Source organism: Mytilus trossulus, chromosome 4 (assembly GCF_036588685.1).
Source record: "Mytilus trossulus isolate FHL-02 chromosome 4, PNRI_Mtr1.1.1.hap1, whole genome shotgun sequence".
Lineage (NCBI taxonomy): Eukaryota > Metazoa > Mollusca > Bivalvia > Mytilida > Mytilidae > Mytilus > Mytilus trossulus.
Genome location: NC_086376.1, coordinates 27,132,456 through 27,276,634, shown reverse-complemented (window position 1 = coordinate 27,276,634; position 144,179 = coordinate 27,132,456). Strand labels below are relative to the sequence as shown.

At 32.4% G+C, this 144,179-nt stretch overlaps 6 protein-coding genes across 7 annotated transcripts; 2 read left to right on the top strand and 4 right to left on the bottom strand.

The window, feature by feature from the left end:
* Positions 1–12,259: 12,259 nt before the first annotated feature.
* Positions 12,260–50,337, bottom strand: LOC134714995 (WD repeat-containing protein 75-like). The gene is made up of 19 exons (XM_063576801.1): positions 50,213–50,337; positions 47,655–47,784; positions 42,934–42,999; positions 42,484–42,577; positions 41,555–41,661; positions 36,421–36,485; positions 29,984–30,088; positions 29,446–29,534; positions 27,757–27,912; positions 25,972–26,168; positions 25,300–25,487; positions 24,243–24,406; positions 23,388–23,574; positions 22,587–22,678; positions 17,940–18,026; positions 15,368–15,600; positions 14,901–15,020; positions 14,319–14,410; positions 12,260–12,511 (listed from the first exon to the last, which is right to left on the bottom strand). The coding sequence occupies exons 1-19, from the start codon at positions 50,326–50,328 to the stop codon at positions 12,283–12,285; spliced, it is 2,517 nt and encodes an 838-aa protein (XP_063432871.1). The 5' UTR covers positions 50,329–50,337; the 3' UTR covers positions 12,260–12,282.
* An 8,135-nt stretch (positions 50,338–58,472) lies between these two features.
* On the top strand, positions 58,473–76,561 carry LOC134714994 (aryl hydrocarbon receptor-like). The gene is made up of 11 exons (XM_063576800.1): positions 58,473–58,589; positions 59,276–59,337; positions 67,611–67,768; positions 68,352–68,443; positions 68,810–68,899; positions 69,356–69,457; positions 70,812–70,892; positions 72,193–72,380; positions 72,797–72,903; positions 74,052–74,193; positions 75,191–76,561. Exons 2-11 carry the CDS (start codon positions 59,285–59,287, stop codon positions 76,323–76,325), a joined length of 2,148 nt encoding a protein of 715 aa, XP_063432870.1. The 5' UTR covers positions 58,473–58,589; positions 59,276–59,284; the 3' UTR covers positions 76,326–76,561.
* Positions 76,562–78,985: 2,424 nt separating this feature from the next.
* Positions 78,986–80,396, bottom strand: LOC134713834 (AP-5 complex subunit sigma-1-like). Its single transcript, XM_063575110.1, has 2 exons — positions 80,208–80,396; positions 78,986–79,468 (listed from the first exon to the last, which is right to left on the bottom strand). The coding sequence occupies exons 1-2, from the start codon at positions 80,358–80,360 to the stop codon at positions 79,049–79,051; spliced, it is 573 nt and encodes a 190-aa protein (XP_063431180.1). The 5' UTR covers positions 80,361–80,396; the 3' UTR covers positions 78,986–79,048.
* A 1,979-nt stretch (positions 80,397–82,375) lies between these two features.
* Positions 82,376–83,185, bottom strand: LOC134716533 (uncharacterized). Its single transcript, XM_063579543.1, has one exon. It carries the CDS (start codon positions 83,183–83,185, stop codon positions 82,376–82,378), a length of 810 nt encoding a protein of 269 aa, XP_063435613.1.
* Positions 83,186–87,198: 4,013 nt separating this feature from the next.
* Positions 87,199–90,603, bottom strand: LOC134714993 (RING finger protein 37-like). Its single transcript, XM_063576799.1, has 2 exons — positions 90,527–90,603; positions 87,199–88,800 (listed from the first exon to the last, which is right to left on the bottom strand). Coding segments are annotated over exons 1-2 (1,572 nt in total). The 5' UTR covers positions 90,529–90,603; the 3' UTR covers positions 87,199–87,230.
* A 21,355-nt stretch (positions 90,604–111,958) lies between these two features.
* On the top strand, positions 111,959–139,370 carry LOC134714992 (RING finger protein 44-like). 2 transcript variants are annotated; one of them, XM_063576798.1, is made up of 11 exons: positions 111,959–112,125; positions 114,496–114,828; positions 116,456–116,514; positions 123,476–123,672; positions 129,035–129,203; positions 131,656–132,030; positions 132,640–132,795; positions 133,382–133,491; positions 133,939–134,017; positions 134,454–134,681; positions 135,067–139,370. In XM_063576798.1, exons 2-11 carry the CDS (start codon positions 114,507–114,509, stop codon positions 135,124–135,126), a joined length of 1,755 nt encoding a protein of 584 aa, XP_063432868.1. In that variant the 5' UTR covers positions 111,959–112,125; positions 114,496–114,506; the 3' UTR covers positions 135,127–139,370. The 2 variants fall into 2 exon arrangements, with proteins under 2 accessions (XP_063432868.1, XP_063432867.1); XM_063576797.1 differs by lacking the exons at positions 111,959–112,125; positions 114,496–114,828; positions 116,456–116,514; positions 123,476–123,672 and adding an exon at positions 125,877–127,511.
* The last annotated feature ends 4,809 nt before the right edge of the window (positions 139,371–144,179 follow it).

Below are 144,179 nucleotides of genomic sequence, written 5' to 3'. Positions count from 1 at the left end.
GTGGCATACTGTATGATGTACAGTTAGAAGATGATGACATACTGTACGATGCACAGTTAGAAGATGGTGACATACTGTATATGTACCGTTAAAATATAATGGTTTACTCTCATACATTGATTTAAAAGATAGTGACATGGGAGTGAAGATATGCATAAAGCCTATGCATGAACATTATTTCTTTCCTAATTTATAAGTATATTTTTTCTCGTCCATCTTTTAGATTCATTGGTTAACTTTTGGTGTAAAACGTCAATTTCGGCATTTGACTATGTCGTGGTAGCCAATTTTTATTGGTAGAGGAAGCCCTTTATTCAAATAAAATATGTAAATACTTTACCAAATGCATAAACACAAACTCAATTCAATGACATGTTAAGTTGAAAATATTTGTATGTAAAATCATCATAGAAACCTTACGTAAAATTGCGTCCGCCAGACGCGCGTCTCTTGTATATAAATGACGCTCGAATCAAAAAAGTTAGTAAGGTCGTAATAAGTGCAAATTTGGTGAGCACTGATTGCCAAAATATTTGGAAAGGTTTTGCTGCATATAGCTAAGGTAATCTTTTCCTGGGTAAGTAATCTTTCAATTTCGAAATTTTTAAAGTTTTGTCAACAGTTAATTTAGAATCTTGACCATATATGTATCAATTATAATTCATGTCAAGAAAGAAGCTCTGACTACTGTGTTAGGGTTACCAGCTGGGAGAAAACTTTCACTACCAGAATGTTGTATATATTTGATATAATGTCCATACAATAGAAATATTACCCTGATTTACCATATTATTTATGACATCATTTGTGAACCATTAAATAATAAGGGTTTTTTTCGATGAAAAAAATATGAATTAATCTAACACTGCGTAGAAAAGAAACCATACTCATTTCACATTTACAAGCCAAGGATATCATTAAATAACATAGAACTCATCAAATCATCTTAAAGTTAATACCATAAATAGTCGTCAGTATACAAAGAACTTGTTTTCTATGTCTGTAATCAACTTCTAAGTATTCCTCTATCTTAGTGTTGCTGCCAGAATCAAGATTAATTCTCATTTTAAGGCTTCAACAGTTCGGATCGTTAGTAATTCCATGAAAGTTTATGGTTTCCATTTTTAACAAACCCCCTCTAGTTATAATCAAAGTGACAGTCTCTGAAGTTAGAGAAAATTAACCGGATTCAATATTCTTAAAGAATAAATTAAGCTAATTTTTATACAGCCGTAAAATGAAAACAGTTATCTAACTTAGAAATCGTGCTTCTATATGTTTAGATAGTAAAACAAAAACACTTACCCATAACTATTTGTTTCTTGAATAAGTTTTTGAATATTAGTTTGGTATAATTTCTTTTACATTGTTAATAATTAAAAGATTCAATTGATGAATCTTGGAAATAAATGAAATATTTAAAAAAAAAAAAAAAAAAAAATTCTCTGTTACGTAAGGAATGTTTGTAGCTACCAATTGTCGAATATGAGAAACCGTACAAAGACGATTTGTATATTAATGTATCAATTAATATAAAAACAAATCACACTATCCGAAAAAGAAGGTGCATAGTTGAAAATGTAGCCGTTGCTGATGTTAGTAAAGTGTTGGTTTCCTATGTCAACATGTTACAAATAAAATATTGTTTGGTGTTATTAATTCCTGAATGAGGAGGCATATCCTAAAAAAATAGTAACGAGAATTCAGAAAAAGTTGTCCAGCCTGACACATGCAGATAGGCGTAAATCATACACTGCAAGAGCCGGAAGTATCTTGACAAATGGTAAAACAGCGAAAGGCGAATAACTTTAACAAAATTAAACCGAAAATACGACAACAGACTAAATTTACGCGTACTAGAAAGTTAGGTACGTAATGTTTAAAAAACTGTAATCAGACGGATACCGGAATTGTTTCTGCAAACTTTAAAATTATAATTTCACTAAAGAGCTAAGAAAATCGCTCGAATTGCGATAAAAACTAACATCAAGTTTTAATTCTTAGTGATTTTTTATTATCAGAATCGAGTTAATTGCAATGATGAATATATGTGTTTGCGAAATGTTTCAGGTAATATTTCTTCAGAACTTATAGTTTTATGTTTACAGTATCAATACATTTATACAATAAATACTATACCATGTAGCAATCTAAGCAATCTTAGCAATCTTATTTGTAATAAATTTCCAATATTGTTATTAAAAATAGACATGTCGACCCTTATTTTAAATGAAATCAAATCATTTACAAGATTATAATAGTTGCCCTGGGAAAAACTTGACATTTTCTCGAGTGTTTTCTTTCAATATCATGAAACAAACATTATCACCTTCTCTCCAAAACAAGACGAGTATTTCATTTCCTGTTAATGTTTTCCCGTATTACAGGAAGAATCTTCCTTCCGTATTGTACCTCTTCTGTCATCGTGCAGGTAAGGGCATCACACAATACTGGTACAGTATTACCACTTGAACAGATACTTAGGACGGTGGTGCGCCGTGAGCTAGGAGGAGAAGCACGACCCTCATTATTAAATACATTGTCCTGTAATACACTTCAACACTCGAATCAAAATTGCTGTAACTTAAATGTTTAATTTGAAATACAAATTATTAAATTGTTTTCATTTCTATAAGTAACTATAGATATATAATGAAAATTGTCTATAATGAATATTTATCTAATAGAAATAAAAAAAAGCTGTACTGAATATTGTTCTGTTATAGATCAGATACATACTAGGTTTATAGAACCGTTGAAATACCAGAGCCATATAGTATTAAAAATGCATCCGGAACTTCCAAAGTACATAACTTTATAAACTTTAAGGATGTATTCTTCTGACTTTTCAGTCTCGTTCAGTCTCGTTGAAATCTCGTTCTTAAATTATTTCCAAAACATATGATAGAAGTGGAAAATATCAATGAATTTTAAAAATATTATAATCAAACATAACTCTGTGAACAAATTGTGTATTTACCATGAATAGTTTTTGAATAATCCACTTTTCAAATTTTACGACCATCCAAGTCAGTATTTTTAGTCAAAATTTTGAGAAAAAGGGTGAGGGATACAAAAAATGATTTTACAAGAATAATATACATCCCATCTCATTTTGGTCTTTTCAAATTTCTTAGATATGTATTTTTTCAATCATTTATAACAAAAAAGTTGAATTAATATGCATTTTGTTCTTTAAAATGAGAAAAATCATAAAAATACAAAATTGGCAGTATGGTAAATTTTACACAAAAAAGCATCAAAATATGATAAAACTTTCTTATATTAACACCTTCCTATAGTTTTTGTAAGTTAAATTTATTCAGATTGGTCCACTTCATCTTTATGGATAGTATGAAAAAAAGTTTAATTGTGGAACTGTGATTTTTTTCACGATAATAGCCCAAAAATAGGTAAAAATCGATACAAAGTGAGAAAATCATCAAAATTGGGCATTTTCAAAGGGCCGTAGCAAAAAAAGAAGCACACCACCATATGATTTTTTCTTCACCAATTGTTTTGTTACAGTCTTATAAACCTAAAAATCAGGTTAAGAAAAAAAGTTTAATTCTAGAAATTTTTGGCTCCTCAGAGGTGTACATCCTTAAAATGATTTTAATGTAAACATTTTGTTTTACTAAATGTTTTTAAATTAAAGGTGAACGTTTTAAACTTAAAAATGCTTTCTGACTCATATAAAAATGGTACATCTTTTATCAAAATGTACTTACCTTATAATTTCTGTCAGAGTATGAAATAACTAGATATATATATATATATATATACAATATGCAAACATAAAATATATCTTTAATAAAATATTATATAAATTTCTTTTCGTTACAAGGCTAACTAGTATACAGTTATCGCGTAGTAATTTGCGTGCATACTAAGCGGAAATTACCCCCCCCCCCCCCCCCAAGGTCTCTTTCCCTTTTTTTTAAACAGTTTTTGTTTTATATGAACTGTCTTTCACACGAAAACGACTATTCTTATTTATAAAATTGTACAATTCAATAGATGCACATGTACGCTGCCCAATTTACAGCATTAAAATAATTTTCTGTTTTCATTCATAGAGTTGTGAATTGTTTCTTATATTTTGTAATTGTATTTTGTAGATTGTGCAGGCTGTAACAGTTGATCATAGTACTATTAGTGAAGAGATTGTGATAAGGACCGGTTTTTTTTTTGGCGTAACACCTGTCTTTCTAAATTTGTTCATATGTTATTATGTTTTCGAATGTATAACTAAACGACTGGATGATGCTGCAAACCGACATCCCAAAGAATATTTGTGTTTTGTGTCATTGCGCCTTGTAATATAGAAAAGAAATGCTTTTTAAAATGAAGAACCCTCAAAGCTGTTAACTCAGAGGCGGATTTAGGTGGGGGGGGGGGGGGGGGGCAGGGGGCCCGCCCCCCTTTTTGGGAAAACATTTGGTTGCTTATATAGGGAATCACTGAAGCATGACTGGAGCGGGCACCCTCTAAGGTCAGTCAATGGGCCCCCACTTACGAAAATTCCTTTGTTTAATTCGTTGTCTTTTTTAATCAGCATGCTAGTTACGAATGTTCAGATAACATTCTTTTTTTTTTTAAACAAAATCAGATTTCCAACTTACACATGTTGATAAAATAAGAATCTGCAAAGCAGTTATTGAAACATATGAAAAGACTGTTACAAAGAAAAATGACCAAATAAAAAAAAATGTTAGATTTTTTTTTTCAATTTGTTAGATCAACAAAAAAATCATGTTTATTTTGTTTATAATGGAAAATAGCAAAAATATAAATTCTATCGACTCTTAACCACAACAATCTAATCAAAGTCGTATGGTAAAATATCCTTAATCTTTGCTTATATTTCACTTTTCTTCTTTTTTTAAATCTTCGCGATATGAAAAAAAAAGCAATAATAGTATATGTTTATTCCAGGGTTGGCTTTACCTTTTCCATCCAAATCACAGCTGCACAATTTATCAGTCAGCTTATAAAACTTCTGTGAGCCAATATATTAAAACCACATATCTTTGTCCTTGCAATTTCTGCATTAAAAAAAACCCATACCATATCCTTAATTCCATGAACAATTAATTCAAAGAAAATTTAAAAAAAAAAAAAAGAAATTAAGTCAAGTTTGGCTTAACTTGGAGCTAATACAACCAGAAATCACGCGGAACAATCATCTTCCTGTAAATAATCATAACATTGGATTAAATCGTTTTACAATTTCTCTTGTTAACCAATAATAATATGTTGATGTCTATATTAAACCGATAATTTCAATGTTCTTCTCCGTTTATTGCCTAGAGTGTTTGGTAAATAACTAGTCTTAACTTAAATACAACAAAAGGATGTCGTCTGCCGCGCGTCTTATGTAACGGGTTAACATGAGCCGATTAAATTCCAGATAGAACTGTCAGATTATATGGAGTGTGCCAGTCCAGCGTGAGACGACTGGTATGGTATAGTTCCATGGGATAAACTTTAGCATATCCAAAGGGGTTAAATGATCGCTATTACTAATTAGGTAAATTGTAGGATTTCATAATACGATCAGGGACATAAAACCAGGGAATAAAATCTACGAAGACGTTTACAAGATTTCTATTGTATTTCAACATAAGTTGTCGATGATATGTAACAAAAGCTACTGGTCAACATTGTATTGGCGTAATCCAAACCATGCATTACTAGTGGTCAATTATCATGTTTACATATCATTATCATTGTCATTCACATTCAACTATTTGAGTCTCTAAGATTTGAGTTTTTACAATTTTAGGTCGAAAATACATTTTAGAAGTATTCACTTGTGAATAAGATGATAACACAATATTGACTGCTGTACCCCTATTTTTGACATTTTTACTATTTGAGTATATAAAAAAGGAGATGTGGTATTATTGCCAATGAAACAACTATCCACAAAAGACCAAAATGACACAAACATTTACAATTATAGGTCACCGTACGGCCTTCAACAATGAGCAAAGCCCATAGTCAGCTATAAAAGGCCCCGATATGTTTGTTTAATTCATGCATCGTTGACAATGTAATGGAATTTGATGCGACTGTCATACAAGTGAGAGGTTTAGCTAGCTATAAAACCAGGTTCAATCCACCATTTTCTACATTAGAAAATGCCTGTACCAAGTCAGGAATATGACAGTTGTTATCCATTCGTTTGATGTGTTTGGACTTTTGATTTTTGATTTTCCTTTTTGAATTTTCCTCGGAGTTCAGTATTTTTGTGTTTTTACTTTTGTCTCATGCAAATGAGGGACATTTTCCAAAATATTTGTGTCCCCGGTCGACTTACTTACAGGAAAACAAATGATTTCGATATAGATTACTTATTATTTAAGCAGTTTGCCGAATTCTGCATATCCGCATATTATAAGAAATTTAAACTTTTTCAGCACTTGAAATAATCGTCCAAGGCGGGCTTAAACAATTTTTGGCAAACACTTCACACGGTCTCGTAACTAGAAATTCACAGCTGATATTGAGATCTATTGGAATATGTTTTGAAAAAATGGAAGAAAGGAATTGTATAGTAAGATACATACTAATCCTTGATAGATAGATAGATTCTATGATGGAAGATATGATCGAAACAAAGTGATTATATTATAGATATTGAAACCGTGTGTGACGGTCAATCATGTGTTAAATTGGGAAATATCTAAATGAGAAGCACGAAAAGCAATATATTTTGTGTTGGTCAGTCTTCTAGTTTTTTTTCTATGTAGTTTTGTAGAGGTCTTCCTTTTCGTGAATTGACACAACATTGTTGATTTATGGCTTTGACCCCCCTGTCTCTCGTTGAATCAAATTTTATCGTCTCACTAAACTTTATTCTAGAACCATTAGACAAGTTTAAGAATAGAGGTTATCCATTGGTCCTGAAAAATTCCGAGTAATAGAAACTTGAAAGTTGTCATGGAAAATTATTTACATCTGTAATAAATTCAATCTAATTGAAATTCGAGTTTTAAAAAAAATGAAGCTTAATATTTTTGCAAACGAGACTAATTTCATTACCGAAAACCATGCTTTTTCATTAATGGTTACTCAAACGTGAAAAAATACACACCCTTTACCTTTTAAAAGAAATTATATTGGTATTTTGTCGATTTTAGAATAACTTAAGACACTGTTTATAGATCTATGGATAGGATTGTAAAATAGGTGGGATGAAGGTTTTTTTTTAGTTATATTTCATAATAACTGGTCCTTCTCGGGAACGAGTTTAAAATACCAGAATCTTATCTATTTGTCCCAGGAATTTCAATATCTAAATCTCTAAATATATGGTTAGATCCAGCATTTCGAAGAACCCTATAAATTCTTTTTTTTTAATCAGTTTAAATTTGGACCCTGATTTGAATGAAGTCCTGTGTTCAGTATAATGGTAGTTTAACCTAATACGTATCATCTTTCCTTTCCCTGTACTGTGTATTCTTACAATTCTTACAATTATATACATACATCGTTTGATTCCACGATAAGAACTATTTTTACAGTATGCGTTTCTGACGTCAATATGAAAACCTTATCAACAAATTCACTTACAATTCTGTTAGAAAATTCAAAAAGATCGAAATACTTCTCATTTGAAATTTACAGAGAGATTGAGAGGTTTCCTCTGGAATTGATGCCAAATCTACTATGTTTTCGTTTTGGAGTAAACGAAAATAAATTCAATACTAGTACAATGTAGGATAATACTTAATAGTTTGTTTAAAAACCAAAAATCTCCGCGTTAATTTATTAATTCTCTTATCATGAATCTGAAATAAAGCAAATAATAATATTTCAAAAGAAGAGTGCACACGCTGAAATGTCTTGCCTTCTTTACTAATCATTGATATTACTGTGTTGATAGTCTAACTATACAAATCCTTGGTAATATAAAGCTTTATAACAACTGTCACATAAACTTAACAGTAACCAAGAAAAGTAAACACTGTCCAATGAACCATGAAATGAGGTCAAGGTCAGATGACCTATACGAGACAGGCATGTACAGCTAACAATTCTTCCATACAACAAATATAGTTGACATATTGCTTATAGTATAAAAGGAAAAACAGACCAAAACACAAAAACTTAACACTGAGCAATGAACCGTGAAAATGAGGTCAAGGTAAAATAAAACCTGCGTGACTGACATAAAGCTTCAGAGACTTTGCTACCACAATTTTGAGATGATGTCATTTATATTTTTTGGTTATGGGATGATCTCCTTTGATGTCCAGATTTACGCAAATTCATTTGCTATAAATGGCTTTTCCAATAATAAACAATAATAAACATGTTTTGTTGTTAAGTATTTTGATGATTATTTAAACATCTTTTTAAAGGAAAGAAGAAGGCACCAAAGGTACACACATAGAAAACTAAATAATGGGCAACAAAAACTCAAGGGGGGAAAGGGGAGTGGGGTCAGGTGCTCCAAAAAATATTACCATAAGTAAAGTTTCATTCATTCTATTGCAATACATACTTACAATAAGTAAAGTGTATGTTTTGTTCTTTAGTCATTCATTCATTTTACTAAAAATTGATATTGTTTTAGATCAATACTAACAATCAATATTTAAACTTAAAATTAAGTGCATAGATTAGTTGCTTTCAAGTATTATGCCTTTAATAATATGATATACCACTTTGCTGGAGACAAACAGTTTGAAAAGCCAGACAATTAAATGGTTTGGAACATCAAAACCAACCAGACCTCAATAGAACAACCAAATGAGTCAAATGTAAAACCTGGGGGTGTGGCAATCTGTTGTCCTTAGTTTATTGTTTCAAAACAAAATGAATCGATCAAATTATGCCAGTATTGATAAACTGGCTACTGGACAGTTAGTTACTTTCAGAAGGTCAGTCTCTAGAAAATATTTATCTATTATGGTTCAATATCCAAATATCTACATATATGGTTAGATTCAGCAATTCTAAGAACCCTATAAATTCATTTTTTGTTTTGAATCAAAAACAGTTTAAATTTGGACCCTGATTTGAACCAACTTGATAATTGGGCCTTAAAATCTAATATTTTCAAAATACAGGTTTAGATTTAGCAATTGAAAGAACCCTGTATATATTTACTGTGACACAGGCCAGGTGAGTTTATTAAACAAAAAACATTCACAATCTTTGTTCAGCCAATTCAGAGGTGAAGATTTTTGAAAAAAGTAAACACCACCGACACCACCAAAGACTTCCATACCTGGGAAACCAATCCCAAATAGGGTATCCTATTTTATAAACTAAATGTGCTATCCTTACTACGATATAGTGATGGATGGATACACAATTGAAAGCATTATACATCTTGGCTGTTTTGGGTATAGTATTGCTATGTCAACAACTCCTATATCAGTTCAAACATCTCTTGAAGTTTCAATGATATGGGTTAAATTCTTTGTATAAACTCATTACCAATAAAAATAATATGAAGCCTCTTATCCAAGTCATTATTCCTACCTCCAGGTAAATAAGACAGCTATTCTTCAATGGATGATGCTACTTTTCTGAAAAGTTCGCAACACTTTCTTTGATATTTTCATAATCATGATTTAAACACAAGAGGAATCAATTACCGTAAATTCAGAAATCTTTGTGTTTATTTGTTGCAATTTTGTCATTAAGACTTTATTTTTTTGCAATATTGAGTTCATTTTTTTGAATTTACAGAACATGAAATAGATAATAATATTTCATTTCCCATAATCAAAACTACAATATATACAATAAAGCAATCTCAATGAATGAGGGTCTGGGGGGTCTGTTATTCTGTAAACATTTAATTTTCACCCCTTTTTTTCTCTAATCTTTAAAAAAATTAACCCCTTTTTTCTCTTATCTTCAAAAAATTAACCCCTTTTCCCATCACTTGGCGTCCGTCGTCCGTCGTCGTCGTTAACTTTTACAAAATTCTTCTCCTCTGAAACTACTTGGCCAAATTGAACCAAACTTGTCCGCAATTATCATTGGGGTATCTAGTTTTAAAAATGTGTGGCGTGACCCGATCATCCAACCAAGATGGCCACCACGGCTAAAAATAGAACATAAGGGTAAAATGCAGTTTTTGGCTTATAACTCAAAAACCAAAGCATTTAGAGCAAATCTGACACAGGTAAAATTGTTTATCAGATCAATATCTATCTGCCCTTAAATTTTCAGATGAATCTGACCGCCCAGTGTTGGGTTGCTGCCCCTGAATTGGTAATTTTAAAGAAATTTTGCTGTTTTTGGTTATTATCTTGAATATAATAATAGATAAAGATAAACTTTAAACAGCAATAATGTTCAGCAAAGTAAGATTTACAAATAAGTCAACATGACTGAAATGGTCAATTGACCCCCTAAGGAGTTATTAACATTTTCCACTGAAACTACTGGGCCAAGTTCATTATAGATAGAGATAATTGTAAGCAGAAAGACTGTTTAGTAAAGTAAGATTTACAAGCACATCACCATCACCAAAGCACAATTTTGTCATGAATCCATCTGCTTCCTTTGTTTAATATTCACAAGGACCAAGGTGAGCGACACAGGCTCTTTAGAGCCTCTAGTTTTCTCTTATCTTCAATTTTTTTGCCCGTTATTCTCTAATCTTCATTTTTTAAGGGCATTATTCTTTAATCATTTAACCCCATCCAAACCCTCATGTATGCCTCAAATTATATTGTCAACTATCTCAACAAGCATATGACTATATTTCTGAAATTCATTTTTTCATAAAAAATATCAGAATTATGAAAACTGATTAAAGACATCCTTTTATGCAAAGGAACATGGTATACAATGTTCACAAGCATCAGTCAACTGCCTACATGAAGACAACAATACTTAACGAAGACATACCATTAGTATGAAAATTCAAATTTTCTTAATAATAAAAGTAAACCAAACTAGAGGCTCTAAAGAGCATGGGTCGCTCACCTTGGTCTATGTGAATATTAAACAAAGGAGGCAGATGGATTCATGACAACTTTGTGTTTTGGTGATGGTAATATGTTTGTACATCTTACTTTACTGAACATTCTTGCTGCTAACAATATCTCTATCTATAATGAATTTGGCCCAGTAGTTTTAGTGGAAAATGTTAGTAAAAATTTACAAATTTTATGAAAATTGTTTCAAGTTGACTATAAAGGACAATAACCCCTTAGGGGGTCAGTTGACCATTTTGGTCATGTTGACTAATTTTAAGGTATCACTTTGCTCTACATTATTGCTGTTTACAGTTTATCTCTATCTAATCCAGATTTGCTCTAAATGCTTTGATTTTTGAGTTATTAGCCAAAAACGGCATTTTACACCTTTGTTCTATTTTTAGCCGTGGCGGCCATCTTGGTTGGATTGCCGGGTCATCGGACACATTTTACAAACTAGTTACCCCAAAAATGATTGTGGCCAAGTTTGGATTTATTTGGCCCAGTAGTTTCAGAGGAGAAGATTTTTGTAAAAGATTACAAAGATTTACGAAAAATGGTTAAAAATTGACTATAAAGGGCAATAACTCCTAAAGGGGTCAACTGACTATTTTGGTCATGTTGACTTATTTGTAAATCTTACTTTGCTGAACATAATTGCTGTTTACAGTTTATCTCTACCTATTATAATATTCATGATAATAACCAAAAACATCAAATTTCCTTAAAATTACCAAATAAGGGGCAGCAACCCAATAATTGGTTGTCTGATTTATCTGAAAATTTCAGGGCAGATAGATCTTTACCTGATAAACAATTTTACCCCATGTCAGATTTGCTCTAAATGCTTTTGTTTTTGAGTTATAAGCCAAAAACTGCATTTTACCCCTATGTTCTAATTTTAGCCATGGCGGCCATCTTGAATGGTTGGCCGGGTCATCGGACACATTTTTTAAACTAGATACCCCAATGATGATTGTGGCCAAGTTTGGTGTAATTTGACCCAGTAGTTTCAGAGGAGAAGATTTTTGTAAAAGCTAACGACGGACGACAACAACGGACGACGCCGGACGCCAAGTGATGAGAAAATCTCACTTGGCCCTTTGGGCCAGGTGAGCTATAATAATACAAATACAAATAAAACATGCATATGCATAATATATATCCATAATAAAAATATGCAAATTTTACCACCCTTAAATCCTGATTTTCAGTGAAAACAACTTCAAGGAATGAAAAAAGATGAACAAACGTAATTCAATGCGACACACTGTACCATGATTTAGTAAATACAAACTTCAACAAAAATGCATAAAATAATTTTATTTTATCTTTTTATATACCAGTCCATATAACTAATATATAAATCGTCTTTTGCTCTAGTGTCTGTATGTATAACAGCCTGTTTACTACTATCTTTTGGTTTTGTATTTTTATTTTTTTCCATGTTTTGAGATTTCCCCTGAGATATAACATCTTTATCAGAATCCACATCATCATCCACTTCCATAACATATTCCTCATCTGACAGCTCTTCTTCATCATCTATGTTACCACTATAAATACAAATACAAATAAATGTGTATTGCCTACTCTCATTACTGTGGATTCATTATTCTTTGTTAAACACCAGTTTTTGATGGTTTCGTGGAAACAAATGAACCACAAATGAAATACAAAGGAGTAGGTCCAGTAAGACCCCTTTTTGGCCCCAAAATATAGCAGTTGTACAAAACTGTTAAATGCAAACTTTTAGCTATTTATTGGAATGAAGAATGCTTCTGTTGCATAAATATGGACTTTTTTTTAACAATACAATGCATATATATCCGGTACAAGCATCATTAAGTCATGCTATTATACTGAAATCTTCAAAATTTTACATTTTGGTTAAATTTTAGACAGTTAGACGGTTTCCATCTAAAAATGAAAGTGGCAGCATTTGTATTCATACTTGATATTGAAATTTAAGTTGTATTTGATGATAAAACATAACATATATAGAGGTTGAGGATGAACACGGATGCAGCAGCTTCATTATTGACAAAAACCATCAGAAAAGTGACAATTTTTGGCATATTTGATAGATTTTTCATATTTGAGCTTGTTTCAGAGCATTTTCAATGTCTAAATCACTTAAAATCTTTCACATGAACTAATTGAATCAAATGAAATAAACACTTAAGTGTTTAAAAAGTGTGCAAAATCTTTCGTCAGATGAATCTGATATTTGAGGCCAAGATCGGTCCTTACTGGACCAGACCTACTTCTTTCGATAAGTGTTTCTTCAGACCAAATAATATCTGCAAAAAGGCATATTTTCCTCAATCCATGAAAATTGTTATCCTCGAAAAATAAATGAATCCACTGGAAGTAATATCTTAATAAAGTTTTCACAAAAAGATATTTATTTCCAAGTGGGTCAATATCTCTTATGCGCCTCCGATTGAGGAACACAAAAGTTGTGTGTAAACAAAAAATCTCTGTGTAGGATATTGGACATGTTTCAATTTTTAACAAGTGATTGAGCCTAACCATTTGTGTTGATTGGAAAGTAGAGGACCATAGAATAAATATTTAAAAACTATGGAGTTATTTAATATATTCAAAGTATTAATTTTTCAAAGAAATTATTGTGTGGAAAAAGGGATTTTTTAACCACAAGGAGCCCCATCATGAAATGATTTTCGGGGTATGCTAATTTATAGAAAAATTAATCACACTTCCTACCCCAAAAATTTAACCACATTTGTGAAAATGTCTCAGCTTCAAAACGAGCTATCATACATATCCAAGTTTACGATATGGACTGAGATAGAGAAGAAAACGTTACCATTATTTAGAAACAATTGCGCGTATTTCCCCAAGTATTGTTTAGGTAGTGTAATGTAACTATTAAGGTGGTAGACCTTGGTTCAGGCAGATAACTCTTAAGATCAGTTAAGCGTTTGTAAAAGTCAAGTTCATCAATGTATTTTAAGCATTTACATAAAACAGATTGAAAATAATCTATGTAACATAGAAGCTTAGAATATATTTTTGAAAATGGTTGACACAAACGTACTGATGATTTTAAGAGTTATTTCCCTTAACCTGGGTCTACCTCCTTAAATGGAGGTTTTATTGTCAGGTACACATGAAGGTTTATTATTTTAAAAGTTTTGCTGTATATAATAAGCCTTTTGCCAGTCTATCGGAAATTAAACTACCCCAAGTAGAACATTAAATGCAAAATTCATCCATGGACTTATTGTCAAGTTGGCATTTCAAATTTTTTAGTCATTATTTTGTCATATTTTGGGTACACATCTTTGTAACTAATAAAAAGTTAAAAGTCTCTTACACAATATTTTACTATCTTACCTATTTGTTCCTGACTTCACAAGCATAGACTGGACAAACTGTTTACAAAGGGAAGTAACTGCAGGTTGGACTTGTGGTGGTGTATCCAAAAACTGAGTTAAAGACAACAAACAAACAATTTAAAACCACACCTAATATTAATTAAATAACAATAAAATATGAATCAAAATCTAACATTTTAAATTTGATAATGCTGAAAAAAATAAACACTCTTAACATAAAGTATCATATACACAACAAAATATAATATAGCTGATATATTATTCATTGTATGTTTGTATCCAAATTAGATCAAATAAAACATTTTGAACTCATCTAGTAATCTTAAATTTTTCTAAATATTTTTAAGTCCTTTTTGGTCCTTGGCCCCTTAAATAATAAAGTAAACATTCAATCTTTTAATTTGATGGTTTTGACCATTCATACTGTAAGAAAATCTAATAAAGCAATTCAGAGCTTCAAAATTACGATAAAAAGTCAAGGGTGTTTCAATTTTTTTTTTTTTTTAATTTTAAGTTATTCCAACAATGAATTGATTAGATATTTTTGCCCTATTTCCACATCTATTTGTTATATACTTACTCCTTTCCATGACTTTATGTCCTTGGAAGTTGACCTTGAATCCACAGCTGGCTGCTTTGTATTTTCTTTAGATAAAAGTAGACTAAGTGTTGTTTGTGGTAGATTTTGTTGTATGGTAAACTGCAAAGAAAATAAGTTTCAGTATAAAATTCAAGATTTTTTTAACACACATTTTTACTATACACTAAATAATTCTTGAGAGTTTTCAATCATTTTTATTTCATTTACTTTCAATGCACTGAATATTCACTATTAATCCAACTGCATAAAAGAGTTCAAACAAAAAAAAAAAATCATTGACATTTTGCACATCAATCCTTATAAACTTATTGCTGAAAGGAAAAATCCATCCTAAAAATCAGTATCATAAATAAAAGTTGTCATTATACCAAACGTATTAAGCCCTCATGAATTAGGCAACAGTATCATAAGATTAAATACAGGAATTTTATTCATGAGTTTCTTACCATGGTTTTAGATGCAGAAGCAGCTGTATCAACCTCTGACAGACAAAGAAGTTGATGATCAGAGTTGATGAAATATAACTTTGATTGGGTAGGCAGTTGTCTCCCTTTTTCAGGTGCAGTTTGAGATTGTCTCCCTTGATTCTGTGGTATAAAAACAGCACTTGCCACTTTTCTAGAACTTATTGTATTTTGATGATATAAAATCTCTGGACTTGATGGTCTAAAGAAATATACTGAAAATAAAATAAAAATGTATGTGCATAGTTTAAGATATTTTTAAATATATTATTTATTCTCAATAAAAAAAAAAATTATAACAAAGAGGATATTTTTTTTAAAGATAATTTTCTTTTAACTGAATAAATCTCTCTTATAAATCCTGTGAAGGATAAATTTATTTTCCTATCTATCCATGTTAAGGAGGCTTGCTGGTACAAAAATTTCGGCAAAAAATTAAACATTTTTTCATTACAAATTTTAGTTATCACACTATTAGTTATTATTTTATGATATGGTACAAAAATCAACCAAAAGAATCGATTTGGATTAGCCCTAGATGACTTTTAAAATGTTTTTATCATTGAAAAAGCTCCAAATTATCTCCCTTTGATGCAAAAATGCCATTTTTGGGCATTAAAATTGAAATATCCTTTTTAACTCATCAGTGACCTATATTTCTTATTATTGTTTTCAAATAAGCTTTTAATGAACTAAATAATTGTAAAATTTCAGCGATTTCTGTAATTTAGTTCTTTTTTTATTTTGATATTAATTTTATTTCTCCTATTAGATCAACAGAAAAGAATAGTCCAGTCAATCTAGCATAAATTTGACCCTAACCTGAAAGTAATTGCAACAGAAGATTTTTAAGTTTTAATCTTTAGCAATATACCCCAAATATACACAGAAAAAAGTCCCATAAAATCTAACTTGAGGAAAACTAAAAAAATCACCATTTAAAATTCCTATGGAGATTTGCATTGAAAAGGGAAATAACTCTTGCAAAAAAGGCAGAAATATCTATAAAAATTGATACAAAATTATAACTTTACCGCTTCTATTCATCAGAATGTATTGATTCTTGATTTTTAAGCGGTCTTTAGAGTATAACAAACAACTCTAAAGGTGTTTTCATATATTTTATCAAGCTATAATCTAGATTTCGTAATTTATTAGTTGACCATTTTATGAATTTTTCAACATGTCAAGGTAAAGAATCTCAAAGTTAATAAAAATTATTAAGCATGTATTCTTCTTTTTGTGGTTTAAAGTTTCTTAAGATAAGTAAGTTGCTGAAAAAACATAATATACAGATATAAACAATACCAAATTTTCACATTTTTTTTTTAAATGGTTACAAAGCTTCAAATTTGCAATTTCTTTAATGAAAAATGTACGAAAAAAATAAAACTACCCATAGCACTTCTGTTTTGTACATTTCATGAGCAGAAGATTATATAATTTAGTCAAATACAAACTTATAACCCCATCAAAGTATCATACTATACATAAATTTCAAGAAAAACAACCAAAAACTGACCAAAAAAGACTAATTTTTGCAAGAGTTATCTCCCCTCCCAATGTTAATTTCCATAGGAAATTTAAAATGCTGATTTTGAGTTTTCCTCAAGTTAGATTTTATGGGACTTTTTTCTGTGTATATAAAGGACATAATACTATAGATTAGAACTAAAATATTTTCTGTTGCAATTAGTTAGAGGTTAAATCTTAGTTTGACTGGACTAAAGGACATTAACAAAAATGTATGCTTCATTCGGAGGCAGATTGTGAGCTTAAATGAACGGTGACCCCATATTTTTATTTCATTTTTCTATTATGAAAATATAAAGAGAAATCCTATAATAGGAAAAAAATGATTTAGACCCGTGAGCCCCCTTAACAGCACCCACACAACTCTCTATTTTGGTCAATACAAAACCCTCACTTATTATTTATCTTCAACAATCTTAACATAATTTTATAGAACAACGATTTAAACATGTATGTACCATTATCTTTTTGATTAGTGTCTTTTTTCACCCATTCCGATACAGACTGGGGCTTCTTTTCAACTGAGTTTTGCTGTGAGTTAGTTTTTTCTACTTTGGCTAGAGGTATTAGCCTAAGGGGAGGATTGAGATCTCACAACACATGTTTAACCCTTTTACCCTGCCACATTTTTACCTGTCCCAAGTCAGAAGCCTCTAGCCTTTATTAGCTTTGTATGACGTCCATTATCACTGGACTAGAAAAAAAATTTCTCGTTTAGGGGCCAGCTGAAGCATGCCTCTGGGTACATGATTTTTTGCTGTGTTGAAGACCCATTGATGGCCTTAGGCTGTTTTCTGCCCCTTTGATCAGGTTGTCTCTTTGACATTCCCCATTTCCATTCTCCATTTCTTTGACATTCCCCATTTCCATTCTCCATTTTATTTGAGGCATCAATAATCTGACTCGTTTTAAAATTGTGCAAGAGTTAATCAATGGTCAGATGAACAGTTTTATTTACAGAAATAATATTCGTACAGACAGTTAAGAATTGAGAGTTTACCGCAAAATACAACCTACTTACCATCACTGATTTTTGATATCACAGCCATTACATCTGTTTCAGGGTCAGAAATTAGACTGACTGTGTTGAAATCTATATTCCAAAGCACTGAAAAGACATAAATAAAAACATATGTTTACTACAATATTAAGACAGATCTTAGTCATAAACATATGTTTACTACAATATTAAGACAGATCTTAGTCATAAACATATGTTAACTACAATATTAAGACAGATCTTAGTCATAAACATATGTTAACTACAATATTACGACAGATCTTCAGGGCTTTCCATTGAAGCCGGTAGCCGGCGGAAATCCGCCGTTTACGGTGGCTTCAAGTGCCGGCTACTTCACTGACAAAAATATAAATTCAAAAAGAAAAAAAATTCTTGTTCAAATGTTTACAGGCAGCCAACAGAGGTATTGTCGCAAAGGATGAAAAGTCAGTGTTTACCTTGGGCTAAATATAGTTCACATGAATTCAGGTCACTGATTGGTTGTCTATTTAAAGTCAGAATGCATCGTTTCTTTTCAAAGATAACAAGAGAGTCGTTCCGGTGGTCATTGAAGGATAACAATAGAGACGTTCCGATGGTCATTAACTCGTTGGCTTTTTTTGGCTTTTAAAACGTGAAGACAAACAGATAGGATGACAATTTTATGTTATGGACTAATCTTTCAAATTAAACAAAGTGTAGTAGATCATATTGATCAGAATCTGGAAAACAGTATCTTTTGAAGTTCAATTTTCAAAGCCCACGTGGTGTTCAGAGAATCAAGGTCAAAAACAAAAGTAGAACATTGTCGACTCGACCTCAAATAAAAAACATTTCCAAATGATTTATGTATCCGACTTGTTGAACAGTTTACAAAAAAAGAGAAAATCAGAGGATATATCAATTTTCTGTCAATGCTTGAGAAATAATTGTATGATTTAAATACGCGTAACAGAGAGAAAAGGGGTCATTTGTTTACAAATGCACGTAGTTATGCAAAATAAATCGATCAAGATTTTTAACAAACCGGATTATTATAAAAATAAATCTCCTTTAAAAGTAAATGAATTTTAAGCATAAGGTAATGAAAATAAAAAACTAACGTAAAAAAAAATGAAATTTCTTTAAGATTTTTTTTTTCTCTCTTTAATTTCATACATAAAAAATGGTGATTTGAAAGATGAAATTAGGTGCCAGGAGATCGCGAGAATGCAGGATTTTGCTCTATTTATGCCAGAGCTTCTGGGGGCCTTGAGCGGCCCCCAGACCCCCTGCTGTAAGGCACCAAGCTTACAGCTTGGTGGGCGTCCGGCTTCGCCGAACGCATGTTACAGCCGCCTATGATTTTAATTTAGCCTGCTACTTCAATTTTAATGGAAAGCCCTGGATCTTAGTCAAAAACATATGTTAACTACAATATTACGACAGATCTTAGTCATATACATATGTTAACTACAATATTACGACAGATCTTAGTCATAAACATATGATTACTACAATATTACGACATATCTTAGTCATAAACATATGTTTACTACAATATTAAGACAGATCTTAGTCATAAACATATGTTAACTACAATATTAAGACAGATCTTAGTCATAAACATATGTTATTTAATATGTCTCTATCAGTTAAACAGGTTCCACTGTTATGGAAAATTGCACATGTTAATCCTATCTTTAAAGGAAAAGGTAGTCCACATTCAGCTCTAAACTATCGTCCAATATCTGTTACTAGTATTGTTTGTAAGATTATGGAAAAAGTTTTATTTAAACATTTGTATAATTATATGAGGAGTAATAACCTTTTGTCAAAGTTTCAATCTGGATTCCAACCAGGTGATTCTACTGTTAATCAGTTAATCGAAATATATCATAAAATTATTAGTAATATGGATAGTGGTAGGGATGTTAGGTTTGTATTTTGTGATGTATCTAGAGCTTTCGATAAAGTTTGGCATAAAGGACTTTTATTTAAACTGAAACAATCTGGCTTAAATGACCAGCTCTTATCGTGGATAGAAAGTTATCTTTCGGATCGTCAACAAAAGGTAGTTTCAGAAGGCTTTTCGTCAACTCTAAGAAGTGTACATGCAGGTGTCCCCCAGGGATCAGTTTTGGGACCCTTTCTGTTTCTTGTTTATATAAATGATATAGTTAATGACATTGCTAATGATATTAGACTTTTTGCAGATGACACCTCTTTATTTGTCATAGTAGATGATGATCATGATGTAGCAGCCGCTTCTTTAACTAATGACTTAGATGTTATCTCAAATTGGGCAAAATCATGGGCTGTTCAATTTAACTCTAAGAAAACTAAAAATATTGTATTTACTAGAAGGGAAAGGGAGCATCCACCTGTATTTTTTGGGATAAATGGTGAAGAGGTTGAGAAAATAAATATTCACTGTCATCTTGGGATAACATTTCAGTCATCAGCTTCATGGCATACACATATTGATATTATTTATAAAAAAGCATGCTCTCGTCTTTCTGTGCTTCGCCAAGTTAAGCACTTATTAGATAGGAGTTCACTTATCCGTATTTATTATGCTTTTATTAGACCTATATTAGAATATGGTGATGTTATTTGGGGCAATTGTTCCCAGCATGAGACTGAGCTCCTTGAAAATATTCAGATAGAAGCTGCTAGAATTATTACAGGATTACGACGTAATTCCTCCAGACAGAAACTTTATATTGAATTAGGTTTAGAAACTCTGGAGAATAGACGTAATAAACATAAGCTTATACTATTCTATAAAATATTAAATGGGATGACACCTGCATACTTATATGAGTTAATCCAGCCATATCTTCCCAGACAAACCCCTTATACTTTGAGGAATGAAAATAACACTTTTCACCCGCCTCTTGCTAGAACTAGCTCTTATTTTAATAGTTTCATTCCTTCCACTATAAGACTTTGGAATAGTCTTCCTTTGAGCTTACAAAAGTCACCAAGTTTGGGTATATTTAGAAGTGGACTGGATAAGTTTTATAGGACTGGTGATATATTTAAACCTTTCAACTATGGGATAAGGAAACTTAATATAAGTCATTGTCAACTCAGAAATAATGCTAGCAACCTTAAATCTCATTTATTTAATCAGTTCTTATCTGAGAACACTTTTTGCACAAACTGTAACCATCCTGTTGAGGATAACAAACATTTCTTTTTTATTTGCCCTAAGTATAATGATGTAAGACAGATCCTTCTTGATTCCATTTACTCCATTGTTGATAATGTTGACATAAATATTGAATTACTACTTTTTGGAAACAGATTATTATCATATGATATGAATATTGCTATTTTTAAATCTGTTCAGAAATATATCAGTGACACTCAACGTTTTGTTTGAAACTTACTTAATTTTTGTTTCATCTAGTTTTATTTTTTATTTTTTTATTTTTTTTCTACACTCCAACGTTAATTCATTTATTCCACTAAGCAAGCTTAGTGTCTCCTTCAAGCCATATATATATTTCTAATGACTTATAAAGGATATTTGCATGTTTCAAGGTAATTTAAATAACTGATGATTAATTGCCTATATATTTATTTATACTTTGCATTTATTAAGTAACACTGTTAACATATTTTGCTCGTGTGTGCTCACAAGTAGCATGCATGTTCCACTAAATTGCATTATTTTAAATACAGTTGTTGTATAAATTGAATCATACCTTGTACATGTATTATGGAGAGAGCTTTTATAGGCTGTGCCTGTTGCTCAATCCTTTTCATATCTTAATGAATAAAATATGTTTAAAATCAAAATAAACATATGTTAACTACTATATTATGACAGATCTTAGTCATAAACATATGTAGTTACAGATCTTAGTCATAAACATATGTTAACTACAATATAAATAAATATGTTTAAACTAAAACTAAACTACAATATTAAGACAGATCTTAGTCATAAACATATGTTAACTACAATATTAAGACAGATCTTAGTCATAAACATATGTTTACTACAATATTAACAGATCTTAGTCATAAACATATGTTTACTACAATATTAAGACAGATCTTAGTCATAAACATATGTTTACTACAATATTAAGACAGATCTTAGTCATTAACATATGATTACTACAAACTTAAGACAGATCTTAGTCATAAACATAAAGTGAGAACATATGAAAGAACTTTAGGCTTTATAAAATAAATTGTTTGGTTTCCAGACATCCTCTGATATGAAAAATCTAGAACCTGCCTGGAGAATTAATTGCTCACCTGTCAAAAATATTCAACATCAAAATAATGAGCAACAGTGACAGTAGTCATGCACACAGATAGACTAAAGAGAGATTATTAAAAAAAGTACCAAAAACATGTCAAGTCATTTGAGAACAAAAACTACAACAGCAATTGAGCTACAGATTTTCATGACCAAATTTTCTTGTAGATATTGCTGACCATTTTTGCTAGTGACACTTTCTCTCTATCTATTATAGATTTTAATATAATTGCAAAATAGCAAAAAAAAAGTTGTATAATAGCTTCAACTAATAGATCCAAAACTTCAGTGAAGGCCCTTTATTTACAGATTTTATCATGATATTATTGTTTTGCTGTTTACTGTATTTTGGCTTATCTATTGTAGTTCAGAAGGTAATTACCTTGTTGTTCATAAAATAAACTAACCTGTGCAGGATGATAGATTCCAGGTAACTAAACTTTCTGTGCTGCATGCAGTCAACAGATGAGAACAGCTGTATTTCCCAAATTCTATAAATCTATTAAATAAAACATAATGAGTGAGTCTAGAACCTAAATGACTAACCAATAAACAGTCAACAAATACATAACCTCTCACTACATAAATTATTATCATTCAAATATTGCTTCAAAAGAGATTTTCATGGTTAAACAAAAATATGTATGCTACCTACATTACCCATATCTAAGCTACAAATAAAATTGAGAATGGAAATGGGGAATGTGTCAAAGAGACAACAACCCGACCATAGAAAAAACACCAGCAGAATGGTCACCAAAAAGTCTTCAATGTAGTGAGAAATTCCCTCACCAGAGGCGTCCTTCAGCTGGCACCTTTTTGTCCCACTAAGGTCTGTAGTAATACTTACTGTATATCAGATTTATCTTTTTTGTCCAGCTAAGGTCTGTAGTAATACATACTGTATATCAGATTTATCTTTTTGTCCAGCTAAGGTCTGTAGTAATACTTACTGTATATCAGATTTATCTTTTTGTCCAGCTAAGGTCTGTAGTAATACATACTGTATATCAGATTTATCTTTTTGTCCAGCAAAGGTCTGTAGTAATACATACTGTATATCAGATTTATCTTTTTGTCCAGCTTATGTCTGTAGTAATACTTACTGTATATCAGATCTATCTTTTTGTCCTGCTAATGTCTGTAGTAATACTTACTGTATATCAGATTTATCTTTTTGTCCAGCTAATGTCTGTAGTAATACTTACTGTATATCAGATTGATCTTTTTGTCCAGCTAAGGTCTGTAGTAATACATTAGTATCGGGATCCCAGATGGTCAGAACAGAACCAAACCCTACACATAACAATGACCCGTCATCTGAGTAGGCAGCTGTACTAGCAGGGGAATAACGGTAATAGCCAGAGAATTTACACATCCATTTCTTATTCTTCCCTGAAATAAAGTTGTTGTAATAAAATAGAGTATAAAAGAAAATTTGAGTTAAAGTCTGCTTTATACAATTTTAAACTAGTTTTAAAGAAAGGTAATGTACTGGAACATTAACCTTTCAGGTAAAAGATGTCTTCGGTGTATTGGGCAGTGTAGAAAAGGTATGATTTTAAAAGATTTCTCACTTCACCATATATTTTTAGAGCTTTTTTTTAGAACATGTCCAACTTGTAAAACCTTAGAAGATGAAAATCACTTTCTCCTCTACTGTCAAACTAATAATGTTTTACATATACAACTTTTTAATGACATGGCAATGGATAATCCTGTTTCCAAATCTATCTAATATTGAAAAACTAGTAGTCCTACTAAATCCTTCCAATATAATTATAAACCAAGTGAAAAAAACAGTTTCCTTTATAAATAGTCTTTAGAGTTGAGGACAGGGGACTCTTAGTTACTTTTGACTTGTATATATATATAGATAGATATGTGTGTGTTCAACTCAGTTATTTTATTGTTGTTACTTGTGTGTGTTCAACTCAGTTTTTTTTATTGTTGTAACTTGTGTGTATATGTCACAAGTTTAATGTTACTTATATGACATATAATTTTTTTTATCATTAAACACAAATCTCCATTGTATGATATTTAAACATTAACACACATACTGTATATATTTGTGTCATCAACAAGTGTCCATGTTTTGAAGTAATTATCCAGACTAGTTGTCACTGCCATTGGTTGGTCATCATCTTCTCCAGTTTCGGGACGTATTTTTAAACAAGTCACTGGAAAATTATGTGGTAATTCTACTGTAGTGTTTAACGTATATCTGCGAGAAAAAAAAATTAATAGCTGAAAATACTCATCGATTAAAACACACTATGCAACATTTAAAAAAAAAATGAAAACTACATTTCAATACATTTTATAAAATATAGCATGAATTAACTCCCCTTACCCACTCATTTTCAAATTTGTGGACAAAGAACATGAAAGAGAAAACAGTATAACTGTGTGCTTAGAAGGTCCCTTCTGGTGTCAGAAAATGGATTATCTAAAAACAGATTCTTAAAATACATATGATTGTCCACTTTTTTTAAGAGATAAGGGAGATAATTAGTGAGTTCAAGTTTTTTGAGTCACTTCCAGTATCAACTAACTGCATACTTTAGGTTTTAAGGTACTTTTACAAGAAAATAGTGAAAAACTGCCTAGTTCTGGTTTACACAAGATCACATCCTATTGAATTTTACAAGTATATATAATCTGATTTTCTACACATTGATATCCTAAAATATCATCCGCAAGCCACAATGTGAACCTTTTAGGCGAGTGAGCACAGTGATTGAGGTAAATACTTTAGCATTATGTAGGGCGACTGATATTTTACTATATCTATACGAAGAAAACCTGATTATTGTTCTATTAATGGTCTTTTCCCTCTTCCTAAGGCAGTTTTACGCTTGACGAAAGCAAGCTTGATAACGTTTCCTCTCGCATTGTGACGTTGCTGACAACTTCTCCTCTTACATTGTGGCCTTGCTTGGTCTCGTTTTGAAGCCTGAATACAAGAATTACAGAGCAGAGTGATATAGGTGTTGGGAAGGAGGATAATCCTTCATATCAACACAGATTTCATCTTTGTCTAACATATTGAATTCTACCATAACTTTATCTTTATTTTTAATCACAATAGTTTCATTGTGAACAAAGGGTATTTACTTTCTAGTTTCTTCCCTGAATTGCCAGAATTTTAGCCTCAATTCAGGTGACATCACATGGTCATCCCATAATTCCACTGTAGCTAGCCAGTCCCCATGACAACTAAAGTCTGCAGCCATAACTTCTGTAACTGTGAGTGGTTTTGCCATATTCTCAGGTGATATGTAATTTTGTCCAACAATATCCAACTAAAAATATTAAAAACAAGATCAGTGTATAAACAGCATATATACTGTGTTAGTCATGATGATCATATTGGCTGAAAGACCAGTATATAAGGTCGTTATGTGTTAATTCTGGGCCAGGAGCCTGAAATCCTAGTGTTGGCATTTGTGGCCATCTATCATAATTGTTGGTTTTATGGTAGATGCAAATTTCAGACTGATGTGTTTCTCTGTTGTATTGTTTACATTTTCTTATCCAGCAATTTGTTCAGCTTATTTTACTGTATAGATTTTACTCCTTGTTGAAGCATGGGCTGTTTTCTGCTCTTTGTTAGGGTTGTTGTCTCTTTGACAAGACAATCAACAAAATGATTATAGTATATTCCTTGCAAAGCTGATTATATTCTTCAATGTGTAAATTGTACTGAAAACAGGAACAACAAACGTAAACATTGTCTGTTTATTTAATGTTATTTATCCTATCTTCATCAACATATAAGCTACTTACATCATACAGATGTTTGTCATTGGTTACAGAGTAAAACTGTAAATGTCCTATCTTTCCATTGGTTACTAAGGCCTTTGACCTGGGGTCATAGTGCAAACCTGCTGGTACTGGATGTGTTTTCTGCACACTGAGATGAGCACATGTAAGTCCTTGGTATACTTGTTTCACATCAAATTTATTTGTTATTAACTTGATCACTGTCAAATAAAACATATTATGTTTTTTAAAACAATACTAATACCTGTTACCGAACATAACAGGGCTTTAAAGCCAGTCAAGGTCATCAAACAAAGGGCTTTAAAGCCAGTCAAGGTCATTAAACACAGGGCTTTAAAGACAGCCAAGGTCGTTAAACACAGGTTTTCTAGCAAATCAATGTCGTTTAACTAAGGGATTTATAGCCAGTCCAGATCATTAAATAAAAGGGCTTTATAACCATTCAATATCATTACCAGCATACTAGTATTCTTCTTAAAGAACATCATTTACAATTACTCTTTTTTAAAAACATCATTTCAAAAAAACAACTATAAGATTTACTCATCTATAAGACATTTAATTATATCCTTAATATGATTCAAACTGTATAGTTAATTTATGTTTATAAATGTATATTATAAATCTATGTTTTAGCTGTAAACACAATATTGTAAATTCAAAATTATTGCATGCATTTATTATTTTCATTTTGTGATTTTGTACCAAAATGCTATTATTATTTTTGCAATACTGAGAAAATTTATGCTTCACTTCTTAAAAAAAAAAAATGTGAGTTTAAATTATTGTAATTACAACCCTTTCTCATTTTTGCATCTATAAAAACATCACTATAATTTCTAAATCTACATTAGGCCAACTAAAACTAAATAGTAGATTTTCATCCAAATTTTTGAAAAAAATGGGGCAGGTGGAAGGATTTTATTTTTTAAATTTTATTTCATATGAAACCCTCGTCACAACTTTTTCATACCACGGGGTTTATACATGTTATACATTGTACATGTAATTGTCCCTTAGAAACATATTACATCAAAAAGAAGAGAAATGCTCTCTTCAGTTGGACTATACCTAAACCAAATTTATTTTGCTTTCTAAGCAATGGCTTGTAGTTGTAGTCCCCATAAAATCAATAAAATGTATTGATACAATTGTATCTTTACACAAGTATTGTGAGTACAGAATAAAATGTAAACTCAGTGTTGAAAGTAATTATGATGTAAAATATATATGAACTTAACCAAAAAGTAATTCTTGTTTAATAACTAAATTGAAGGTATTGGGAAAGTTACAGAGGGTGTTTGCTGTTTGTCAACCAAAAAAACAAAACAGTATATCATTCACAGTCCAAATTTCTTGACACAAAGTCATTGTATAAATAAAAAAAACATGGTTTTCGATTCACTTGTGCATACCACAATTTGCGTTTAAAGACCAGGTGTTTTACTCGTTTCTCGAATATTTCATGCCCTTCTCGTTATCAATCTCTATTCTCGGTAGATGATGTTGTCATCATAGAACAGCAGAATATGTTGACTTAATCATTTTCGTTAAATTACTCGGAAGAAATACAAAAAGGAAGTTTTGAATGAAAAGAAATTATCGATAGTTCCCGGTAACGGACATAAACAAAATCCAGAAATTGTATTTTTGTTAAATAAAAAAAATCGGGGCGGGACGATTTCAGAGGGCAGGCGGGGATGATAAAAATCTAGCAATTAATTTTAACTGGCCTTATTTAAAGATCTTGTTATTACTTTGGAGTCAGAAGTGAGGCAATATACTTACCATTGTCAGTATGGCATGTGGCATAGTACATGTTGTCATGGGAACATGTCACACGATTAATAGGTGCTCCAAGTCTTGGTAAGAAATCTTTCTGATCTGAGTTGTATTGCCATTTAACTAATACACACTCATGTCCACCACTTAAAAGATATGAACCTAGATACAAAGTAGACAATATTTTTTTATAAATTTTATAATTATAACAATTCTAAAAATTAAACTTTGTATAAAAGTGACACCTAACATCCACGTATTCCAACATCAATCCGAATTCCAATAGCAAACAATCTTATTCAGAAGACTCCGTATACATACTATAAGTATTTTATTGTAATTATATTACAAAATATTGATCACATGATGCTAGTATTACTAGACTTGCAATTGCTTTCCATCAATCCAAATTATCCAATTTATAAAGGTCTGCATACACTTGTGCAAATATGCTTTTCCTGCTAATCATAGCGTCTGAAAAGGTTAACTATTACACAAACATATCTTAAATGTATCTGTGTATTTTTCTTATTCAGCAAATCTATTAAAGGCAACTGTTCATTTTCAGCTATCTGCTTTCACTTCAAATATCCCATACAGACAGAAGAACATCAGAGCAATCATAATGGACCAATAGATCACTTTCGAGTGTCACCGGAGAAAACTTGTCAATTATACGCGCCTTTGTGACGTCATTCACAAGATAGAGGGGCACACCTGTATCCCTGCACTATAAACGTTCATCAAGCGTCTAAGTGATCGTCAATGTGCAGCGTAAACTAGAAATGATATTTGTTCCGTAGGTAACTAATCACAATTCCCTAGTGCAGATTCAATTATGAGAGTTTGATTTGCCGAATTATTCATGCAATACAACTTTATAGTTTTTCAACCACTCACTCAACATTGAAACAGAAGTCATGACACACCTAAACGCACGAGTGACGTTCATTAAAACCAAAGTTTTTGACGGAAATGCATCGAACTCAAAAGTTTCTATTGATGTCTACTATGATTCCAGTTTTCATTGACTAACAAAATAAAATGTACTTATCTTTTTCAACTGATAATTATTTTTAAAAAGCATGTTTTAATCATTCTTTCCACTTCAGTTTGTAATTTTTGTATATATGATGGAATTGTTTAGTTCTTATTATACATAAAATGTGTGTATGTGTTAGTTTGAATGGATGGTACAGTCTTAGGCTTAAAGTGTTTCATCATTTAGGAAATTCCCCTATCATTTTATTTAAAGAATTCATCTTTTCTAAAAATAGCCAAGAACTTAGTTGAGGTCTGATTTTGATGAAATTTTTCAAGGTTTTTCTTATAAATTTCTAACAGTTTTAATCATTACTATGAATTATTTTTTTGAAATGTCATTTACTTAGAAATCATTATTTGTATAAAGATAATGAAATTAGGTGTACATTATTCCTATGTAGCTATATGCTATTTTTTTGCAATTTCCCTAAAAATCTAAATCATAAATAAATTTTAAAAGTTATTGCAAGAAGCTGCAAACATTTCTGCATTAAATGAAAAAAAAAGTTATTAAATTTTGACAAAGAATATCTTCTGTAGAATTTTTTTTTATCAAAAATGTGTTCTTATATGAAATTGTATGGAATTATTGAAAGATGAAATACTTTTGACATATGGCTGTAGAGACAAAATTAAAATATCAAAGCAAACCTTCAACAGTAAAACACAGGTCTAACACAGGTAGGGCATGCCAATGGTAGTAAGTCTTTACAACTTTATCTTTCCTAAATATGTTGTACCTAGAATAAAAAAAAACGTGTCAACAAATTAGTATACATACAAACTTGTTGTATATGCCTGTCCCAAGTCAGAAGCCTGTAATTCAGAGGTTGTTTGTTGCTGTGTCACATTTTAGTTTTTCATTCATTAAATGAACCCTTAGTTTTCTCGTTTGAATTGTTTCACAATAGTCTTTTTGGGTCCTTTTATAGCTGACTATGCGGTTTGGGCTGTGCTCACTGTTTAAGGTGGTAAAGTGACCTATAGCTGTTTATTTCAGTGTCTTTTTGGCGCTTGTGATGTTGAATCATTTGCAATCATACCACATTTATATTAAACTAAAAATATATATATATCTTTTAAAATTTTGGGACATTTTAGCTTAATATCAAAACATACTAAATCATGCTAATATGCAATCTGGAACACTTAACATCTTCATGAATTACAAATTGACATATTTACTTACCAATAATAAATACGTCCATTTTGACATCCTGTCACAACACAAACATCGGTAGGATGGCACGCTACACAGGTGAATTCTGTTTGCTGGGTTTTTTCTAAAGTATGTCTACAAAATAATGAAAATACATATCAATCCTGTGATTGGTAAAGAACATGGGTACAATATAATAAATATGCAGATCAACTTTGTCAGATGGGACTAACCCATGATCAGCAAGGCAAAACAGTTACAGATGGGACTATCAAAAGCCTATATAGCCTTTACAGAGATAAAGGACTGACTGTGGATTCATCTATTTTCATGGGTACCAATTTTTGTGGTTTGAGTAAAACTTGCATACTTGTGGATGTTTAATTTCATGGTTTTGGAAAAGTATGCAAACATTCCTCAAGAAAACTTGTAGTTAGTTGAACATTTAAATTCCTGGTTTGCAGGCTCGACAAAAACCAGTTTCAGAAGATTATTTTCTTGTCCTTGATCCATGATTTATGTCACTCAATGAGGATGAAACTCATGTGAGGGGAATATTTCATTTTCAACACTTTATCATATCAAAATACTATCATTTTGTGTTTACAAAAGAACTACTGTGAAAATACTTTAATTCGTGGGTATCAATTTTCTTGGTTTCAGCAATATTCACATATTCGTGGGTTTTTGAATTCATGGATTTTTATAGTAAAAAAAATATTGAAAAATCATTAAATGAAAGCTTTTAAAAACGAAGGGGCGTACGACATTTGCGCTAATTTTTAAAATTCTCATTCTTTCATTTGCGCCGATTTCATTTTTGCATTTCCGCTGATTTTATATTTGCTCCTAATTGCATTTTCAGGTGAGTAAATAGCCTCACCACGGGGAGGTAGACGTAGGATGTCAAGCAGGCTAGTAACGTAGTCAATTTAAACGCACTATGTTCACACACCTTCAAATCAAGAAGTAAAAACCTAAGATAAAAGCACTCTGTTCATACTAAAATCAAGATTTAAAAATCTATTTTGTAACAATAAAATCCATAAAAACGGAATACATTAAAATCATAAATCTGTTCTTGCCAAGTACTTAGGGGCAACACAACTAATACATTCTTTTTTTGTGATAACGTCTCTTGTATATTTGTCGTAATTGTCAATATTCTTTCTCTGTCTTACGTACTGATGTGGCCATTTCTAGAGTTCGCATTTTAAAAACGTAACTCAAAGACAGGTAAACAACGTTTTAACCAAATTTTACCAATATACAATGTACCATCCCAAGTATACTACATGTAGAAGCATAATAGCAGAGGACAACAGTCATATATAGATGTATACTACAGTCATATAAATAGCATGATTGACAATTCATATCATTTGTATAAATGGCTGATGGAAGAGGTCAATAATGATAAATGAAAAGTAACATTCACCTGTACATTTTCCTGTAAAAATATTCGGCGCAAATGAAAAGAGAAAAGAAAATCGGTGCAAATGAAATGCAGATCGGCGCAAATGCAAAACGAAGGTTACAAATATTTGGATTGAAGGAAATTGCAAAGTAAACATTGAACCGTGCAAATGGAAATGACAACACTAATTAACCCAAGATAAAGTGATCAACAGATTAAGGACCATCAAAGGTGTTAATTAGGCCATACACAAGTCACCTAAAGAAATCAGTATCATAAACAAATGCTATAAACGTATATATAAGATATATATCTTGAATTGTCAAATAATTCTTATCAAAATCAAGACTAGCATGAAATTATTATTTCCCATATGTACAAGAACTATGAGGATGTACAATGAATTTTTTATCATACTAGCATATGAATACCAGAAATGTGACTTTCATCGCAAAAAAAAGATCAAAAGTACTACAGTTTAGGTTATTAAAGATTAAATGGGTATAATCCTGCATGTAGTTGTAGTTCTGTGACTGCTATTAAAGTATTCTCAGATTCTAGGTTATTCAATATATATCATATCAGTAGTCAAACCTTCATGGGGATCTTTCCATGTCTCGATTTGGACGATGGTTGTTTTATTTCGTTGGACACTTAAATTTGTGGATTAAGTCATACACGAAAACCACAAAAATTGGTACCCCACGAATAAAAGCACAGTATATTCAATCATTGAAATAAAAAAAGTAAATTTAATCAAAGAGCTGGATAGCACCTCTGGAAAGTTTGCAACTGTAGCTGTGTATTATTCCAAAAAGGTTATAGACGTGTATTATTTCAAATATATGTATTTCATCACAGCTTTGATGTTTTAAACTAAACCATTGTCTCGTCAGTAATTATCAAAAATCACTTTTTTATGTTTATCATAAAAAGTTTTGATATTTTCTCATGATTGCAACCTTAAACTGTAGATCTAAAATAATGAAATATACATGCAGAAAGCTCTGTTAATTTTTTTAAGTACCCATGCCATGTCAACTTCAAGGGCCTGTGAATTAGTATTTTTCTATTGGTTTAGGGCCTTCATATTTGTTTTTAGTAAATTAACACGTAAGTTTTTTTTGTTTGAATTGTTCCACATGTTTCATAACGGGGCCTTTTAAAGCTTTCTACATGTATATGGTACAAACATTTCTCATTATTGACAACCTTTATTGTGGACTATAGTTATGAATACATTTTCATTCTTTGAACTCTTTTGGATAGCATTGATTCTTAGCAAACAATACTGCATCCTAACTTATAAATAAGACAGTTACAGTAACTTAAATCAATACAACTGTAAAGAAAGTGAATTTATATTAAAGGCTTTTATAAAAAAAAATAAGGGAACATGTCCATGGGTCTCAAATGATGCCCTCGCTAGCATTAACGTTATAAACTCAAGAACTGTAAATGTGACACTACCAAAATTTAATTTTACTTGATATAAATAATGGGTTAATAAACATTGTGTATTCATTCTAATTATACAGTATTGCGCAATAGAATTGTAAGATCTTTACATTTGTTTTGTGTCAGAAAACAATATGTTATGTCAACAATTTGATCGCAATCCAAAGTCAGAGCTGTATCAAGCTTGAATGTTGTGGCCATACTTGTCCCAACTGTTCAGGGTTCGACTTCTGCGGTCGTATAAAGCTTTGCCCTGCAGAGCATCTGGTTTCATTTGTAACACGGCACAACCCTAGGGCAGTAAAAATAAATCCACCAAAATTCAAACTTGATCAGTGTTTGTGGTAATGAGAATTGTGTATAAGTTTCATAACATTTGGTTAAGACAAACTATACTTAGAGACAAGAAACTTAAATTTACAGCAACTTTTCTTTTTGTAAAGTAGCATTAAACGTTAAAATGGTAAAAGTAACGCAACTAAAATTCAAACTTGACTTGTGAATTGTGGTTATAAGCATTGCGTATCAGTTTCATACAATTTGGTTCAGGCAAACTGAAGTAAGAGAACAGAAACGAATTTTGGGATATATACGGAGGTACTTATAAGTAAGGGAAGAATGTACATACTTACAGAAGAACAAGGATAAAACTCAATACGGTGGGAGCATAACAACAGCAGTATGACCACAGAAATAAAAAGTTTATATACGCTAGATTCATAATTTTTTTGTTGTAAGCCATTCGTTTGATATATTATGGTAATCATTGCCTCTGTGTTTGGATGACAAAGCAATAACATTTCTATTTAAATAGGGCATACTATGCATGTGTTTGTCTGTAATCTATATAAATTTTGAGGTGAAAATGCAGCCATTTTAGCCAAAGGGTACACATCATCATAATTTCATGAAACTTTATCATTTCTACAGCACTTGTCTTCATATCCTGAGCTATGTTATTCTAAGAAGAAGATGCTGACTCGGTTGTTTTTAATATGGATGCTATATGATACGAATTTGCGATAATACACCAGAGGTGGTATGATGCTCGATGTAAATTATTGGAAGAAGACTGAAGAAGAATTGACGTTGGGTCAATGTTTTTCTGCTGTCAGTTTGATCCACTTGAGCATGCTTAACGAGCGAAGGCTCTTATATCCACATTGGAATGTATTTAAATAACAGAATTAAAAGTTTTCAAATGATTTTTGGCATCAAAACCTTTCGATCGATGTTTAGACAAACACAATGTATTTTAAAACTATTTTTTTTTATGAAAGACGGTACCGTATTTACCTGTACTCGTCTATTACAGAGACATAAGAATTATTAAGTTATAACAAACAATTATCACTTGTCAATTATCTGACGGCTTGGTCACTTCGTTCCAGATTTTTTCGATACTCTCGGGCTTTTACCACGTTTACGTACGTACATAGTAAACAGGTAAAAGTAGAGCGGAAAATGTTCATTCATGAAATTTTCATGAATGAAACTGACGCAATCTGGCGTAGATTTCTTGTGATTTTCTTTTCAGCGTATGGCAGATCCGCGAAGTAGTGTTTGAGATACTCATTTTCAAAATGAAGTTAAATTCATCTGAATCGTCGGTGAACATTCAATTCTTTTATTTATTAAAGCTGTAATCTTTTCAGTCAAATGAGAAGTTACTCAAAATTTTAAAATAACCTTCCAAGAATCAGTATTCAAACACTAGTACTAGAACTAAATTATCTCGGATCAGAATAAATGGCGATAATCTGTCACCATAAATTTGAGGCTGATGGCTATGGAAAGTAGCAAAAGCAAGCTATAGCAAACTTTCCAAAAAATCATTATTGATAGGCCTCTTTATTTTTAGAATTGTCTGTAAGAACAGATTCAAAAGAAGAATCAGAGCAAACTGTATCTCCTTTACCACTTACCTGACTTTTTTCTTCTGATTCTGTACATATAAGACAGTTTCATTAATTGTGGGGGGCCACTTACCTGACTATTTTTCTTCTGATTCTGTACATATAAGACAGTTTCATTAATTGTGGGGGGCCACTTACCTGACTTTTTTCTTCTGATTCTGTACATATAAGACAGTTTCATTAATTGTGGGGGGGCACTTACCGGACTTTTTTCTTCTGATTCTGTACATATAAGACAGTTTCATTAATTGTGGGGGGGGGGGGGGGCACTTACCTGACTTTTTTCTTCTGATTCTGTACATATAAGACAGTTTCATTAATTGTGGGGGGGGGCACTTACCTGACTTTTTTCTTCTGATTCTGTACATATAAGACAGTTTCATTATTTGTGGGGGGGGGGGGGGCCACTTACCTGACTTTTTTCTTCTGATTCTGTACATATAAGACAGTTTCATTAATTGTGGGGGGGGGGCCACTTACCTGACTTTTTTCTTCTGATTCTGTACATATAAGACAGTTTCATTAATTGTGGGGGGCCACTTACCTGACTATTTTTCTTCTGATTCTGTACATATAAGACAGTTTCATTAATTGTGGGGGGCCACTTACCTGACTTTTTTCTTCTGATTCTGTACATATAAGACGGTTTCATTAATTGTGGGGGGCCACTTACCTGACTTTTTTCTTCTGATTCTGTACATATAAGACAGTTTCATTAATTGTGGGGGGGCACTTACCTGACTTTTTTCTTCTGATTCTGTACATATAAGACAGTTTCATCAATTGTGGGGGGGGCCACTTACCTGACTTTTTTCTTCTGATTCTGTACATATTAGACAGTTTCATTAATTGTGGGGAGGGGGGGGCCACTTACCTGACTTTTTTCTTCTGATTCTGTACATATAAGACAGTTTCATTAATTGTGGGGGGGGGCCACTTACCTGACTTTTTTCTTCTGATTCTGTACATATTAGACAGTTTCATTAATTGTGGGGGGGGCCACTTACCTGACTTTTTTCTTCTGATTCTGTACATATAAGACGGTTTCATTAATTGTGGGGGGCCACTTACCTGACTTTTTTCTTCTGATTCTGTACATATAAGACAGTTTCATTAATTGTGGGGGGGGGGGGGGGGGGGGGGGCCACTTACCTGACTTTTTTCTTCTGATTCTGTACATATAAGACAGTTTCATTAATTGTGGGGGGGGGCCACTTACCTGACTTTTTTCTTCTGATTCTGTACATATTAGACAGTTTCATTAATTGTGGGGGGGGCCACTTACCTGACTTTTTTCTTCTGATTCTGTACATATAAGACATTTTCATTAATTGTGGGGGGGGCCACTTACCTGACTTTTTTCTTCTGATTCTGTACATATAAGACGGTTTCATTAATTGTGGGGGGGCCACTTACCTGACTTTTTTCTTCTGATTCTGTACATATAAGACAGTTTCATTAATTGTGGGGGGGCCACTTACCTGACTTTTTTCTTCTGATTCTGTACATATAAGACAGTTTCATTAATTGTGGGGGGCCACTTACCTGACTATTTTTCTTCTGATTCTGTACATATAAGACGGTTTCATTAATTGTGGGGGGGCCACTTACCTGTCTTTTTTCTTCTGATTCTGTACATATAAGACAGTTTCATTATTTGTGGGGGGGCCACTTACCTGACTTTTTTCTTCTGATTCTGTACATATAAGACGGTTTCATCAATTGTGGCAATAACTTTATTCTGAAATAAAAGACATATGAAGGTTAATCTCACAAAACTATATACATATGAAGGTTAATCTCACAAAACTACATATTTCTGCAATATAACACATTCATAGATATTTTGTAACTTTTTACATAAAGAACACATATAAATCTATGCCACTGATGATTCTTAATATTGTATTGGTATGTTAAGTAAAACAAGACTGTTTGCTTTCAACAATTAGAACATGAAAAAGTAAATATTCAATTTAAGAATCACTTCAAAAGATATGAGGGCCCTATGTATACCCTTTCAAATTTATTTTAAACAAGGATAAAAAGACAGCAACATGCATATTTCCTTTTCATGATTAACAGGAAATATTCAAAGTATTATATGATTTCAAAAAGTTTTGTTTTAATCTGCATCCCTGGTTTAGGGGGTCACTCAGCTGTTTCACATCTGATTTTTGGACCATTACGAAATTCACCACTGGTTAATTTCTCTTCTAATCCCCAAGTAATTAACTACTTTTCATCTCTCCACCGTCAATTCAACCCCTTTTCGTAGCACCCTGCTACGAGATGAAGCATCGCTTCATCCCCTTTTTGGAACCCTCTGCGTTCCAGTTGATTGGCGGAGTGTCCATGTCCACGGGGCTTGGCTACCCACTATACCAAGTGTCGTCGACAGGGCCTGGAGCAAAATTTTCCTAGCTGAGATACTGACTCCCAAAGGGCAAACTTATATTATAATAAAACAAATCATCTTGTACAAAAAGAGAACTTTTACAGTTATTGGGACATTTAAATTTTGCTTCCAGGGTTATTTTACCTGGAAGGTCTTTTGTTTCTTATTTGATTAACTTGTCAACTACAGTTAAAGATTTGTCTGACTTTGTGCATTTAAGCACAGAATGTAGAACAGACTTAGATTTTTGGTTACGTTTTTTGTCAAACTGGAATGGCATTACTATGTTTCATGAAAATGAATTTACAAGTAGCTTTGATATGGAATTATTTACAGACGCTGCGTCAACAATAGGATTTGGGGGCTTTTTTCGGGGGAAATTCTTTTATTCAACCTGGCCTTTGGAATTACCATCATTGACAAACAACCTTTCAATAGCCTTTTTAGAATTATATCCTATTGTTGTAGCAGCACTGCTTTGGGGGCCAGAGTGGTCTTGTAAAAGAATATTATTCTGGTGTGATAATGAGGCCACTGTAGCTATTGTGAAAAAGGGGAGATCAAAAACTTTAGAAATTATGAAATTGATGAGACAGCTGACTTGGTGTGCAGCTAAATATAATTTTTACTTTAGTGCAAAACATGTTCCAGGTTATAAAAACCAAATTTCGGATGCTTTGTCTCGTTTACAGATCACCCGTTTTCACAAGCTGGCCCCAAAAGCAGAACAGAGTCCATGCATAGTTCCAAGTGCATCAGAAGTAATGTGGCACTGAGTGAAACAGTTAGTAATTTATGGAATTTTTCTATTTCCGAAGGGACAAAAGTGTCATATGAGACTGGTTATAATCATTTTTTAAAATTTTTGCTATTAAATGGTATAAGTGTTACTGACAGCAAGCCTTATTCAGTGTCAGAAGATCTGTTGATATATTTTGCTACACATTGCTTTCAACATCTCAAACTACAGTACTCTACCATTAAACTATACATATGTGGAATTAGACATAGATGCTTAAAGGACAACATATGTTCTCCTTTCAATAATTCCAGTAACAATTTAGAGAGACTGTCCTTGTTTTTAAATTCTATTAAAAGATTACAGAAACCAATCATTAAAGATCGCTTACCCATTACTTTTGATATCCTTCAACATTTATGTGTTAAGCTTAAAGAAGGGATTTTTTCACCTTTTATTGACCAGATGTTATATACTGCTTTTACAGTAGCTTTTTATGGTTTCTTACGCTGTGGCGAGTTTACAATTCGCAGGTCAAAATCATTTGATTGTAACAACAATTTATGTATATCTGATGTTTTATTTTATTCTGACTATGTTATTTTACATTTAAAGCAATCTAAGACTGACCCTTTCAGGATGGGTGTTGATATTCAACTTCACAAGCTAAATCATGATTGTTGTCCATTTAAAGCTTTACATGATTATTTGATTGTAAGGAACACCATGTTTAAATTTCAAAATAATAATGCTTTATTTATTGACGAATCTGGTAAAGCTCTAGAAAGAGAATTTTTCATCAGCAAGTTAAAGCATCTTTTGGGTATCTGTGGATATAATCCCCAGTCCTTTAACGGACATTCATTTCGAATTGGAGCTGCGACAACAGCTGGAAAATCTAATATTGAGGATCACTTAATTAAAACATTAGGTAGATGGAAGTCTAATAGTTATTGTCGCTATATAAGAACTAGTAAAAATGTAATTAAAAAAGCACAACAAAAGTTATCATCATGATTCTTGTATATTTCCATTAGGGATATCTTATGTAAAATAATTTTGTTTTTATTCTTATTTTATACCATATAGTGTACATTTGCACATGTACAATACATACCTGTGGATATTAAATATCTGAGTATTTATATATCATGTATTTGATTGTTTTATTTTTAAAACTGATTCATATGATTAAATGCATAGTTAATTATTTCTATCTTTATTATCAGTGAAGTATTGAAGGTGTCCAAGGTGTTCAATTTAAGTCCATCCCCTTACAACCACATTCCTATTCAATTCCTTGGGGGTCACTCAGCTGTTTCACATCTGATTTTTGGACCATTACGAAATTCACCACTGGTTAATTTCTCTTCTAATCCCCAAGTAATTAACTACTTTTCATCTCTCCACCGTCAATTCAACCCCTTTTCGTAGCACCCTGCTACGAGATGAAGCATCGCTTCATCCTCTTTTTGGAACCCTCTGCGTTCCAGTTGATTGGCGGAGTGTCCATGTCCACGGGGCTTGGCTACCCACTATACCAAGTGTCGTCGACAGGGCCTGGAGCAAAATTTTCCTAGCTGAGATACTGACTCCCAAAGGGCAAACTTATATTATAATAAAAGTGAAACTTTATCAAGCCTTTGTTATCAACAGCCTTATCAATTTGTTGAAGTACTTGCGTCAGGTTTAGTCATTTGTTTGGTTCTGGTTTTTATATGGTCAGTAATTGTGGTTCTTCATCTAAAGACTAGCCGAGAGACTAGCATTGGTCCCATGTGGTATATACATGTACATGTTTATGATGAGTATGATTTTCCACCAGCTGTTCCAGGGTTAAAGGGCAACACACAAGAAACTATCTTATAGAGGATCCTCAAACTTAAGTTAGAGGTCTGAAGGTAATCATGAGGCACAGTAGTATCCAGGATCACATAGAATGTGTTAGAGGCGTCACTTGGCATTCGTCGTCCCTTTTATGTGCTAACATGTCATGTAGGTCTCAAGTCATCACTAGGCATCCGTCTGTCAATATAACTTAAGATGTCGTCATACCCTCAAGGACAACAGAATAAATTGAAACTTATGCAGAGAGTATAAGTGTTGTTTATTCAGATGGAATGGTTTCTTCCATGAATGGGGCAGTTGATTCCATTGTAAGGTCAAAGGTCATGCCTAATTTGGTCTGTCTGATATCAGGGATTAGGTTCTCAGGTTACAATTTCAGGCTGCCAGCTTCTCACTTTTGATTTGGCTGTTGAATACAAAGGACGTTTACTCTATAGGAATAAGTTTTCAATTTCACCCACCATCCACCCCTTACTACCACCTTCAATATTTCACTGAATGTGGGAACAGTTCTCAGCAACCCAGTGGTGTTTTATTAATACATGACCATTACGAAATTCACCACTGGTTAATTTCTCTTCTAATCCCCAAGTAATTAACTACTTTTCATCTCTCCACCGTCAATTCAACCCCTTTTCGTAGCACCCTGCTACGAGATGAAGCATCGCTTCATCCCCTTTTTGGAACCCTCTGCGTTCCAGTTGATTGGCGGAGTGTCCATGTCCACGGGGCTTGGCTACCCACTATACCAAGTGTCGTCGACAGGGCCTGGAGCAAAATTTTCCTAGCTGAGATACTGACTCCCAAAGGGCAAACTTATATTATAATAAAAGTGAAACTTTATCAAGCCTTTGTTATCAACAGCCTTATCAATTTGTTGAAGTACTTGCGTCAGGTTTAGTCATTTGTTTGGTTCTGGTTTTTATATGGTCAGTAATTGTGGTTCTTCATCTAAAGACTAGCCGAGAGACTAGCATTGGTCCCATGTGGTATATACATGTACATGTTTATGATGAGTATGATTTTCCACCAGCTGTTCCAGGGTTAAAGGGCAACACACAAGAAACTATCTTATAGAGGATCCTCAAACTTAAGTTAGAGGTCTGAAGGTAATCATGAGGCACAGTAGTATCCAGGATCACATAGAATGTGTTAGAGGCGTCACTTGGCATTCGTCGTCCCTTTTATGTGCTAACATGTCATGTAGGTCTCAAGTCATCACTAGGCATCCGTCTGTCAATATAACTTAAGATGTCGTCATACCCTCAAGGACAACAGAATAAACTGCATCCCTGGTTTCTATAATGCATATTACATAGTTTAGTATTAAAACCATTTCATATTCACCTGTTTCTAATCAGAACAATTTTTGTCATATTAAAAACAAAGACATTTTACAGCACATATCAGGAGTGAATAACAGTGATTTCAAATGGACATGACCAATACTTTTTTAATCAATTAGTATCTTCTCTGTTGCATGTATTTATATTATAATATGTCAAAATTTGAATGAATAAAAGTTTATAAAGCAATACTTTAAAAAAATCTGATATAAATGAAAGTATAAATATTCAAAAGTTAATGCAAATATTTCATTAAAGACTAACATTACAACTGTTACTAAAGTTAAAAATAATGGATCATTGTTTTATTACACAGGCTTAATTACCTGACAACCAACAACCAATCAAAATAGATCTTTGTTACAGTACAGACTTACCTGACAACCAACAACCAATCAAAATAGATCTTTTTTACAGTACAGACTTACCTGACAACCAACAACCAATCAAAATATATCTTTGTTACAGTCCAGACTTACCTGACAACCAACAGCCATTGAACATTGTTCTTTATTTACATTTCCAAGCAAGACATTTATCTGAGGTGCAGAATCTTTTTGCATAATACACTCAATGATGTCATATTCTATAACAGAAATTAACATGATACATAATGATAATCTAATGTTCTATGAGAATATCTAAAACATTTAAATCTGTTCAAGTAGTATTTGATGTTCATAGATTAAACATAAACATCTCACCATCAGTTTTGAAATGATGAGTATTTGTATTTCTTATTTAGAGAAAACTTTATTGTATTTGAGTAAAATGAGGGAACCTAAATTACATCTATTTGGGTATTTTTGCTTACCTAAGTTCATGCATATTTTTAATCCTTCCCTCCAACTAGCATCAGGTGATGAAAATTTGTAATAGCAGGTCATTAATTTTATGGATGAATAAACAGGATTTTTCGATGTAATCAATATCAACTACCATGGATTACAAAATTGAAATTTCTTCCTTGTACAACAGCAAACCTCAACCCAAAAGACCCTCTGAATGTTATAAGATTGAAACAACTTCCTAGTACAAAGGCTATGGCTGCAGTTCATATTCCAGAAAGTTATAACTTCATAAAATACTTTGGTTGGTATCTTCTTGGGTCACAACAAAGATATTTCCAAAATGATATAAAAATAATGAGATATGGTATGATTGCATATGAGACAACTTTCCATAAAAGACCAAATAACCGATATGTCATAATGTTTCGAGTACTATCCTCACATTATATGTATAATGACATTGTAATCAATTCTCCTATACATAGAATTTAAACACCTGGAATCTCTATTTTCCAGTAAAGTTTTTTTTTTAATCAATGGAAGATATTGTAGTGATTTTTGTTTTTTATGACAGGTTTGAGAATTTATTGTATGTTATGTTACATAGCAGAACCTACCTTGTCTAGAAGTCTGTCTTTTCAATATAAGGACTGGAGTTTCTTGATGAGATGATACAGAAATGTCATGAAGAGGATAATGAAGCTGATATACCTACAACAGACGGTTCAAATTAAAATATAAATATTTCCCATACCCTCTCCGTATGCAATTTTCAAAAATATATTATACATCTGCATTATATGGTTATGCACATACACATCATTTTGAATATTGAGCATCTAAGTTTATATTTCATTGATAAACTTGAATATCATTGATAAATTTTCATATGTTGGGTATACAGAATATTGGGCTTCATGTGCTATGTTTTGTGTGAATCAAAAGTAGTGATACAACTAGGAAAATTGATATTTATCAAACCAGCTACATTTTGACCTAGAAATATACAACTTAAATAACATGAACCAACATATATTTATAAAAGTCATACAATAATTTGTTCATACCTTCAGTAAAACCCCATCAGAATAGTCCCACTGTATTACTGACTGGTCAAATGAACAGGACAAAATCTGAAATAATAGTGTCAAAGAATGTATAAATGATAGTGTCAAAGTATGTATAGATGATAGTGTTCAGAAATGTATAAATGATAGTGTCAAAGTATGTATAGATGATAGTGTTCAGAAATGTATAAATGATAGTGTCAAAGTATGTATAAATTATAGTGTCAAAGTATGTATAAATGATAGTGTCAACGTATGTATAAATTATAGTATCAAAGTATGTATAAATTATAGTGTGAAAGTATGTATAAATTATAGTGTCAAAGTATGTATAAATTATAGTGTCAAAGTATGTATAAATTATAGTGTGAAAGTATGTATAAATTATAGTGTCAAAGTATGTAAAAATTATAGTGTCTACCAATGTATAAATTATAGTGTCAACCAATGTATAAATTATAGTGTCAACCAATGTATAAATTATAGTGTCAAAGTATGTATTAATTATAGTGTCAAAGTATGTATAAATTATAGTGTCAAAGTATGCATAAATTATAGTGTCAAAGAATGTATAAATTATAGTGTCAACCAATGTATAAATTATATATAAATTAGAGTGTCAACCAATGTATAAATTATAGTGTCAACCAATGTATAAATTATAGTGTCAAAGTATGTATTAATTATAGTGTCAAAGTATGTATAAATTATAGTGTCAAAGTATGCATAAATTATAGTGTCAAAGTATGTATAAATTATAGTGTCAACCAATGTATGAATGATAGTGTCAAAGAATGTATAAATTATAGTGTCAACCAATGTATAAATTATAGTGTCAACCAATGTATAAATTATAGTGTCAACCAATGTATAAATTATAGTGTCAACCAATGTATAAATTATAGTGTCAAAGAATGTATAAATGATAGTGTCAACTAATGTATAAATTATAGTGTCAACCAATGTATAAATTATAGTGTCAACCAATGTATAAATGAAAGTGTCAAAGTATGTATAGGTGATAGTGTTCATGAATGTATAAATTATAGTGTCAAAGTATGTATAAATTATAGTGTCAAAGAATGTTTAAATGATAGTGTCAAAGAATGTATAAATGATATAGTGTCAAAGAATGTATAAATGATAGCGTCAAAGAATGTATAAATTATAGTATCAAAGTATTGTAACAAAATGGGGGTTCTTTGAAATGGAACTTGTTTTCCCTAAAATTGTGTGATGATGTTGTTAAAACCTTACCGTTTATTGACTGTTTTTATTTTATATTTCTTGTACAACTTTGTGTAAACATTGTTAACTTTTTATTATTCTTAACGTCCATGTTTTGAATTTATATTCGGAACTCCCCTCGATTGTTCATATCAAATGAAGTACATAAACGTTTACCAATCGTTCCGAACATTATTTTGGTAATTACCAATTCCGGTTTTGGTAGTTTAGGTATTTTTCACCACTGGTAAATGGTAAACCATTTAGGTAATATTTTACCATAGTATAAATACAGTGGAGTAAGCCAAAAAGGCTTCAGTACGACTTTACCCTGGGCAAGTGACACACGCTAATTCCAAGCGATTGAATAATCAGTAATAACCAGACTTTTTCCGCAAAATGTTGGCTTGTTAGTTCCATAACAAGTTGTATTTAGAGAATAACTTCTCGAGAGAAACGTTATCTTTTGACATTGAATTTCCGTTACCATTTGCCGATTACCAAACTATCTTGTTCGTAAACTTTCTAGGTATTTATGTTTTATAGTTCCGCTATCCATTTTCTTTACGATATTCTAATAAAGTAAGGTATTTATTTGTTAAACTAGAATACTGTTACTTACGTTATTTATTATGTGTACGAATTACTGATATTTATTGCACGTAAATACAAGTTGATTTTTATTCGACGAGTCTGTTATTCTTACTAGAACCTAAACGGAACCAAACTAAGATCTATCAGAATACCACAACGTACCACAAAACCTATACAGAACCAACTGTAGATCTACCTGAATACCACGATACCAGAGAACCACGTTACCAAAGAAGAGTCGCCAGTTATAACTTTAGTTCCTATATTCCATTCTTATAGCAACACACTAAGGGTTCCAATATTTATAGTTAACAACAAAGCCTGACCGCTCGGTTATCGTTACAGTATGTATTACAAGATTTTAATCTGTAACCAGAAAATTCTGTATATCTGCAGACTGCTTTAATTTTGGAAAGAAACACAGAATCTTACTCAGCCTCCATTCCAGATTTGTAAATTACTTTCAGGACTGTAAGAATTTCTAATAGGGGCCAATAGAATCTATACAAAATTGATGAAAAAAATTTGGTTTATAAAGTTAACCACACGTAGGATTACTCATAAGTAATGACAAAGTAGCCACAATTTTTTCTATAACTATTAATTTAATAATATAAAATTAGATCAACTCTAGAATACCCTGTTCATAAATAGTTATACACATTGAAATCCAATGTTGTTGAGTACAATGGTCTTAGGGTCATTCAGTTCTAGTTTCTTTGGTAAAACAGTGCTGGGCAAAAGGTTTCAGGAGTTGATTTTACAAAAAAAAATACGACTAAGATTGAGTAAGTCATGAACAAATCAGTACACTGTAGGTCAATCTTACTCAAAAGGTTTTTGTGAAACCGACTCCAGGACACTTTCTTTCCCCAAAAAGCTTGAAATGCCAAAGCTCTAGTTTCAATCTGAATTGTTTGGAATGCCAAAGCTTTAGTTTCAATCTTAATTGTTTGGAATGCCAAAGCTCTAGTTTCAATCTTAATTGCTTGGAATGTCAAAGCTCTAGTTTCAATCTTTATTGTTTGGAATGCCAAAGCTCTAGTTTCAATCTCAATTGTTTGTAATGCCAAAGCTCTAGTTTCAATCTTAATTGTTTGGAATGCCAAAGCTCTAGTTTCAATCTTAATTGTTTGGAATGCCAAAGCTCTAATTTCAATCTTAATTGTTTGGAATGCCAAAGCTCTAGTTTCAATCTTAATTGTTTGGAATGCCAAAGCTCTAGTTTCAATCTTAATTGCTTGGAATGTCAAAGCTCTAGTTTCAATCTTTATTGTTTGGAATGCCAAAGCTCTAGTTTCAATCTTAATTGTTTGGAATGCCAAAGCTCTAGTTTCAATCTTAATTGCTTGGAATGTCAAAGCTCTAGTTTCAATCTTTATTGTTTGGAATGCCAAAGCTCTAGTTTCAATCTCAATTGTTTGTAATGCCAAAGCTCTAGTTTCAATCTTAATTGTTTGGAATGCCAAAGCTCTAGTTTCAATCTTAATTGTTTGGAATGCCAAAGCTCTAATTTCAATCTTAATTGTTTGGAATGCCAAAGCTCTAGTTTCAATCTTAATTGTTTGGAATGCCAAAGCTCTAGTTTCAATCTTAATTGCTTGGAATGTCAAAGCTCTAGTTTCAATCTTTATTGTTTGGAATGCCAAAGCTCTAGTTTCAATCTCAATTGTTTGTAATGCCAAAGCTCTAGTTTCAATCTTAATTGTTTGGAATGCCAAAGCTCTAGTTTCAATCTTAATTGTTTGGAATGCCAAAGCTCTAATTTCAATCTTAATTGTTTGGAATGCCAAAGCTCTAGTTTCAATCTTAATTGTTTGGAATGCCAAAGCTCTAGTTTCAATCTTAATTGTTTGGAATGCCAAAGCTTAAGTTTCAATCTTAATTGTTTGGAATGCCAAAGCTCTAGTTTCAATCTTAATTGTTTGGAATGCCAAAGCTCTAGTTTCAATCTTAATAGTTTGGAATGCCAAATATCTAATTTAAATATTTATTGATTGGCTGTTCTTTGAGTTTTCATTATCTTTGGTTGACACAATTTGTGTTGTTCTTCAGTTTCTGAGTTGGCATCAGTAAGTGACACCAGGTTCGCAAACTGAAAATTACTTTGAAAAAAAATAACATTAGGTTATTATAATCCTAGTAATTCATTCACTAACTGTTTCAAAAAAATTAGCACATTGTATGTACCATTGTGACTAAAACATAGGTTGTACCCTCATTGCTTCATAAAACTCATTTTCTGTCAAAGCATATTTGCATTTGGTTATAGAAATAAGTATACATCTTCATGCATTATATCATATTAATATATATATAAGTGTCACTAAGTTTTAATCCAATGATGTTCTGTTTTAGCTTATCTTGCAGTTCATACAATGTATGTAAAGTAAAATCACAAAAATACTGAACCCCAAGGAAAATTCAAAACTGAATTCCCTAATCAAATGGCAAAATCAAAAGCTCAAAACACTACAACGAATGGATAACAAGTCATATTCCTGAAAGTATGGAAAACTGTAACTTTCAATATATATACATTTTTGTACATGTACAATATGTGGTGATTACAATATTGTCATAAAATTTGCTTTGCAACAAAATCATGAGTATGTGTACTAAGAATGTAAGAAAGATAGCTTCAGCTGGTTCTAGTGGCAATATTGATTTTTTCAGTGTGCCAGACATCAACATGGAATATTATTTTACACAGTTCTGCAATACTCTCATTTATGATTTTTTTTTAGTTTTTCTAAATTGTAACATTTGTCACCTTTTGACCCTTGCGATCTTATTTTACACATTATTATTATAATATTTCATACTTGGGTTAACAATAATGCTAGTAATTGTAACTTTAAGACATGTACCATGTAAGAGAAATGATGTTAAGAGTTTACCTGTAATTTATTATTTGGATTGACAACTATGCCAGTAACTGTGTTTGTATGACCATGCAGATTTCTGATACATTCTCCACTCTCTGTACTGAATACTTTGATCAAGGATTCTGAGCAACAAAATAAACATCTGAAACATAAAAAGAACTCTCAGACTGAAAAAAAATTAAAATAGATAATTTTTACAATCTTTTAACTGCAACGCAGTTCTTTTTTCATAATGTCAAAGAATACAAAAATGAAACATAAATCAGTTATATTGATATATTTACCATGTTTACATGTATATATGTCTACTACTTGTCTTATTTTTGGGTTTTTTTTTGGTATTGTTTACTTAGGGTTTTTTTTTCTTGAAAGTATATTCTTCTCATTTAATTCTCCTTCATAATTCACAAATCCATTTTTATTCATGCTCATTAATACCATTACAGTATTACATGAACAGTTGTTTCAGTTTGTGTCTTGAATTGCCATTCATAGTTACATTACAGTCTAGTCACATAATTTCGTGGATACATAAGTTCGTGGACTTCCGGAAATCCTAAATATCTCGCATGCGTGTTATTGTTATGACGTCATCAATGGCATGATTTGATTGTTATAGGATATCCCTACAACAACACCATACAAAAATGAATCGCGACGTATCAAGCAAGGTAAGACTTATTACTTATTTATTTAATAAACAAAATGGCTGATTTTACTTATTACTTTATTTGTCTTATTTCCAACGACCTCAATAACTTTATTCCCAAGCTATAATCCCAAATCCAAGTGTTGTCTGGTTACGCTACTTTCTAATGAACAATATCACGTGATAAACAAGGAGATTCCCTGTCGGCAAAAAAAATCTATGGAACGCAATCAGTGTCATATTCTTATATATTTTAGATGAATTTTAACAATAAACGATGACTTTTAGTTTATTAAATGAACTTCAAAAAGGAGGTATTGAGCACAATTCTTGTAAATAAAGTTCAACTAATGTCGATTATTGAGTTTTAAAGTGGATTTGTATAAACAGTTTTAACTGTACATTGTAAATATTAAATTTATCTGTTTTGTTTGAAAAAAAAAAAGAAGATTTGTGTATAACAAAATTATTAATTTTCATTTCTTAATATTTACAGGTTCAACTTTAAAAAAGGCAGAACGATAGGCAGAAAGAAACTGAAAATAGAAATTATGATATATACATATGTAAATTGTTTGACTCTGATTTCAGTTTTATTTATATTTACCATTTACTATTGACAGTTCTTTATTGGACTCCTTTTGAGTAGTGAACAATTGCTTGATTTTAATAAATGTGAACGTTATCTTCTGGGGAAAAAATAATCAAGATTCCAAAGGAAAAAAATTACTTAACTGTACCCTAAATTTTTTTTTTATAATTAATGGGAAGTGAAATAACTTTTAAATCTGTTACTTATTATTTTAATAATATAATTAAAAACTTGAAGAGAAAAATCTTTTTTTTTGGTGTTTCATTTTTTTTAAATTTTTTTTAAAGATTTTCAGGCTCAATAAAAATTAAATCAAATACTTGGTCTTTAAAAACTGTTTTTATTTAGTTTCACTGATTTGAAAATGTTCAAAAATATGCTTGTATGAAATTACAATTATATGCTCACCACTGGGCTTCCATACTGTGTGTTCTTCTTGTGTTATTTTTAGAACGAACTTTTTCCACGAAAATAGGTGACGTACTTGGCATCATATGCCGATTTGTGTACACTAGAAATGTAGGTCATATAAAAAAAACTAGCTAACGGAAAGAATCAAACTAACTTGTATTATTTTAATGAAGTTCTAAGGTAACATTATCGACATAAAAAACAAATTGTTGTTTTTTAGTTTTACCGCATTCCGTGTGAATATTCTTATATCCACGAATATAGGTGACACTACCGTACTATCTTTTTCACTAGTCAGACATAAAAAAAAGTCACATTTTATGTCCTGCCCCATCTTGAAACTTTTTTTAGGTGTCAGGTTTGTCACACTGGATTGGGAGTTAAATTTGTGGTAAAAGCATTTTTTTTTGTCAATTTCTTAAATCCTTTATTGATTGGTAGCAAGTCATTACCCAAAATTACCATTTCATATCCAACATTTACCATTCATACCCATTTTGTACAATATTTCGGTTTCTTTTATCAAAATGTTTGAATTAAAAAAAAATAATACATACAGACTTCGTCCCCATTCACAGGGTATTAATGTTTCACCACAAAGCTTACGTTGAATACAGACATAAATGCATTTGAATTTTATTTGTCTAGGTCCAGCCATGATAATTTGGAACTTTACCAGCTGACCAGGTTTGAAGGCCTGTTGGTAAGATTCTGCTGTTGTCTTTTCTATGGGCGTGTCTCTTTGACACATTTCCCATTTCCATTCTCATTTTGATTGTAAATGATTTTGTTACTCTTGTGATGTAAACATAGTCATAAACAAAATTACTTTCATAATTTGGAAAAGATGAACAGTTCTCTTTAAAAAGTAACACATATCCCTTATATTTGAAAACATAAATTATCAATAATGTTTACTTAGAATCTGGTCCAAACACAGGTCTTGTTTTCACGAGGCTAGCGCCCGAAACAGCAGAAATCTCAATTTTACTTTCAGGCATGTTTTCCAGGTGTTTTCTAATGGGCGCAGCCATAACCGGAAGTACGTGTAATCTCCACATTGACCTCAGCATAGACACGTTTTCATTCCGGAAATTATTAAAAAAAAATCATTCTGAGTGGTATACATCTTTTAATGTCTCCTTCATACCAAGGATTTGTATAGTAATCTATTTAGCATACAAATCCTTGTTCATACTTATAATCATTCATTTTCCTTCGTTTGATTTTGTCACGTTTTGTTTTATTTTGTTTTCCTTTGTTGTATACATCAAGAAATTTGACTGTAGCCACTTTAATTTGATAATCCGTGACACAGTCACTTGTATTCTTGAAAAAACTAAATACCTTTATCCAATAACGTAATGCTATACATTGGCGGATCATTGGGGGTTCGGGGGTTGGAAATCTATCCTGAAATCAAGTTATCCTAGGATATCCTTACTGAAACGAATTGTGTAGGTCCTGAAATTTTTCAGGACATCCTTAAATCGAATAATGGAGGTTCTGATAAATTTCGGGAGGTCTTCAATTATTTAAGGATATTCTGAAATTGATTGATTATATTATGAATACCTGAAATCATTAGTATCCTGATCTAGGTCTGACAGGGACTAATTCAGGCGGAGCGTGTTGGGAGTGCGCCTCCTAAAATTTGCAAAGCATCAATTGTCCTCAGCTTATTAAAGTATATTTCTATAATTTTACCTCAAAACTGAAATTTTCGATTCGCTCCGCGAAAAATTAAGTTTGCACCGAACCTAAAACCCCCACTAGATCAGATGATCGTTTTTTTCCTCCAGAGTGAATATACAAATTAGATAGATGGATCTTTATTCTCATAAACTAAATAACATACAGAGATGAACATATATACAATACAACATAGTTTGCATGTGTGAAATATACATAAATAGATGTAATTTAACCAGGAGGACAGACCTTCACTATAGTTTATAATTTTTCTAGTAAGACAATATTGACTGCATAGTGAATACATTTTTAAATTTAAGAATATTAACATTTGTACAACAATAGTGTGGTAAATATTGATTAACCGCGTACTGATGTACAGTTAGGTCACTTTATTGATGTTAATTGATAAAATGTAACCATTTTTTTTACATCTATTATCCCTCACTACCATAGTTTCAGATTTCTCCACTGTCGGTTTCCTATACTGTATATCTGTTATAAACGTGACCCATACAGCTAGATATGATGTTCACCTTCTCACTACCAGGACCATATATCATAAACCAAATACGAGCAACTAAATCTTATCTTATGTAATTTTATTTGCTGCTTATTATTTTTCGTATCCAAATGATGATTATGATAAAAAAAAAATAAAAAAATACGCAATTCAGTTTTGATCGAATAATAATTAAAATTGATAAAAATTGAACTTTATGTAGTAAATTGGAGAATTGTTGCACATAGGTGTTTGTTTGGGGTTGTTTTTTTTTTTTTTGGTGGTGGTGGTGGTGGGGGGGGGGGGTAATAAATATTCTTTTGTTTTTGGCATAAAATTGCCCCAAAAAATATTTGCATCGCTTTGCTTGATAGTATCTTCATTTATAAATTATAAATTCGGAAGTTAAATTCCATAGATTGCCACATCGAGGTCAAAATAAGATCTAATATACCTTTTAAATTTTGCTTATACATTTTGTGATTTCAGGTGATAAAACGAAGTAAACCTTAGAAATGGTCGAATCAATACTTCCAACCTTATGGAAAAAACACAAGAGAATTATCTGAAGTACAGCGAGGTGAGCGACGATACAAGACAGAGAGCCTCTAGTTGACCATTTTTTGTTGAAGAAAGGCTTTCTTCAATTTAAATTATCAACAGATCATTTATAATGGGAAGGTTTGTATTTTAAACGAGTGTGTCAAACGTCCTGATGGTGTAAACACGGACATTTATCATAATGTTTTCAGATAATAACGACACTGAATAAAGTCTGAAGAAATATAAACATTGAAAAGAAATATCACCTAATAGTTGTAAATGTACTAGTGTTAAAACAATTTTTTTTAAAGATGTACAGATTTATATATATATACACAGTATTTTCATATTCGATTTGATAAACCTTTGTAGTCTATTTTTCATAGAATGTTTATTAAAACATACAATTTTTTAGCGTGGGCATTTTTCTCTGTAACAATTACAACCTAAGTTTTAGCTATAAAATTTTCATTTTAAAGCTGGAATTCTACAATCAATAGACAATCAATAACGAAGCACTGACCACTGAAAGTACCAAACAATCAGGACTTCCAATCGACTCCATTTTTCTTTTAAAAAAAAACAACCTTCCTATAGAACGGTAACAAATACAAAATAGCTAAGAAACTTTACAAAACAAATGACCGAAGGAGATGTATATTTTGTAATTTCACATTCAACTCGGATTTCTTTTCCATGCAGGGGGATATATATATATATGTTTTTAATCGTGTTTCAACTATTTGTTTATCATGATAGTTGCTTTGTTATTTACTTTGTTCATCCTGATTCCTTACCATTCTTCGTGTTATTTTATTAACTATGTTTACGTTATAGTAGTATTATTAGACGTTTTTACCCTGATATATTACCATGCTTCGTGTAATGTTTTAACCGTGTTTACCCAAATTTCTTACGATGCTTGCTTGGTGTTATGTTTTTATTAGCTGTGTTTACTCTGATTTCTGACGATTCTTGATGCTATATTATTTTCCCTGATTTCTTATTATACTTCGAGTTATGTTATTTACCGTGTTTATCCAGATTGCTTACCATGCTGGGTGCTGTTATTTACCGTGTTCTTCCTGATTTCTTTCCTACTGGGTGCTATGTTATTTACCGTATTTATCCTGATTTGTTACGTTGCTTGGTGCTATGTTATTTACCCTAATTTCTTACCATGTTAGGTGCATTGGTATATGCCATGTTTATCCTGATTTCTAGATATGAAGGATGCTATATTTACTATAAACCTAGTGTACCACGGAGGCTACTATCTTATTTTCAATGTTTACACTGATTCAATAACAATTCAACATACTATATAATTTACAGCATTTACACTTAAAAAAATTAGTCAAATTCGTTTAACTCAATTTTATGTAACATTTGGATCATTTGAATTTTTTTTGTCAAATGAGAAGTTGTTCGTTCATTGATGATTCAATAATGTTATCATCTTGTGTGTATTTGTATTAAGCCTTTTCCATAAAATTAATGTGATGGCTCCAGTTCCTAAAATTGCCTCTTGAATTTATTCTCTCTTATCTCAAGTGGAAATTTACAAAATACTTTACCCTCAAGACGAAATGTTTGTCTTTTAATTTATAAAATAAATTTATCATCGCGTATTGACATAATTTTGCACAAACATCACTACTTGTCGATCGCAAATATAAAACTAATGTACACTGCTGACATTTAATAAAAATTCAACGCTTCACAATTTTATTAACCTTTACATAACAATGAGACGGAAACCAGAAGAAAATATGCAGCTTTACATCTATGTGTAGACATGAAGCCACGTTCGCCTACTGGCCGCTTACGAAAACATGTTAAAAAAGAGGTCTTTTTAAAACATGATTTCATGTATTTTGTTGAATATATATTGTTGAATTAGTTATCCGCCTGACATTTCAAACTGGTTTTTTTTAGTGCTTAAAAACAGTTTAGGCAGGATAGAATTGATATTTGCATATAAAAAAAAATGTTATTTGCTTTAAAAAGTCAGAAGGGCTGAAAAAAACGAAAACAAGTATCAAAGTTTTAATTATTAACCATGATGATACAACATAGTACACTACATATAACCCTGATGATCTGACAGAGTACACTACACATAACCATGATAATCTGACAGAGTACACTACACATAACCATGATCATCTGACAGAGTACACTACACATAACCCTGATGATCTGACATAGTACACTACACATAACCCTGATGATCTGACAGAGTACACTACACATTACCATGATGATCTGACATAGTACACTACACATAACCATGATGATCCGACAGAGTACACTACACATAACCATGATGATCCGACAGAGTACACTACACATAACCCTGATGATCTGACAGAGTACACTACATATAACCCTGATGATCTGACAGAGTACACTACACATAACCTTGATGATCTGACAGAGTACACTACATATAACCCTGATGATCTGACAGAGTACACTACACATAACCATGATCATCTGACAGAGTACACTACAAATGTCCAAGCTAGTCTGAAAGAATAAACTACACATAACCATGATGATCTGACACATTACACTACACATAACCATGATGATCTGACACATTACACTACACATAACCATGATGATCTGACATAGTACACTGCACATAACCATGATGATCTATATATATATATATTACAATACCTTGCTATATTCATACTTTGTGTGCTACGAATTACAATGACGATCTGAGACAGAAATCTTGCATTACAATGAGGATCTGACACAGATCGGGGACACGACGATCTAACAAAGAGCAAAGTGCCTTTCCTTTACTTAGTTTATATCTAGTGTTCTTTTAATGCGCCGTTTGTCTTTTTAAAGATCGAGTCCAAAATGGGAAGGGCTAATCCCTCGATAAACTATGGGTATGTTCATGTGCCTGTCCCTAGATTCTGTGTTCGTCTTTTGTTGTATCTTAATATTTGTCTTTTTGGGAATTTGATTTGATGGTATATCTTGGACAGTCTTTGTTAGATGTATTCACGAAAAGTTACTATACGAATCACCTTCAGTATACTGAAAAGTCACCTGCATTTGGTTGAAGTCCATGGATTGACTTTGGTTGAAGTCCATGGATTGACTTTGGTTGAAGTCCATGGATTGACTTTGGTTGAAGTCCATGGATTGACTTTGGTTTTACTGTGTCGGATTAAGATGATGTGATGTATGTAACTCACAACTCTTCATTTCATTCAACTCTTTTTTTTTTTATATTTCAGATGTCCGAAAACTCTTGTAAAGTGTCATCTTCTAGCGTGTTTTTTGTAAAGAAGAATAGAATGCAACTGTCTTTTTGTGATTCCGTAGGTGGATTGAGCATAAAAAAAATTAACCTTAACCTTTTATATTTCCGTTAGGGATATCTCTCTGTAAACCGAGATTATCTTGCACATTACTTGATATTAAAACAAATGAAAAAGTCAAATAAAGGATCTGCAAACATCACGTCAAAGCTATTCAGCAACGTATGATATTCATTTTATTGAATTTTATTAAATATAATACCCTATAGCTAATTATTCATATCGTAAAATACTGCAATAATATGTTAAAGGCCAACTTCTCGCTAATGGCGCTATAAAAAGGTCGTTTATGAACAACTAATAATCTCAAAAAACAAATACTTTCACATTAATAATTGTTTGTGGTTATTAAATGTGATGAGCGTTACTTTGATACATTTTCTTTTTAAATCAGGAGGGTATTCATCTATCGGAACAATGCGTGGTAACATTTCTATGGAAGTTCAACGAAAGTAAAGGAGTAGGTTCAGTAAGACACCTTTTTGGCCCAAAAATATAGCAGTTTTACAAAATTGTGCAAATGTAATCTTTAGGCTATATATGGAAAGCAGAATGTCTCTGCTACACAAATATGGGCTGTTTGACAATACAATGCACATATATCAGGTACTAACATCATCAAGTCATGCTAAATCACTGAAATCTTCACAATTTTAGCATTTTAGTTAAATTTTTGACGGTTTCCGTCTAAAATGAAAGTGCCGAATTCGGGTTCATTCATAATATCGAAATGTAAGTTGTATTTGATGATAAAACATAACATGTATAAAGGTTGAGGATGAACACTTTCATTTTTGACAAAATACATCTGAAAAATGAGGGTTTTTTTCATATTTGATAGATTTTTCATACTTTAGCTTTAATCAGAGCGTTTTTAATGACTAAATCAGTTAAAATGATTAATTTTCCACATAAACTTATTGAATTAATTGAACTAGACACTTGAGTGTTTAAAAAGTGTCCAAAATCTTTCGTTACAGATGAACCTGAAATTTGAGGCTAAAATCGGCCCTTACCGGACCTACGTCTTTATTAATAACTTATTAATAACTATAACTTTTTACTTGACACTGGACAATACTTTATTTCCTGCAACTGTGTTTTTCTTATGGTGTGCAATGTTTTGTGTAGTTTTACATTTTTTTTAACTGTAAATAGGTCTAAATGGCAGACAAAAAGTATACATGCAAAGAGGCGACAAATAGCTGACAAGAACACAAAGAGCCTTACCCACATTGGCTGTTTTTTGTTTAAAGATTTATATGTCAGTAGTATCTTATCTCTATTAGCATTGATGTTGGGGTCGGAAATATGCTCTATTTTCCATGTTAAACAAACTACTTTTTTCGTTGTTGTCTTTTCCTCTTTATACTTTTTGGTTTTATTGAATTTATAAGTTTCTTTTTCTTTTGAATGAAAATATAGTCCTTTCCTACAGTCATCTATGATGGCAATTCATGTATTCATAATTGATATTTTTCTTTAATATGATGTATGATGTCGTATGTTAAACCAAATTTAGCAAGATCTTTCTTGAGTATTTGTGGACATCTGCTTCTAGAAGCTGAATTCACTTCCTTTTCATCGTTTTTCTGGTGTAGATATTATTTCTTAAAACGATACAAACAAAGCCGCTAATCTTATCTTTAAATTTAACTTGGTACAAAATCGGGTACTTAACTTCATATTTTAGGTAAATATTTAATAATCTGTTTGTCTGTCTAAAGCTCTTTAAAATTCCATTAAGTTTTCTGAGTAAGAGATTTTAAATATGTTCTTATAAATATGTAAGAAATTTATATACTGGGATATGCTCATGACACAAAACAATCCTCGAACAAGGTTAGCGCAAGAGAGACGTATTTGGGCGGACATATAGCTCCAGACACCATGGCCTGTATTGTTCTGATTATGTGATGTCATGTAGTGACTTTTTTTTACTGAGTCTGGATGTGCATGGTGGGACCAGCATGTATCACACTATCGTCCACTGCACTTCCTTTAGCTTGTTCTAATATATGCTTAAATATCTTTCATTGAGTTTCTAGAAATCGCAGAACTGCCGTCATCTCTGTCTTAAATTCATCATTTTAAGTTAGACTCCACAAGTTATTCAACTGGCTGTCAATCTGAAATGAGCGATAAACATTTATAACAAAGAAATAAAGAGATTTTCGTAAAAATCGTCATATATTATTAGACTCAAATTGACATTTACTTTTCTACATTGGATAGAGGTATAGGGGGAGGTTTGAGATCTCATAAACATGTTTAACCCCGCCGCATTTTTGCGCCTGTCCCAAGTCAGGAGCCTCTGGCCTTTGTTAGTCTTGTATTTTTTAATTTTAGTTTCTTGTGTACAATTTGGAAATTAGTTTGGCGTTCATTATCACTGAACTAGTATATATTTGTTTAGGGGCCAGCTGAAGGACGCCTCCGGGTGCGGGAAATTCTCGCAACATTGAAGACTAGCTGTTGGCTACCTTCTGCTGTTGTTTTTATATGGTCGGGTTGTTGTCTCTTTGACACATTCCCCATTTCCATTCTCAATTTTATATTACTAAAAAGTATAACTAGTAATTTCTGTTATCTGAAATATTAAATGATATCTATATATTTAAGATTATTTTTTAATGTATGTCTTAAATTTTAACTGCCTCATATAAAATAATATTTTAAAAAATCGCATCCATAATTTTAATTAATATTGAATGCAAATTTTTTTATCATAGAAATTTTCAAATCAAATTTATTAAACTATATACACAATGGAAAAATGAAAAAAAATCTAAAGAAAAAAAATTACAATGGAATATTTATTTTCTGATAAAATACTTCCCAATAAGATATTTGAAATAAGAAAAACTTGTTTTATACATGTTATGTTGTTCAGTCACGGAGTAGATTCTCACTATAGGCCTAATCCAAATATTATAGAAGAAAACCGAAAGAGCAGTATAAAATTATAAGAAGTATTTTCAAAATGAAGACAAGATACCAAGGTATATATTTGGTTTCTGGTGACGACATAAACCTTTTAATGTCTTTTAGAAATATCGCGATGACAGGTGATATAACGAGAGGTTTTGGCGACGTCTCACCCCCGGACACGAGGAAAGTGTTCCTAAAGTCAATATTTATATGTCACTGTGATAACGTCTGACTCAAACTAATCGATTTCTCATCAGACTCTTTGGATGCTTTACAGGTAAGCTGTATTTTATTTAAGATTTTTTTTAAACAATTTATGCTAATTTCTATATTTTTAAACCATTTTTGTAAAATTAATGTTTATTTTTATTTGTTTTTATTTATAATATTAATGTTTATTTTTATTTGTTTTTATTGCGTATTTTCCTTACTATACTTACAAGACCCTCTTACTACATGTATTGAAGTTCATCTGTCTTTTGTTTAAAAAAAAACCCATTCATTGGTATATTTTTGGTCGAAAAATAGGTTCCCTTTTTATCAATAAAATATATATTCAATTTGTAGTTAAAAGAACCACACTGTATTTTTTCTTAAGTTGATAAATCCCATGACAATTTGAAAAAAGAACCCTTTCATTTTCTGATTTAAAAATTCGAAATATTATGCAGGAAGAACAGACATAAATGCACCCGTCATTGTTTATTTAATTATAATCCTTTCTCTTACTTTTGATGGATAGTGTATAAGCAAACAAACACTTCAGTTTGGATTTAGATTAGAAAATAAATGTTTAGAGAGGGGTACTAAAACCCACAAATTAAAGCTAATTTTCTGTATTTGTTGTTTGACTAATATTTTCCAAATCACAATTCCTTATCGCAAGCGAGGATAAAAATTCCGATAAGTAATTAGCTAAGGTGAAAATCGAAGATAAAATAATAACTGTTGTTTTTGTTTAAGGAATACAATATGGACGGACAGACAAAAACCCCATCAGCAAGATCGTCAAAAATTGATCCCAGGTAATAGTCACTTTTTATTTCAATTAAGTGTGTTTCCTTTTTATTTAGTATTTGTTTTAATGTATTTTTTTCTGAATCAGTGATAGTCATTTTTAAAAGGAAATAAATAAAATACAACACCATACAACTGTTCATCGGGATAAAATACAGTCCTGTAATATCTTTAGCTTTTATCATTTATGAAAAATTTAGCTAAATCTTGATCCTGACTTTTAGTGATGTTATTCCAAATAGGAATGTACAGAAAGGGTGATCAACTGACTTACCAAGTGTAAGGTTTAGAATAGAAAAAAATAGTATCTTTCCGTTAATGTAAATGATTTGATATTTTGGTTTTAATGAGTAAGAAATTACAGAATTTTCATAACGACTTAAATAAGCGATGCTAACAAGTGAGAAACAGGAAAGATGACGAGCTTCTAAAAAATGTCTGTATTCTTGACGAAAATCTGCTGGTTCTTGATATTTTTCCATTGTAAAATTCCAAAATTGTGTCTGTCTGCTGCATATTGTTGGAGATTTGTAAGCATAGTTCCACGTACTTTACTTGTTATTTTTTTCACATTGCTAACAGTAAAACATAAAGCAAACTGGTTTAAAGTAGAAGTAAAGAATACAAAAGTTTTATCTTTATTTGTCAAAACTTATTTTGATGTCTTGTAATGATGCATTATATTTTGCTTTGACGCATTACAGCGACAACGTCAAAGCAAAACATTACATATAGTTTTAGCCTTTCAAGACTTCATAACTATTTGAACTAGTTCTTCCTATGCTTATGAACAAAAAAGAAGGTACCATTCCATTTGGATTTCCAAAAATAAATAAGATATGTATTGTGTCAATCCTATGTATGCACCTAAAACCTAAAACAATGTATTTTCATTTATATCTTTTTTTTATCATTTCTTTAGCTTTGTTGGGGTAATATATATGTATTAATTGTTTTCACATCATCCTTTAGAGTTTTTTGTGTAAAGAGTTTATATTTAAATTACATAAATTTAATTTTTATATGTATTCCATCTTCAAAATTTAACTAAAAACAAAAATTCAGACATTTCAACAAGTCAAACACTATGCTCTAATTTTAAAAGAGGTATGGTGATTTTAATGATATACAAAATAAACTCAAAAATAGAATGCGAGACAACCGTTTCTCGTCGAAAGTTTGGGAACATTATATAAAAAGTATTTCAAAAACAGCAAATAAAAAAAACGTTTCCGTTATAGGATCATGAAGACTAAGAGAAAATGACAAGAGAACAACTTGTATTATCCTCATAAATAATTCATTTCAAGCGCCTTTGGTGTCTTAGACTGTTTCATCATTTTTTTCCCAGCCACATTCAAAGCCCTCTTTATTAAAAAAAAAGTACTGTTTATTTCATAAAAGACGAATAACGCAACTGTCAATTTTCCGGAAGAGTCTTTTTTTTTAAATATTGCAGCAACGTTAACAGCTTAGTAAATCACCCAAATTGTCTCCTGCAATTCAAAAATGTAGTCACTATTCAACAAGGAAAAGAAGAAAATATATCTTTATAAGATTCCGTAATAAAAAAAAATAGTCAATTGTTTAAAAGGGAAAAAGACCATCCTGTTCGTAACAAATTTCATATAGCTTAGATGCTTCTGAAAAACAATATTTTCTTTTCATCGAGAATGTTAAGGAAATGAAAAACGAGCAAGGGAAATTTTAACCATAGTTGAGTCTAAGTTAAGTGCAAATACATTGTATTTAAAGATTACTAAAATGTGACATTTCGTTAAGCCTAATATGACTTTAGTCACATTCGTTCAAAAAGTATAAACACTTTTCGCTTTTGACGAGTTACAATAACACCAATCTAATATAATTCTTTAATTTCTTGGGGATTTTTCAAATCAATTTTTTTCTTGTTTTGAAGTTCTAAAAAAGTATACCCGAAATTACTAAAAATATTAAACAGCATACAACAGACCATATCAACAACTACAGACGTACAAAAAGGCGAGTACTAAACAACGAACCACAACTTGATATAGGTGCAAAGACTGCAAATGTACAAGGCTTATTTTAAGCAGGTTAACATGCGCACAAACCTCACTACAAACCTCACAGTTTGTCTCAACTTTCGAGTATATTTGAATAAAAGTTTTAGTATAATTGAACAACTTTCGAATGTATTTGAATTTTTATTATATATAGGAATTTTCGGCACATGAACATTCTCCTTTAAATTAATAGGGAAGGAATAGTGAGATTTTACGCGGACGGAATATTATATTCCCACAGATAATTTATTTCGTGCGATATTGCTGTGCGAAAATTTATTTTCACATTTGCACACAATTATTTTCTGCATTTTGCTGAGCAGAACGTTCCGCTACATCCTGTCTTGGGCAAAGTTATTTTTTTCCATTAATTACCAAGACAGAATATTCCTTTCCAAAATCCTTCTGGCCCAAGAAACTTAATGGTAACCTCTAAATAGCTATACCGGTTTTACATAAACTTCTCTGAATCTATTTTGTTCTTGTGCTGTAGATAATGCTCATCATATAGATACCAGTATGAAAAATTTGTACGCCAGACGCGCCGTTTATTTCTACAAAGACTCATTTTTTCAGTCAAAAGAAGATGTTTCTGCAAAGACATACAAATGGAAAAATTGCATAAAATCAACAATTTTTATTAGATTTCGTAAAACTGTATATTGTGATGAAACTATGAAGTGTAACCAGTTTTAATGTTGTCTAATTTAAAAATGAACTGTTCACTTTGCTGCAACAGATGAATTAAAACTACATGTATCAACGGTCTGATCTTCAATATTCGTGAGAAGTGCTGCCTTCTCAGCATTGCCGGTAGATCTTAGCAGTCCAGTTGTATTTAGTTTAGGTGCTATTGGAATGGCGTGATTCATATTTTAATAAACGAAAATAAGATTTAGGAATATATATATATAAAAAAAAAAGAAGATGTGGTATGGTTGCCAATGAGACAACTTTTCAGAAGAGACCAAAATGTACAAGACATTAACAACTATAGGTCACCGTACGGCCTTCAGCCGAATGAGCAAAGCCCATACCGCATAGTCAGCTATAAAAGGCCCCGACAAGACAATGTAAAACAACTCAAACGAGAAAACTAACGGCCTTATTTATATAAAAAAAAATGAACGAAAACCAAATATGTAACACATAAACAAACGACAACCACTGAATTACAGGCTCCTGACTTGGGACAACACATACATAAATAATGTGGCGGGGTTAAACATGTTAGCGGGATCCCAACCCTCCCCCTAACCTGGGACAGTGGTATAACAGTACAACATAAGAACAAACTATAAAAATCAGTTGAAAAAAGCTTAACTCATCAGATGGACAAAACTACAATCTAACATGCTATTTTTTATGTGGTAAAAACTCGGACAGAAAAGGAAAGAGTGGCATATAGTTTTTGGACTGTCTCTATATTCCATGAGTTTTAAAATTTATATCTGAAATAAAAATATCTCTAAAGCCGAGTCTAGATATAATATTTTTGTTCAGCTGTAGTGCCAAAGAGAATTAATTTAATAGCACAAAAATATTAAGTGCCACATATGGAACGACTTACGGTCTACTCATTCTAATGTTATATGCAGACATGAAGGTTTAGAAACAACTCAAAATGTGTGCTTATTGTCGTTGTTAACATAATATTTTGTTTGTTTGTATATGCGTATGGATATCCGATTTGTAAACAATACCTATCTCATCTTTGTTTAAACCGTGAATATAAATATATATATGTTCTTTTAGGGTTTTAATCCCTTGGTCAATTTAAAATCTTTCAATGGTATAGAAGGGATTCTCATTTGTCCATTTTTGATTATTATATTAACGGTACCAAATTTATTGCGCCAGATGTGCAATACGACAATTAATGATTTAAGTAATGTTCTAGGCCCAATGTTTGAAAATCCAAAACTTTTACAAACGTTTCATGAGCTGGTAAATCCAAAAGGACCAAAGTATAGCAAAATTCGGGGAAAGCGCTGGTTTAGTAAGTTGATTGCTTTGACTACACACAAGAAAATGTTATGACTGTTTTATGCGTTTTCACAGTAAGTTAAATTGAAATATTATAATAGTCAGAGTTAAAAATTACAAAAAAAAAGACGGAATCAAATCGAAATAATAAAGATTAAGGAAATAAAAAATAAAAAAAAAAACCTCATGCATTAAATACATATGTAGAATTAAAAAAAAACAATGAGATATTCCTCTGTGTTGCCCTCCCCCATACCAAATTGATAAAAATAAGAACAAAATTAATATTTAAAGCAGATAGCAAAAACTTCCATCGGGACTTTGAAAAAGGATAGATTAGTTAATTTCAAACAAAAGAAAATATAATTGAAACACATCTTTACCAAAATTCAACGAATTACATTTTTTATATCATATATTCGAGTGGGCGGAAAGGGAAGTTGGGACTTCGTTGATATTTGTTTTCAATAGAAGTGCTTTTTGTTATAGTGAAGACTCTGCAGAAAAGAAACATGTAACACATACTAATTGAATCGTATTGGAAAAAAAAACCCGTAGTTTTCTAACAGGAATAATGAAAGGTATACAGAAAAATTAACATACATTTACTAGGCATGATAGAAATTCTCTTATGAGAGATTAGGGAACACATGTAACGTAGAAAAATACAAACTGACCTTATTTTGCAATAAATAACTTCCACTACTGAATTGTTGCATTTTTTTTGAGGAAATGAAAAAGCTACAGAATATATACCACACTGTTCGTGTTGATTTTAGTGCTCAACTGTAACACGCGACCAAAGATTTAACCCACCAATGTAGGGATCGTGATAGAAATTTTAAAGTAAGGACAAAATGCTACACGATTCTTTAGTAATTATTGACCAGAATTAAGCATAACCACTCAAATTTTCTCAAAAGTTTTGTTTGTCTATTTAATATATGATTTGTAATTTGACACGCACGAATTTTAACTCGTATTTTTATTTCTTTGACTTAAAGTTTAAATTTTAATTAAAAGGCTAGTCTTTTTTCATTTTACACATGTGAGTTGCCAAGAATTATAATATATAAGGTTAAAAGGAAATCATCGTTCAATAATATTCATTTTAAAAACTATTGTTGAAAGGAGCAAGGTCATAGGCGGAACATAGTTTGAGCGGATATGACTAACTATCTGTCATAAAAACAACATTATGAGTTCCATGCTGTTTAAGTTTGTTAAGATATTGGTTCAGTATATTGGATGACCCTTGAAACTTTACGCTGGACATATGTAACCATGCGCTGGTCATAACCATGCGCTGTTCATACATAACCTTAGACTATTACGTTAGTAATGATCATTTGGAGACATTTGTTGAACAAGAGTAACCATACTCTGAATTTTTATCAGCATGAACAAACAGAGGAAAACTATAATATATGTCAACGTGTTCATGGCATCAAGCGCATTTTTCACATTTGCGTCTTTCAAATGCTCTTGTAAAAAACGCGAAATTCTAACATAGGGGGGTTGTTGGTTTAGCTGCCTGTCACGAAGTACATTCATTATGCACACTGAGTCTAGCATAATTGACCAAAATAGGTCACGAGTAATGAAATTTGAAACGATATATACCGGCAATAGAAATACAAACCCAATGAAACAGAATACTGGAACACATTAATAAGTCTTCAACTAATAGATAAGCCTTTATACAAATTTCCCAATGCCTAGAAAAGTTTTCAAAAACCCTTTGAACAAATATACGAAACTTCTCAGTGCAATTACAAGAAATAAGTTAAAATGTATGTTTTAGTGGCTTTTGGTTATCTTTTAAAAAATCTTATTTCGCATAATGCAAAAACCGTTTAATTCAAACATAGTTAGAAAAGATAAAATCAAAGGGAAAGACATCAAGATTTTAGGGTTAAACAATATTTATTTAAATTCTGAAAGATATTTGGTGAACGTTAATTCTCTCTAACAGAGTTTTCGCTCCGTCAGACGATTAGTATGTCACAGTACATAGAATACTTGAGATAACGCAGGAATTCTCAAGAGTTCTGTATACCCAGCGTGAAGACATGTAGGAACACATTATTCAAATTTTAGTAAACAGTATGCTGAAAGGTTTTTAATATTAGTATTTCCATGTATAAGCCTGTTTATATAGTTTAAATTGAATTTATATTGCAGTGTCTAAAGTATTGATAAACTTACTTAAGATGAATCGACTAAATAAATGATCAAAAATATTACAATAAATTTGTATACAAACAAAATGAAAATAACAAGATAAATCAATAACAAATGAATGTATTAATAAATAAATACAAATAAATAAAAGAAAACTAAATAAATAAATAGATCAATAGTTTATTAATTAATTAAAAGATAAATAAGAATAAAAATAAAGAAAATACACAATATGGACTGCAGTTATTGTTCGTTCAATCATCGACGATTGGCCGTTATTGTATTTGATTTACTCAACATACTAGACATTATAAATTAACAAAGATTAAACATTTCCCCTCTCGTCCATCTGACAGAATTACATGTTTTACCCTCACCACGGCTGTGACACTGGCTATAGGAGATAACTTATTAACCGTATGATAGACAAAAAGTGCAAAAAGGGAAATGCTTTCATCTCGACGGGCCAAGTCATACGTCTTGTTTGGGGTGTTAATGTTACTCAACTCCGATTGTTGTCAAACACATAGTATAATCTAATACCAATAGTGGAGCAGTATCTGCCTTCAAATCCGGAACACCTGAGATCAACAACAGTGTTTTGGTTGGTTTCGAGTTTTTCAGTCTTTAATATCTTATTATTGTTTTGTGGACACATTTGTCATTTCCTCGTCTTTTTTTATTTTGTCAATGACGTTATTAGCTTCTTTAAAATTGTGATTTTTGAAAATGTGTTTAGTATCGTTCGCCCTTTTATTTTGTATGTTTTGCAATGACACTCATCATATCTTATATGGCATAACATTTTTCTATTTTCATATTGTAAGTCTCTCCCTGATATAGTGGTATTTAACTGGTTAACACAGTAGTATCTCGATTCAACTTTGTATCTCTTCAAAGAAATCACATATGACCTATTTTGGCACTTAATCATAATTATCATAAAGTTCGAAGATTTTCTTGATAGTTGGGGATGAATTGGGGATTTGACCAATTAGGATCACCAAACATCTCTGGAACTGAACCTAGAACATATGCTTTTCATCCAATCAGAACAAAATGTTCAGCATCTAAAAAGAAAAATTACAAAAAAAAAACGAACATTGAGAAAAGTCCGTAATCAAATTGCAAACACACATCTAACGAATGGATAACAACTGTCACATTCCTGATTTGATACTGACATTTTCTTGTGTAGAAAATGGCGGATTAACCCTGGTTTTATAGCTAGCTGCTAAACCTCTCACTTGTATGCCAGTCGCCTAAAATTTCATTGTATTGACAACGATATTTGAACAAAACAAACAAACACAATAGGGAAATATGTCAAAATAGGGGTACATCAGTCAACATTGTTTTATAACTTTAATCACTATAAAAACAAAGAAATATAAAATGTTAGTATGATAACCTATAAGACAACTATCATCGCTAAAATTACATGGGTGCAATCTACTAAAAGTCAATTTAGTTCGTACGAATATAACAATGAGAAAAACATACTAGTATACAATATAGTCAGGTATCAAAGAACCCAACATGATCAAATGTGAAACAATTCAAACGAAAGAAATCATTGACCCTATTTAATGCTAAAACAACGATCGAGAACTAGATATAATGACAACCGTTGAATGACGGGCTAGTGCTATTACACCACTGACCCATAATAGTGGTTTAAAGGCAAAACATAAGAAAAAAAATCATACAATGCAAATCATTTCTTCCACACTGTCAGTTCGGCCATACCGGTATCCGTTTCAGTCACAACCATTGCGGTCAAACTGCAAGTTCTGCCATACTTTTTAAAGTATTTTCGACCTTGTTTCTTTTTTGTTATGAAGGGAGGATTCCCAATCATTTCTAAAACAGACATCAAGAAAGAAATGAAATAGAAAACTTTTGTTTTAATCTTACAATTATATATTCATTGATAAACATTTTGTATCAATTTAAAGCACACATAAAAATGTTAGAAATTTTGATTCTTATACTTGATTAAAGAAAGATAACTTTTTAAAAACTTTTCATCGATTGTTGATTTAGTTTTGTCTGCTTTTGTTTAGTTTCAAATCCAAACGGTACAGAGACAAACTTCGGACAGAAATAAAAGGTTTAGAGGGATTAATACCAATAGACAGATCATCCTTACACAGGAAACTTGACAGTCAGACAGTCTTCAGACTTATTATTTCATTCTTCAGATTAAAGATGTTCTTCAAAAGTAAGTAAACGTCGTTAAATTATCAATTTTTATCTAAGTTTGTCGGTGAATTATTTCGATGGTATAATGCTTTCTTCTTCTTCTTTGATTACTCTGCAATACTTTATGGATGCTACAAAATCAAAGTCATGTTGTCATATAAAATCAGCACAAATGTTTTAAATATTGAAACAAAAAGATTCTTCGGAAAATCAAAAATTAATGTACAATCAAGTTGGTTGATGCTATCAACTGTAAAAACGTATTGCTTCATTTTAAAATTCATAACATAGTTTAAATATTAAAAAATGTAAAGTAAATTTTGAATATTAAAAAGATGTTAAGTAAAGTTTGTCTAAAATAATCTGTCTTGGCAATGGATACGAATCTTTAATTTTTTTGTTATTCAACCGTCCGTAGTCAATGCACAACCTGTGTTTCAAGTATCAGCATATGACCATAGTAAATGTATAAGATGATTTTCCTCAGCATTTAGGTTTTCTAACATTATAGAAAATAGATAGTTGCAGGTCACTATCGCATTACAGTAACTTTCACCACATCCTTCACCAAAATTGAATACATCTTTTATCATTTTGTTTAGTCATTGGTTTGAAGCAACAACAATTATCAGATAATGAAACAACAACTAAAGAAGATTCACTTGGAAATGTTGGAGGAAAACAAGTGCTTCAAGTAAGTAAAATATACAATGATATATGTCGGTTAGAGCGGGTTTTTTTATATTCTTTTTTAACGAAAGTTCGGATATAAAATGGTATTAAATCACTGTACATTAAACAATAAATTGAAACATTAGTTGTAAGCGAAACACAAAAACATGATAATTTTTTATATTTTTTTTTATATCATATATTTGTGCTAAGCTCTATGTCATTGTAGGTTTCCATTTTTTTTTATATAAACCAAACATAGCTATCGCACACTGTTCTATAGTTTTATCATTACGAATTAGGAATGTGTTATTACTTATTTTTAAGATGTAAAACGGTTTAATTCATGCTGTGTCTCCAAATATTTCATTGTTTTCTTACTGTACAGTGTTTGGATGGTTTTCTGTTGGCAGCCTTTGCGGATGGGACTATAGTTTACTCTACAGATAACGTCTTACAGTATTTAGGTTTTAACCAGGTTAGTTTTTAAATAATAAACAACAGTTTTTACATTTCTTTCTTTTGTTTTGCTTTACATAATTTTAATTTTAACTATTTCTATTTATCTGTTTTGAATAAATATTGAATTTCAAAATTGGTTATATTATATTCGATTTTTTAGTGCATTCATCACTAAAGCTGAGTTATTTTAAAACTAGGATTTAGAATATAAACTGGACGAGTGCAACTATATCAAGAGGTTCCAAAAAGATCATTATCAAATCTTTGTTAAACAATTTATAAATTGAAAATATATGATATCTTACTGATTATTTATTCAAAATGATTCATGGGATCAAACTTAAAAATATAGAAAAAAATCGTTGGATATTTTTATGAAAATCCAATCATGGCATTGAACATAGACGATGTAGTAGGAGAAGTAATACGCCACTATCAAATATAATTCATGCTTATTATTGAACACGTACAGGTGGACCTGATGCATCGTTGTTTGTATGGATTAGTTCACCCTGAAGATCATCAAGACTTGAAAAACATCTTAGAAAATAGTTACATAAAGGATGTGACAAAGGTATGATTATTTGCTATAAATATTGTATCTTAGGAAACAAGAGGCAGTTCAAAACTTGATCAATCATCGGGGTTTTGATCTGGTGATTTAATCAGTACAAAGGCATACTATAAGTGATTATATTCTTTAAACGGAAAACAAAACTATCAATTAACAACACGAGCCACTACAAAATATTTTTTTCTGTTGAATAAGATTCTCAGAACTTCTGGAATTCATATCTGGATTTCATTACTGAAATTAAAACCTGTCAAATTGAGTAACATTTAGCTCGTTTATCAGTGTCTGTTTAAATATGAGTTTTGAAAATCAAATTCAGGTTAAGTCAGTGCATGATTTTTCTGTATTATAATATGAAAACTAGGAGATACAACGATGTTTATTAGACTCATAAATCGAAAAGAGAAAGCTCAAACCATGGTCTATAAATAAAGGCAACAGTAGTGTACCGCTATTCAAAACTCATAAATCCATGGACAAAAAACAAAATCGGAGAAACAAACTATAACCGAGGGAAACGCATTAAATATAAGAGGAGAACAACGACATAACACTAAAATGAACGGACCGAGCATCAGACAAAATCCCACGAGAATAACAAATATAACATGAAAACCAAATACATTTATTTGGGATAAACAAGTACCGTGACACGTCTATAGTAGACTCACAGTCTAACACAAAACACTACGCAAAAAAACCAATGAAGGCACAGTATCAAGAACTTGCATTGATTTGCTGTTGACACCAGCCTTTCTTCTATTAGTCATCCTGGTATCCATAATGAGTCTTAAATTTCCTGATGTGTTACACAATTTTAGTGGATGGTATCAAATGGATGTAATTTCATAATATATAAAAAGATGAAGAAAAAAATACCGAACAGTTCATCATAATACATTAGACAACCAAGTCTTATACAAACAAAGGTAATTATATCAACGAATCACATGTACGATGCAGATAGCCCGACTTGTAACAAACACAACACTTGTTCGGATTAAAACTTTATTCACAAACGTCACCCTTTACCTATTTATACCATATCCCCGAACTTGAAGGAAAGAGAACTATTTTGTTTGAGAAGAGGAAGTGAAATGTGATTGATTTTTGTCAAGATGAATCTCGTTTATTTATTAGTTATAACTGTGCTTTGAATTAGCTTTTACTAAATGTAGCATGTGGCCTTAAAGTTGGGTGTGATCACTTGAATAATGAATACAAAATTGTCTATAATATACTATTCCATTTTATACTATTATAAAATGTTCTGCAAATATATTAGTTATCATAGTTGTTCATATATACACCATTTTGCCGTTTTTCTGTTTATACCTAATGTGTATAATTTCAGCAACACCCTGGTTGTAATTGGAGACAAGTATCATTTATATGTCGAATGAAATGTTTTAATGGAACATCGGCTGGCTATCTGGTATGTGTAGATTTGAAGAATTAAGTTGACTTTACAAGTATAAAAGGGAGCGAACGATACCAGAGGGACAGTCAAATTCATAGATTGAAAATAAACTGACAACGCCATGGCTAAAAATTAAAAGACAAACAGACAAACAATAGTACAGAAGACACAACATAGAAAACTAAAGACTAAGCATCACAAACCCCACCAAAAACTGGGGGTGATCTTAGGTGCTTCGGAAGGGCACAATATTTAAGCACAGTTTATGCGTTTGATAATTGATGGCGTCTAGCGCAATATGAAGTATTCGCCTGATATTTTTGATAAGTGTTTTTTCATTCTTCTAAATTTTTCATTCGAGGAAGAATCTAGTACTAGAAAGATTTGATGTTTTTATTCTTGGAGAAAATTGAAAACATTCAATGTTTAGCTTTCCTTAATTGCATATCCAAAAATATCAAACAATTCTTTTGGTTTTTGCATTTTACTTCAGATGTAATCCAAAAAAATAAAAGCAGTTAATATATCATTTCGACACACTGTTGTTGTCAAACGTCTTGAAACATATGTTGTCGGATTTATTTTTTATTTGAATGAATGTTATGGCAACCCTTGTTATTTTTTTCAACTGAATCTGATCAAAAGTCAAAATGAGATCATAAAAAATAGGATTGGTAAAATCTTTGAGAAGAAACCTGACATACTCTTGAAATATTCGTCCACCTTCATCTCTTGTCAGATGGTGTTGAAGGTTGGATGTTATAACATTAAGCAAAGCCAGGAAACCAATAAAAATCATTCGGAAAATAAAAGAGAAATTGAGTTACAGTTCTAGTTGACTTGTTACTGAATTAAAAAAAAACCAAGATTGTTGTATATCTTTGAAAATATTGATGAAATATAATACATATTGAATGCATTATTCCCAAAATGGTACACAAACCTTTATAAACAGATTAGAGATTAAAGCTAGAGACACAACATTAAGACATCTGGAATTTCCAATGTAATCAACATATAGATCTTTAATTTCGGTATACTCTTATAAGTATGCAAGTATCTATATTTTAATTAGATAGCTGAACCATTGAAGTTGAATTATTGCCGCTTATAAATTTTACATATACCAAATATGGTAATAAGTGTAGCTTCGGGACCGTTGGTACTAATAACTTCACTCAGTAACCATAACACAAGTCTATTCATTTAGAAGATTTCTGCCAAAAGTGTTGTTTTCGGTACACACTTCATATCTTTATTTAACATTTCGGTTCTTTTTTTCAAAGAATTCATTTAATATAATTTATTCTTTCAGAAAATTCATTGCTCGGGCTCCATCCAAAGACCTAATGACAGTAACCAATCGAAATCTAGCCCAGACGTTGTTTTACTTTATTGTCAACCTTTCATGTTGACCGGAAGCGATATTGTTGAGGATTTCAAACAGAATGTTTTCTGGAGTAAACATGATATGGGACTTACAATAAAAGAATTTGATAAAAAGTTAGTAAATGTGTTTTTATTTTAAAAAAATAAACAGTAACAGATAATCTCCGTGTCAATTATTATCATAATATCAGAATGAAAATTCTGTACAGTCATTAGGCAAAAGAAAAAAATTAAAATCACAAACATACTGAACTCGGAGGAAAATTCAAAACGGAAACGAAGTCACTAATCAAATGGCATCAAAAGCTCAAACACAAAATTCCTGAACTTTTTATCCTGCATTTCAAAAGTATATGATATACATACTATAATATGTTCTATTTGAGAATAGCTTTAAGTAACAGCATTTGAAAGGGACAACAACCTAGAATACGAAAACAAAATCGAAATTATGTTACTTTTATCATGTAGATAAAATAATGCAACATAAAGTTAAAAACAAGTTTGGAATAAAGTTTATTATGTTTCAGGTCTGAAGAAATGATTGGGTATGGGGACGATGATCTGAAAGAAAAGTCATTTTATCAGTTTGTCCATCCAGAAGATTTAGCTACATTTGCAGCTTGTCACAAAACATGTAAGTATTTTGGGTAATCTTCTTCCATACAACAACATGTCAATGTTAAGTTTAGATGTTTTCGTTTATCTTGTATCAGTTTCTGTTTTGTATAATAAATAAGTTACAGTTAGTATCAAGGATAAAAATACACTAGTACACAATTAATAATGTTCGCATTACCAGGCAAAATTCCCCTAGGCTTTTTTTTTATAAATATGTAAATAAATGAATATTTCGAAACACTTTCAACTATTTCATATTTGTCCTCCTCGCGATTTCACTCTAATTACATATCGCCTAAATATGCTCAATTTTTATTTCCTCCAATTTTGCCTTATTATTGTTCTCGCAGTTTATACAATTTAAGAACAGTTCATTTTTCACTTTTATGCCTTTTTGTTATAACTTTTTTGAAATATTGGACAACCAGCATGCATTGGATTTTTAACCCTGCAAATGTTCTCCAATATATCCTATCAAACGATTTGGAAAAAGCTTTATGAACATGTACACTTTCAATCCAAATGAAGACGATACAGTTGACTTTTGCACAAACACTATCCTCAAATTTGATAATTATTAGAAGGCCAAATAGTTGATACAGCTGGTACATTACCGAGTGCCTAATCTAATAATTATTTAACATTTTCTAAACAGCAAATTTACAGTACAATGAATATATCATTGACAACCCAGAGCAAAAAAGAGTAAAAACTCATCAAAGATACAGCTTTATAATTTTGCAGACTAGACACAAGTTTCGTCTACCCGAGACGCTCGATTCAAAACCAATTGCAAAATGCCAAAACAAAATATGAAAGTGAAGAGAATTAAAACCGAAAATAACAAAAAGTTGTTCAAAATAAAACTAAGGCAGACTGTAACTGGGTAATTAATTTATGATAACGCTATGACTTAATTGTCTGTATATGCTTAAAAACAATTTACACAATAATTGATTATTCTTTTAGTATATTTATTTGTTTGGTCGTTTTAAAAATGGGCACAATTGGGGTGTAAGTGAACACATTTGTGGGTTTGAACACTTTTGTGGAGAGGAACTATATATTGTTCTCGGGTAGTTATCTACAGTGCAGCGATGATATGCTTGAGCATTGAGTATTTTTTAGTTGTATTGGTTTGAATTGTTTATTTATTTTGTCTAGTAACTGAAAGCACTGAGGTACAAACAATGTATTTTCGAATGGAATCTAAAGAAGGAAGTTGGGTGTGGCTGCATTCACGCGGGAAAGTCATTTGTAAAAATTCCAAGAAGTTTTCTATTGTGTTTACACATTGTCCTGTAAGGTAAGTAAACATACTTGTTGAAGAAACTTGATGATAGAAGCATTTCCCTAATGGGCAACACAACACATATACATGCTAGTTGCAATTCGTTTTAAAGGAATCCATGCCTCCAAAAAGAGAGGCGAAATATACTAGTATCAGAGGGACAGTCAAACTAATAGATCGAAAATAAACTGACAACGCCATGACTAAATATGAAAAAGATAAACAGACAAATAATAGTACACAAATTACAACATAGAAAACTAAAGACTAAGCAACAAGAATCCTAATGTGTGATTAAGGCAGCAAGATGCATCAGCTACTACTCTGCATGCACGCATAGAGGGTTCGTTAATTTTTGTATTTATTCTTTAAACTTAATAAATTGAAGGTTTAATAATCAGTCTCAACTTTATTTTATTTGACATTATGGGAAACAAATTGATAAAGTTAGCGTATTAGAATGTCATCAAACAAAAAGGTTCTAAACAAACCAGAAACGATGACGAAAATCGAAGTTCACATTATACAAACATGACAATAGCAGTGTTTATATACAAACAAGAAAATAGCAGGGTAGATATACAAACTAGAAAATAGAATAGTGTATATGTACAAACAGCCAAATTGATATCATAGGCTCATGCCGATAATTATAGATTATCGTTGATCATCTCAACGAGATTGATTTTCTTACAAAAAAACATCAAAGGAAAAATGCACAAAATAGCGATATTAATAAATATGTTTAAATTAAACTTAGACCTCAATAGATCCTTCAATGCGACTGTCATATAAGTAGAAGATTTAGCTGCCTATAAAACCAGGTTTAATAATAGGACACTATTTTCTACATAAGAAAATGCATGTACCAAGCCAGGAATATGAGTTGTTTTCCATTCGTTTGATGTGTTTTGGCTTTTGATTTTGCCATCTAATTAGGGACTTTCCTTTTTGAATTTTTTTCGGCGTTCATTTTTTTTTGTGATTTTACTTTTTTTTTACTATATTGTAGGGAAGAAGATAGTACATTTCTTCAACAGGAATCAACATTACGTCAACGCTATGCTATGAACGATCTACTATACTTCATCCAATTCGGCAGTTCATATGCTCCTTGTTCTGGTGAGTCTGATGACACCTTCCATGAAGACCAACAGGGCACTTCAAAAATAGGATCGTTCTGTACTCCTCATATGGGCTTTACTGAAGATCTGTCCATGACATTTTACAATTCACTTGATCCGTGTCCGTCAAGCTGGCATTCTATGACGGATCGTCACTCACCTGTGTTGCCGTCAACACATGTCGCTCACAAAATCACCCAAAGAGAAAAACAGATACAGTTTCAAGAGTTCAAACGTCGTCAACAGATGTTCAATCAACCAGTTTTGCAAGATTTTGCATGTAGTTCGCCGAATTATCAGTATCATCCAACCCCAGTTAACCCGCAATTTTATTCTTATAATCAAATTTCTCCCGAAACGATACCCGAGTGTATAAATGGGGTGACAATCAAAACAGAACATGTCGGAGATTATCCACGGAATTGTTCGAATCCTATTTGGACAGATCAAAGAAATTCTCCAGTCGGGAATATGTATACAAATATTAGTCCACCATCTTATCATTCTGCCACGCTCATGAATAATTATGGTTACTGTCAGAATGACCCGTCCACTGTCTATCAGAAGCATTATCCCGGAACACATTTACAGTACGATAGGTACCAGCCACAAAGAGTTTTTCATGCATCTTCAAATTATTATCCACAGGAGGTAAAATTTCCCGTCGGTCCGTGGATTAAACCAGAAATCACACGCTGCAATGAGCAAGATATAACACATGTAGGTGTCAAAAGACCGTCTGCTAGTATCAAAGTATCCATGAATTGTGATTATACTGGCTTAGTCCAAACCCAAGGATCTAAGTATACATGCACTGACTTCTCCCACAACAGACCCCCTGTACCAAATACTGGTCTCACGAGTAATGTTGTTCATTACGATATTGAGGCTTCAGTACATATGAAAATTGTAGAGAATACATGTAGAGACACTTCATGTGCTAGAATCCAAACTAAAAAGTCTGACGCTGATCTTCCATCAATAGGAAGTATATTTGAATTTTTAAATGATGGTCAGGTTTGACTTGTAAACCAACTAAAAATCAAATGATAAAATGTCAAAAATGTAAAACATTGTGCAGTTTGTGAATGTTTTTCTTGAATAACCCAATTCAAATACATTGTACACCTATGAATCTCTACATTTGGAAACTAAATAAGCTATTGAATTGTAACACAAGCTAATCTTAAAAGACCACTTTAACCACCAAGAAGTTTTGCTCTTATTTCCAGCAAAATTAACACTACCCATGATCTACAACACACATTGAATATTTTCTATAAAGTCAGTTCAAACCCAGTGACGATACCATGTAAACTGTTGTAACTAAATAAGATTATTACAAGATAATGTTCACCTAATTGGCGTGCATTTGGAGAACTCAATTAAAAGATATTATTCTTTAAAAAAATGTTTACCATAATATCAGTACCGAACGCCACTGCAAATCCAAATACAAATGGGAAGTCCATCAAGTAAAGGCAACAGTAGCTTACCGCTGTTTAAAAGTCATAAATCGTCAAAGAGAAAAAATCCGGGTTTAAAACTTCAATTGAGGGAAACACATCAACTTTAAGAGTAAAACAACGAAACAACAGAACACTGAAGTGCAACAAACACAAACGACAATGCAACATACAAAGAAACGAACTATTAGATAAAAACTGTCATATCCCTGATTTCGTACTTTTTTGGCTTGATAAATGTTTTAATATGAGCGTCACTGATGAGTCTTATGTAGACAAAACGCGCGTCTGGCGAACAAAATTATAATCCTGGTACCTTTGATAACTATTGGTACTGGCCAATTTAAGAAACAATGGTGGGTTAAATCCGGTTTTGTGGCTAGCCCACCTTCGCGCTTTATGGGAATGTTAAGTATACCGTTGAGAGCTAAAATTATATGATTCTCGACGGGACAAGTGCAAAACATCTGCAATAAATCTGACTTGTAACAGGCATCTTCCCGATGAAATTAGAGGTGTACCCTATTTGTATAGCTAGCTAAACATTCCACTTGTATGAAAGTTGTTTAAAATTCCTTTATATTAACAATAAAATGTTTCGCTGAGCGCAGCCTCATACGATCGCAGAGTTCGAACCCTGAACGATTGGGGAAAATTTGGACACAATAGTCAAGGTCCAGTCCTAATACCGTTTGAATTTGGATTGTTATCAAATTTTTTACATAATTATAAGTTTCAGTCACAAAAAATAAATGTGGTCAAAGACATTAAAAATCGATTCCGCTATACTGTGAAATTGAAGATTTCTTCTTGAAACTTAAAAAAATTGAATGACTTAACAAAAAATCCCCCTAAAACGTTTTGACACCCCCCCCCCCCCCCCTTTTTGAGTAATTACCCCTAAACTCAATCCCTGACTTCCCTTTGTAGTATGGAACCTTGTGATACAATTTTAGAGAAATCCACACTTGAACTCAAGTTATTGTCTGGGAGCAAGAAAAATTCTTGTTTTTGGCTCTTTTTTTTGGCTCTTTTTTTTTACCCCTAATTCTACCCAAAATTCAATCACACTCTTCTTTTTGTGATATGGAACATTGTGGTACAATGTTAGAGAGTTTCATACACTGACATATGCACACACGTTATTGTTTTTTACCCTTAATTCATAAACTGTTGGTGCCTTAGTTAACCCCTTAAATCAATTTCAATCTTCCTTATGTGGTTTTGAACCTTTTTGTAAAATTTCATAGAGATCCATTATCTTAAACTAAAGTATTTGTCCGGAAACCAAATGTGTCATCGGACGACGACGACATCATTATTATAGCATTATATGAACCCCTCCAAAAAATGTGCGGTCGTATAAAAATTGGTAAGCAATCTAAACAGACATAGCATGTTAATGTGAAAATCATTGGGATGAGGAGAAGAGCATTATAATAAGAGTAGAAATATTCATCTGTTGAAGTAATTTTGGTACCGTATCATTAAATATCTATATGTGGTAATATTAATGGCGACTACTAATAACTAAAAGTGAGATATAATATAAGCAGCTTGCTTTTAGATAGTCGTAAATTTAAAGCTACGCGCGATAAAATAATTAAAATCTTACAATCATTGTTAAAAAAAGGTGTAGTTAATTTTCTTCCAAATTAATTCATACAAAAAAAAATCAAATAGCAGGATTTGTTTTAAATATGACCACTGAACCATACTAGCTTAGAATCAGAATCCCTGGTACAACAGTAAGCCACCACTCTGCAGCAACTGACATAACTGATTCTCCGCAAACACACCCAATAATGGAGGGCGTTTATATATTCATTTTTGTTCCAGAGAGACACTGCTACAATTGCCATGCCTCATGAGTCATTTTACAAGCGCAGATGTGTAAAAAGACGTGGGAAATAATGAATTTAAGATGTGATTAATTTGCCAACGACTCGTGACTACAACATTTACATTACAGACGAAACACTCTACAAAATAAAATATTTTTTTATGTTTTGTAATAGTTAAAAAATTTAATGAGCAGTCCGACTAAAGCCAGCTGCAACTATTTACATAATTAAAAAAGTAAGGTGCTGTTTTAGTCAGACTGATTTCTCGGATTGTTTATCTAAACTGAATTGTATACTAGTATACATCATTCCATATACTTTTTTTTGTTGTTGTTATCTCCGAGGGAAGAGGGAATATAGAATAAATTGCAAGTCTTGCAAACAGTATTTTACTGTTTAAACGATTACTAACATATAGCGAATTTTGTTTACAGATTTATTGTTTTATAATGCTTTCTGTTTCCTTTTCAAGCTGTCTTATCACTCTGTGGTTCATGAAAAGTAAGTTTCCTTGGGGCAAAAACTTGTCCAAAATCACTGATATTCTTTCTGGTTTTGTACAGGCTTCAGTGGGTGAAGTCAATAAACCGACATGTTGTTGTAAAAATCGGATTAATGTCTTTAGCACCGTCTCCGCCAACATTCGGTTTTCTGTCTTTTCACAAATCAATGTAAAACATGTATATCCTGCCCCTAACCAAACGGCAATTTTCTCTGTATTGAATGGAGAGTCTTTTTCTAATCGTGTATATCCTAATTCAAACTCGGGTAACGTATCTTCACTGTGAATTCTTTGTACATCATCTTCCACTGATCGTCCAAGTACTGCTCTTCTGAACTGATATTCTGAATGCACCTGAAAATTTTGAAAGTCCTATACAGTTATTAATTTGGTCTTAAATAGAGATCACAAGAAATAAAAAAATTATTTGATCAGAGATTTAAGTTCCTCAGGGAAATTGAGGACTACATTGTGACATGAAATATGTAGTCGTTTCAAAAATGCATAGAATTAAAAATTAAAAATACTGACGACATCAGACGAGTTAATTGGCCGTTATGGAATATTTGTTGCACAGATGACGATGGATATCTTATTGTCATGACCGTATTCTTAGCATCACCTTTTCTTCAAATGTGACATCAGCAAACGAGACTCAACACCGAATTGTTACGTGCATGAGCCACACGGCGGGTGGCATCACGTAATGTTATGGTTGAGTCTTTATGAGTTTCGGTCTGTCATTTTCTATGTTGTGTTAAGTACACTGCTTTCTTTTATTCGTAATTTTTTTTTATTATTTATTTTGTTTGTTTGTTTATTTGATTGATTTTTTTTTGTTTTGATAAAATGCCGATCGAGAATCAGTTCGTCTTCAACTGGCTGTCCCTTTTAAATCTTCCGCCTTTCATGATTTCAATTACGGCAACGTTGTACAATTTGTCAGGTATATGGTTCAATTTTGCGGCATAATCAAAATGGTTAAAAAGACAACATAAACAAAAATATATCGTCTCTTGATAAATCGATACGAATCATCGTTTGTTTATGTTACTGTTAAAAGGGGGCGTGGTTGAATCATATTTGATCTTACCTGTGCAGCACACTCTACTAAACACCGTTTCCTGTCTCCAATGATACCATTGTCTGAAGCTTGACTTAACTGACTATCTTGGGCATATATTTGATGGAAAAGAAGTTTCGTAGAACCTGGAATAAGAGTGTGGATAAGAAATGCATGGACCATTTCATGACCGGAAAAACAACAAAGTTCAGTAAAATTGGAAACCTTGATCGGACTGATTTACGGAAAGTTAATTGTCCTAACGTTTTATTTGTGTATTAAACTACAAGGATTTGTATTATACAGTCTTACTATTAGACAGTAACTATACAAATATTTTGTAAATATAAGACCATTTTTGTGGACATTACAAGACAAGTATGAAAATTTAATTAAGAAAGATAAAAATTGGTAAGAGTTACTTAAGAAGGAGTTTTGAACAATACAATTGAGAATGGCAAAAGGGGAATGTGTCAAAGACTCTCTTAGAAACAACCGTGATGGATATTATCATTTGTAAAACCTGTTATTTTTTTTTGTACCTACACTAAACTGACCCATTTTTGTAAAGATTTTAATCACAGCCGATACTTCACTGAGTTGGAAATTCTAAAGCTCCCGATTTCTCTTGCGTATTGTTCCAATACGATTCAAGGGCGTGCGACCAGGGGATTGGGCCTGACTATGCGTTCCCCTTATTTTTTTTTACTACTTTCTAGACTATCAGACAGTAGTAGACTAGATGTGTGTGTGTTTTTCTGTGATTTTTATGCACTTTCCAAATAAAATTAACGGTACCAATTTTCTTGCACCAGATGCGCATTTCGACAATACATGTCTCTTCAGTGATGCTCGTGGCCAAAATATTTGAAATCCAAATCTTATATAAAAGATGAAGAGCTATAATCCAAAAGGTCCAAAAAGTATACTAGTAGCCAAATCCGTGAAAGGAATCAGAGCTTTGCATGAGGGAGATACATTCCTTAATATATAATAATTTCTAATATTTTGTAACAGCTAATAACACAAAAAAATCCGTATTTACTGGGCTGGTGATACCCTCGGGGACTAATAGTCCACCAGCAGAGGCATCGACCCAGTGGTAGTAATAAAATTAACGGTACCAATTTTCCAAAGAGACAACAAAAGGGAATCTAGGTGATGCACATCAACAGTGGGTAATATCACAGGCACTACACGTTCTGTCAAGTCAATAAAATATGGGCAATTGGAAGAAAATATTGGCCATATATAGATATATTTTTGTATATATGGACACTGCGTCTGTTGTTATATTAAATAGGATTAAAAATAATAATGATATCAATAGGAATCGGATATCATGGAAACAAAAAGGGATAAATTGCAACACGAAATATTTCGAGCGCTTGGGATTACTTTTTTTGCATTAGATACAAAAACTTATATTAAGACGATTATCTAGAAAATTGAACCTTTTATTTCAAGTGTAAAGGATTTGTTTTAACATTTTCCCAGCAAGTGTGAGAAATGGTGATGATTTTTTTAACAGAAAAAAGAATGATTTCCAGAATTAAGATTGAGGGTATTATTTGTTTCTATCATGTAAATTCGATTGAAAGATTGATTAGTGTTTAAAGACAGTGCGATGCTGTATATCACAACAACAGCCTCCTAGTATTGAAAGCGAGACATAGGGTTACAATCCAGCAGTGTTATGTATAAAGAGGGGGCAAGGGGGTCCCCATAACAGCAAAACAGTGAATTGATTTGGTGAAAAACAGATAACAAGGAATTGAAAAGGGACATTTACAGATAACAGAAAATGAAATATGAAAATAAATCTGTCCAGGACTAATTCAGTAGATGACTGGTAGATCTTAGTATATAACTTGTGGTATGGACCTAGAAAATTGTAATTTTGTGTATATGTTGTGTACAAGTTATCATTTTGTACAAATTATAATTTGTACAAAAAAAATTGTACAAATTATAATTTGTATTTTGACTTTGTACAAATTGTAATTTGTACAAGAAGTGCCTGTACACATTATAATTTGTACAAAATAAGGCTTAATTTCACTTATAACTTGTACAATATTTTAAATATAATAAGTTTCAAATCAAATGATAAAATATAAATTCAATTTTAATTACGAATCAATATGAAACACACTGATAACTCTATTTACAATACCATACAATAATATATAATGCTCTTATTTGTTTGAGCAGGTTAGCGAACCATGACATATCGAATTACACAATATATTTTGCTTTTTACATTTACACTTTGAATTGTTACAACCGCCTTTACATTTGCAAGAGAGATAAAACTGTACACCAGTTTTTGAAATTTTTTTCACAGCTTCCCTTAGGGAAAGTTGTAAATCTGGATTTTGTGTAACGGACAAAGAAGAGTCACTAATTGATTCAAGTTGGTTTCTGCTTAAGACTCCTGATAAATTACCAGCTATTGTTCCTACACGATATCCAAAATTTCCTACTTCTACAACAACACCTTGTATGTTCCTCGGATCGGTCGGTGCTTGGTCATATTGCGGTATTGGGATAATAACGTTGTCTCCAACAGATAACTCACTCAGTTTTTGATTTGTATTTCTTGTAAGGACATCTGCTTGGATTTGTTGGCCAGACAATGCACGTTTTCTAGCACGAATGATTGTGGTTTCGACTTCCTCTGATACTACTTCAATAGTTGTAGTTGTTGATCCAGAATCATTAAGTTCTCTTTCTGACTCTACCGATTCAGCATCTGTGTTTTCATCCGTTCCATCAATCTCAATTTCACTGTTCTCCTCTGAAACCTCTTTAAACACTTTCTCCAGATCTTCCTCAGTTTCAAGATTTGGCAAAAGTTCCTTGGGCAAAGAAGATGAAGATAAACCTATCTTTGGGTCAGAACCAAACAGAGCATGATAAGGCGATTGATCAATTACTCTGTGATATGATCTATTTTTTCTGAAATTGCACGAAGCGCAAACCTTCAGACCACTGTCTTGTATCATTGTCATTCATCCATGATATGAGCATTTCTTTAATGTCTGCATTTGCTCTTTCTACAGACCCTTGATTTTGGGGATGTCTTGGTCGCCCATGAACTATTACTAATTCTGAACATAACGATTTCAGTTCAGTAATTATATGTGCAGTGAACTCTCTTCCATTATCGCTTTGGAGGATATGGGGTGCACCAAAGAGAAGAAAAATGTCAAGTAATTGATACGCAACTTCAGCAGCTCTCTTAGATTTCAGAGCTCTAAGCACGCTACATTTGGTAAAATGATCTTGATAATGCATTATCCATTTAAATTCCTGGTCGGGGACAGATTGAAGGTCTACAAGGTCAACCTGCCCTCTACAGTTGAAGTCAGCAGAAATTATAGGTTTAACAACAAGTTTTGATATGTCAGAACGTTTTCTTTTCAAGATACATTGTTCACAGTTGGTTTTAAATATGTGTATTGCTTCCCGGCTAATGTTAGCAAAATGTTTTTTTGAGTTCTTTGTTAGTTTTATGGAGACCTCCATGACCGACCCCAACATGTGCTGTTTTTATGATATCATACATATCCTCAATGGATAAGAAGTAAAGTATGGTGTCTTCTGAAAGAAAGAATTAAACCATTTTGAGTATGGCACAAAGCTAAACTTGTATGTTGTTCTAGAGATAATTATGTTATGAGCCCTAACAGCAATATTCTTGTTCAAATATTATAAATATAAGCAGATCTGTGAAATAGTTAAGCTCATATTGTCGTCTGTTTTGTGACCTAAAGTTCCTTAAATAATACGTGTACACCCTTATTTACTGTGATCATATAGAGTTACAATTTTAAGTTGATGTACCAAAGTGACTGCAATCTTATGCAATACTGCATCGTTTGATTATTTTAATACATCGTCATATATACCACATTTCGGCCATTGAGGCAGTTCTGCCTTGATTGATTTTTTCTGTAACTTGTACAATAAGTTATAGTATAGATGTTGATTTTTTCTGAACGAAATTACTAGTTTCTTTTTTTGATAAATGGATAATTTTAATCTAGGGCATTTGAGGGATCAATTTTTAATGATTTAGGTTTTTTTATTTAATTTTTGAAAGTAGTGCAGCCAACGACACTTTATTATTAATTTGATTTTTAGATTTTTTTTATTTCTGAAAGGCAATATATATACTTTACAAGTAATAAAAAAATATTGATGCACAATTTATTATTTATAAAAAAGAAAATGTGGTATGATTGCCAATGAGACAACTATCCACAAAAGACCAAAATGACACAAACGTTAACAACTATAGGTCACCGTACGGCCTTCAACAATGAGCAAAGCCCATACCGCATAGTCAGCTATAAAAGGCCCCGATAAGACAATGTAAAACTGTTGAACAATTCAAAAGAGAAAACTATTGTATTTAATGACCTCATGATAAAACTTACTTGTAAAATACAAAAATACCCAGATCAGTGGGGAAAGGACATGTAACTGACACACATATGCCAGTTATGGGTATTCTGATAATAGAAATTGACTGAAGTGACAATTCTGATAGTATAATAGAAATTGAACCTTGTGAAAATTTGGATGACACCAAGTGAAACACCAATCAAGCATCTTTTGTGAAATTATAGAATATGGAAAATTTGGGTACAGTTTGGTAGAACCGAAGCTGAAGGATTTTTAAAAGGGTATTTGTCAAAAAATTAAACTGAAGACACATCTTTATTTGGATCAATAGTTTCTGAGCTTCAATTTTCGCCATGTGAAGCAGTTAAATCGCTTTTAAAAAATATGGTGGTCAAGGTTCTCTTTCATGTAAATGAAAAGAGAGGGAGTAGAATTTATAATGTAAATCCTAAAAGAAAAAGATGTTGTGTAATTCCCAAAGCCATAATTCTAACCCATACCACTAACTTGTGTAAAACAATTCAAAGGAGAAAACTAACTGCCTAATTTATCCACAAAATAGTGAACGAGAAACTTTGTAACACAATGACTAACTACAATCACTGAATCCAGGCTCCTGACTTGGAAATAGGCACATACAGAATGTGACTGCGTCAACTTAAGCATGCTAGTTGGTGTCCAATCCTCCATTAATCAGGGACAGTGGTGTAATAGTACAGCATAAAGATTATCATGCATGTGGTCATTAAATAAAAAAAATCTATTGGGTGTACCAATGCTTTTTTTTTTATATAACAAAATCCATACTACAAGTTATTGTAAAAGTAATAAGTGAATTATAATTTGTACAACTGTTACATGTTCACAGACAACGGAATTCATCACAAAGGATAATAATAATATATACTGGAATGGTCCTGGGTCCATTTGATTTTAATATGTTTATGTGATGTATTTTACTGAAGTTCTTCTGCAAATACAGGGCCACCAGATATTACCAGTAGAAAGACCCAAATAGATACACATTGTTAGAAGATGTGGTAAGCGTGCCAATGAGACTATTGTCCATTCAACTGTTCAAATCTCAATTTTTAATTATCTTCAATTTCTACGGAAGATTGGCTGTCAAAATGCTAACATTCTAATTTTCAATAACAGTTAAAACAGCAAATAATTTCTCACAATAACAGATAACAAAATAGATAATAGTCCTATAACAGCTAATAAAGAATAAGACAAATAACAGCTAACAGTAAATATATTTTCAGAATAACAGATAACAAAGAATTAAAATTCCCCATAACAGCATAACAGTTTAACCCCTTGCCCCCTTCTATAAAGCTTATTTACTATGTATATGGATACCTTATGTGACGATTTTATTCATATACATTCGTCCTGGTGTACACGTCTATCTGTTAGGTTTTATATCATATAGACCTCATTTTCATGCTTCATTGTTTGTCAATTAATAATACTATACACAAATTAAACGATAAACTAAATGTGGCTTATGGAATGATTGTAAAATGTACATATCCGTCTGGCAGGATTCTTATGACCTTTACATCAATTTCATGGTCCATATTTTTTTTTTTATGGTTTTGTCAGTTACTTATGAAATATAAGTATTAGGGGACAGTATAGGTCCCTATATTTGGCAAATATGAAATGATTGTTATGTTTATGTATCTGTGTGGTATGATTCATTTGACCTTTGGTTTTACCTCTTTTTGATGGTTAAATGAATTGGTTAATGTTTAGTAAAAGTGGTTTGGTCTGTTCTATGTACTACATGTATAACCAACAGGGGCACTACGTTCAGTGTTTAGAAGGATTGTAAAGGTGTTCATGCAATTGTACAATGTATGTCTACCATGGTTCAACTGACCTTGAAATAATTTGAATAGTTCATTGGTCAATGTTATATTGTTTTCGTTTCCCAGGTTCTATAAGCCACAGGTTGTCATTTTTTTGTGATGGAAAGGAAGATTCATTGGTCAACCAAAACACAATTTAGCTGATTAAAATACAGATCAGCAAAAGTATTTTATCAGATATATAGAGTGATTTCTTGAAAATGACAAGGAAACAAACTTTTTCTTTAATCTTATTGTTTAGGAATTAAAATCATTGCTTTCATTTAAATTCATTTTTAATTTCATCCCAAAAGAATGTTTGCAAAAAAGAACACCCCTCCCTTTTTGCTCCTACACAAAACCAAAACAAAACTCATATACAGTATCATTGAAATTGTAACTACTCGTTAGACAATTAACATTTGCAGGGTATGACGAGGGAGAAGAACAAAATCTTAATTCTGCCCAATGGTAGTAGTTAGGTCAAAAGTACATAGTAGGTAAACCATTATAAATTGCAAGACATAAAACATGTATCTAACTACCCAAATTATATATCAAATGATAATTTATCATCTGCAAGGAAGAGGGCTCAACAAAGAAAAACGTGTATTTTGTTCATAAACTTGTGTCCCAATGTTCTGTTTTAGTGTATAGCTCAATACGTTTCAACTGGCTTTGAAACATATCTGGCATGTGTTCCAAATAAGTGAAGAATACTAAACATGCTTAATAAAATAAAACAAATATTAAATAAAAAAATATATAATTTATCATTCAATTATGTGATATGTGCACGCACTGCATCTCTTTTTTCTGTTGGAATTTTACAAATTTGACATAAAACTGTGTTTGGAGACTTTGTGAGACAACTCCTACAAATGTAATGACAACAGGAAAGTTTATAATTAATTTGGCTGTCCACAGTTTTACAAAGGCTACAACAAACAGGTGCTTGTTTTGTTTTAACAGGTTTTGTAAATGATGGTAATGTACCTAGTGTTGTCAATAAGGCACTATCAAGACTACTCTGAAGATCAGATGCATGGGTTTTTGAACCCTTTAGAGGTTCACTAGATGTTAGATCAATTATTTCATCACAATCTGTAGGTGTCTCTGAATCATTTGCTGTCAAATCTATAATCTTTTCCCTTTTGGATTTCTTTCTATGATCAAGTGAAACCTCTACAAACGAATCGCTATCTTTTGACAAGTCAAGAACAGAATCACACACATTCTTTCTTTTCCCAACATTCTTAGGTTGATACTCATTTTGTTTTGTATCAGTTTTGCTAGTTGATTGTTGTATATTTTCAGTACTAACAAGTCTACTTGTAGACGGTCCTTCCTTTGCATCTCTTCCTAATGTCCTTGGTATATTTTGAAGTCTATCTAAATTCTGAAGAACAAACTGATCTATCCTCCCCTTCAGTGGAAGATTAGGAGTTGCCTTTTTCTGACTGTCAAACAACATGCCAGTGAAGGGATCACTTGGCATTCTACCCCATGAGGCTTCTGCTGAAACATGTTTTTCCAGTGTTGACTGATCAATATTTTTACCACATGGTAATACCATTGGCATTGTCATTATTTCCTGAGTGATACTGTCTATAAAATCCTCTGGAATATCTACATTGTTACGTGAAAAAAGATCACAGTTTGATTGTTGCACATTGTCGGCTTTTTCATTTTGAATCATAGCCGAACCATCACTACTTTGTATTCTTGGTGAAAACATTTGTTTAAGTTTGTTGAGGACACAATCTGAGCATGATTTTGAAGGTCTTCCTAAAACTTCTAACTTCTTGATACACACTGCACTTCCACTAACTGTTCTTGTAATTCTGACAGTAAGATGGCTGACAAAATTTAAAGCACTAGATCTACCATGTCTCAGTTCACCATGGTAACAATATTGATCCATTGGCGGAACTGAACTATTAGATTCGTCACATCTAAACTGACCATTAGTGAAACAAATAACTCCAGGTTTATCAACAATCATTTTACCAATAGGAACAAAGAAAGAACTTTTGCTAGACACTACAGGTATTTTGTTTTGAAGCAAGTGTGATGTGTCTACTTTATTTGAACATGTATAAATTTCAAATCCATTTGATTTTTGTGCCCCTACTACTGGATTAATAATAACACGGAAAACTTCAATATTACATGGGAATTGTAAAGTAACATTAACAGGAGGTCTGATGAAATTTTCTCCAATAAATCCTGCCATTTTATTGTGATACTGAACAGATACCAGATTTTCAACAGGGTTGCTATCAGTGCACACTTTGTCACAACTGATGCTGGACATTCCTCTACCATCACAGAAATCATAAATTAAAACCCTGAAAAATAGATAGATATCATTCATGTCATTCAGGACTAAGTAAAGTATAAATAAGAAGATGTGGTGTAAGTGCCATACATGTAAGACAACTCTCTGTCCAAGTCAAAATGTATAAAAAGATTATATACTCAAAGTTGTTATCAATGATTTTCAGCCTGACATAAATGTACTGTAGCATTCTTTTACTATAGTTGATTTAAACACTTTATGTTCAACTGTATTTTCTTTTTTATTAACTTAATAAGTATCGTTTCATTACAATGCGTTATGACCGTCTTATAAAATGAGGATTATAGCACCACTTATTATAACACTTACAATGTGCCTGGTCATTGATACGTCATTAATTGATCATGTTAACTGGTATTTCAGATTGCTACAGGTTTATATGATATTTACTAATTTTTCTAATCATAAGGCTCATTTAAGCATGCAAAAAAAGTTACAAACACGTAAATGTACAGACAAAAAAAATATTATTTTGATTATCAATACATCTAACAAAAACAAAAAAATAATAGATGAAGGAGAGTTGGTCCATACAGTATACAAAGAAGGATAACTCCAGGTCAACAACTATTATTTATAACATATTTTTGTCAAAATAGAATATTTGTACTCATATCTTTTGAACTTCTTGTTTCAAATCAAAAATAGAAAACTGAATTCAGATATAAACTGCATGTCATCATATTTTAAAGACATTTTTATTCAAAAAAAAAGACGATCTTTATGCAATTTTAAAAGTAATCAAAATTGTTATGGTTTTCTGATATATTTAGATTCTGAGTCATGACAGAGTTTCTTATGTTACTAATGTGTTACTACATGTAAGTAACAAATTTTGAGTTGAATAAATGTGGCTGTATGTTCATCATGTAAACTAATTTAAGTGCAGTCTCACCTGTCAAGTAGGGGAAGTTTTTAAAAGGCTTGGCATCCACTAGATATATAAAAGTTGAATGAATATTGTGCTTCAGAAAGATTTTGTTTGATTTTGATGGGCATTTTTCACTTTACCTGATTGACACTAAGTTGGGTCTTAGGCTACTATAACTCAGGTTGGGTTAATTAAATCTTTGAGATGCTCATCTCAGACAGTTAAAGACATGTCTTATATTGTATTGATCATAGACAGATCCAGGGGGGCTGGAGGGGTTGCCCCCTTTACTTGAGAAAAAAATGGTTGTTTATATATATATACATTTGTTTGTGCATGTAGGGAATCTCTGAAGCATGACTGAAGCGGCCCCCCTTATGAAAAGTTCTGGATCCGGCCCGGTTGATTGTCCATGCTTGACATGGACAATAGATGTATACACAACAATACGTGAGTTAAATTGTAACTGAGTGGAAAGTATCAAATATAATACAGGGTTTTGTTTATTTTTACACAAACAGCAAGAATGAAATAACAGAGACAGAGTCCATCAAAAATAAAAATATTTTATCTTTCTGTAATACAACATGCATTTAAATATTTACATATCAGTGGATGCCAGGCCTTTAATCTTTTCAAACTGTACTAGTTACTTTGTGCATTAGTTTTTTAGTTGTAAACACAGACATTTTTGTCCATTTATTATGATGAAACGGTTATATTTATAGATGGAAATGAAGTGAAAAGCTTTTAAAATGAGACACAATCTCATATACAATCAATAAACGCAATTATGTTATGATACACATAATTCAAAAGTCGCGTATTTTGTCTAAATAACTACATGATTATCTTTCAAAATCTGCCCAAAATATCCCCTTTCCAAATCATAAATTCATAGTGCCTTTACGATTAGGGGAGTGAAACGATTAAAAACTGCTATGTTCTGTTCAGTACAGGTATTTTCCTCCGTTATACATCGGAGCACTCCCACTTGGGATATAGGTTTAATGCTTTTAATATTTACCTGGATAGTCATACAGTGAGGTGGGGTTACTTAAGTTTATAAGACTGTATTTTAAAAACAAGTATCTAAAATTATGTCACGCTATTTATGATCATTTACAGATCTGCTTTAAGTTAAGATTCATGATTTGAATACCGTTCTCCGTTTGGATTCCTTCTTCTTCTTCGTCTTCCATATACAGTTCATATCACCATCTGGTGTATTATCGAACTGATGCGTGGTGCAGACAAACCAATATTTACAGTGACTGTGCAGTTAAAAAATAGTATGTACAGTTAAAAATTTCGCACAGTCCTTAATACATCTTGGTCTTCTGCAACTCACACTTGAATGTGTCAATTGAGTTGCAGGCTACAGTAGTTGGTGGCAGACTGTTCCATAATCTGATGGCGTCTGGGAAGAACGAGTACTGGTAAGCTGCGTTCTTGCGAATGGAACAAGGAATCGTTGGTTGTGTCCTCTTAATGTTGCTGCTGTTGGGATTAAGAAGGATGTTGGTATTGCAACCAAGTGGTTAACTATGCGGTACATCATTATGACTTTATTCGTAGCTCTACGCTCTTGTAGGGTTGGCCATTGCAGCTGGTGTAATAGGTTTGTTACACTAGTGGTTCGGTGGTAGTCACCAGTAACAAATCTTGCTGCCCTACGTTGTACCATTTCCAGGTTGTGGATGTTGTTTGCTGTGTGTGGATCCCAAATGATGCTTGCATACTCCATCTGTGGTCTCATAAGGGTCTTGTAGTAGAGTTCCTTGGTCTTTCGTGGGCATTGGGATATATTTCTCTGTAGAAAGCCCTGGTGTTGTTGGCTTTTCTTACTACTTGGTCTATGTGAGTAGTCCAGTTTAGTTTGTGGTGGATGTTGGCCCCCAGATATTTTGCACATTCTACTTCCTCTAAGACGTGACCATGGATGATATATGGCTGTCTAATTTATTTCCTCTTGTTGGTAATGTGAATGACTTGGCACTTTTTGGGATGAAATTCCATGAGCCAATCATTCTCCCATTCTTGTAGGGTTTCCAGATCTTGTTGTAGTAGTTCTGCATCTTTGGTGTTTTTTTTATTTACCTGTACAATACGCAGTCATCTGCAAAAAGTATAACTGATGATTTGTTTACTGTGTAACCTGGAAGGTCGTTAATGTAAAGTAGAAAAAGGATGGGTCCAAGGACACTGCCCTGAGAAACTCCTGATTGGACAGGTGCAGTATTGGATTTACCGTTTTCGAGAACGACATGTTGTGTTCTTTCGTTTAGAAAGTCTTCAATCCAGCAATGGAGACTGCCTCATATTCCGTAGTGATGTAGCTTATGCATAAGTCGCTTATGAGGAACCTTGTCGAAAGCCTTGGAGAAGTCAAGGAGGATGACATCTGTTTGTCCGGTGTTATCGACTGTTTTGGCTAGATCCTGGATAGTGATTATGAGTTGAGATTCACAGGATCTGTGTTTACGGAAGCCATGCTGTGCGTCTGTAAGTATGGTGTGTTTCTCTATGTGTTTCATTATGCTGCTCGTGATTATATGCTCCAGCATTTTACAGGGGATGGATGTGAGTAAGACAGGTCTGACAGTTTTCAGGGCGGTTCTTAACACCTTTCTTAAATATAGGAACTACGTCTGCCTTCTTCCATTCCTTTGGGATCGCTCCTTGGTTAATGGATGCCTGGAAAAAGACTGTGAAGACTGTTGCTATTTCAGAGCCTATGAACTTCAACAGTCTAGCTGACAATCCATCTGGCCCAGTAGCTTTGTGGATTTTAAGGCCTTGAAGTAGTTTTAATACACCTGGTTCTGTGATGTTAATGTTAAACATATTCGGGAACTTCTGTTTACCCTTTGGTTTGATGTTGTCTTCTGGTTCGTTGGAGTTAAATACCGATGAAAATTGGTTGTTCAAGATGTTCGCTTTTGCCGTTGGTTCTGAATATGTAAGGCCATCTGTTGCTTTAAGGGGTGCCACTCCACTGCTGTCCTTGTTTTTACTGTTAATAAATACTCCAGAAGCGTTTTGGATTAGAAGTGCAATCTGGTGAGATTATGTTGGTTAGATAATCATTGTAGGCCTTTTTGCATGCTGTTTTTGTTGCAGATTTTAGATGTTGGTACTTTTTCTTGTCCCTTGATCTGTTTGTTGATTTGACCCTATTAAAGCATCTTTTCTTACGCCGTGATAGTGCTTTTATCTCTTTTGTGATCCAGGGTTGACTAAAGCGGCTGGTGGTAATCTTTGATGGTACTGGGGAATCTAGGATGTTAGTTAGTGCGGTACTGATGTCTAGCCACATCTCTGCTATAGATGACTGAATGGTGTATTTGTCTAGGAATTGTTGTAGGAATTCTAGACATTCTTTTTTCAGTTTTTCATTATCTGCTCTTTTCCATAGGTGTATTTTCCGTTTTACCGGTTTCCCTCGTTTTGCAGCTGCTGGTGATTCAATAAAGACTGCATCATGATCTGATATACCAGGTAAAGGAGAGCATCTGTTGATTAAGCTTGGCCGGTTTGTAAGAAACAAGTCCAGTGTGTTGTCCAGACGGGTGGGAAAAGTGACTGTTTGCTCCATATGACAGTTGTGGATCATGTCTAGGAGTCTTTTGTTGATACCAGAGTTTACTTTATTTCCTTAAATAGATGTTGAGTTCCAGTTAATGTCGGGAAGGTTTAAATCACCCCTATCCATACAACTGAATTTTTGTTGCTTTGGTGTACCTGTTCAATAGTTTCGCAAAGTTGTTCCATGTAGTTGGTGTCGCTTGATGGTGGTCTATATACAGATCCTATAATGAGTGACAAATTTTTGCCCAGGTTTAGTTTAGCAAATACTGCCTCAGATGTTGTTGTGGTTTCAATGGAGACAGAGATGTATTCCTTCTTTATTGCCAAAAGAACTCCTCCATGTCCATCTTTCCTGTCTTTGCGGATGACTTCATAGTTTGGCGGAAATATTTCTGCACTGCATATTGACGGCAGCAGCCATGTTTCCGTGCCCATGATGATACTTGGGTCTGATTGCTCAATTAGGTTCATCACCTCTGCTTTTTTGTTTTTTATACTTTGAAAGTTGATGACTATAATTTTCATTTGTGAGCTATGTGGTTTGTATTGCTTTGTTGGTTTAGATGGTGAAGAGCAGGATGTTGGTGGCCCTGGACTGTGTGTAAGTACATCGCTGATGTCACTGCTATCAAAAGTTGGATTCCTTTTATGAGACAATAGGATGTTTATACCATATGTTTAATAAGTTAAAAGATTTAAAAAAAAAATTATATATTTTAGAGAACAAAAGGTAAAGATAAAGTTAATTTAAACTTCAATAGTACAAATAGCCTGTCACCGTGTGCGAGGCTTTACCTCCGGGCTAGGCACAATGATGGTTCGATATCGGGTACAAGTTTCACTATAAAATTCGCACACTCCTCTTCGGGAAATGTTTAAATAATTTATAAAAGCATTGCATTTAAAACAATAACTCCTCTTCGGGAAATGTTTAAATGATTGATAAAATCATTGCATTTTTAAAAACAATAAGGTAACAAAAAAAAGATTCGCAGACAAGTCACTATCATTTCCGAGAAAAATAAAATAATATGCTTTAAACAAGAATAAAAATACATTACTGCCAGGGGCGTAGCTAGGTATTCAGCCAACTGTAGGCACCAATCGGCAGGGGGTCTGGGGGCCGCTTAAGGCCACCAGTAGGTCCAGGGCAGAGCCCTGGTAGGGGGTTCAGGGGGGCGAAGCCCCCCGACGGAAAACGGTTTTAAGCATTTTAGCTGTATAATTTTATGTACAAAAATATTAAATTTACTGGTTATTTATTCGTGATAATTATTATATACATGATGAAAAGTTCGGGGAATTATGAGTAATCTGACTAGTGAATTAGGTAACGCAGTACAATCGGAAATATGGAGAAAAAAATCACAATATGCACTGCCCAGCGTAGATCAGCGTATCCATTTAATGAAGCAGTACACCCTGTTTGGTATTTTCATATCTATTCCGTTCTGATTGATATATACGTATAACTTAATTAATAGTAAATATTGTGACGATCCTTCATTAAAAAAAAGTGAATCCACGTAAAAACTAATATTTCTATATAGTAAAACGATCCGTTTGGCTAGACAAAAATCATTGATCTTTTTTTATTCTTATTAACCTTCACCCTAGCCACACAAACACATACACACAGTTCTGTTCTGTTCATACCCAATGTATATAAAGTGCGAATCCAGCTAGTTCATTTTTACTGTTATATGCGGGTATGTCTATTGTAGAATAAAGGATCATGGGAAAACTGTATTTGTTTACGTTTTGAAAATATCAAGTTAAAGGATTTTAAGTTAAGTTTTAACATATTTTCATTGTGATATGTCTTTATAATATACAATCATAGCATTAAAGTTCAAATAAGTGTTATAAAAGCATCATAATATAGCATATCGATTATTGAAAGCGATCCATTTTAACTATAGATGCGATGAATTATCACTGTTAGTGCAGTCATTATTAATGTAGAATTTTCAAAGATGCGAGGAATTTTCATTGTAGAATTATGTGATAAATGCACTTGCAACAAATGAAAAAAACCTTAGTTGATGACTTTAGGATTTATGAAACATGTATTTTCAAATTGAAATACAAACTCCTCATTCATTCTTCATCAAATATATAGCTTTTCAAACTTGTAACAAAAGCGATTCTCAAAATGTCATATTGTATTCTTCAGATTACGTTTCTCCTTGATTTTAACTTATATAGGGAATCACTGGAAGGGAAAGCAGCGGGCCCTCTTAGGCAGTCAGTGGGTCCCTACTTATGAAAAATTGTAGATCCGCGAATGGATACTACCGCAGAGGTAAAACCATGCACATTTGGGTTATTGTACGCGAAATGCATGCTACAATTAATTTTTGTTGATTTTACACCCTTTGGAACTCTATGTGGGCTATTTCAGCAACTAGGCAAAAGAAATCCCCAAACTAGATACACGGTTAGATTCAGCATGTCAACGAATTCCAAATATCTATATTAAAGGACTTTTGTCTATAAATTTGGACCCCACAAAATTGAAAAAGGGACCAAAAATAAAAAAAAAAATGCATGCATCGGATACATTTGTTCTTCAAGGCATGACTGCAACAATAGGATGAATATACAAAAATATCTTATTCTTGGGTCTCATTGGGGGGTTCTGATCCCGGATCCCGCTTACTGTTTTGTCAGATTCCCGTATTCAGCTTATTGTTTTGTCAGATTCCCTATATCCCGCTTATACTATGCAGTTCTAATTTTTATCCGTGTCCCGCTAGACTTCATTTCCCGTTTTTCACTACACAATCATTTGACTTTCACCTGTCACGCTTGCAAAAAATCGGCAATCCGGCGTGACGCTTATACCCAAATGCGACCCACTATTTTACTCTATTTTGACTCATATTAATCCCATTATAAATATATTAAAAAAGTAGCGTAGATTCTTTTATCCCTTTTTATCCCGTCTCGTTTCGTTTTTGAGCCATATATAGATGTCGTATGTGACAATGAGACAACTCTCCATCCGAGTCACAATTTATAAAAGTAGACCATTATACGTCAAAATACGGTCTTCAACATGGAGTCTTGGCTCACACCGACCAGCAAGTTATAAAGGGCTCCAGTGTAAAACCTTTTAAACGGGAAAACAAAGGTGCAATCTATATCAAGATGTACGTAATTAGTGGTGAAATGTCATGGAAATGGATAAAAAAATAAGGATAAAGATCCCTATACGCTTTATAAGAAACTAAATGGAATACATTTGAAATTAATGTTATTTCTATTGAATTTATTAGAGTGTTTTAAAACCAAACTTTCCTCCGTAAGTTAAATTTGATCAAATCTTTCTCTTACTTTATCTATTGTTTGAGCAAGTCGGCTAAATTAAGGCTTTACAGCTAATTTCCTAATGCATGTAAAGCAAAACTTTGGTTGGCTTGCTTTGTTTGTATAATTGTTTTTTTTGTAAATTTTCTTTGTAAATAAGATTGACATTTTTAAACAATATGAATAGGCATAGTTTAACCTGTATTTTTAATATTTGAATTAAATTGGGTGTTATCATAATGATTATCAAATTAAAAAAAAAGCAAGTAAATCAACTAAAGTCTTGCTCTACATGCTTAAAGAAATGAGCTGTAATAGATAAAATAAAATAAAATTATACAGTGAAAATGCACCGCATATACAATAATAATGATTCGCTCCACAGTGAAAATGAAAGAATAGTATCATTATTCGACAGTAAACATGACTAGCATTACGAAATCATCATAGTGGAATTTAGTTAAATATGAAGAAACTGAATGACAAAACATATTCTACGTTATACAACTTTAATAATTGTATTAAAATGAATATTTTTTACTGCAACAACATCTAACCTGTTAGTTATAAAGCACCTGCACGATCTGTTCGTGAAATGTCCTAAATATTCACTTATTTTGGTATATATATTTAACAACTGGATGGCTTTAGGCGCGATAAAACCCCGCTCGCATCTCTTACTTTGTTTTATTAGTATTATGTATTTCTGAACACATACATTTTAACTAATTTTCTTGATTTTCTTCAAAAATTAAAAAAAGATCGTCTGTTTATTTATCATTCTACAGTAGACATTTATGGCATATACAGTAAAAATGATATTTTAGGATCCGCACTTTACATACATACCATCGTAACAAAATTCAAGAAATGCATATTTCTTTACTAGTATCCTCTACTGTAAAATCCCTACATGTTTAGGAATTTGGACAATTTATTGTTTACAATAAATACATACAACAGGGAGCTAGGTCCTGTAATAGGTGTCGTCCAGAACGAAGGTCTGGAAATTTGAAAATGCATGTGCATTTGAAAATGAGGGATAATTGGATAGGAGCAGAAATTCTGCCTTTTAGTAGACCAACTACGAACTCCCCAAAGAGTGGCATTCTCTCTACAACTAGGCATCGGATTTAATGTCCCCATTTTGACCTAACGAGACTGCGTATTTATACATCCTGCACAGCCAAACGGACAAACAACATTGGCAAGTCGGGTGAAGGCAAAATGGAAAGCTAGTTGAAAACTAACAACTAATTAAAGTAAAACACTCATGTGTCTAAGTTGAGGTCCATTCAAGTTTTTGTTGATAGAAGTGAAATGATCTGAACCAACTAATTAAGTTCTAGTTTATAGATTCTATATACTAGTAAGGTAAAATCATAATAACATTCATTTCTATCCAACATTCCATTCACTAAGAACGAGAGACTAGTGTGCACATGACATTCGATAATCAAAGAGTTTTGACAACTTTTGCCGTTCATCTACAGATAACTTTGTTTATCATTTTTTATTTTGTGGATAAAAAAAAATATTTGTGAAAAATTATGTGTAGGCACGTGCCTAAAGTGCCTAACGGCAGCTACGCCCCTGACTGCATATTTTTCTACCCAAATTAGAATATTCAGTAAGTATTGGACCCTACTATGTTGAACACACTTGCAATGGTCTTAAGAGGTTCACATTATCTTTAATCATAACAATATCTATCGGACTACAACTGCGTTCACACTCCAATTAAAAATGCAAAAGATCTGACCCTTTTATCCGTAAAACTGTAAACACTACATGTATAAATATAAATAATTTATTAAATTTGTGTTGTGATACACTGATAAATACACTTAAAAAAATTGCATGAAGTTTATGCATGTATTGTTATTCTTGAATCACAAGTTCAAATTTTTATACTAGTTTTCTTCAATAATGTAACAAAAAATGTAGTGTTCAAGGAAGTAACAAAAAGAAAACTGCGGTTCCTAATAAAATCACCAGAAGAAAAGAATATACAGATTTCACAAATTTATATTACGGCGAAGACAAACCTTTTCCGTTTGTTTTTACTTGCATGTACACAAAGGTCTGTTAACAGAGAAATCTGGATTAAGCCATGTAATACTGATATATTATACAGGGATGTGTAGTTTTGCCGCCATACATTATTTTCGATTCAATCGTACTGATTAAACAGATCTCTGCGTTCACATTTGAAGTTAAAAAGATACCTTCACTTTAGATCGATTCAAATCAAACTTCCTCTTTTGACGTTTCTAGTGTTACCAAAACATTACTTACCACTGTTGTTACCACAACCTTACTTACAACTGTTGTTACCACAACCTTACTTACCACTGTTGTTACCACAACCTTACTTACCACTGTTGTTACCACAACCTTACTTACAACTGTTGTTACCACAACCTTCCTTACCACTGTTGTTACCACAACCTTACTTACCACTGTTGTTACCACAACCTTACTTACAACTGTTGTTACCACAACCTTCCTTACCACTGTTGTTACCACAACCTTACTTACCACTGTTGTTACCACAACCTTACTTACAACTGTTGTTACCACAACCTTCCTTACCACTGTTGTTACCACAACCTTACTTACCACTGTTGTTACCACAACCTTACTTACAACTGTTGTTACCACAACCTTCCTTACCACTGTTGTTACCACAACCTTACTTACAACTGTTGTTACCACAACCTTACTTACAACTGTTGTTACCACAACCTTTCTTACCACTGTTGTTACCACAACCTTTCTTACCACTGTTGTTACCACAACCTTACTTACCACTGTTGTTACCACAACCTTACTTACAACTGTTGTTACCACAACCTTCCTTACTACTGTTGTTACCACAACCTTACGTACCACTGTTGTTACCACAACCATACGTACCACTGTTGTTACCACAACCTTTCTTACCACTGTTGTTACAACAACCTTACTTACCACTGTTTTACCACAACCTTACTTACCACTGTTGTTACCACAACCATACTTACCACTGTTGTTACCACAACCTTTCTTACCACTGTTGTTACCACAACCTCACTTACCACTGTTGTTACCACAACCATACGTACCACTGTTGTTACCACAACCTTTCTTACCACTGTTGTTACCAAAACATTACTTACCACTGTTGTTACCACAACCTTACTTACCACTGTTGTTACCACAACCTTACTTACAACTGTTGTTACCACAACCTTCCTTACCACTGTTGTTACCACAACCTTACTTACCACTGTTGTTACCACAACCTTACTTACAACTGTTGTTACCACAACCTTCCTTACCACTGTTGTTACCACAACCTTACTTACAACTGTTGTTACCACAACCTTTCTTACCACTGTTGTTACCACAACCTTTCTTACCACTGTTGTTACCACAACCTTACTTACCACTGTTGTTACCACAACCTTACTTACCACTGTTGTTACCACAACCTTCCTTACCACTGTTGTTACCACAACCTTACTTACCACTGTTGTTACCACAACCTTACTTACAACTGTTGTTACCACAACCTTCCTTACCACTGTTGTTACCACAACCTTACTTACAACTGTTGTTACCACAACCTTACTTACAACTGTTGTTACCACAACCTTTCTTACCACTGTTGTTACCACAACCTTTCTTACCACTGTTGTTACCACAACCTTACTTACCACTGTTGTTACCACAACCTTACTTACAACTGTTGTTACCACAACCTTCCTTACTACTGTTGTTTCCACAACCTTACGTACCACTGTTGTTACCACAACCATACGTACCACTGTTGTTACCACAACCTTTCTTACCACTGTTGTTACAACAACCTTACTTACCACTGTTTTACCACAACCTTACTTACCACTGTTGTTACCACAACCATACTTACCACTGTTGTTACCACAACCTTTCTTACCACTGTTGTTACCACAACCTCACTTACCACTGTTGTTACCACAACCATACGTACCACTGTTGTTACCACAACCTTTCTTACCACTGTTGTTACCAAAACATTACTTACCACTGTTGTTACCACAACCTTACTTACCACTGTTGTTACCACAACCTTACTTACAACTGTTGTTACCACAACCTTCCTTACCACTGTTGTTACCACAACCTTACTTACCACTGTTGTTACCACAACCTTACTTACAACTGTTGTTACCACAACCTTCCTTACCACTGTTGTTACCACAACCTTACTTACAACTGTTGTTACCACAACCTTACTTACAACTGTTGTTACCACAACCTTTCTTACCACTGTTGTTACCACAACCTTTCTTACCACTGTTGTTACCACAACCTTACTTACCACTGTTGTTACCACAACCTTACTTACAACTGTTGTTACCACAACCTTCCTTACTACTGTTGTTACCACAACCTTACGTACCACTGTTGTTACCACAACCATACGTACCACTGTTGTTACCACAACCTTTCTTACCACTGTTGTTACAACAACCTTACTTACCACTGTTTTACCACAACCTTACTTACCACTGTTGTTACCACAACCATACTTACCACTGTTGTTACCACAACCTTTCTTACCACTGTTGTTACCACAACCTCACTTACCACTGTTGTTACCACAACCATACGTACCACTGTTGTTACCACAACCTTTCTTACCACTGTTGTTACCAAAACATTACTTACCACTGTTGTTACCACAACCTTACTTACCACTGTTGTTACCACAACCTTACTTACAACTGTTGTTACCACAACCTTCCTTACCACTGTTGTTACCACAACCTTACTTACCACTGTTGTTACCACAACCTTACTTACAACTGTTGTTACCACAACCTTCCTTACCACTGTTGTTACCACAACCTTACTTACAACTGTTGTTACCACAACCTTTCTTACCACTGTTGTTACCACAACCTCACTTACCACTGTTGTTACCACAACCATACGTACCACTGTTGTTACCACAACCTTTCTTACCACTGTTGTTACCAAAACATTACTTACCACTGTTGTTACCACAACCTTACTTACCACTGTTGTTACCACAACCTTACTTACAACTGTTGTTACCACAACCTTCCTTACCACTGTTGTTACCACAACCTTACTTACCACTGTTGTTACCACAACCTTACTTACAACTGTTGTTACCACAACCTTCCTTACCACTGTTGTTACCACAACCTTACTTACAACTGTTGTTACCACAACCTTTCTTACCACTATTGTTACCACAACCTTTCTTACCACTGTTGTTACCACAACCTTACTTACCACTGTTGTTACCACAACCTTACTTACAACTGTTGTTACCACAACCTTCCTTACTACTGTTGTTACCACAACCTTACGTACCACTGTTGTTACCACAACCATACGTACCACTGTTGTTACCACAACCTTTCTTACCACTGTTGTTACAACAACCTTACTTACCACTGTTTTACCACAACCTTACTTACCACTGTTGTTACCACAACCATACTAACCACTGTTTTTACCACAACCTTTCTTACCACTGTTGTTACCACAACCTCACTTACCACTGTTGTTACCACAACCATACGTACCACTGTTGTTACCACAACCTTTCTTACCACTGTTGTTACAACAACCTTACTTACCACTGTTTTACCACAACCTTACTTACCACTGTTGTTACCACAACCATACTTACCACTGTTGTTACCACAACCTTTCTTACCACTGTTGTTACAACAACCTTACTTACCACTGTTTTACCACAACCTTACTTACCACTGTTGTTACCACAACCATACTTACCACTGTTGTTACCTCAACCTTTCTTACCACTGTTGTTACCACAACCTTACTTACCACTGTTGTTACCACAACCTTTCTTACCACTGTTGTTACCACATCCTTACTTACCACTGTTGTTACCACAACCTTTCTTACCACTGTTGTTACCACAACCTTCCTTACTACTGTTGTTACTACAACCTTACTTACCACTGTTGTTACCACAACCTTCCTTACCACTGTTGTTACCACAACCTTCCTTACCACTGTTGTTACCACAACCTTACTAACCACTGTTGTTACCACAACCTTCCTTACCACTGTTATTACCACAACCTTACTTACCACTGTTGTTACCACAAGCTTTCTTACCACTGTTGTTACCACAACCTCACTTACCACTGTTGTTACCACAACCATACGTACCACTGTTGTTACCACAACCTTTCTTACCACTGTTGTTACCAAAACATTACTTACCACTGTTGTTACCACAACCTTACTTACCACTGTTGTTACCACAACCTTACTTACAACTGTTGTTACCACAACCTTCCTTACCACTGTTGTTACCACAACCTTACTTACCACTGTTGTTACCACTACCTTACTTACAACTGTTGTTACCACAACCTTCCTTACCACTGTTGTTACCACAACCTTACTTACAACTGTTGTTACCACAACCTTTCTTACCACTGTTGTTACCACAACCTTTCTTACCACTGTTGTTACCACAACCTTACTTACCACTGTTGTTACCACAACCTTACTTACAACTGTTGTTACCACAACCTTCCTTACTACTGTTGTTACCACAACCTTACGTACCACTGTTGTTACCACAACCATACGTACCACTGTTGTTACCACAACCTTTCTTACCACTGTTGTTACAACAACCTTACTTACCACTGTTTTACCACAACCTTACTTACCACTGTTGTTACCACAACCATACTAACCACTGTTTTTACCACAACCTTTCTTACCACTGTTGTTACCACAACCTCACTTACCACTGTTGTTACCACAACCATACGTACCACTGTTGTTACCACAACCTTTCTTACCACTGTTGTTACAACAACCTTACTTACCACTGTTTTACCACAACCTTACTTACCACTGTTGTTACCACAACCATACTTACCACTGTTGTTACCACAACCTTTCTTACCACTGTTGTTACAACAACCTTACTTACCACTGTTTTACCACAACCTTACTTACCACTGTTGTTACCACAACCATACTTACCACTGTTGTTACCTCAACCTTTCTTACCACTGTTGTTACCACAACCTTACTTACCACTGTTGTTACCACAACCTTTCTTACCACTGTTGTTACCACATCCTTACTTACCACTGTTGTTACCACAACCTTTCTTACCACTGTTGTTACCACAACCTTCCTTACTACTGTTGTTACTACAACCTTACTTACCACTGTTGTTACCACAACCTTCCTTACCACTGTTGTTACCACAACCTTCCTTACCACTGTTGTTACCACAACCTTACTAACCACTGTTGTTACCACAACCTTCCTTACCACTGTTATTACCACAACCTTACTTACCACTGTTGTTACCACAAGCTTTCTTACCAATGTTGTTACCACAAGCTTTCTTACCACTGTTGTTACCACATCCTTACTTACCACTGTTGTTACCACAACCTTTCTTACCACTGTTGTTACCACAACCTTCCTTACCACTGTTGTTACCACAACCTTTCTTACCACTGTTGTTACCACAACCTTACTTACCACTGTTGTTACCACAACCTTTCTTACCACTGTTGTTACCACATCCTTACTTACCACTGTTGTTACCACAACCATTCTTACCACTGTTGTTCCCACAACCTTCCTTACTACTGTTGTTACTACAACCTTACTTACCACTGTTGTTACCACAACCTTCCTTACCACTGTTGTTACCACAACCTTCCTTACCACTGTTGTTACCACAACCTTACTTACCACTGTTGTTACCACAACCTTACTTACCTCTGTTGTTACCACAACCTTTCTTACAACTGTTACCACAACCTTCCTTACCACTGTTATTACCACAACCTTCCTTACCACTGTTGTTACCACAAGCTTTCTTACCACTGTTGTTACCACAAGCTTTCTTACCACTGTTGTTATCACAACCTTCCTTACCACTGTTGTTACCACAACCTTACTTACCACTGTTGTTACCACAACCTTACTTACCTCTGTTGTTACCACAACCTTTCTTACAACTGTTACCACAACCTTCCTTACCACTGTTGTTACCACAACCTTCCTTACCACTGTTGTTACCACATCCTTTCTTACCACTGTTGTTACCACAACCTTTCTTACCACTGTTGTTACCACAACCTTACTTACCACTGTTGTTACCACATCCTTAATTACCACTGTTGTTACCACATCCTTACTGACCACTGTTGTTTCCACAACCTCACTTACCAATGTTGTTACCACAACCTCACTTACCACTGTTGTTACCACAACCTTTCTTACCACTGTTGTTACCACAACCTTTCTTACCACTGTTGTTACCACAACCTTTCTTACCACTGTTGTTACCACAACCTTACTTACCACTGTTGTTACCACATCCTTACTTACCACTGTTGTTACCACAACCTTTCTTACCACTGTTGTTACCACAACCTTTCTTACCACTGTTGTTATGTTACCACAACCTTTCTTACCACTGTAGTTAGAACAACCTTTCTTACCACTGTTGTTACCACAACCTTCCTTACCAATGTTGTTAGAACCTTTCTTACCACTGTTGTTTCCACAACCTTAATTACCAATGTTGTTACCACAACCTTTCTTACCACTGTTGTTAGAACAACCTTTCTTACCACTGTTGTTTCCACAACCTCACTTACCAATGTTGTTACCACAACCTTACTTACCACTGTTGTTACCACAACCTTCCTTACCACTGTTGTTACCACAACCTTCCTTACCACTGTTGTTACCACAACCTTTCTTACCACTGTTGTTACCACAAGCTTTCTTACCACTGTTGTTATCACAACCTTCCTTACCACTGTTGTTACCACAACCTTCCTTACCACTGTTATTACCACAACCTTACTTACCATTGTTGTTACCACAACCTTACTTACCACTGTTGTTACCACAACCTTCCTTACCACTGTTGTTACCACCTTACTTACCACTGTTGTTACCACAACCTTACTTACTACTGTTGTTACCACAACCTTCCTTACCATTGTTGTTACCACAACCTTCCTTACCACTGTTGTTACCACAACCTTCCTTACCACTGTTGTTACCACAACCTTACTTACCACTGTTGTTACCACAACCTTCCTTACCACTGTTGTTACCACAACCTTCCTTACCACTGTTGTTACCACAACCTTCCTTACCACTGTTGTTACCACAACCTTCCTTACCACTGTTGTTACCACCTTACTTACCACTGTTGTTACCACAACCTTACTTACTACTGTTGTTACCACAACCTTCCTTACCACTGTTGTTACCACAACCTTCCTTACCACTGTTGTTACCACAACCTTCCTTACCACTGTTGTTACCACAACCTTCCTTACCACTGTTGTTACCACAACCTTTCTTACCACTGTTGTTACCACAACCTTACTTACCACTGTTGTTACCACAACCTTTCTTACCACTGTTGTTACCACATCCTTACTTACCACTGTTGTTACCACAACCATTCTTACCACTGTTGTTCCCACAACCTTCCTTACTACTGTTGTTACTACAACCTTACTTACCACTGTTGTTACCACAACCTTCCTTACCACTGTTGTTACCACAACCTTCCTTACCACTGTTGTTACCACAACCTTACTTACCACTGTTGTTACCACAACCTTACTTACCTCTGTTGTTACCACAACCTTTCTTACAACTGTTACCACAACCTTCCTTACCACTGTTATTACCACAACCTTCCTTACCACTGTTGTTACCACAAGCTTTCTTACCACTGTTGTTACCACAAGCTTTCTTACCACTGTTGTTATCACAACCTTCCTTACCACTGTTGTTACCACAACCTTCCTTACCACTGTTGTTACCACAACCTTCCTTACCACTGTTGTTACCACAACCTTCCTTACCACTGTTGTTACCACAACCTTACTTACCACTGTTGTTACCACAACCTTACTTACCTCTGTTGTTACCACAACCTTTCTTACAACTGTTACCACAACCTTCCTTACCACTGTTGTTACCACAACCTTCCTTACCACTGTTGTTACCACATCCTTTCTTACCACTGTTGTTACCACAACCTTTCTTACCACTGTTGTTACCACAACCTTACTTACCACTGTTGTTACCACATCCTTAATTACCACTGTTGTTACCACATCCTTACTGACCACTGTTGTTTCCACAACCTCACTTACCAATGTTGTTACCACAACCTCACTTACCACTGTTGTTACCACAACCTTTCTTACCACTGTTGTTACCACAACCTTTCTTACCACTGTTGTTACCACAACCTTTCTTACCACTGTTGTTACCACAACCTTACTTACCACTGTTGTTACCACATCCTTACTTACCACTGTTGTTACCACAACCTTTCTTACCACTGTTGTTACCACAACCTTTCTTACCACTGTTGTTATGTTACCACAACCTTTCTTACCACTGTAGTTAGAACAACCTTTCTTACCACTGTTGTTACCACAACCTTCCTTACCAATGTTGTTAGAACCTTTCTTACCACTGTTGTTTCCACAACCTTAATTACCAATGTTGTTACCACAACCTTTCTTACCACTGTTGTTAGAACAACCTTTCTTACCACTGTTGTTTCCACAACCTCACTTACCAATGTTGTTACCACAACCTTACTTACCACTGTTGTTACCACAACCTTCCTTACCACTGTTGTTACCACAACCTTCCTTACCACTGTTGTTACCACAACCTTTCTTACCACTGTTGTTACCACAAGCTTTCTTACCACTGTTGTTATCACAACCTTCCTTACCACTGTTGTTACCACAACCTTCCTTACCACTGTTATTACCACAACCTTACTTACCATTGTTGTTACCACAACCTTACTTACCACTGTTGTTACCACAACCTTCCTTACCACTGTTGTTACCACCTTACTTACCACTGTTGTTACCACAACCTTACTTACTACTGTTGTTACCACAACCTTCCTTACCATTGTTGTTACCACAACCTTCCTTACCACTGTTGTTACCACAACCTTCCTTACCACTGTTGTTACCACAACCTTACTTACCACTGTTGTTACCACAACCTTCCTTACCACTGTTGTTACCACAACCTTCCTTACCACTGTTGTTACCACAACCTTCCTTACCACTGTTGTTACCACAACCTTCCTTACCACTGTTGTTACCACCTTACTTACCACTGTTGTTACCACAACCTTACTTACTACTGTTGTTACCACAACCTTCCTTACCACTGTTGTTACCACAACCTTCCTTACCACTGTTGTTACCACAACCTTCCTTACCACTGTTGTTACCACAACCTTACTTACCACTGTTGTTACTTCAACCTTCCTTACCACTGTTGTTACCACAACCTTCCTTACCACTGTTGTTACCACATCCTTACTTACCACTGTTGTTACCACAACCATTCTTACCACTGTTGTTACCACCTTACTTACCACTGTTGTTACCACAACCTTCCTTACCACTGTTGTTACTACAACCTTTCCTACCACTGTTGTTACCACAACCTTACTTACCACTGTTGTTACTACAACCTTTCTTACCACTGTTGTTACTACACCCTTTCTTACCACTGTTATTATATGTTGTTACAACAATTTTACATACTACTGTTGTTACAACCACGTAACATACTACTGTTGTTACTACACCAATTCATATTACAGTTGTTACTAAAACCTTACATACTGCTCTTGTTACCACAACATTACACTCTTTACTGTTGTTACCACAACCTTACAGACTACTGTTTTCACCACTACCTTAACTAATAATGTTGTTACCACAATCTAACATACTGCTGTTGTAACTACATCCGTCCATATTACTGTAAACCAACTTATTTACGCGGATACTTTATTTCACGTTTCACCTTTTCTTGAAACCTTCACAGCTATTAAATTTCACGATTTTCTGATTTACATGATGAAGTTTAATAAGGAAAGATCCAAGTTGTACATATTCACGATGATTTATATTCGTGTTATTTTTCTACTCGTGAAAATAAGTTGGTTTACAGTACTTTCGTTACCACAACTGCACACTCTTAACTGTTGCTTCTAAAGCCTTACATGTCACTGTTGTGACCACTACCTTACATACAAATGTTAGTTTAGTTAAACATATTTATTCAAAGTGGACCGAGAAACAAGTTTTGCAACTTATATTAATCCCTTTCCACTTTGCCGGTGCAAATGTAGTTATCACACCTTACATACATCACTTAGTCACAAGTGGGGACCACCTTAATAATCAACCAAATTTTCCCTGCAAAATGGGATGGCAAATCGCCATTGCTATTTATCTTGTAGTTTCAGAAGATGATATAGGGGTTAAGTAGTAACTGATGACAAGACATGTAGTTCACACTTGCAGATTCTTTTAGCTAGGTAAGACAAAATAAATTAAATGGACAATGAGTTAATGACAGACTCCAATGGTTATGGCAATACCTCATTTCCAATTGTGAGTATATCAAAAGTGTTTTTTAAACATTAATTTTTTTATTGCATTGAAGGAGGGTAGAATGCCCTTTAAATTAAGCTGTCAAAAAGTAAAATCACAAAAAAAACAGAACTCTGAGGAAAATTTAATCGTTAAGTGCCTCATCAATGACAAAATCAAATGACCACAACAAACGAATAGTCAACTGTCACGTTCCCGACTTGGTGTATGGACAGGAAGTATCAAATTGTTTAACAATTTACTATAATTCGTCAAAATATCTTTATCTTGATAAGTCAGAGATCTCAAATAATTATCTTTACTTTTAATTTAGGAAAAAATAAAAGTGATTTTCGTCTAAATAAGTCAATTCCTTAATTGTCTTAAAGAAATTCAAAGTAAAAATTTTATATTCATGTACCAAAAGTTACTGTTAAACATCAATTGGCAATATTTTTTTTACTTTTAAGCGTCGTCAGGTTATAACCCTATTACAACTCTCATTGAAGCACAAAACTTAAAAAGAACTGTTTGTTTGGCAGAAAAAATTCAACAACAAATACTGATGACTCTGATGTACAACAATTTTAGACTCTTTTTGAGAAATTTGGCGGACCCTAAAGAGGGTCCTAAAAGGTGGAAGGAAGAAGCTCTATTGGTGACTGGTATGGTTGATGCTGAGACTGATAGTATTATCATGGTGATGTAGACTGCAGTGTTCATGTACATGTTGACAGAAAATTCACATTTCTTCACTCTGCTTGTAGCTTAAATTGTCATTTTCTTTTCCTGAACTTCAATTTCTTTCAGGAAGTGTTGTTGTTCTTTCACTGAACTTCCAATATACAGGAATAAGTTCTGGTTACAAAAAGCAGTTCTTCTCTTAGGTACATGTAAATGTGTCTTTATATTGGTTTTTTCCAAATTTTTCATAGCCCCAAAAAAATCTTTTAAGCCCTTAAAATTATTTTTAACTTGTGAGAAAAAAAATATAGCCCTATACTAAAAGAAAAATCTGAATATATTACAGCACTTGTCCTATTTGTTATTTTCTATTTAAAATTTATGTATTTACTTAAAAACCTTAAATTTAATGATCATATTTCCATTTAAAACTTTCTTAAAGATTCAATTATGTTCACAACTCCTACAACTATTTTTATTCTTTCAAAAATAATATACTATTTTCTTTTCCCTTGCCTGCTTATCCTACATGTATCATTTCTTTTTAAAATGTTTTAAATTCTGATAATCTTCCTACTTGAAATGTAAATTTCTTGTGATCATGCTTTAAAATATGACTATTGCACTTTCATTAAAAATATATATTAAGAACCCTGCAATTTACATCAATTTTATATATACAATTTTAACTATTTACACAAATAAAATGTCTATCAGCCTTAGCATTAACCATTCTTTATTTAATATTGTGTATCAAGGATTTTTACAAAATAAAAATATTATTAATTATTATACAAATATTTTTTTTCATATAAAAGTAAAAATACATGTACTAGAAATCATGTTTTATTTAAATAAAATAGTCTTTTTTTGTTTGTTATCTAATTGACAATTCATATTTCATTACAATTGTATATGCAAAAATGAAGTATCAATATCTTAAATTAATATTTTTTTCATAAATATCAAAGTTTTTTTTATATATATCTTGATACACACTATTAAATTCTGGTTTGTTTAAAAGAAAGGAAACTTAGTTCTGAGTTTAAAACCTAGTTTGTAAAAAGAAAGTTATAAATTGGTTTATAACCACATAAAAATACAATAAAACATTTAACAAAATCACATTACAAAAAACTTCATGAACGAAATTCAATACTGTTGTGATTATGAATGATTGATTAATGATGAAAAAATAAAATTCTGGAATGTCCAAACTAAAATCAATTCTTATGAATTTATGCTTCTACTGGAACTTTCAAGATTGTTTTTAACTGAAAAGCCATATCGTTGCAAAAAGGAAGACTGTTTGTCGCACACCTTTGTGTCCAATGTGATGGTGGTTTGGGTAGCACTGTAGGTGATGGTGGTTCTGAAAACTTAGCACCAGCATAAACTGTGTTGGGATGTACCATTTCATTTTGAACTTTTGTTACGAAATGTTCGTTTATGCTACCCAACTTTGGCGACGGGGTCTTCCTCGATATGAATTTCAATGGAGAGCGCATTTGGCGATCTTTGTTCACTTGTCTATTGTTTCTCTTCTCAAGCCTACAGTGAAACTGTCCATCTAACATTTCATCGTTTTGGCGTATCATATCTGAGACAGTCATCTAATCGATTGTTCTGGAAATTTTCTTTCACAAAAGTGTAACAAACACAAATATGGCGTCGAGTCACTAAACTGTCAACAATCTCAATCACAAAGAACAAGAATTCTTTCTTGTTATCCGCCGTGTGAAACCCTTTCGTAAGAAATAACGTTTTAAACGGTTCACAAGCAAGTCCGTAACAACTTTCTCCTTCTGAAATATTCACGAATTAAGTCTATAAATTGAAATAAAAATGTCTTGTTTACAAATCGCCTTTCTTCTCCGCTTCTCCCTGTCAAAGTCGAACCAAGGATATTTAATAAGCCAATCATTGAAGTACAAAATATCATGTGATATAAATCTTGACGTCAATTGGTAAAAATCTCGGTATTTATTTTCTATTTATAGAATTATTCATTTGTTTGTTATTTGTGTTTTTAGGCAAGTATTTTGATAATTTAAAGAAGGGAAATGCCTTTTTCAATAAAATAAGAAAGAAAAATTATACCTTAATCACTGCAATAAAAGTTAAGAGATATGAAAGTGTAAAAATTTGAGATAAACGACTGAAAAAAAATCACACAAATCGAAAGTCATTAAAATACTTCCGGTGACGTCATAGCAGTAGGCGGGGAATCAACTCATATCGACGTGTGTACAGTAGACACCAAGCTAACCAGCTCCGTGCGTGTGTGTTCAGTTAGAAAATTTTAAATTTCATTATCTGTGCATGTCCCTGGTGTTGTTAAAAGACGAATAAAGGAGAAAATATACATTTTAAGGTAAGATAACGAATTTTCGACATAAAAAACGATATTAGAAGAGGAAATTAAAGTGAAAAACTTTATTCTTTACCCGAATAACTTTGTGTACTTAAGTATGTGTGTATGTGTACATGTACATATATTTATACACATGTTAATGTTTATACGAGTGTTATATGTGCTGTCGAATATTTGGAAGCATGTACTTAAATACTTAAATACAGACCAGTCTACAGAGGTAAATTATGTTTTTATGGAGATTTTGCTTCAAATTAGTAATCATTTTACAAATTTGAACAGCCACAGAGGTTCAATCTTTATTAAAAAAAATGACTGGAATACTCCAATAGAGTTAAAAATGATTGGAATAGAGTTAAAAATGACTGGAATAGAGTTTACAACCACTCACTTTGCTCCTACTGATTTAATGTAAAATTTGGAAATTACTAAATGAATTTCAAAAAGGTCATTCTAATTTCCTTACACCTATAGGATTTGTCAGTGGTTTAATAAAAGGTGAATATTTTTAACTTTGTAATGTAAATCCTTAGCTTATATATACAGTAGGAAATAAGAATTTGGAGTAAGAAATGAGCTTATATCACAGATGTTTTTGTTATTGGATACACTGACTATGCCAGCAGACTGGTATCATTCTATATTTTTTTTGGTAAATTGTGCAGGACACTGACTGCACAATCTATAGAATGCAATAGCATGGCTGTCAGCTAACACATTTTGCCTTTTCTATAGATTCTATGATATAAAACATGGACAGGGAAATACAAATAGTTGACTAAAACTAGATTAACTAGTCCACACAAGTTGGATAAATTTTTTGACTGGTACATACTTATAATTCTAAAACATGGATGATGGCACCAACATCTGTTAGTTTTAATATTAAACCAGTGGTTGAGGTATCACACATACATAATTAGTTTTTGAATAATTTACAAAGATCTTTTGTAAATGTAGTCACACATTCTATGCGAAATGCAGCTTAAGTTTTGGACATGATAGTTCTTAGTGTACTACGATAAATCAATTATCTTTCACACAATTTTAAGGAATTGTGTTCAATGTAATCTGATTGAAAATGATAAAGAGTTCTAGATCATATTCAAATAGTTTATTTATATAATATGTATTTTATTTTGAGGTCCCTCATGGGGACCTCAAATAGCCCATTATCATATATTTGTTTGTGGTGTTTGTCGGTCTTACAAGACTTGAAAGTTGTTCAGTTAAACATGCAGATGCTTTGTTTTGTCTTAAATGTAATAAATTTGTCAAATTTTTATACAGCGTGTTTTGTGTCAGAGGTGTAAATATTAACAAATATAATGTTCAGTTGATCATGGTAAAATAAGAAAAGAGCATGATATAAACAAAACTATTTGATTCTAATTTTAGGAAATTTAGACTTTTTTTGTTCACAGCAGACAAACATGTGACACCATGTTGTGTTAGAAATAGAACATGGCTTTTTTTACAACACTCTGTTTTAGTTCTGTTATGTTAATTATTTCATCAGAATATAAAATTTAGCCCTCAAAATTTTAAAGGTGTGTATTACATGTATCTGACAAAATCAAAGGACACCAAAAGGGTCTTTAAAAACCAAGTAAAATAGCACTTTCAGATCCTTGTAAGCTAAGCTTGACGCAGGATCTGTTTTATAGACTGATTGAAATAAATTATTATTAGGATGGATTGTTTTCAGATATTCATAAATCTGAAATAAATTAGGAAGGATTGTTTTCAGGTATTCATAAATTGCCAATGACTTCATTTTCTATGGTATTCTCTTCTACAGATTCAATGAATTAAACATTTGGATTTTTATCATTGGGTTTTCATTCATAAAGATATTAAGATGAGGGTTGAATGCTCTTAGCACAAACCTAGTTTCACCCTATGTATGAGGATGTTTATTATCTATCTATGGTCCAATGACCTTTGTATGGTCTATCTAATACTGGCTAGTTTTCCATACAAGTTTTTCATTTAGGTTTTCACAGTTCAATGCATTCTTGATTTTTGAGTCCATATTTAGTGTATACTGGTGTGTATATATATATGTATATCAATCATTATAAATCATGTACACTTTTATTATATTTTGTCAAATTGATTGTTGCAGTTCATCATAGGTAATGTGCACCTTTGTTTCAATGAACTTGGCTTGTCTTGTCTTAATTATACAGACTGGAGATGTAGTATATATATATGCAGCTCAACATGCATTTACATTTATTATATGCAAAGGGCAACCTTTTATACATTTTAAAATGGGGTTAACACTTTTGATCAATAAGTGTATCTTTTAGCCAATATTAGTTGTAGGTAAATATGTTTTTAATAAAGAATGTTCTTTTTTTAAAGGTTTGAATATAATGCCAGTGGCAGCACCTCAAAAAGATGCACAAATATTTCAGCATTATCATCACTTACTACCCAAATCTCCTGGAGCATTAGTGGGAGCATCAGATACTTATTATGCACATGAAACATTAGACCATTTACATAGTATACAAGACGATGAAGATTTCTTTAGTCCACATAGTCCACCAATTTTAAATTTAAGTCCACATTTAAGTTCACCAGATAGAACTTCACCATCTCAGCGAGTGTCACCTACACACAGAACATCACCGAATCAGAGAGGATCGCCATTTTACGATTTAAGAGAAAGCACAAGGAGGAGGACATTTCATGGTCAGTATAATTAAAATGAATTTAACTAAAGACATAGGATCCATGGCCCCCCTTTTTTTCGTGGGAAAAATTAGGTTGATTATATCAGGAATCACTGAAGCATGACTGGAGGGGGCCTCCCCTTAGGTCAGTCAGTGGGCCCCCGTATGAAAAGTTCTGGATCCGCCACTGAAGGATATTAACAAAGCGATTTTTGCAGTAACACATTGACTAGTATGTTTTACTTCAATATATATACAGCACATGTACTTGATGTTAAATAATTTAGATTTATTTAGGATTCCAATAGATGTATAAACAAAGAAAGACTAATGTCATGTAGAAGTGATGTAAGAAATGTATGTATTGTATGAGTGATTGATTGATTGATTGATATATATTTCTTTATGTTGATGCCATGTTTTAATATTTAATGTCATCAGAAGCACAGTTAGAACAACAATGTAAGTCATTCCTATATCATTGTAAATCACTGTACTGTCATACATTCCTGGCTGTATATTGTATTAACATGCTCTCTCTCTATCAAGAGAGATTGTCAGCCATCAGGGCTATATGGATTATCTCTGGTATCTCACTGTATAACTACAATCCTGTTTTTAACTCTTCTCTTCATGTACATAGCAGATTTATTGATGCAGCTTGCCTAAGACAAACTGCAGTGTGTAAATTGATGCTTGATTTTTTCTAATCTTAGGTTTAATACAAATGTATTCAATCTATCTTAAGATTGTAAAAGAATTAGGCCTAAATTAAAATATTGTTTGTTTCCCCAATCCCGACCCTGCCAAACCAGGTGTGGATAGGTAGGTAGGGAAATAATTTTATTTTTCCAAAAAGCTTGTATATTATCGGACGATCCGGCAAGCCTGAAAATCCAAAATGAATAAAATAATATTTCACTTAGTTTTGACAATAAAATTTTATGAGTAGCACCAATTTTGATGGGTCGGTCGGGATTGGGGAAACAAACAATATTTTATTTAAGGCCTTACAACCAAAGATGGATTATTTATCATTTTATCCAAATCAGTGGATTGTTTTTATGTGTAGTAACAGAGCATAGTTGTTATAGATGTTACATTTGTTACATTTGTACCAAAACAAAGATTTCTAAAACTGCACAATCATATTATCATAATACAGTGTATATATATTAATACAAGTATTAAACTGTGATTCTGTCATACCCTTTGTTTACACAATCATTTCCAGGTTATAACACTTATCTGGCATCCTGATATTTTAACAAAATGGTCTGCTGAAACTGCATTTCAGGAGTGTTCTAATTTCATCGAAATAAATATATTTTTTTACCATTTGTATCGATTTAGGATATATACAAAAATAATATATTTGACAAGTGGTTTTGTTGGGTTTTTTGTTGCATTTTTAGAACTACACTTTTCAAACTGTTCTTCTTCTTCATTGAACCACTGCAGGAACAATCTTTAATGTGTTGCCCAACCATTGTGTAATGGGGATTGATTTGTTCTTAGAAAAAAGTATTAGAGGTAACCTAGTTATAAAAGTAGTCTATATCTGATAACCACAGACAGGATATGTGCACATGATGATATACATAGGATTTAGTGTATTTATGTTTTAATTCTGTTTTTAATTTCAGAGGGAGGTTCACAAATGCAGAATTGTTCTGGTGTTATCTCAGAAGATTCAGACAGCAAGGTAATCAGTCATATTTTTTACATGAATATTTTTGATATATATATTTAAAACATCCTTCAAACCCAGATGTTAACAGCTGTTCTAATGTACTTTAAAAAAAGAACATATAGAATATTGACAGTGGTTGACTTCTTAAACATCGCCCTCCTGGCCAAAAATTACCTAGGTTGTAGGTATTTAGTTACTGTATAGTACAACATAAGTGGCAGGGTTCAAATCCAAATATTGCACAGTCCTGCTTCTATGTTTGCAAATCCATTTTTGTTACCAAGGATGGTAGAACCATTTCTCAAACTAGAAGTATTCTTAGCAATCAATTATGAACTGCGAGGCTTTTTTTATTTTTTAGTATTATCACAAGACTATGTTCCATATTACTGATTTAGAATTTATATACAAATTGATATAATGATACATATACCAATTCATTTATCATCTAGGGACTCTCATATCAGCCTGAGGTGTAAGCCAAGGGTCTGATATGGGTTGTCAGTGTCCAGAGATTATAACTTGGCTGATATGGAGGAAGTCACATGTTAATCTGTTTATCATATATATATTCTCAATGTACGAACACACCCTTGACTGATATATAGGTTATCAGAAGTATGATCAACATGAAACATCTGACACAGAGTGAACACTAGGAAGACCATGTATATTTTATATACATATTGTTTGATATGTTTATTGTTTAATATGTTTAAGATATACCTACTACAACATGAGGGGCATAATGTTTTCTAGTTGGCAGGTCCGACCATATTGCTGCCTTTCCTGTAGCATGTTAATGTTTTGGTAAAGGGTAGTTTGTGTTAACAACATACACACGTTCATTATGAAGTGGACTAGTGTGGATTTATTTTTATTTGTGGGATACCAATTTTCATGAATTTTGTGGACATATATGAACATTGGTTTAAATTTAAAAAAAAACGCAATTTTCTAAAGGCTTATATCAGCAAACTTGGGCAAAACCATGGAATCAAATATGAATATTTGATGATCCCCTTAACATGAGAGACTGGACTTAGTATTGATGTATTGATTGTTGTAATCTTGAAATACTAAGATTTCAGTGAATATTTTTTTTCAGTGTTAAGTTGTTTTTTTGTAAATTTCATATTGAATTTCATTACATATATGTTTTAATCAGTTTTATACATGTATATTGTTTCAAATTTAACAATGACGATCTATCAAGTAAGAGGAAAATCTGTATAAAATTTGATATTTTACTGTGCAATGTTAAAGTCTAGTTCAATATCGAAAAATGTGTATCCCATGAAAACGATATCTTTTCAGAAAAATGGCCTGAATTCCAAATAACCATGATTACATGGGTTAAAAAAAATGGCAGTTATATCCTGTTTGAGTTTTATACCTTTTATTCTTTCCTATTTTTCTGAGTTTCTATTTAGTCACACAGGAAATATAAAGAGAAACGTAAATTAATTTCCTGTCTAGTAATATTTATCTTAACCATTTACTTTATTTTGGAGAATAAAAGTAAATTTCCTGTCAGGGATTGGAGTTGGTTTTGCCTGTAGCGTACATATACCTTATACAAATTTATGTCGACCTTTTAAACATTTTCTAAATATAGTGTGTGTCGAGACTAGGAATATTTGCCTATATTAACAAAGGTATTAAGTGACAGTAAAATTAGTTATATGGTATTTATTCCCCATAGTTTGTGGGGATCAGAAACAAAGAATAAAATACACCATGCCAATCAATGGTTTATTGATTACAGAATCGAATGGTGTTTTACATAATCACTGGAGTATGAAGTACTCTGAACTCATTATAGACACAGCTCTTCTTACTGACTTTAAGCTGATTTTTAATGCAAATTTATACATACACAGCTGAAATGTTTTTTCAATGGGGAAACCAGTTTTGAGGACATCAAAGTGAATAGCTAGATTTTTATATATATACAGTTCATGTAGACATTTGTGTTTAAATGAAATTAAGCAATACTTTTGCATGATCACATGTGTCTAACAGTGGTCTTGGTTTTTAGTGCACACCTTTTATCATGAAAATTTAATTACATGTATGTTGTACATTTTTGATTGATAATTTTCTTTTCTTTGTTCTGACTGATATTCTTTCTTTTGTTACAATAAAAGCTGGTTGAAAGAAAAAGAAAAAAAACACACTGTGTTTGCTCTGATAATAGAGCATGATGCTGCCAGCATCTATAGGTTTTTAATAGGAAGACAAAAATTGATTAAATATTCTAATGTAACACATGTGTAGTGTTTCATTTGTGAACAGGGCCAGTGTTGGTTGTCTAAAATTTGTCAAAACTTAAGTGTGTGATAGAAAGGTTCCTGTAATATGCAGTCTAAAGCTACAAATAGATTTTTTTTAAAGTGGTTATAGACTGTTATCCTGAAAGTATTATCTTCTTTGGTGAATAATTATCTTATCAAGTCTCCTTATAAGCTGTATTTATTTTGTAATTCAATGTTTTATTTATCTATTGAGGACATTAATGAAAAAATATGTTCCTATGTTGTTCCTTTACTGTCCCTGGGGCAAGATATGGAAGTAAAGGAAGACAATTTTTTTGGATTACAATTTTTACTTTTTCTAAAAATTGTGGTAGGTTTACAGAGATTTTTCCAACAAAGTAGATCTACAAGTAGAACGAAATTTTAGAAAATTAAATCTTGTGAGAAAATGTCCATGTTTTATTACGTTGTATCACTTTAATCCTTTGTTAATAATTTCCTTGATTAAAAAATATAAGCCACAGAGTAAATATTTTAGAATAAAAATCTCCTAATTTTAAGCCTCATTTAAATGATTTTCCCATTTAAAGGCCCCTTTAATCTAAAGCTAACATTATATGGGCTCCAGCACTCCTGTGTGTATACCTTGATCAATATGAAAACTTGTTCAGATAACTATCAAACAAAGAAAACCACAACTCTTATGTGGAAGACGTGGCATTCATGGCTTTTATTCTAAATGACTTTATCTTACTCTTAAAATTATATAGGTAAAAGAATGTTTCTGCCATGTGGAAAGTTTGAAGCAGTATTTAGTTTCAAATCATGACTTCTTACAAAAATCTGTTTAATGAATTGACATGTTAGGAAGGGGGTATCAAACACGTTTACTGATTGTTAGGTACAAATAATAATAAAAGTCCATGTATATATATATTATAAATATACCTGTACCATGGTTTAGTATATGTTGTTTTTATCAGACAATCAGCTTTTCCCTTTATATGTTTATATTTTGGTTGAAATTATAGATTGTATTTGACACTGTTTATTGTGAGCTCATATTCCCATTGTTCTATCATAAGTTTAACATATATAAAAATTGTACATATATATGATTCTATATGTACATATATTACTGACACAAATTGTGGGGGTTTGGTAAAGAATGAAGAATATTAGGTTGAATGAATAAGGGAAAGAATGAATTAACACAATGTGAATTTAATTATACTGTGATGACCTATTTGATTGTCAAACATTGACACAGTGATGCATACAACCACATTTATGACTGTTTGCCCTCCAGTTCTGTGAATGCCACCATTGTTCACATGCCTTGGAGGACTGGTATTTTAGATATGAGGAAACAAATTTTACCTTCCAGGTGTGGCCACTTGTCAGGAAGACAAGCAGGTGATAAAAATCTCGAGGAATATAGGTTGATAATTTTCTCCCTCCTTTAATATTTCTATCCACATGTCAAGCTTTATAAGGTTAAATTAAGGTGAGTGAACCTTTACTGCACAGAAAATGCATTAATTAAAATGCTTTGTACTTGGAGTATTGATTTTATTTTATGGGAAACTTGCTTGTGTATAAATTATGGTCTGCTTAAATTTGTTCTGAAATATCAGAAAACAATTTCTAATTGAAGATGAAAAAGTTCAAATACAAGGCCTACATCAAGCTTTAAAATCTTGCAAACGATTTTTCTTTCAGTTATTCAGAGTGATTCATTCTGAAGTTTTAATGGCAAACTTCCTTTGTCAAAGTAACTTCTCTTTACACACAAGGCTAACCAACTTATCTACACAGATATACATTATGGAAATCAAGCATAGCGCACAAACACATTTTATTTTTCTAGGTCAATACACAGTTGTATTATGGGTATCTGTTGGAGGGGATAAGGTCTTTTATAAGATTATGTCAACATGAAATACTTTACCCCCTAACTCATATTATGAATCACCACACAGGTATTTAAAATACCCAAACACAAAGCACCGACATTTCCTCTGACTGATCTCAAATCTTTGTTTTCCTTTATTAAACTTTTTTCTTTGTTCAGTTTAAATTATCTGCATACGACTATAGAGTTAAATATCTAACCGACTAAGGGGTAAGACTATTACATTTTTGCTTGAAGAAAAGTTGTTTTTGCAAGTTACTAACCACCAGAATGACTAATAATAGTAAATGCTGTCAAGTGTTAGCATATGAAAGCCAAGTACCATATAGATCTTACCTATAGTTAACCAAAGTAAATGACTCATACTGCTTGATGGATGGTCATTTATTATGTATAGCAAAGTCCGATGGAAATCTGGATTTATATTAAAATTGAATCCTAGAAAAAAAACACAGAAAATGTATCTTATTTTGCTCTATTGAAATATTTATACTAAAAAGTCTGCTTTATCTTGTGACAAAATCATTTGGCTGGCTTTATCTTGTGACAACATTGTTTGGCTAAAGTCCAGAGAAATATTCCCACTGCACTATCTATACATGCCATTGAGTAGCTACTCAGATTAGTATCATATAGTAAATATAAACCTTGGAAACATGCTATTTATAGATTAGGCTGTTGGTTTTGACATTTTTTATGTCAACTATACAGTATGAGTTTTTCTCATTGTTGAAGACTGAATGGTTTCTTATAAATACATTGTTTGAAATTTGGTGGATAGTTGTCTCATTTGCAGTCATTCCACATCTTCTTATTTTTGTATGTTTGTAAAATGGCTCTTTTTGCTTATGAAAGTCCTTATAGTTTCCTTTCGTCCCTTGATTATCACACAAAGGAATGTCATTGTTATGACGTATGTATTATCTGATCGGTCCTAACATCAATTCAAAGGCCATCAGATTTACAGGGATCTGAGATTCATTGAAATGATAGATCATACTGATAAACATTTAAATAAAAGGCAACCCAAATGTGATATAAAATAACATTATTTTACATTTTTTTCAAAGCCTCTTCAATATTTTTTTTTTTTTTTTTTTATCTCATAATCAGTAAGAGGTACAGAAAGAAAAAATAGTTAGTAGTCTTTTGATGTTGCTTTATGTTTTTAATTTGTGTACATGATATTTCTTTGGCCTTAGTACTGGTAATAAGACATTTTATAGATTTAGAAAACTGTCAAATTGCTGCATGAGTTATCTGCCCATGTAACTGGTACTTTTGGTTACAGTTAGGGTCATTAAGTCAGTATTAAAGAACTCTTTACAATAAATGTTGGAAATTTGAATTAAATTTATCAAACCCCAAGAAAGACTACATATTATCAATGTTAAAAGTCATGGTCAGCGAGATATACCTGGCTTTAATTGTTTTCCATCTGATTAAAACAAAATTGAGGGAGAAAAACTTGGGAGGCATTTTGGCAAATCCAAGCTAGTAACAATGTATGGTCAGATCATTTGTTTTCCTAAGTCACATGAATTTGTACTTTGCATGCTTTTTCAATGGAAATTGTGCGTCACAATGCATTCTTAATAACACGAAAACCCATAAGAGGTAGATATATTCCTTGTCTTTGTTATATACTTATACGGCCATTGTCACTTCTTACTTATTTCCACCTGCATGTCATGGCAGATGTTAAGTGTTATATGATGATGACCAGGTTTATATAATTAATTAAAATTTAATAAAGAAAATGTGTGAAAATAAATGACAACAATATTGCATGTTGGTGTTATATCAAATTGTGCTAATTTCCACACTTTTACTTGATAATGTATAGGCGAAGCGAGAATGTATATTCAAGTAAACATGTGTACATTCTCAATATGAATTTCACAACTGTAAATTATATTACTTTTTGAGAAAGTGTATGACCTTAACAAAACTCGGTAAATTGAAAAATTATATAAGAAACTTTGGCATATTTACGGTAACCTTTTGTAAGATCAATACATTAATAGTTAAGGTACATCAAAACAATGCAAGGAAACTTATAGTAAACTGATGTTACTCTGAAGAAAGTCCTGCCATGGCTAGTGTAAGAATGTTGAATTTTAAAAACTTTTTGCCAAGGTGCAATTGATGAGTTGGAAGGATCACTACTATATGATGTATAGGAGAAAGTGCTGGTCATTTTATTTTGTTCATGCTATTATTTTTATTAACAACTATACTTGTAGATAGTAATAAAACCATCATTGGGTAGAATTTGTGTAGTTCTCTGATTAAGAAATGTATAACGAAAAACATGTACTTTGACCTTTGCCCTGAGACCACAAGTATTTCAGAATGTCCATTTAAGTACTTGTATGAACAAGTCATAAAATGTCCTAGTAATAGATCTGAGATGTTTTGGCCAGATTACTGCAATTATGACTGCAGCATTGCCATTATTTATAAAAGTTATTTATATTTAAGGAAATTGTTCATCAAACTTCATAGTCTGCCTCCATATTTGTTGAAGAGATCAGCTTGACTTTTTTTCACTTTGATTTTACCTTAAATGATGTATGTCAATATGGATTTTTTTCTGTAATAGTATCCCCAAGTGTAGTTTTGATGCAATTTAATGATAAAATTTCAAATATTAAAGGGGAAATCAATTCCAACATGAATGTATGAAGGAAAATTTACAAAGCATGTACGAGTTGTGTGTGTGTTAATAACTAGCTCACCATAGCATTGACACATCCATGATTGCTATAGTATTGATTACTTTTTTTTTTCTCTGCAGAGTGAGAGCCCTAGCAGAAAGAGGAGAAAAACCTCCGGCAGTTATATTGATTTGACACATTCTCCAAGCCCCCCACCATCTTGGACCAGAGAGGTGATCACAGAAGCTGCCAGACTCAGTTCAGCTCGACGAAGACCTTCCAATCAGTTACGGAGATTATCGTCAGATAGATGCAATACACCAAGGGCTCGTAGAAGGTAAACTGTTCTTGTATTGATTGCCAATATGTTTAGCTGTGTAGTAATATATTTATGAACATTTTTATTTTAGGGTGTCAGGTTTGTGGCATGTACGGATTAATATTTCAGCATTTTATTTGTCAAATAATTTCATTGATTATATCCTTCATTAAAATTCTCCATAGAGAAATATAGCCGAAAGAAATCAATGTTTTCTTCCCGAGATTGTGGTGGCTGACGATTGATTTCCTTTGTTGACATGTTCTATACAAATCTTTTTTGTTCTCTCCCTTTTACAAGGCTATGTTTATTCACCCATTTTCCTAGGGATTTGCGACTCCACTGAGCAAACATGAAATGAGAAATCCTAGATGATTTTGCTATTTATCAAGAGTTTAACAACAGATGTGTACAATGACAGCTTTAATTTAGGCCCTATTCAAATTACTTAGCCTTAAGCCACTTACACATGTGAACTTTAAATATTTAGCAAGAATGCCATAAAACAAGGATTGTATCATTTTATCTAAAGACTTCTCTATAACCTCAAACTTTGTATATATCCAAGTTTAAAACATGTAGAACAGGACTACAGTTAAGTTTTATAAACTTCCCACACACATAAAGTGTATATTTTGTTTTGTATGTTTAAATGTAAAATTGCCAATACTCAGCCAGCTGTATATATATACAGAAGGTTTTATACTAAGGTATAATGGCTAAACCACAAAATACCTGTGTTTCTTTGATCTAGGATTTCCTTGGTTATATTATAAATTGCCCATTCCTTTAAAGTAAAAAAAAATTAAGGACAAAACTTAATATATAGAGAAATTTTAGTTTGAATCATATTTTGTTATATGTCCTTTTATAGACACTTATTTTAAAACTGGACACATCTGAAATGTAATATGTTTGTTAAAGTCGCAACTGCCTACATTTATTGATGATTAAACTTCATTTAAAAAAAATATTGCTGAAAACTACAGAACTGACTTGATATTTTAACATGATGAATAAACAAAACTCCTTGAGATATAACCATAGGAAGTTTGAATTAGAAATTTCCTGCTTGTGATCATGGATTTAATACACTACATCACAAGCAATTAGGTGTTATTCATGTTATATTCACTTTATTATCCTATATAGGATATAGTAATGTTATTGAAGGGTTTTGGTGGGGGTTAGATTTACTAATGCAGGAATTTATAATATAAATATTAGTAATAGTATAAATACATTAATACTGTCAAAGTAAAACTAAATTGTGACATTTTATACTTAGAACGTGTACATAGAGATATACACTATGTTAACTTCAAACAAAATCATATATATTGTAATTTGTAAGGTTATAAAAATAGATTTAAATATTTCATGTCCTATTTATCATATGTTAAAATATTGAAAATATGTGGTATTTTAAATGATGGCTTTTTTGGAATCATTACATACATTAACATTATATGAGTGGATCATTTAACACTTAATTATTCCAAACCAAATCTTTAAGGTTTATATGACTAACTGGTCAAAATGTCATAAGATCATTTGAATTGATTACATTTGTTGAAATGAATCATGTGATTTCTGAATGAAATACAATCTGATTACTTTTAAACATGTGAAAAAAATGATAATGTCACATGTGAAATAAATCTGATAATTTCACTCCTCTGATGTCATACAACCATGGGTGATGTTAAGAAATTGTTGAAGACGTTGCATCAAAACAATTAAAAATGCATAGAAAAAGATATTCTGTACATTTTTTCCACTTAAAAATCCATGGTCAATGTAAAAAAAATAATAACTAATCCAAGAATTAAAATATTGGAAATTATTCAACTCAGGTCAAAAACAGCATTGGGAACTTGTGTGCTAAACTTTCATGAATTAATGTGTTGTAAAGTCCACTGTCGAATATTTTTCATATTTGAATTGTTGAAGTAGTTTGTTGTTTTACAAAATTTACTGCAGCTCAAATTGTTTTATTTCTTGTCATCCCATTTACCTTATTTACTCCTCATAGCTTTTACTAAATGTCTTCTTATCTCTTTATGTTCATTTTTCATGATCATGTAACTCATCTTGTAAGTTTTAAAATATCATTAAGATTGTCGAATGAATTCAAGTACAAAGTATTGTTAGTTTAACTTAGTTTTTAATTTGATTAAATTCATGTCATAGATATTGCAGACTTTATTGCTCTAATTTCTATATATATGTCAAAAGATGACACAAGGTATGAAATAGCAATTGTACATCACTTTTTGGTTTATTAATGGGACAACATGAAATAAGAACATATTGATATCTTAACAAATTTAGTACGGGTTGTGTATTGTGACGTCACAAAACATTTGCTGGGCAAATTTTGTTATATAGCAACGACTGTGTCCAGGATATTGCCCTGTGACGTCACAATGTCATGCTTAGATGAAAGGTATTGTATGGCAACCAACATTGACCAGTCACATTCTCTGTTACAAATGTGTTTTGGTATTGTCATAGACATCAGGCAACAAGATGGCTGAAAACATTTTTTATGCTGGACCAGTTTATGTAAATGCAGTAAACCAACAGTATTTATATTCAAGTCAGTTCTCCCAAACTGGAAATACATCTATGGGCTTTCAACACCCTATACATGACCAAACTGTGGGCTTTGATCAATCTGGACAGTCTTTGGGCTTTGATCAATCTGGACAGTCTTTGGGCTTTGATCAATCTGGACAGTCTTTGGGCTTTCAACAACCTGGTCATCCAGTACAAACAGTAAATCCTGTCACTCCAATTATGATCCCTGTAAATTTTGTTCCTCTTGGGCAACAGTTGAATATATTTAACAGAGCAGGATACCAGGGTTTTGCTTTTAATGTGATTCCTGGTAGATATGTATTTATTCCACAGAATAGGTTTTCTTCTTATAATCAGCACATACCAACAAATGAAATACAACAATCAGTTACAAATGGAAGCAGAGAACAATCTGAAGAATGGAATCAAGCATTTTCAAGAGTTTCTGAAACCGCTGACCAGTACCTTGGAAGGAATGGAATTACACATTTTGCTAGACAACCGTCAAGTCTGAATGCTCAAAACCAGTCAGAAACTACTGATACTATTAACCAGAATTCAGCAACTCATATGCCAACTCCTCTCTCTCAAGGAAGAAGTAATTACAATGGAAATATTTATAATGAAACAGAATTCCACCGAAATGACTCGTTACCTATTTCCCATCAAAATTTAAATAGCAGTTCAAACATGTTTGTTAACTATCATCAAGATGATGTTCATCAGAGACAAAACACATTTAATCAAGGATCTTTTGTGAATTCATCATATAACCAAAACGCTGGTCACTTCCATGACCAGTCAGGAAATGATATACCTAGTGCTAATACTAATAGGATAGAGAATTCTCCATCTTTACATGATATGTTTCAAGAACTTGTGCATTTATATTTTCATGAGACGACAAATTGGATTCAAGCCGTCATATTCAATCATCCTCGACAAACAAGAACTAGGTCGTTACTTGGAGTTATATCATCATTGGTATCGGAAAATTTTCATACAGTTCTTCAAACCGTTTTAAATGGATTTTTCAGTGGAGTGCTTTTAAGTCAAAATTTTGCATTCAGGCAAATTTCAGAAACTTTGCTGACAATTGAAAACTCCAGAGCAATTACGTATAACTTAGCCCTACACCTACGAGCACATTCAAGAATCTTTAACATATTTCTGTCTCCTACCAGGTTATTAGGAAGATTTGCCGAGGTTGTCAATAGTACTACAAGATGGATGATTATGAATCAAACAAATTCAATACCTGATATATTGCCATGGTAATACTGCTCACCCTCAAACATGTCCAAATCAATAGATTCTGTTTACAAACATCTTGTATTTTATTTATTTTTCAAATTAAGACAGTACTTATATAATTTAACATGAAAGCCTCTTGTTTTAAATAAGAAATTTGCTGTCAGATATAATTGGTATAGGAAATTTACACTATTTTTCCTTTCTTACTAATTTGTTATTGAGTACATGTTATTTAACTTTTTTTTATTTATAATGTTTAAGATAGCTGAAAGTTTATTGTTTGAAACAGATGTCTTTCTAATATTATCATATGGCAAAAATTAATTTGTCAAAATTAACACTTAATGATAGTTAAAATAAAAAGTTAAAGTGCAAATATTTGCACTTCTGATTTTATCAAACAATGTGCTAAAAGTTTCAATTTTCATATTGTATGTCACATTTGTAAACCTAAAAGAAAGCTGGCATGTGAATAAGGATTGATACTATTAGCACATTGTTTGACAAAATCAAAATTGAAAATCCAGCCTGGAATTGTTGAAAAGATTTTTTCATGATGCAGAATATCTGGTAGATAATTACTGTAATTAAGAAAAAAAATCTTCAGAATTTATAAAATTTAATTGGAGATGTTTTTTTACCATATTTGGATAATCTTTTCATGATGATCAAGTGACAAGGCCTGTGAAACATTCTTTTTAAGTAGGAGGGGGTAACATACAAGGATGTGGTATTTAAATGTAATTTTAGACTTCACTAACAGCGTATCAAAGATTAGTCCAATTTTTATTAAATAGGGATCCTCCCTGCTTTAGATGTAATCAAAATTCATGTCCAAATTTCCACAACAGAACAAACAGAAATAAAAACAAATACCTATAGTTGTTGATTTCTGTGTCATTTTGGTCTCTTGTGGACAGTTGTCTCATTGGCACATACCACATCTTCTTTTTTATATGTACTGCTTTTATTTGAAATTTAAATACCATGAGTGTTTTTTGAGATTTTGCAGCACACTATATTTTCATCATGTGCTTACCGTGTATTTATTTTTGAAATGTCTATAAAATGCTTAAGAATGGGAATAATTATTCACACAATTGTAATCACATGATTTGATCACTATCAATGCAATAGGGGTAGAAATAATAGCAAGCTGATTCCATATTTAAAGCTATCCTTCAATTAGATTTCCATTGTTATTTTGTAATATGGAGAATAAACATTGTGTGGATATGTGATGTCATATAGAATGTAAACAAAAATGAATAAAAAATTACCAGTTCACCATAGATAAGCTTAACCAAATATAACAATCAATAATGAGCTGATAATCAAAACATAATTCATGAAAATTATAGTGTATTTTAAGACTTCATCTTTATAAAGATATTATATTTGCCATGTTTATGCAAATTTGCATAATGGCATGTTGTCTGCCATTTTGTAAATGTTACAGATTTGTATTGTTTTACTGTATGGTATATTTTTTACATTTAGTTGTTAAGATTTTATACTCATTAAATAGCTTATATTCTTTCAGTCCTGGTACAAGAAGACAAACAAGAGACAGAAACTCACAGCAAACAAGAGAGGCTTCACCAGAACGACGTGCCTTCCAACCCCCACACATGATGACATCACAGATTCACCCTGCGTCCTTACCATCAAATCATCATAGGACAGGACAAAGACCAATATTAATGGAACAAGTAAGTAAACTGCAATGTCCTTCAGAACAGAAATTATCATTTTAAGGACTACAAGTTAAGAAATTTTGAAGTCAGATAGTACTAGGCAGTGTCCATCATTATTCAGAATAGGACTAGTGTTAATTAACTGATTCAAATAGATCTAAAAGTAACACAATCAAATAGATTTTAAAGTAACACTGTAAAGGATCCATTTAGAATACGTCAATGGAAATGGCATAGTCTCATGATATTAAACAGCATGTCTCATGGTGTGGTAAGTTTGACCGGGAGTCTAGACAATTTTGCCCGACATCCCTGTGTCGGTTATTGATTTGGGGATGCTCGGCCGGCGGTCAGGCGGTCTGTCGGGCGGGCGGCAATCAAAGGTTGTCCATGCATTAACTTATGAGCCATTCAACCAAAGCTTTTAAAATTTTAATATGTTGTTACTGACAACTAAATGAAGGTCAAGTTCAATAATGGCGATTTTGACTTTTACCGTTCAGGAGTTATGGTTCTTGAAAGATTGAAAAATGGCGTTTCCAGTCGTGTCCGTGCATTTACGCATGAACTGTTCTACCAAAGCTTCCCAAATTTTAATATGTTGTTACTGGTGACAAAATGGAGGTCAAGTTCAATAATGACGATTTTGACTTTTACCGTTCAGAAGTTATGGTTCTTGAAAGATTGAAAAATGGTGTTTCCAGTCGTGTCCATGCATTTTCTCATGAACCATTCAACCAAAGCTTTTTAAATTCTAATATGTTGTTACTGATGACAAAATAGAGGTCAAGTTTAATAATGATGATTTTGACTTTTACCCTTCAGTAGTTATGGTTCTTGAAAGATCGTAAAATGGCATTTCCAGTCGTGTCCATGCATTTACGCATGAACTGTTCTACCAAAGCTTCCCAAATTTTAATATGTTGTTACTGATGACTAAATGGAGGTCAAGTTCAATAATGACGATTTTGACTTTTACCGTTCAGGAGTAATGGTTCTTGAAAGATCATAAAATGGTGTTTCCTTTCACGTTGTTGCATTTACTCACGAACCATTCAATCTAAGCCTTTCAAATCTTAATATGTTGATACTGATGACAAAATAGAGGTCAAATTTGATATTGACAATTTTCACTTTCACCAATCATCAGTAATGGTTCTTGTGATATTGCCAGGACACAAATAAATGCTAATTAATCCGGTTTGCTGTCGTTGTGACAGCCTCTTGTTGGATAATTTTTCAATATAGGATTGAAGAGTCTTTTATAATATTAAGATATTTCCCTTAATTTAAAAAAAAGTTTATTTTTTTAAATTTGAATATCTTATAATTAATTTTTTTATGAATCAATATGATGCTCTCTGTGTACTAGCCAATTTTATGTCTGCTGTATTGGTTCAAAGATGTAACATTGCTTGGGGTTTTATTTTATTGTTGAATTTCATCTTGGCTGGTATTCAAATTTAGGTAATGTTAAAACTGTGCAGTTTAAAACTTAGTTTTTAGTACAGGAGCTTTGCCAAAATAACAAACATATTGTAAAAAATAAGAAATGTTTCAGAATGTTCAAGATATGAAACATCTAACACAGTTTCTCTGATAAACTTTTACTGAACATGTATATATTGTACATTTAAATGCCTGTCGGTGACTGGTTCAAACCAGTCTTCACTCTAGATGTATAGATCTTGTTGGTAATTGGTCTGAGATTTAAACGCATTAGTAGGACTATTTTATATAAGTATAATATTACATGAATTGATTGGTCTAAAATGTAGGGTAATTGTAGTCGATTCATTATCATCCTGTGAATATTGTTTAGTGTCTGGTTTCCTGCTGGTACTTTGTTGCTCTGTTACTTTATTTCTCTTATGTGTTTAACTAGGTTAACCCATGTAACTTTATTCAAAAAAATATATTTGAATGAACTATTGCATGATTGTTTGTCTCAGAAATACTTAATATTTTGGTCATATAAAATGTTTTTTTAGAATGTTTCCTTACATGTAAATAATCAGGATTTATTGGGATATGTTGTGTGTGTCTGGAACATAATGTTATACATCCTTTGACAACTGCCATAAATACTTGATACATTGTTGCATTATTTCAAGAGAGTGCAAATGCCTTGAAAATGCCCCAAATTTTCAACAATTAAATTTTGAGGAATTTTTAATGATACAGCTTAACTGTATTTCAACAGCAAACACACATTAATACAAGGCTAGTACTTGAGAGTCTTTGTTGTGCAATAACTTCTGAAGAAAAATGGGAACAGTTATCACTCAAATAATATACTCATAAAGATACAGAAGATTTTCTTACTCTTTTTTATTTAGTAAACTAATCGAGTCAATGATTTAACCTCCCAATATAGAATATGACATATGAAGTGTTTTTAAGCCTTATAACCCACTATAACATATTTATGTCGGTAGATTTCAGATTATTTTTTTCTATTTTCCAGATGCCAGTTACAGCTCCTGTTTCTATGACACCATTTGCTATCCCAGTATGCACAGGGCCACATCATATCCCAGTTTGCACCACAGCTCATATTCCAGTGTGCAGTAGCCAAGCAACATGGTCATTTCCTGCCTGCAGTGTTCCGATACCAACTTGTAACCTGCAGCATATTCCTGCATGTAGTCTGCCACAGATACCGATTCCACATCACACGTTTCCACCTCTGTTTGCTCATCATCCTCATAGTCTAGCCAACCATTTACCTCGACAACAACATATGTCGCCACCAACAACACAGTTTACAGCCAATCATAATCAGCCACATCATCACCATCATCCACATCCTCATCAACAGCATCATCAACCATTTCATCAGGTAAGTCAAGGTCATTTGACCTACAATTTTACCTTCAATGTAACGAATCTTTTGATATTTCAATTTCAATTTTATCATTTTATTTACCTCAACCATTTTAGATGTCATTTCAAAGTCAAGATTAAGTATTCGTAAAAGAAGGGAATATATATATTTCTTGCAATGTATATTTGAAAAGATTCTCTTATGCTGAACTGTTTTCCAAACCTTAAGAAAGCTACAGATCTGGTGATATTTTTCATGAAAAGGATTTGAATAAAAAACTTGACAACTAATATATATGTAAATTTACCCAACAACTTTCAAAATATGAACCAATCACATTCTTTTGAATATCTTACATTTATGACTAAAACATCTGATTCTGAAGTACCGGTAACAATTTTAAGGTTGATCAATCCAGGTTTGAAATGTTTGCCGATTTCTTGTAGAAAAAATGCTGTTTTATGGAAATGGACATACAATAAATCTCTCTGATTTTAAATAACTGAAACCTCTGACCATGTTTACAAAACTGGATGTCTGAGTTTTTCTGTAGCACAGATTTTTGTTGAATATCATGAATAAGTTTATGTTGGTCTCTATCTAATTGTCATTGTTAATTTCCAGCGCCAGGAAGAAGAATTACAAATGATCCAAGATCATCATCGCCAGGCTTTCCAGTTGCCACTACATCATCACCATCCTCATCAGACGCCATTCACACATTCACCCCCAGTAGTGCTTCAGGAACCTAACATTCATCCAGCTCCACATGATTTATATGTAAGCATTCATTCTCACTTGTTCATCATTTGAATTTTAAAGTTGAGAGCTATTTATACTGACGTGAACATATCACATCCACATCATAACATATTTTGAATGACAGGCAATCTAAATTTTGTAGTACTGGTACATTGAAAGTAAAAAACAGGTTTTTCATTGAGAGTTTTGTGGGTAAAAGGTTTACATGAAAACCATAGTTAGCTCCTAAATATTTTGACCAAATTAAGTGAATTATATTAACAAATAAATAGGACGATAATGTCTGGCAGAAATGTCATTTGTTATGTAACTGTCATTAACATAACATGATTGACAAATTTGACAACAAAAGTCAAATAGCAGTTTTGGGTCAAGTTTAACACAATCGTAACCTAGAAAGAAATTTTAATTGCTTCATTATCTTACATAAAACATTTTGAAGATACTTTTTCTTGTATCCAATTTAATACATTGATTCTAAAGATAAGAATAAGAAGATGTGGTATGATTTCTAATAAGATAAATCACCACCAGAGACAAAATGATGTAAAAATTAACAAACATGTTTTATTTGTTTTAAAACTGTTGATTTATTTTTAAACAGGGACCCTTCCAAAGACACTATGCACGACCACGCATGGGAGGACGAAGTGGAAGATTGCGGTCAATACCATTACCTCCACCACCTTACCCAGGATTCCTTCTTCACTTCCTGTAAGTTTTTATCTTGATACACCTGTATAAATCTATATGACTACTGATTTATGAAGCGACTGTGTACTGGGACATGATAGAACAACAGAATTAACAAATGAACAATTCACTACCAAGTATATGATGAAACTTCATTAGAATGATTTGATTGTTCACGAGTTGTTGATAGTGATATAACTCAATATCAGATATTTCTGTCATCACGTGTGTTATTTGACATAGTCTGGAAATGACATATCTCATTGCATGACTAGATATGAACCAAGTAGCTAATTTATTTTATAATCAGAAAACATATTTTTTTCAATATTTCTTTTTAGCCTGCATGTTTTCTATGATGTCATTTAGTTAATGAATAGTTCTGTATTAGCATGTCTCAAGTAATAACATATTTAGAAAATGGTCAATCAAGAATACATTAACATAGTTTATTATTTAAATTTGCAGAGCAATGTTAAGCAACCCTCCAATACCTCATCTTGGAAGAGACTTTAATGATGAAGCAACAGAAGTGGAAAATTATGAGGTATGATAGAAACTTTCTGATATAAATTCACAACTTTCTTCTGTATTGAAACAGCATATCATGATTGTTGAGAATAAATATGGTGGTTCAATTAACCAGTATGAATAGGAAAGATTATAAGTTAGCTTTTAAGCATACAGGAATTCATTATTATTCCTAAGAAACCAAAACGTAAATACAGATGGACCATGAATTTAAAATTTCAACAGAGTATAAATAATCCTTAAGCATATATGCAAACCTTGACAAAACCAGGATATCAAATATCCATTAAAAACTATATTTTTCTCAATCTACAAAAGTTGGAAATCACTTAATATGAATGTGTCCATCGTCAAGAATAAATCCTGAAAACTAATCATAATTTTAATCATTTCATGCTTTAAACGAAGATCATGTGGAAACCTTTGTGATAATTTGCTATCTGATATTTCAGGCATTATTAAACTTAGCCGAGAGACTTGGAGATGCCAAGCCCAAAGGGTTAACAAAGCCAGAGATAGAACAACTGCCAGCCTATAGATTTAATAAGGAGAACCATAATTCAGACATGGACCAAACCAACTGTGTTGTCTGTATGTGTGACTTTGAGAACAGGCAATTGCTCAGAGTACTACCTTGTAGTCATGAATTTCATGCTAAATGTGTTGACAAATGGTTGAAGGTATATACAACTTATTCTTTATCAATGTGCATTTTGGTAACAATTTTCTTATTTACATCAATCTAGGAACTTTCATAAGAAAATAAATGGATAAATGTGATTTGGTTGAGGTTTAACTTAATCTTCTGTGATTTTTTTTAATTACACATTCTGATAATTTGGCACAATTTGTTGCTAGAGAAAAAACTTGGTGAACACTTTTTTCAATTACCTTTTAAAAGGTAGCCTGGATAAAGTACAGTTTGGCAGAGCTTTTTTTTTTAATTAGAACCCCCCCTTTTCTATCTTAATTTTTTAAGTTTACATATTTTGTCTGAGTTCTTTATAAAAGCCATTGGTCTAAGAATTTCATATTAACAAATAAGTTTTCATTGTATATTTTCAGACTAACAGAACTTGTCCAATATGCCGAGCAGATGCTACAGAAATAGTTCAGTCAGACTGATAATTCAAACTGTTCATTTTACCAGGGTAAAAATAGTTCCACTGTATGTCTTTTAATTACGCAAATTAAAATTCATCACAAAGCAATCGAAAGACAACAGCACAAGATAATCCTCTTGATTAACAGACATACTAAAAAAAGGATGGAAATTTAGTTTGTAATTTTCTTCCATTGTACAGATATTGGAGACATCTAAAGCACCGTGATTGTAATACTCAGGAATAGATTATTTTACACCAAAATCTTAGGTGCTTTACTGTCTCATGTACTGCATGACCTTTAACCTTCATACTGTCAGAGGTCGATATAAGCTTTTCTCGTTCGTTAGATTTATTAAAGGAAATGTTTGAATGTGTAGATGTTAACTGCATGCATATTAATTTTTTTTGTTATGTTCAGTATATTAAAATGTTCTTTTGTATTTGCTGTAAACTTGATCCTAATTTAAAAGTATTTTGTCAAAATCTTGGCTCATTGTTACAATATATTGTCAAGAGGAAAAAGGTTAGACCTGTTTTGTTTTTTGTTTTGTTTTTCTATGAGATGTGCCAGTGTTTTTTTTATTTGTATGAAGTCAGCCCTTAGGGTGTTGAAAACTTATTTATGTGTTCTTTTAGTTACATCAATGTAACATTAACAAATTAATATAAAATTTATGTGAAATTATATAGGAAAATGGTGTTAGCTGCTTTAACACATTAAATACATATAATCAAAATGATTGATACACTTATGTTGTAGATGTAATAAAATCGCATAAAACTTGTCAAAGGGAGATAAGTCTAGTTAAATAATGAACAGGACGTCAACAATGCAATACACAATAATATGCTTGTTTACACATATCATAATATGTATTTTTTTTCATCTCTCATGTTGAATTTGAATGAAAGTCATCCTGTTTTGTGAGTTTACAATTTTTTTCAAGAATATTTCATATGCTGGTGAAACTATTGCATACTTGTAATCAAAGGACAGAGAAACGTTGAATAATTATTTTGTTTTTTTGTTTGAATGTCCTTTACAGCTGTACAGACATGCTTACAATATAAGACGAGACATTACACATAAATATATGTATTTTACCTTAAGAGTTCCCCATGAATAGATTATTGGCATTATAATCCATTGTAAAAATAGGAATTTTTTTTTAATGATAGTGGCATTTTTAAATGTTTAAGCTTGGTCAAATATATATTTTCACTAATTCTTGTATAGCGTATAATTGATACATATCATTAATGGTTTAATCATTTTTCTTAAAAACAAGGAACCATTTTATTTAGAAGTTAGACTTTAATAGCATAGTATTGAAACTTAGGAATTGATTTCTTTCTTTTTATTATCCAAATCTTATAATTAATACATAAGGGAATCAACAGATTGAAGTAACAGCTTTTTTTTTATTTATGTCCTATTCCTTTATCATTGGTTATTTGATGATCATGCTATTCCTTTCTCTGTCTGATTTAACTAGATTGGATCAATATTACGCTTATGTTTCCTCTTCCTGGTTAATGATCTGTAGTGGGTATTTTCTTTATTGTAACCTTAATGAATTATCTTAGATAACATAGACCGAGGTGGTGCAAAAATATAAGTTATATTGGATTTCATAAAACTTTATTTACTCAAACTAAAAAAATGTTATGATAATTGATTTAGAATTAAAGTTCTATGAAACCCAAGATCATCACATTTATCTAGACAAGTAAAATGATACAGGGAGAAGTATTTTGTTATTTATTTAGACGATTTATTTCCATTGTTTTTGTTGATACATTTTGTTTGATATTACAGTGTTTAGCCTTTGTTGGATTTTTTTAAATGGTTGTTATGCAGGCCAAAAGAAACTCATTTTATCTGCATTCATTATATATGACACAAAATCATTGACTTTGTTGTTCACTGTTTGAAGATCCTGTACATTGAATAATAACATGGCCATTCTTATAGAGAGAAAAAATTTATTATACTGGTACATGAATTTTTTTTTGTAAGTTCACAATATTTGAAGCCTAGATTTATAATCAATAGTAAAGAATTGGTTTAGTTGTTTAAGTTCAAATGAAATACACTAGATCACTGATGTGAAGTTCTCACGAAACATTAGAATTGTGGAGAATTTACAAAGAGAAGTTACTCTATTTAGATTTGACTTAGCTTGCTTGTAATACTATGGGTATTAAAGTCTTCATTTAAGATTTCTAACATTAAGATATATTTCCTAAATGAAAGGGAAACTTTTATGAACAGAAACTGTCAAAAGTTCAGAGAAGCCAGTTAGGTTTAAGCGGTAAATTTCTTTTAGGAAAATGCTGTAAATGTTTTTTCAATTTTGTCTTTTATTATGATGTGTCGTGTCGTCAAGGGTCATATTATTTTTGCTTTGACACGTTTGTGAGATTAAATTAAATTATAATCATTTTGTATTTTCTGATTTAGTATTTTTGTCATTTTAAGAAATACAAACTTCGCTACCTCAATCTTGTATAGGACATCAAGGCTTTAAAGGATTCACCTTAGAATGCATCTGTAGTAAAACCCTCTTCCTCTTGTGGCTTATTAAATGTATATATTAAATTTTACAGTTTCTGGACAAATGCAGTAACTTTAGCAGGTGCCTTTTTCTAATAATAAAACATCTGAGGTGTTAAACAATATTTTACAAGAATGAAATATATTTCAATGAAAAATAGTGGATAAAATCAATGAAATTGAGCAAACTTATATATATTTTTTGTCAAAAACTGCTATGACAATGAGTACTGCTAATTTGTCCAGAAATCTGTATATCTGTAAATGGAAGCTTATGTAATTGTCCTGTACAAGGCTTTTTTTTATTACTCCATAGTATTTTTCCATTGATATTGACACATTGTACATAAGCAAATTTTATTACTAATCCACACACAAATATAGAAAACGTTTGTTGTTATATGCAGGAAGATTTTAATATTTTTGTGATGAGAGCAAAAATATAGAGTTTTATATAAGGCTTTACTGATATCATATTACGCTTTGTGTAGGTTAGAGTTTATTAAAGTGCTAATTCAGATATTTATTATATTATTTTGTTTATAGTTGTTTGAATTATTTCCGTTTTCACATTGTAAACATTTTTGTTTTTCCCGTTTGAAAGTGATCTTAATCTGAAATGAAATAATTGTTTGTTGTAATGAAGTAAGTAAACCAAATATCCCTGAATAATGTTAAACTTGTTCCCTGTCTCGCTTTCATCTACCTCGGGTCTGTTCACAAGATTAGTGAGCAATCAATTATTCCAAAATGGGAACAGCCATAAAATAAAATGTCTCTTCTCGTGTTCAAAACAAATTTTGAAATTTAGATTTTTTTTAAAATGCAAGCCATTTGTTGGAGGTACTTATTTGTTTTTTATCTTCTAAATGAATTCTTTAATTTGAGGTGTTTTTTTTTATTACACATGAAATAAATGGAAAATAACATGCGTCTGTGTGTTCAAATTTTTTGTTTTGATAAACCACAAAATCTATGAATTGAAGTCAGCACATTAACATAGAAAACAGTTTAACCCTAAACGCATATATTTAATTCAGGTGTATTGTAGGGTTTTTGGCCAGTGTCAGTTCTTGTTGTAAGCAATGGTTCAAGGATTAAAGTAATTGTTAAATCAAAATGTAGATATATAGTCTTCTTTTTAAACTTTGAACAAACATATTTAAAATTGCTGGAACCGGTGTTTTGTTTGTGTTATCATTTGTGTATTACTTTACAAATTTATAGTAAAATTATGAAATTTAGAAGGTTCTTGGTATCAAAAATAAAATAAACAAAAAAAAACTATTTGAATGATCTTATGCACTTCAAAACTTGATTTGACTATGTTATAATTTTCAGTGAATTCTTTTGATTTTTGCCTTGTAGTTTCTTTTATTGTGTAAACTATTTTTATTCTACTGAATTTATATACAATTCCAACAGACCATTTTAAGATGAGCAATAAATTACAAAAACAAGAGATTTGTTGCCTATTATTTACATATGTTGCCTGAATTTAACACTCAAAAACTTTGTAGTACTGTAAATTCAGAAATTTTTGTGTACATTTATTATTGCGATTTTTTAAACAATGGACAAGAATGCAAGTTTAATTTCAGGAAATGTTATTAACAGATAACTCGTATCAAAATTCACATGCAAGGTTTTGCTTTTGCAAACCTATCTAGTTGCAATTTTCGCAATAATAAAAAATGTCAAAATTTTGTGAATTTACTATATTTACTGCCTTAAATAACCATGACAACTGGCACAGATCTCCTTCTTCTATCATACTTAATCATTGACAATGCTACACTGGTAGACATATGAAGATAAAAGCATAGATCAAAGGATTTCTGGTTCAAGGAATCTCAGATGATTCAAGGAGTGAAAAATGGTCCAAAGTTGGTTAATCCAATAAATGAATGTCATGCACAGTATTCTGTCTATACTTACTATAAAAGAGGGGCGTAAGATATCAGAGGGACAATCAACCTCATAGATCGAAAATAAATTGACAACACCATGGCTAAAAAGGAAAAAGACAAACACAAATAATAGTACACAAGACACAAGACACAAGATTAAAACTAAATACTAAGCAACAGGAACCCCACCAAAATCTGAGGGTGTCATCTCAGGTGCTCTGGAAGGGAAACATATACTTATTTGACTTCCCTTTGTGATCTGCTGCTTTATAAGCATACTGTTGTTCTGTTGCCTTTAATCTAGAAATATTGCATGTCATCAAGGACCCTGCTGAAAAATTACAAAGTCATAAAGTACGTGCGAAATCGGTAAGGAATAGGTTGGAATAAAAAGTGTCTAATTCAGTCAAATGATTTACCAGTAACCAAACAATATAAAAAAAAGTACAAATTATCAACAAACAAACAAAAATTTCCATGAAGGTTTGACAAAGTTATTCATGTCAAATTATTTTAATCACAGGCTACTTAAAATGTCAATTGCTAAACATCCACTTATTAAAGAAATACAGAAAATGATGAAACAAATATGAAGTACAATTTATCTCTTGATTAATAAGAAACGTGTTTACAACAGCTCATTGCAGTGTGCATATTAACATGTCTTTTGGTTAATTTGGTCTTATGGAATTAAAATGAAATGTCAATATTATACTTCCCATGGTCTTCTTGACGTATACACAAATGTGAAAGCCAATGTAACAGAAAGTTACGATGGACTCATATGTCATACATATATTGCCCTTCAATGACATATTAAACTAAATTTTGCTCATTGGCTGTTATCTTGAGAACAAAAATAGAAAAAGAGAAACTGTAATAGCAAAATATGTTCAACATAAAAGGATTGACAAATACATCTGTTCAACCAAAACTGTCACTTTACATACACTTTATACTTATATATGGCAAAATATATACATTTGTTTGTACTGGTAAAAAAAGTATTTATAAATGTGTGTAAATATGAAAAATGCAAACAATATTAATGAATCAACATATACTTAGAACTTGAGTAGTTTGAAATTGGTGAGAGAATAGTTTTATAGGAATATTACCCTACAAAATGACCACTTATTATCAGATGGTCCATTCATGTAAATATGAAAGAAGCGCAAGTGCAATAATTTTCCTCTGTACTCCAATGAATTAATATTCTCAAGAGAGTTGTTGCATTAAATAAAAAGCATTAATTGGCATTTTCCAACCAATTTTAGCAAATTTACCTAACATCTTAAGAAACCTCTATAAATAGGAAAAATAAACTAATGACAGAGGGATAAGGGCTAAACAATTGTCATGGAAATTATATGTGCCAGTTCTTGTACAGCTACATACCAACTATCATGGAAATACCCCTGATGGTTTCTCTCAAACCTAAGCACAAACTAATACATTTTTAATTTTGCTGCTTCTATCACCTCCACCTAGGTCTAACTTTATTTAACTTTTTGTTTGCAAGATATAAAAGCAATATGATATCATCAATGAACTCATAGAGGTTATTGACCATTTTCATGCCCCCACATAGCGATGGGGCATTAAGTTTTACCCTTGTCGGTCAGTACATCCCAAAGTTAGTTTCTGTTCTCCAACATTTGTATGCATCAACCAAATGCGATTGAACTTAAACAAAAGGCTTATTACCACAAACACAGATCAAGTTGGAATTTAGGTGGCATCCCTTTAACTGTTCTGGAGTTATGCCCCTTTGCAAATGGAAAATTGCTGAAATTTTTGTTTCGATGCTCTAAATATAAAAAAGATGTGGTATGATTGTCAATGAGACAACTGTCCACAAGAGATCAAAATGACACAGACATTAACAACTATAGGTCATTGTAAGGCCTTCAACAATAAGCAAAGCCCATACCTCATAGTCCGCTATAAAAGGCCCCGATAAGACAATGTAAAACAATTTAAATGAGAAAACTAACGGCCTTATTTATATAATAAAAAATTGACAAAAAACAAATATGTAACACATAAACAAACAACAACCACTGAATAATGGGCTCCTGACTTGGGACAGGCACTAACATAAATAATGTGGCAGGGTTAAACATGTTAGCAGGATCCCAACCTCCCCCCTAACTTGGGACAGTGGTATAACAGAACGAACTATAAAAATCAGTTGAAAAAGGCTTTACTTATCAGATGGACAAAAAAACAAGTGGAAGTGGCTAACTTTAGTTTGCCTCACCCAAATGTTATGACATTTATATCAATGCTTATTACTGCAAAACATAGATCAAGTTTGAATTTTGGTGGCGTCAAATTAACTGTTAAAGTAATTTTTGGTCCTTTTTAGATTTGCTGTTTGGTGTGAGCCAAGGCTCTGTGTTGTAGGCCATACTTTTACCGACAATGGTTATCGTTAAATTTATCTAGAGGCTCTGAAGAGCCTGTTGTTGCTCACCTTGGTCTATGTGAATATTAAACAAAGGACATAGATGGATTCATGACAAAATTGTGTTTTTTGTGATGGTGATGTGTTTGTAGATCTAACTTTACTGAACATTCTTGCTGCTTACAATTATCTCTATCTATAATGAACTTGGTCCAGTAGTACGGTAACAGTGGAAAATGTTAGTAAAAATTTACAAATTTTATGAAAATTGTTAAAAATTGACAATAAAGGGCAATAACGCCTTAGGGGTTCAATTGACCATTTTGGTCAAGTGAACTTATTTTTAGGTCTTACTTTGCTGTACATTATTGCTGTGAACAGTTTATCTCTATCTATAATAATATTCATGATAATAACAATAAACAGCTAAAATTCCTTAAAATTACCAATTCAGGGGCAGCTACCTAAAAAGGGGTTGTCTGATTGATCTGAAAATTTCAAGGCAGATAAATTTTGACTTGATTAACAAATTTACCACTCGTCAGATTTGCTCTAAATGCTTTGGTTTTTAATTTATAAGCCAAAAACTGCATTTTACCCCTGTTCTTTTTATAGCCATGGCGCCCATCTTGGTTGTTCGGTCGGGTCACCAGACACAAGTTTTATACTAGATACCCCAATGATGATTGTGGGTAAGTTTGGTTTAATTAGGCCAAGTAGTTTCAGAGGAGAAGTTTTTTGTAAAAGATTACTAAGATTTACGAAAAATGGTTAAAAAATTGACCATAAAGGGCAATAACTCCTAAAGGGGTCAACTGATCATTTTGGTAACGTGACTTATTTGTAAATCTTTCTTTGCTGAACATTATTGGTGTTTACAGTTTATCTCTATAATAATATTCAAGATAATAACCAACAAGAATGTGTTCAAAGTACACGAATGCCTCACTCGCACTGTCATTTTCCATGTTCAATGGACCGTGAAATTGGATAAAAAATATAACTAGGCATTAAAATTAGAAAGATAATATCATAGGAAACATGCGTACTAAGTTTCAAGTTGATTGGACTTCAACTTCATCAAAAACTACCTTGACCAAAAACTTTAACCTGAAACATGCACTTTAATTTTCTATGTTCAGTGGACCGTGAAATTGGGGTCAAAAGTTTAATTTGGCTTTAAAATTAGAAAGATCATATCATAAGGAACATGTGTACTAAGTTTTAAGTTGATTGGACTTCAACTTCATCAAAAACTACCTTGACCATAAACTTTAACCTGAAGCGGGACAGACGAACGAAAGAACGGACACACAGACCAGAAAACATAATGCCCTTCTACTATCGTAACAGCAAAATTTCCTTAAAATTACAAATTCAGGGGCAGCAACCTAACAATGGGTTGTCCAATTCATCTGAAAATTTCAGGGCAGGTAGATCTTGACCTGATTAACAATTTTACCCAATGTCAGATTTGCTCTAAATGCTTTAGTTTTTGAGATATAAGCCAAAAACTGCATTTTACACCTACGCTCTATTTTTAGCCATGGCAGCCAACTCGGTTGATTGGTCAGGTCACCAGACACATTTTTTTAACTAGATACCTCAATGATGATTGTGGCCTAGTTTAGTTTAATTTGGCCCAATAGTTTCAGGTGAGAAGATGTCTCGGTTATTGTATAGAAAGGTGTATACTATGAAAATAAGAGCGCGGGGCTTTGCCCCAAGCTCTTATTTTCATAGTATAAACCTTTCTATACAATATCCAATTTAGCACATATTTACAACTTGAGTAATCCTGTAATTAGTCTATTGACATGTTTTGGCTGACTGGATGTAGCTCATTTACGTAGTTTTGTAAATCTACTCACTATAATATCATTGTAAAAATGGGATTTCAAAAGGCCCTTGACTTTAGAATGTAAAGAAGGTAGCTGCTGGTGTAAGTATGTTTATTGATATAAAGCGTTGTTTTACTATACATGTACTTATCTACATGGTAAGATGACAAAATGAATTCACCAAAAGCAGACAATTCTTAAATTGCAGTGAAAGCTTTACATTCTTGAAAACATTTTTTTAATTTCACATAAAACCTAAAACTATCTTAAAAATGCCTTTGAATGAGTACAAACAGTTGGATCCCCCTCCCACAGCTTTGGTTGAAATACCTATTAAAATGGCTGCATCTGCCC

Coding starts and splice junctions, on each gene's coding strand:
- LOC134716533 (XM_063579543.1), bottom strand. CDS start 83,185: ATGATACAAGACAGTGGTCTGAAGGTTTGCGCTTCGTGCAATTTCAGA.
- LOC134714992 (XM_063576797.1), top strand. CDS start 126,187: ATGGCTGAAAACATTTTTTATGCTGGACCAGTTTATGTAAATGCAGTA. Junction 129,204..131,655: donor GACCAATATTAATGGAACAA/GTAAGTAAACTG, acceptor TCTATTTTCCAG/ATGCCAGTTACAGCTCCTGT. Junction 132,796..133,381: donor CAGCTCCACATGATTTATAT/GTAAGCATTCAT, acceptor ATTTTTAAACAG/GGACCCTTCCAAAGACACTA.
- LOC134714995 (XM_063576801.1), bottom strand. CDS start 50,328: ATGGCTGCGCCCATTAGAAAACACCTGGAAAACATGCCTGAAAGTAAA. Junction 26,169..27,756: donor CACATGCCATACTGACAATG/GTAAGTATATTG, acceptor TTTATTTGACAG/TGATCAAGTTAATAACAAAT. Junction 15,601..17,939: donor GATATCAAAAATCAGTGATG/GTAAGTAGGTTG, acceptor TTTTATTTTCAG/TATATTTCTTTAGACCATCA.
- LOC134713834 (XM_063575110.1), bottom strand. CDS start 80,360: ATGGTCCATGCATTTCTTATCCACACTCTTATTCCAGGTTCTACGAAA. Junction 79,469..80,207: donor TAGTAGAGTGTGCTGCACAG/GTAAGATCAAAT, acceptor CAAAATTTTCAG/GTGCATTCAGAATATCAGTT.
- LOC134714994 (XM_063576800.1), top strand. CDS start 59,285: ATGGACGGACAGACAAAAACCCCATCAGCAAGATCGTCAAAAATTGAT. Junction 68,444..68,809: donor GAGGAAAACAAGTGCTTCAA/GTAAGTAAAATA, acceptor CTTACTGTACAG/TGTTTGGATGGTTTTCTGTT. Junction 68,900..69,355: donor AGTATTTAGGTTTTAACCAG/GTTAGTTTTTAA, acceptor GAACACGTACAG/GTGGACCTGATGCATCGTTG.